This window comes from Lontra canadensis, unplaced genomic scaffold (assembly GCF_010015895.1).
Source record: "Lontra canadensis isolate GAN:19392208 unplaced genomic scaffold, GSC_riverotter_1.0 scaffold173, whole genome shotgun sequence".
In the NCBI taxonomy this organism is placed as follows: Eukaryota; Metazoa; Chordata; class Mammalia; order Carnivora; family Mustelidae; genus Lontra; species Lontra canadensis.
The window spans coordinates 7,618-129,513 of NW_022631167.1; the positions used below are offsets into that span (position 1 = coordinate 7,618).

At 41.9% G+C, this 121,896-nt stretch overlaps 1 protein-coding gene across 8 annotated transcripts; it reads left to right on the top strand.

Moving 5' to 3' along the window:
- Nucleotides 1–25,532: 25,532 nt before the first annotated feature.
- On the top strand, nt 25,533–121,624 carry TTLL5 (tubulin tyrosine ligase like 5). 8 transcript variants are annotated; one of them, XR_004381294.1, is made up of 7 exons: nt 25,533–25,603; nt 36,029–36,224; nt 53,355–53,572; nt 73,363–73,445; nt 77,497–77,619; nt 119,578–119,694; nt 120,432–121,624. XR_004381294.1 is itself a non-coding variant. In XM_032846227.1 (6 exons), exons 1-5 carry the CDS (start codon nt 25,587–25,589, stop codon nt 77,616–77,618), a joined length of 636 nt encoding a protein of 211 aa, XP_032702118.1. In that variant the 5' UTR covers nt 25,533–25,586; the 3' UTR covers nt 77,619; nt 97,055–97,071. The 8 variants fall into 8 exon arrangements, 4 of the variants coding, with proteins under 4 accessions (XP_032702118.1, XP_032702119.1, XP_032702120.1 ...); XR_004381292.1 differs by having other exon boundaries at nt 120,435–121,624; XR_004381293.1 differs by lacking the exon at nt 120,432–121,624 and adding an exon at nt 120,048–120,270.
- The last annotated feature ends 272 nt before the right edge of the window (nt 121,625–121,896 follow it).

Sequence of the window (121,896 nt, forward strand, 5' to 3'; positions counted from 1 at the left end):
TCCTTATTGTCACTCCTTCAACAGAAGTGTAAGCTGTCCTGTTACAATCAGATCCTGCGCCTTGGGGAGCAGTAGGCACTTAAAAATAAGAACAGATATTAAATGAATATTTAAGGAACTTTGACTTAAAGGAAGGAGTGGGTGGACACCTGGCCCCTCACGGCATCTTCACGTGTACACACCCTGTTCTTTAGGGTTTGGCTCAGTACAGGCTTCCCTGTTCCTTGAGTGATACCATTAGGATTTCTCTTCTTCTCTTCCCTCCTTACGCATTGGACTTCTGTTCTTAAAAACTGTAATTCAGAGGAAGCTCGGGCTAAGCTCGGGCTAAGTTTTAACTCCTAGAGAATGGAAATGTGGGGCCCTTCCTATCCTATTGAACTGAACACTAGGAAAAAATGCCTTACCTAGTTCCTTTATTGAACTTAAAGCCAAAACACCCCCTCCTGCCTCACCCTTCCCATGTCATCGGTCTTTACTGCTTCTCCTTTGCACCCTATTCAGTTCTTTCATGTTATCCAAAATTTAGAAGTGCCCAACAAGCAAGAGATCTCTTTCATCTGAGGGGTAGAAGCAGATATGGGAGAGGGAAAGGCAGAGAACTTTTTAACCCCCATCCTTCTCCCATCCCACCTACCCGCAGGAGTCTTAAGAACAACTCCTAGAAGATCGTGCAAGTGGGATGGTATCCACCATCTTGGACAGCCCAGAATGGGATAGTTATCTCTTTCCTCCGACCTTTCACATTGGGTTGCCCAATGACTTATAATATTTACTGAATGTACGTTTTTGTGAGGTTCAGCTTTTTGGTGTTCATTATAGTGCTTTCTCTCCTCTCACTGTCCTTCATTGGATAGACTTACTGGTATTCCCTTCCTGAGTGGTTGGTATGAGGCATAGTGTCAGGCCACCATCTCTCTACTCCATGTTCAAGTATCATTTCTTTATCTCTGCTACAACACCTGCCACTCCTTATCATATTCTGGTTCTTAGAATATTTGTCTTAACCTGTCATGTTAGAGTGTAAACTTTCTGCAGGGAGACACCGAGTCTTCCACAATTTTACGTCCTTACGGTGACCTGTACGAAGTCCTCAGTAGACGTTTGGTGAATAAGATCAGTGCTATCCGGTGCAGTAGCCACAAGCCAGGTGTGGAAATTTAAATTTAAATTAATGATAATTAAATAACATGAAAAAAATCAGTTGCTCAGTCCTATTAGCCCCATTTTCACAGGCTCATGGTTTCCTTATTAAGTAGCACAGGACTAGACGGCTGACCGCTGACCCAGAAGATGTGATAAAGACCCAAGCTTGGTCCGAGGATTAAAAAAAAAAGAGTGAGTTTCCAAGAAAGGCGTACTCTTGATTTTCCTCTTAGGGCCTTCTGTAGATGTCAAGCCTCTTTTGTTTAGATCTAGAGATTTACCACAGATGCTGTTCTTGAGCTAATTTGCGGTGCTGGGAGGGGCATGTTCTGATGCCTTGGGAGCCTGGAAAGTCCAGAGCTTCTGTATTCCTAGTGTCTAACCAATCAGACCTGGGCTGACCGAGAGGAAGGGGGTTTTTTTCAAGCAGATCCCAGCATGATCATTTTATTTTCTGCAATATGCCCGTGGCTGAATGCTGGGGAGAGGTCCCGTGTCCCCATGCTCACCCCGCCCCCCAGCCCCCCACCTGCTCGGCCAGCAGTCGTGACTTGGCTTACAGAGCGGCTGTAGCTCTGGGGAACAGAGCCAAACATGCGGAAGCCGTTGGGTGTCCTCGCTCCCAGGGAAGCTGCGGCGAGCAGGGGGAGTGGGTGGGGTCCTGCTGGATGGCTTTTCAGAGAAGCCAGATCTTTGAAGTTTTGTTTTAGCAGCTGCCAGGTATGCCGCTTCAGCACTTTGCAGGCTCCTCACTCTGCTCTCATCTCGCGTGTTCTCCACACTGTGTGTGCGTCGTGTACACAGCGGGGCTTGAATGTTGGGAGGGTGAATACCAAACTGCGGGCAAGTTGCTCAACACAGCGCTCCTGCTTGTTTCTTTTCCACGACTCTGCTGTGAAGCAGCTACTGGAATGCTCCCTTCTCCCTTTGCAGCTCTGACCCCTTCTGACCACCTGCCAAAGGAGAGGCAAACAGCATCCTCTTCTATTTCGGGGAAGTAGTAAGTTTCGAAAAACTGGAGGTCCTACATTCCTCTGATAGATTGGGTTATCACTCTGAGAATAGAAATCTCCCTTTTCCGAAAGCACAGATGGCAGACCACCGCCCCCACCCCCGCCCCCACCATCAAGCAACCCTGACACTTTTGGTCTTGGAGTAAATTTCTTTTTTTTTTTTTTTTTAAGATTTTATTTATTTATTTGACAGACAGAGATCACAAGTAGACAGAGAGGCAGGCAGAGAGAGAGAGGGAAGCAGGCTCCCTGATGAGCAGAGAGCCCGATGCGGGGCTTGATTCCAGGACCCTGAGATCATGACCTGAGCAGAAGGCAGCGGCTTAACCCACTGAGCCACCCAGGCGCCCTTGGAGTAAATTCTTGAACCTACCTTTCGTACACCTTTGGATCTTCAGCGTTCAGCACACTGTCAACAGTACATATTTATTAAATGATTGCCCTGGGAGCTGCTGTGCTGTGGGGAGGGTCTGGGTAGGAGCTAGGTAGGCAGAATATGCCCTCTGAAGCCCACACTCGGAGCTGTCCCTGCTTCCTTGCTTTCTCGCTTAGTGACTGTCTCCTCCCAGCCAGTCTGCAGTCACCTCGAGCTGTTTCCAGTTGCCTCCAACCTTGCCCCTTCCTCTGGACTTCATTCTTCTGGAGTATAGTGTCTGCTCCTTTGTGTAATCAGTCAATCAGTCTATCTATCCATCCATCCATCCATCTATCTTTGTTCTTTCTCTCCTGATATGTAAGTCTTTACAAGGCAAAGCCTAGATTTTATTCCTATCCCAAGAACCCTGGACTAGGACTGGCACTTAGGTCTTCCCGGAACTTCCTGACTTGGGCTAAATCATCTGACAACACTTCAGCCTCACTTTGCCATGTGGGGAGTGACGATGCCCGGGTTGTCTGGGGGTTCGATGCCATCCTGTATGTGAATGTGCTTTGTGAACTATAAAGTAATTATGTAGTTATATATAATTATATAGGTATATAGTTATATACCCGTTTAGGTCTCTTTGGTATTAATAGCACTTATCGCTGTAGAACAGTGATGTTTGTTTATGCTGCTGATGATACATAGACTAATCTCCCCCAGAGCTGAGGTAAATCACCAGCTCAGTCCCACATTACTCAGCTTGGCACAGGTTTAAAGCATGAAATGGGCCATTCCAGGCCCCCTCTGTCATCACCTTTCTCTCCGTCTGCAGGTTCTTCCTTTCAGACCTGCGGGGTCATTGTTTTTCTTGCTAGTCTCCCCCTTCTTCTCCCCTCGGGCCCCAGGCTGAGTTTTCTCTTTAACCCCCTGCATTCTTAGCAAAGCAAAGTTGACCCGTCCCATTTCCTGCTTTGGGTTGAATTTGCCACCCCAGTGGACCCTTCTCTCCCTAGGTGGCCACCCACAGCTCTGCCCGCCTAGCAGCACTGGCCCTTTCGTCATTCTCCCTCCACCCAGCCCCACGACCTCAGCAGCAGCCCACTCGGCACCCTTCCTATTTGCCTGTGCGTGCCCTTGCTTTTCTGCCAGGCTGTCCCTCCAGTCTCCCTGCCCCCCCCCCCCACCGCGGCATCTTTTCTTGCATTTCTTCCTTTTCCTGGGCTCAGACTTCATCCAGAAAAGCTCCTCCCCCTTTCAAGACTCTGAGGTTTGGTGCATCACCACGTGCCTATCACCCGGTCCCTGTCACCTAATTTAGTAGATAAACAAACATTGCCATTTTTTTAGAGTAGTCATATGGCTTGAGAAGGTCCAAATCTGTTTATTTAAATTATTGAAGATCTCACATTTAAGTGTGATGACCTGGTATTTAAGAACATGTATTGTAGAGACAGACCAATTTGGATCCCTTCTTTTTTCAGCCACTTACTAGCTAGGTGAGGGCAAGCTCTTTGAACCCACTATTATTACATCTAAATGAAGACAGAATGCCTACTTCCTAAGGGTGTTCTGAGGAACAAATGAAAATCAAGCGACATGAGAAAAGCACTTCTAGAAGGTGCCTACTGTAGAGTAAGTCCTTAGTAATGGGAATTCCTGGAAACATTTCCATGTCATCTGTCCACACCCTGTTTTGCGGGTGTTAAAAATTGAAGTTAAGTGATTTGTGTAAATTCTCACCCCTACCTTTAATAAAGTAGGGACTAGAACCCAGGGCTTCAAATTTTCTGCCTGATGAATTTTCCATTTGATTCCTGTAACTCTTCCAAAGGCTTATTCTAGTTTCCTTTCTTTGGGTGGAATGTTTACTTACTCATCCATTTGTTCATTCAGCAAACATCGCCTGACTGTGATGTTGTCAGGCTCTGGGTGGAGAGAGACCAGAGTGATGAACTCAGTTGGTTGAAAGGTTGGTCCAGTGGGTAGGAAATAGTCGCTGTGAAAAACAGTTACCATCCAAAAAAACCATACCAATAAAGGGCATTTGGGGGCCTTGGGGCATAAGCTCTGTCAGAAAAGAACCAGAGTAGGCATTGCAGAGGATTGATTGTTGCGTCTTCCCAGGTGACAATGGCAGAGAAGCGGGGAAGAGCACCGCTGAAGTGCAGTGTCGCCGGGCAAGTAGGGAATGGTTGAGGAGGAGGGCAAGTTCAAGTGCTCAAAGTGCCATTCTAAGGGGATTTTATCCCAGTATCTCCCCTGTTAATTAACATCAACCGAAGAAGTTGGGGGGGGGGCGGTGTACGTAGATGGGTGACTTTGCCTTCCTGGGTCTTTGTACCTCAGGTTTCCACTCTTTCTCTTCCCTATTCATTCATAACTGGGAAACTCTTTAAATCATTCTGGATCCAGCCCAGTGCTAACCCTTACTCTGCACTTTCTACCATCATCTCACACAGAGGCGGCCTACTTGCCTGTGGCAGTCACAGTGTGTCATAATTCATTTTCATGTCTTTCCTCTACCACCTCCTTTGAAGTGAAGACTGAAACATCTTTATACTGCTGTCCTTTACTGGGGCATCTAACACATAGTAGCCACCAACCTAATGGATACCGAATGAACGTAAATGCCTCTAGGTTCATAATCCCAGCCCCGACTTCCACCTGGGCGGCTCTTTAGCCAACGCCTATCTTCGGCGGCCCCCAAAATGTGGAAGGATCAGGTCAAGACTTTCCCTTTAACTGGAACCATAACTCAACACACTTGCCGTCATTAGGATCTGAGCTTTGGCTTCCTCCAGTACTGAACCCTAACACTAAGTTGGTCAAAAACCTGCTGTGGTACAAAAACCATTTTGTGTTTACAACACACCTCCACATACCGGAACTGTGCTCAACACACCTGATGGGACTGGAAGACTGAAGACAGCCCTCAGCCCAGTGACTTCCACCCCATGGAATCAATATTAAAGCAGAGCAATGTCTCACAGCATCCACTAAACTGTCTATAGTCATCTTTACTTGGCCATTTCTCAGGACTATGTGGCTGGAGTCGTACTATTTATTAACAGCCCTGACTAGACGACTACACTCTCAAGGCGAAGCTTCTTCGTATTCTAATAAACACACAATCTGTATTTGGTACCAGCTTGCCGTTACATTTTATTTCTCCAGTATTGCCAACATAAAGGGCTCTGCACTGTGCTACAAGATCTGAACAATTTGGCACTCTTCTGACAGACATAGCTGTAGCACGCCGGGGTGGCTCAGTCGGCCAAGCATCAGACTCTTGATTTCCACTCAGGTCGTGATCTCAGGGTCATGAGATTGAGCCCAGCGTGGAGCCCAATCCTGGGCGTGGAACCTGCTTAAGATTCTCTTCCTCTGCCCCTCCACCCCAAAATAAATAAAATGTATACTTAAATATCTTTTACCTACTGGTCAAGGTTCCACACTTACAAAGTTTTCCCAGTACAGAAGAGCTGAGTATCTCTCTCTTAAGGCTTTAGTGAAGAGATGCATTGGAATTCAACAGGCTATCTTGGTAATCTACCCTAACATTGTGCCACGTTAGGAAAGTGGGCCACTCGGATAGGCTAGTGCTTTAAAGTGAAGTTTTCTTTTCCTTTTAAAATGTGTTATCTAGGTAACTACATAACAAATTATCTCAAAGTTTAGCAGCTTAAAACAATAAACATTTACTATTATCTTAGTTTCTGTGAGTCGGGAATTAAGGAGCAGCTCAGCTGGGTGGTTCTGACTCTGGCTTTTTCATGAGGTCCAGTAAAGATGGCGGCTGAGAGGGCTGCATCATCTGAAGGCTTGTCTGGGGCTGTAGGCTCTACTTCCGTGATGGCTCACTCTCACATGGATGATGAGATCATGCTGGCTATTAGCAGGAGGCCTTGGTTTCTCACCACATGGACTTCTCCACAGGGCTGCCTGCCTGTCCTCATGACATGGCAGTTGGCTTCCCTGAGAATGAATGACTCAAGAGAAAGACAGAAGCCACAATGTCTTTTATGACCTAGACTCAGAAGTCACATACCATCATTAAAAAAAATTTTTTTAATTGTGGTAGAATACACATAGCATAAAGTTTACCATTTTAACCCCTTTTAAGTGTTCGGCTGAGTAGCATTAAATACATCACATTGTTGCGCAACCATCACCACCACATACTTCCAGAACTCTTTCATCTTGCAAAAGTGAAACTCTGTACTCATTAAACAGTAACTCCCCATTCTCTCTCCCCTAGCTCCTGGCAGTCACCATTCCACTTTATGGCTCTATGAATCGGACTTTTCTAAGTACCTCATATTAGTGGAATCATACAGTATTTGTCCTTTTGTAACTGGCTTATTTCATGTAGAAGAATAGCCTCTAGGTTTGTCCATGTTGTAACATCTTTCTGAATTTCCTTCTTTTTTAAGACTGAATCCTAGTCCATTGTATGTATATACCACATTTTGTTTATCCACTTACCTGTTGATGGACACTTCGAGTGCTTCCACCTTTTGGCAGTTGCGACTAATGCTGCTATTAACGTGAATGTGCAAATACTTATTCGTGTCCCTGCTTTCAGTTCTTTTGAGTAAATACCCAGTGTGAAATTGTTGGACCATATGGTAATTCTGGTTTTTTCCAAACTTAATTATTTCACTTGATTTTTCTTGTATAAATATCCTACTTGGTGGCCACAGACAGAGTCTGATTCCTCTACACAGGGACTCTGGTGTAGCTCCTTAATAGATGGTCGATGGTGAGTTCCTTAGAGGGTTACCTGATTTAACAGGGTCTCTTCCTAGAGGTTGGGTGACATAGCTATAGGTCTTGGAGGTAGCATCGAAGATGGCCTTGGCCAAGTTGCCCAGAGTGACAGTGCATCCCCTGGACAAGATGTAGCAGTCACTGATACCCGACAACAGCAGCAGCTTTTTGGACAGAGTGGCTGAGATAATGCCAGTGCCTCTCGGGCTGGGGAATGAGGCCCACTGGCACAGAGCTTGCAGCTGGTCACCTTGCAAGGGTTGGTGTGGGACTGATCAGTCTTATTCCCCGAGTACCCTCACTGCATCGCGACATTGAAGAGATTGGCCAGGGTGATGGCCCTGCAAATGGCTGTAGCTACCTCCTTAGAGCATCTACCCAGATTGACCTGGTTCTTGCAGTTTCCCAATGGCGACAAATGCCTTGAACCTGATTCACTGGCCAACTGGAATCTGCTTTTGCACAGGCATAATCCTCTAGCTCACCCTTACTAGTCATCTCTGGGAAAAAGACCATGATCCCTTAGGCTCCTTGATGGGCAAAGGAGAAAAGATAGATTTCCCCCAGGCACTTGATCGTGCCCTTGACCATGTGGCCCAGCTTGGTGATAGACAGCCACTTGTCCTTATCCTTGCCTCAGTGAGCTCTGTGGCTCAGCACACCTGCATCTCTGGTCCCAGAAGCTGTTGCCCAAACCTCTCTGGGAGCCTTTTTTTCCAGGTTTCCCACAACGCACGCATCATCTGCCATTTGGTGTTTTCTTGGAGTAGAAGGGCAGTTCTCTTTTCAATGTTTTGAAGAACCATCATGCTGTTTTCCATAGCAGTTGCACCATTTTACGTTCCCAGCAGCAGTGCACAAAGGTGACAGTTTCTCCATATCGTCACCCATATGTGGCATTTTCTGTTTTTGATAGTAGCCATCCTTACGGGTGGGAGATGATGCCTCATTGTGGTTTTGATTTGTGCCTCCCTAGTGATTCGTGACACTGAGCATCTTTTCATGTGCTTGTTAGCCATTTGTGTGTCTTCCTTAGAAAAATGCCTAGTCGAGATTTTTTTTCAAAGATTTTATTTATTTATTGGACGACAGAGATCACAAGTAGGCAGATAGGCAGGCAGCGATAGAGGGAGAAACAGGCTCCCTGCTGAGCAGATTGCCCAATGCAGGGCTCCATCCCAGGACCCTGAGATCATGACCTGAGCTGAAGGTAGAGGCTTTACCCCACTGAGCCTCCCAGGTGCCCCCTAATCAAGATTTTAATGTTTTTTCGTTTTTCTGAATTTTAGGTGTTCTCTATGTATTTTGGGAGTATTAATCCCTTATCAGATACATGATTTGCAGATATTTTCCCAGTTTTGTAGATTGCCTTTTTACTCTGTTGATGGTGTCCTTTGAAATGCAAAAAATTTTAATTTTGTCATATTCAAGAAATCATAGCCAAATACAATGTCATGAAGTTTGTGCCCTTTGTTTTCTTCTAAGAGTCTTAGCATTTTAGCTGTTAATGTTTAAGTGTTTCAAATACACTGTTGTTTCTGTAGCATCTTATTGTGACACAGTTCACTTCTATTGAGGATGGGAGGAGATGACGCAAGGATGGGGAATAGTGGGAGGTGGGGGTCGTTGGGGGCCATGTTGAAGGCTGATTCCCACAATAATTAAGGTATATAGTTTTTAAAGTTAAATAGTTCTGTAAGATTTAGAGTGAAAATGGGAATCCTTTGGTCTTTCTTTCCTCACTCTAGAATGTTAATTTCCACACCTCAGCAATACTGCTTTCAGTTACTCTTTTAAGTTGTTATTTACCTTTTTAATTCTAAATCATATATTTATTCCACCATTTTGGACTTTGCATTTTATATATTATTTATTAACTTCCTACCAAGAGACGGAAGTTTAGCATTCTTAACTACCTCCTCCCAGCATAACCCCTACCACACACACACACAAACACACACACACACTTTCCCTCCTCACATCCTTGCATACATATAGTATGATTTTTGTTTTTGTTGGATCAGTGTTCACTGTTTCCATTATCACGACTATGCCCTTAGAAATTTTTGGGCTTCTTAGAGTCATCATTTCTTCTCTCCTATTTATCTACTTCTGTCTTATCTGAATTTCTGGAGGATTCTCTTAATAATTTCTTACCCTCTCTGTTTACCTAGTCCAACTTGATACACGTTGTGAAATGAAGAAATGTTCTGCCTTTCAAATTTCTTCCAGTTCAAGAGAATTTATATATTGCTGTAAACCCACAGTGGGGGATGGGGGGAATGTATGTGTGCATACACGCACACACACACACACACACACACACACTGTAATTAATAAAATATATACATAACTATATATTTTCCAGTTTTCTATAGACTGAAGTATTTGCATATTTTAAAAAAGTAGTTGTACAAATAATACACGCATGTAGCCACATGATAAAATAATCTAACAAATATATACAGATTGTGAGGAGGTAAAGCCCTCTACTCAGAGGCAGCCATTGTTAAAAGGTTTATTTATATATTTTTGCAAATATTTTTCTGTGCCTTTTTTTCCTTCCTAGTGTCTCCATTTTTTTTTTTTTTTTGGTCTGTTTGTATTAATTTACTCAAGTATTTTTAGCTACTTACTAGTTTCCTAAAGTATGAATACTCTGTAATTTATCACCGTTCTCCTGTTAAAGAGCAGTACGTTGTATCCAATTTAGCCATGTGCAGTGAGCACGTCCTACATAGATCTTTGTGCGCATGTGCAAGTATTTCTATAGGTCATGTTCCAGAAAGTGGAATCTGTTGTGTCAAATGCTGTGTATACTTTGAATTTTTTAGAGTGACTGTCAAATGGGCTTCTACAAAGTCTATATCAATATGCCATCCAGTCTGGAGTACAGAAGCATGCCCTTTCCCCATACCCTTGCCAGCATTCCACCATTGATCTTCCTGTCTCTGCTGCTGGACTGTCACGTCTGCCATAAACTCCCTCCCGTTTTTACTGATGATGAAATTAGACTAGGACCTAATCTTCAGATATATCAGGGAGGCTTTGTTTTAGGGGAGGAGTACGGCTGAGATCGGCCGGTGGTGGGAAGATAAAGGGTTCTGCGTGGTCTCTTTCTTTTCCTAATATCAGCTAAGACTAGAAAGAATCCCCGTGAGTCAGCTTCTTTCCAACACACTGCTTAGGTGCTTTTCTCTCCTGGTTTTGTTTTTGACTGATTTCATCTGTGGAACCTGATCCTTCCCCCTCCTTAAGTAATGAATAACCAGCAAAGTCACAGAGCCCAGCAAACCTAGTGAAGGAAGCTTAAGGAAAATATTAAAAAGGAAGAAAAGTGTTTGATGTACTTTTAATATAAAATGTGGAAAAAGTAGGGGAAGGGTGGGGGTTGGGGCAGGGAGGGGAGAGAGAGATTATTCACGGTAATGGGAACCAAATGTTGGCTGGGAAAGCTGCAGCTCTCACACTCTTCCTGTAAACCCAGCGGCTTTTCAAAGTGATAATAATGAGGAGCCAACAGCGCAGGACACGCCTTAACCCTTCCATACCTGGACAGCTTCTTCCAGTCAGCTTTTTTATTTTTATTTTTTTTTATTTTTTATTGTGTTATGTTAGTCACCATACAGTACATCATTGGTTTTTGATGTAGCGTTCCATGATTCATTGTTTGCGTATAACCCAGTGCTTTTCAGAGGCTGGTGCACTTTGAAGGAGTCCTGGTACATGGAGAATTTCTCTTGCCCTCTTGACACCATGACAAAAGGAAGGGGGGGGCAAGTAGTAGAGGAGTGAGTGAACCTGCTTGCTAACCACACCCCCAACACTGCCTAAGTTTCTCTTTCTGTGATGGGCTTTAATATCAGACAGCAAAGTAGCCTGCCTGACCAGTAGCCTGCCAGTTTGGAAGTGATGATAACTTCTCTCTCTGCTGTCCAGAAGGGGACCTAGAAGGAGATGGGGACTGCCACGTAACGGACAGGCACTCCCTCTCCATCAGTAATGATCCTGCTGCATGACGGCCCTCCGTGGAGTCTGGAGTCCTCTTGGGTGCCAAGTAGGTGCACTCCTCTGAAGGCCCGGGCCTTTGTTTCTCTTGGAAGTCCTCTCACGCCTCTGTGGAAGGGAAGGGCACTCCCTGACGGCACTTCCGGGTGGTCAAGAACAGGTCTTCTAGCCCCGCCCTTTGGCCTTAGAGGGAGAATGGAAGGGGCGAAGGGATGAAGATGCTGGTTCAGGTGGCTCTTCACTTCCACCTGCGTTTAAACTTCATTTAGGCACTTTTAAAAGTCCATTTTGGCTAAGAAAGAGAGAGATAAAGGAAGGGAAGGAAGGAAGGGAAAAGAAAGAAGGAAGAAAAAAGTCAAGTCTTACCTTTTGATGTGAGATGTTGACCGTTTTAGAGAGGCAGCCCCACACGGAGGGCCAGCGGGGGCTCAGACCCGAGGTTAGCTCGAAGGCTGCTGGGCCTCTCCAGGCCTCGGTTGCCTGATCTCTGACTCGAGGCGTGAGTAGGCTCTGCCCCCACTCGGAACGTGAAGGGCTTCCATAGGTAAAGCACGGAAAACATGGCGCGCACTGCCAGGCATCTACCTTTCTCCGTCTTCATGGTTACTCTCATATTGTCCACGCCTGAAACCAAAATATCTCTTTGGTTTCAGATGGTTTGAAAATACATTGTTGGGGGTGATTTTATGTTTTTCATGTTTTTCATTTAAGTCTATGATCTATTTTGAATCAACGTCTGTATGAAGTATAAGGTTTATGTTGCAGTCCATTTTTTGGCCTATCAACATGCCATTGCTCCAGCCCCTTGGTTAGCAACCAGATGACTAATTTAAAAAGGTTATTCTTCCTCCATCACATTGGTTTTTCAAGCTTTGTCAAAAATCATTCCATATTTGTGTGGGTCTTGGATGATTTTGTTCTATTTTAAATATTTTTGGTACTGAGTCTTCAACTTTTTTTTTTTTTCCCTAAGTAGGCTCTATGCCCATTGTGGGGCTTGAGCTCATGACCCCGAGATCAGGAGTCATGCCCAGGTTTTGGTGATTTTTCTATTCCTAAAACAAAGGCCTATAGCAATAACTGTTAATTAGAAAATCCTTAGCAAAGACTCTTAGTTTCTCATTTTCTGTTCTTCCTCATAACTATGGAATCAAACAGATTTAGGGTCAAAAGCAGCTCATTCACTTACTCTGTATGTGAAGGTAAACCTGTTATTTAGCGTGAGCCTCTGTGTACTCAATCTCTAATATAGAGCAGTAACACCTGTCTCAGTGGGTTTCGGTGAAGGCCAAGCACGGTAAGGCGTGTCAAGGGCTTCGCTTGAAGTCAGACACTTAGGAAGTCCTCATGCTGATGGAGTAGTGGCAGTGAGAGCTGCCTGTCTCCCTGCTTGGCCATCCTAGGCCATACTTAATCACGCCCTTTGCCTTCCCCAAAGCTTAGCTTTTTTTAGCCTCTCCGTGGTAGCTTCATCATGAGTGCATGAGTGATTCCAATTAAAGCTACTGTGCCGTGCTTTACTTAGATGACAGTTCTGACCAGCAACATTTCTATTTCAGAACACAGCAGATGAGAGATCGCTGTCTTACCAGCTGTAATTACAGCATCCCTCCCCCCTCCCCCACCCCCTACCATTAGCCATACTGGGTTTCGTATTCTTCCCTGCTCTCTTATATGCTGTTCCTTCTACCTGGAATGTCCTTTCCAGTTGTCAAATTGCTGGTCATCTTTTGAGATCATCTCTACTTTGAAGCCTTTCTTGATTTCCTGCATAGGACGTGGCTCCCTTCCTCTTATTTTCTAAAGCTAGTGTCCTGTTTCCAGCACAGTGGCATACGGAGTTTGGAGAGTAGCAAGATTTTTTTTCCTCTGTTGGAAAAATATACATATATATCTTACAATGCATAAATAAATAAAATATATTCATATGTGTTCACATTAATATGAAATGATAAAAGCAGGATAATATAATCGCAGTATACTGGAACAAGACGAGTGACACATAGCAGAGTACCAAGATTGCAGTATAGGACTAAGGGTGACATTTTTTTCTCCTTCTTTACATTTTTCAGTAGTTGGACATTTTCATAGTCAGCACGTGTTAATTTTTAAGTTGACTTTTATGTTATTTAATGTGCCTTACAATTTACTATTAATTCAGAAGTATGCCTCCCCAATTTAAATAATGAGATTCCATTCTGCCATTGGTTAAAGAGGGGAACAAAAGAAAGGGAAGAAAAAAAGAACTAACTGAGTGCCCAGTTTATGCCAGATCCTGTGCTTTGATGATTTATCTTATTTATTTCCTGAAAACACGCGGTAACGTGAGTATTGTTACCCTCAAATATAGATGGTGAAACAGCCTTACAAATATTGCCATTTGAGTCTAGCTCTTTCTTTTGTCTTCTTTTTCTTTTTTTATTGTTAAAATATAGTACCTCTTTAGAAAAAAATGCAATACCTCTTAACCCCCCACCTCTTTTGCCCATCCTCTTACCCCCTCCCTTCTGGCAGCTACCGGTTTATTCTGTGTATTTATGAATCTACTTTTGGGTTTTGTTTGTTTTGTTTTCAGAGTCTACTTTGAATGACATCATGCAATATCTAGCTTTCTGTGACTTACTTCTCTTGGCGTAGTACCCTCTAGAGGTATCTGTGTTGTCACAAATGACAAGCTATTGTTCTTTTTTATGGCTGAGTAATATTCCATGTGTGCGCATTGTGTACACTGTATCTTCTTCATCCACTCGTCTGTTGATGTGGGCTGCTTCCATAGCTTGGCTAGTGTAAATCATGCTGCAGTCAACATAGGCATGCATATATCTTTTCTTCTTTTTTTTTTTTAAGATTTTATTTATTTATTTGATAGAGAGAGAGATCACAAGATCCCTCTCTCTCTGCCTGCAGAGAGGCAGGCAGAGAGAGAGGGAGAAGCAGGCTCCCCACTGAGCAGAGATCCCGACGTGGGGCTCGATCCCAGGACCCTGAGATCATGACCCAAGCCAAAGGCAGAGGCTTTAACCCACTGAGCCACCCAGGTGCCCTGCATATATCTTTTCAAATGGGTGTTTTTGTTTTCTCTGGGTAAATACCAAGTAGTGGAATGACTGGATCATACAGTAGTTCTGTTTCTAACTTTATGAGGAATCTCCTTACTGTTTTCCGCAGTGGCTGCTCCAATTTATACTCCTACCAGTCCTGCACAAGAGCTTTTCCTCCACGTCCTCACCAACACTTACTGTTTCTCGTCTTTCTGATCCTAGCCATTCTGCCTGGTGTGAGATGGTGTCTCATTGCTGTTTTGATTGGCAGCTCCCTGCTGCTAAGTGATGATGAATATCTTTTTATACATCGTCTCTGGAAAAATGTCTATCAGTCCTCTGCCCATTTTCAAATTGTGATTATTGTGGCTTTTTTTGGTATCAAGTTGTATAAGTTCTTTATCTATTTTGGATGTTAACCTCTTACTGGGTATATCTGCAGATATCTTCTTCCATTAAATAGGTTACCTTATCATTTTGTTGATAGTTTCCTTTGCCATGCAAAGCTTTTTAGTTTGATATAGTCTCAATACTTTATTTTTTTCTTTTGTTTCCCTTTCCTGGGAGGCATATCTCGAAAAATGTTGCTAATACCAGTGTCCAAGAGATTACTGCCTATGTTTTCTTTCAGGAGTTTAATGGTTTCAGATTTCACATTTAGGTCTTTAATCCATTTTGAGTTTATTTTTGTGTGTGGTGTAAAAAAGCAGGCCAGTTTCATTCTTTTGCATGTAGCTGTCATTTAGTTTTTCTAGCACCATCTATTGAAGAGACTATTTTTTTCCCCATTGCACATTCTTGCCCCCCCTTTTTTCCATTTTATTTCTTTTCATTGTTCCAAAATTCATTGTTTATGCACCACACCCAGTGCCACATGCAATTCATGCCCTCCTTAATACCCACCACCAGATTCACCCATCCCCCCACCCTTTTTCCCTCCAGAACCCTCAGTTTATTTCTCAGAGTCCACAGTCTCTCATGGTTTGACTCCCCCTCCGATTTCCCCCATCTCATTTCCCCTTGTCCCCCCTTTTTCTTGAAGATTAATTGACGATATAAGCATGGGTTTATTTCTGGGCTCCCTATACTGTTCCATTGATCAATGTGTCTGTTTTTGTGCCAGTGGCAACTTTTTTTTTTTTTACTACTATAGCTTTCTGTAGTATATTTTGAAGCCTGGGATTCTGATACTTCCAGCTGTGTTCTTTCTCAGTTGCTTTAGTTATTTGGGATCTTGTGTGGTTCCGTTCGAATTTTAAGACTATTTATTGTAGTTCTGTGAAAAATGCTAAATTTGGTAGGGATTGCATTGAATCTGTAGATTGCTTTGAGTAAGATGGACATTTCAACAGTATTAGTGTCCAGCTCTTGCAGACATGAAAACTCATACTCTTTTTACTAGCTTAACTTCCCTACTCTTTGGAGGAGGAAGATCAGTACTAGACTTTTCACAGTGGCATCCTGAACTAGTCTAAGACCTATTTATTAATGATGGTAATGTGCAAAAGAGAGGTAGAAAGATTTCTGAAAATAAACCATCATTTGTGGAATGTAAGAAACAACCTGTGAACAAAAGTGGAGACAAATTTAGTTAGAAGCTGACCTTGACCATAGTCTGTGAATTTGGACTGTTTTTCACTTTCACCACTCTCGGGCTTTGTGTCTGGGCAGAAAGCATCACTAGCCTGAAGAGCGAACTCTAAGTATATGGCTTGTATTTAGAACTTGGATGAAACTTCTATTTGCTTTCTATGCTGACTTTTCTGACTGTAAGGTGTTTTTTTTTTTTTTTTTTTAATTTCTTGCACAGATTCGACCCAGCAGCTCAGGTAGATTAGGATGGCTACTTTAGTCTTCTTGGTTTCTTACAGTGACCTGATCATACAGGCATTGGTCAACATGTCTTAGAAATATGATTTATCATTTTAGCTATGGTTTAACAAATGTATTATTCAATAACTATGGTATGTTAGAAGAGAACCATTGCTTCTCAGCTTTTTTGGCTAAGATCGAGTAGTTGGAGAGAACCATGTTATCATGAAAAGGATATAAAGAAACAGAAATAATGAAAGATGTCCCTTTTAGACTCCAGGCTATTTATGGACTTAGTGTGTGGGGAACCAGGCCATAGACAGACATAGAGAGAAATCATACATTTCTTCACCAGCAAGTATAATGTCTGAATTTAGAGCTCTAGAAGTAAAGAATTTTTGAGTCAATCCCTAAAATATAAATTTTATATTCCCATTTTATATTCATAACAATGCTGATTGCTTCTCTATATGAAGAGGACCCATTTTATTGTATAAGAATATGGATTGCCTGTTGATCTCTGAGATATCAGGTTATGTCCCATTGAACCTCAAAAATAAAATCATAGAAGAATAATAGTAGCTAATAACAACATGTAGTGCTTAAGGTATGCTGTGCACTAAATGCTTTAAGTATACCTTAACTCATTTAAAAGCTTTTACTATGTGATAGCAACTGTTCTCGAAACTCTACATGTATTAACTGATTTAGTGCTCATAGCTACTTTGTAAGATAAGTACACTTATTCCCATTTTACCGATGAAAAGACATTTAATTACAGAGAAATTTAATGATTTGCCCAAGATACACATTGGTGAATGGCAGTCAGGACTCAAACCCAAGCAAGTAGTCATAGAATCCATGCTCTTTTTTTTTTTTTTTTATATTTTATTTATTTACTTGACAGGGACACAGCGAGAGAAGGAACTCAAGCAGGGGGAATGGGGAAGTGGGAGAGGGAGAAGCAGGCTTCCACTGAGCAGGGAGCCCTATGTGGGGCTTGATCCCCCCCCTACTGTGGGGCCCAACATGAGGCTTGAACTCAAGACCCTGAGATCAAGACCTGGGCTGAGATCAAGAGTCCCAACACTTAACCAACAGAGCCACCCAGGCACCCCAGGGGACAGCACATTGCAGTAGACTCATCTTGACATAACAGAAGCATGTGCCATGGTTGCCGTGCCATGGACTTCATGAATAAGAGGCCATTTCCTAGTATGATGAAGTATTGTTTCCATAGATTGTACATTGAAGGTAGCTTGGGATTGGACCCCTAAAGGCAACACACACACACACACACACACACACACACACACACACACACACACAATGCAGTAAGACAAAGGATTTGACCATCAGTACACATTTTATTTCCTTCTTTTTGGTCCTATAACTTTTAAAAAAAAAAAAAAAAAAAAAAAAACACCTCCTGTCTTGCGATTTCCCCAGTATTTGCTCTCTTTTATAAAAAAAAACTTTATTTATAAAGAAAAGAAAAAAGCACTGATGGAGAAGGTAAAAAGTTTAAAAAAAGAAAGAAAAGAAAGGTGGAGTTTTTTGAGTTGTCCCTTGGGCAGTTGAAGAAAGGGGCTAGAGACAGGTGACTGAGGCCAAAGCTGGAAGCTTGACTCTTCCAAGTTGCCTGCTGTTTTGCTTCCTGGGGAAAAGAGGAGAAACGAAAGGAGCCTGCCTGATGTGATGAGGCAGGAATTCTAAATTTGTGACACTTTGCAAGCTGTTTGTGTGCACTAGGTTTGAACCCAGCTACGATTCGGTGTAGAAGTTGTTGGAGACTGGCATGTCAGCTGCCCTAGACAATCTGCACGTTAACTTCCAATTTGAAAACTTTTCCTGGCTTGTCTTTGCAGGGTGTGAAAGCTGGCCGGTGGTAGGCCGGTCTACAAGGGCCAGCTGTGCTCGTGTGTACCTGCCTTGTCACAAAGGCATCAGATTTTTCCCTTCATTTGATGAAAACCCTGCTGAGCTGGACTCGGTCTTCATTGTTGAATGAACTGGTGTCAGGGAGTTCTCTTTTGGCTTTCTTAAAGGTCACTCTTTGCTCACTTCTTTTTTAGTTCACAGCTACATTTTTCAGGCTTCATGTGGTCTGCTGGTTATGCCAAAGTAAAGAGCTGTATCAAAGACATTTCTTGTTAATAAGGCTGAGGATCCATCTGTCTTTTCAGATCCAGACTGCTAATAGATAAAGGACGAGGGAGGCTCCGTCTGTTTAACTTGCTGACTGCTAGAATCCTAAGCTGCCTTCTAGAACAGTGCTATGAACTTAACCTTTCAATGGTTAGGTTTTAGATCCAGCTTTGTGTTCCATAAAGCTTGCCCCCAGATTCTGTGCCAGATGTACTGAGAAATCCCAACTTTGTCCTTATTTCCTCCTCCTGGGGATCATTCCATCAATCACGGGGTGGTACAAGTGTGGAGACGGCAAAAGTCTGGTTCACATTCGGTATCCATTGTCAAGTCCAGCTGGCTGGGCTCTCACTGTATTTTTAAAGGACAGGCATATCGACACTTAGCTTGATACCTCGGTGTGTTCTTCCCAAATTTATATCATTGTCACATGGTATTTAATAAACTCAAAGTAGTAGCCAAAATATCACACCCCCCGCCCCCAGACAACTTCCAGCTATCAATACTGCTTCCTTTTCCTTTTCTGGATCTCTGCTTATTGAGTGAATTAAATCAGAAACCTCCCCTCTCAATTGCTTGCAATTCTGTATTTCAAGTTATGTATCTTATTTGGACCCTGCTCACATTTTAATCTCTTTTGATTTGTGCCTTTTCTTTTCTCTCTCTCTTTTTTTTTTTTTTTTTGGCCTCTACTGATTTTGAGTCACCTTATTTTAGCATGTTGTCCTACTTCCACTTTTGGCTTTTCTGTTAAAAGAAGGGTAGTAAACAGTAGGTGATAGATTTATTTTGGGGAATGCCAATTGAAATACAGTCTCTCCCTTATTTAGGTTCTTAATTTTCAGGGCACATCTTTGTCTCCTCCAAATGCTGTTCTCCTCAAGGAAAATGAGACTCACAAGATTCATGGTACTGAATCAATCTTATTTTTCTCTGCTTAATAATTGAATTACCATCTCCAAAGAGGAGAATTTCTTAGGATTACTAATTCATGATTTATGGTTTTAGTCCTTGTGATTCAGTGCATGATTTAATGTGCAAAGAAGCTCGTACACTGGGAAAGGAAGGGAAGAGACAGAAATAAATTAGATGCTGAATATGTAAACTAGTAACAGAGGCGTCCATTTCAGGCCCAAATTGAACAGGTCAGCAAACCAGTGATTTGGCAGCCGTTAGAGAAGGGAAAGAGAATTACTTAAGCTTAGCATTGATTCATGAAAAAAAGAAAAAAAGCCATGCTAGACCAACCTCATTTCCCTTCATGGTAGAATTACTTTAGTAAGAGAAGATCAGGGGACTAAGAAAGAATTGTCTTAACTGGGTTTCAGCATGGCCAAATGAAATTTTGTGAGCACAGAAGGGAAGTGTGAATGAGATAATACTGTCATTAGGATTATCTGGTTACTAAATAGGCAACTCTTTTTTTTTAATCTAAGATCAATTAATTAACATACAGTGTATTATTAGTGTCAGAGGTAGAGTTTAGTGATTCATCAGCTGCATAGAACACCCAGTGCTCATTACATCAGGTGCCCTCCTTAAGGCCCATCTCCCAGTTACCCCATCCCCCTACCCACCTAACTCTACCCAAACAATGCGTCCATGTAAGTTTGAGAATTAGGTCTCTGGGGCTTTTTCACTGGCCCCTTAGTTCACCATTTTTATCAATGAATTCATTCATTCATTCATATTCATTTAGGCCCCTACTACAGGCTTGGCACTTACATAGCTAGAAGACCTACTGATCCCATTTTCAGACAACATGAACATGGGATATGGAATACCTTGAGTGATAATCAGTATTAACGATGATTGGATCTGGCCAAAATGATGCATCTGGTTCATGGGATTTAGTAAGGAAAAGCATAAAGCTCTTCCCACAGTTTCAGAAATTCAAGTGTGAAGAAGTCTTAGGGTTTGGGTTGACTTTAAGTCTGATAGAGGTTAACAGTGAAATAAGAACTGGCAAAACCCAATAATATCATGTGGGGAGGTTTTCACAACAGATTGCCGGTGAGAAAAGCAGTCTACAAAGCAGATAGTGCAGAATCGCTCTGTGTGAGGGAAAGACACACAAAGGAAGTATATACATCAAAATGTTTACGGTAGCCATCTTTGTTGCTGGACCACAGATAGACACGACTTGTTTTTTTGCCCATCTTTTTGTATCTGTCAGGTGTATGGCATTGAGAATATATTGCTTTTGTTCCTTAAAAAAAACCATTACTTTTGTTTCATTTTGCAAAGATGTAGGGAGATGTAGGCACTGCTGGTAGCTTAGGCTTTTACTAACCAGATTAGGGGTGGGAAGAGGACTGTGATTCTCTCCCTCATTCATGCTCACATCCACGGCCTGAACAGCTGCCCCTCCCTGGTAATCAGCACTGTGAATAAACCCAGTTCCACACGGGGGCCAGGGTCCTGCCCAAGGTTCAAGCATTATCCATCTGGGTTAGCTTGGAGCAGCGGGCCTCCATCATGAGCATGCCGCCATGCAACATCCATCTCTGGTGGGGAAGACTGGCGGGTGGCAGGGCTCCCCTGCTCACACACACTGAGCAACTCTCAAGTCATTTTCCAGATCCACTAGGTTGGCACCCCCATTATCACCCAGTTAACCCACATGGGCACAATACTTGGAAGGAGATTATAAGTACTGCTTTGCTTCTCTTCTTCCCAGCTTGCTCTCACCTGTGCCTTAGTGCCCTTGTTGTTGATTTTCCCAGAGGTTTGGATTCACATCCATGGGAAGGATGGTATTAATAGTTCCCATTTATTATGTGTGCTAAACATTGTGCCAGATGCTAAATCCCATTTAATTCTTGGACCAACCCTTTGAGAGATGGGATTGGTTTTTATTCCCATTTCACAGCTGAGGAAACCAAGACACAGAGAGGCTAAGTGAGTGGTAGAGCCAGGATTTGAACCCAGCTGTCTTGTAGAGCACACCTCCTGGCCACTAAGCTGTGCTTCCTTCTGTTCTCGGGGTCATCCAGTTCAGAACCTGGGGTGTGGATCCAAGGACACAGGGCCTCTGCTCTTCCTCCAGAATTCTCTCACTAACCCAGCCCTTGGATTGGTTTTGATTCCTTTCCAGAATCTAAAACCTTTCATTTCTTTCTGCCTTCTTTCTTGGATTATTTCTTTAATCCTTTCCCAAGAGCCTTTCATCCTCTCAAATAAACAAAATGTTTAAAGGTTTTTAAGCCCTTTCACCCTGTTCCCAAGCAGGAAGATCAGCTTGCATTTATAATTTTATATAGTTCTGTGCTTTTGACCTAACATATGGGTCTTTAAACGTTTACCAATTTTCCAGATAATTTCTGAGCTTTTCTGTCTCTCTGATAACACTCCATTGTACTTCAGCTTTTCCTACAAAAGTATCATTTCAGTATAACTCCACAGATTCAAAATGGAAAAGGTCGAAGTGTTCTATATAGTTTTATCTCGAGGAGCAAACTCCAAAAGAAAAAGTTTAGTCTTTCAGCACCTGCATTTTCAGAGATCATTTAAAAATAATATTCCAGGGCGCCTGGGTGGCTCAGTGGGTTGAGCCGCTGCCTTCGGCTCGGGTCGTGGTCTCGGGGTCCTGGGATCGAGTCCCGCATCGGGCTCTCTGCTCAGCGGGGAGCCTGCTTCTTCCTCTCTCTCTGCCTGCCTCTCTGCCTACTTGTGATCTCTCTGTGTCAAATAAATAAATAAAATCTTTAAAAAAATAATAATAATAATAATATTCCAACACAAAAACTTGCTCAAATCAAGGCACCTGTCACTACAAGTGTAAAATCTCTTGGCAGGTCTAACTCATTCCACTTAAATAATTTCAGGCACAAATCTCATTTGGCTAGCTATCACTGTTCCCAATCAGCAGTTAGCAACAGCAAGCCTGAAGACTTGTTAGTAGACAGCTACAGTGTTATTTATTAAATTTGTGTCTAAATGCATTTTGACTTTTATTCTTTGGCTAATGAAAGTTCACAGTCGTTCACTGGATACCTTTAGTAAGCAGACTTTTTTCTCGGAGCTCACAGCATGCAATTTTAATGCTAAGCTTAACTGTCACTGACCCTTGACTCCCTTCTAAGTACATATTACTCCTAATCTCATAATATATCTTCAGGCATAGTTGTTCCGAGCCAGCATTTCTTTCTGCCTTTCGTCCAGACTGCTCATTTACCATCATTATTGCCGCTCTGCTTACATTCCCCTCACTTCCCCAGACCTTCTGCCAGCTTATTGGATCCTTCAGGGGCTGATGTGATTTTCCTCACTCACATTACCATGTAGGCTGGCTCCCCTTGACCCTGCCCAGCACTGTTGCTCCTCGGCTTTGAACGCCTCTGGAAATGCCACCTATTCCAGAGTCCTGCCCTTCCTGACTTTCTCCCACCTCCTCCTCTTCCTCGTGGACTCAGCTTCACAAGCGCCCTTCCCCCAGATCTGGAGCTCTTTGGAAACAAGTTTTTTTCTTGCTAGTCCCTAGGAGCAGGGTCCAGTAGATGGGTTGAATTTATTTTGTGGGATTTGACTTATGTGTGTTGAATGCTGCTGAAATGGGAGAACTATGTAGGCACGTACCTTTACACGGAATCCCCGTATTGCAACACGCGGGAAGAGAAAAAGTGATTTTACCACAAACATCAGGGAAGTCAAGAATAGGGATGTAACATATACACAGAATGGGAAATACTAATAATTAGGTTTTTCATGAAAGATAAATGTCTTTTTTTGGCTGACGTAATATTTACATAAAGTACATGGATCTTGAGTATTTAATTCAATGAGTTTCGACAACTCTATACCTCCACATAACCCCCACGCAACACAAGATGTAGAGCGTCTCCATCACACTCACAATTCCCTGTGTCTCTCCCCAGTCAGTAATCCTCCCTCAGTAATCACTCCTTTGACTTCTCTTATGATAGATTAGTTTTGCCTAACCTTTTTTTTAACTTTTTTTTATCATGATGAAATGCACATAACATAGAATTTACAAACAATTTTTAAGTATATGGTAGAGTGGTATCAAATCCGTTCACATTCTTGTATAATTGTCACTACCATCCATCACCATGACTCTTTTCATCTCGTAGAACTGAAAATTGTACCCATTAAGCAGTAAATGCCCCTCTTCTCGCCGCCCCCCCAGTCCCTGCAACCACTGTTAAACTATGTCTCTATGATTTTGACTACTCAAAAGTACCTCATACAAGTGGAATCATGCAGCATTTGCCTTTTTGTGACTGGTTTCTCTCACTTAGCCTAATGCTTTCACTGTCCAACCATGTTGTAGCATGTTGTAGAGTTCCCTTTTTAAGGCTAAATAATATTTCATTGAATTATATGCCACATTTTGTTTATCCATTCATCCTCGGTGGACCCTTGGGTTGCTCTCACGTTTTAGCTATTGTGTTACGAACATGGGCATGTAAATATTGTTTTGCCTATTCTTGGATATATAATATTCTTTTGTTTCTGGCTTCAACACACTGTTTTAGAGATTCATCTATATTGTTGCTCATATCAGTAGTGCAGTTTTTTGTATTGTTGAGTAGTAGTCTATATGAATATTTCCACAAATTATTTATCCCTTTTCTTACTGAGGGACACTAGGAATGGTCTCAGTCTTTTACTCTTGCGAATATGAACTCAATGAGAATTCTTATACAGGTTTCTTTTCATAACCCTATGTTTTCACTTCTTTTGGGCATATACTTAGGAGAATTGTTAAGTCATATATATATATGTTTTAATTTATAAGAAACTGACAAATAGTTTTCTGAAACTATTGTATCACTTCACACTCCCATCAGCAATGTGTGAGAATTTTAATCACTCACATCTTTACCAACATTTGGTATTGTCATGTTTGATTTTAGTCATTTTAATAGATGTAAAATACTGTTTTCATTTTCTTGATGACAACTGATACTGAGAACTTTTTAAGTGCTTTTTTGTGTTTTATTGGCCATTTGTATATATATTTTTATAAAGCATCTATTCAAATATTTTATACATTTTGGTTATCATTTTGTTAAAATCAATAGTTAATGGTAGGACTTCGTTATATATTATCAATGAGGAATCCTTTCTCACATATATGTATTATAAATATTTTTCTTCGGGGCATGGCTTGCCTGTTCATTTTCTTAGTGATATCTTTTGATGAGCAGAGATGTTTAATTTTAATAAAGTTTATCAATTTTTTTCATTTATGATTAGAACTCTTGGTGTCTTAAGAAATCCTTCCCTGTGCCAAGCTTACAAAGACAGTCTCATATTTTCCTTCAGAGGCTTTTAAGTTTAGGGGTCTGTGATCCAACACAAATTTATCTTTGTGTATGGAACAGAGTAGAGGTTGAGGTTCATTTTTTTTTTTTTCATATGGCTATCCAGTTGTGTCAGCACCATTGTTTAAGAAACTTTCTTTTCCCCAATGAATTGGCACCTTGGTCAAAAATCAATGGACTGTGTATTTATGGGTCTATTTCTTTCTTCTCTATCATTGATCTGTTTCTTCACAATTACGCCTGTGTTGTACTATGTTGATTGTGGTAGTTTTATAGTGGCCTTGAAGTCAGGTAATATAAATCTCCCTTTCAAAATGATTTTGACTCTTCTAGATTCTTTGAATTTTCCATTTACGTTTTAAAATCAGCTGGTCAGTTTCTTCAATAGCGGCCAAGCCTCCCAGGATTTTTTTTTTTAATTTTTTATTTTTTATAAACATATATTTTTCTCCCCAGGGGTACAGGTCTGTGAATCGCCAGGTTTACACACTTCACAGCACTCACCATAGCACACACCCTCCCCAATGTCCATCACCCCACCCCCCCTCCCAACCCCCTTCCCCCAGCAACCCTCAGTTTGTTTTGTGAGATTAAGAGTCACTTATGGTTTGTCTCCCTCCCATTCCCATCTTGTGATTGCATTGGATCTGTAGCTCTGTTGGGGGCAGTTTCCAGTTCTGGTAGTGGTTGATTAAGTTTTTATCTGATCAGCCCACTGGATAAAATACAAAATACAACTACCTGAAGGCAGTAAAAGGTAAACAAAAGCTGGCACACACTGGAGTAGCCAGTGTTCAGAAGAAGGAGATGAACATTTAGAGGAAAGGAACTGCAAGAAGTGAGCTTTGACTTTTATTTATTGCCTTTTAACCTGAAGTCAGGTCACAGTTTGCTATTAGAACTTCGGTAGAAATCCCCAGTAACTGGCTTGACAAACCAGAGGATGGAGTTCAGGACAGCCATGCCTCTTGGTGAGTAAGCGGAGAACCCTGGCATGAGGCAAGCAGAAAGGAGGGTATATCCTGACTACACAGTTAAAGCTAAAAGAACTGCACATAGATCTGAGCCTCAGCCCACTGAGGGAAAGACAGAATTGCAGCTGGAGTTCAGTCAAGTTAACTGCCTGCTTAAAACACACACTTGGTCTTTGGAGCAGTATAATACGATCCAGTATTTATAACATTCCACAGTGTCCAAGTTACAATATGAAATTATTCAGCATCTGAAAAAACAGGAAAATATGACCCATTCATAGAATAAAAGGTGGGGCCAGTCTTAAGAAGGCTCAGATGTTGGAATTAATAGTAAAGGATTTTAAAGTGGCTATTATAACTATAAATAAGGATGTAAAGGAAAATATGCTTCAGTGAATCAGAGGAAATCTCAAGACAGATTCCAGATGGAAATCGTGGAACTACAAAAAAACAGTATCTGATGTAGTATAAATATCTTAACAATATTGAGTCTTCTGATGGATTAACATAGTATACCTATATATTTATTTAGATTTTGTTGAATATTTCTCATTAATGTTCTATAAACTCAGTGTAGAGATTTATACTTTCTCTAGTATATTTATTTCTATATATTTGGTGTGTTTTTATGAGATTACAAATTGTATTGCATTCTAAAATTTAATTTTCATTCTAAAATTTAATTTTCCTATTGTGTCTTACTGGCATTTAAAAATATAATTGTATTTTGTTTATGGACCTTGATTTCTGCAACCTTATTCCCAGTGTTTTTATAAAATTCATAGGATTTTCTATGTAAATAATCACATCTATGAATAATGGCAGTTTTTTTTTTCTTGTCTTATGACACTGGCTATGTATTCCATTACTAATTTTGAATAGAAGTGGTGAGAGAAAGCACCCTTCCTTTATTCCTGTTCTTAAAGGGAAAGAGTTCAGTGTTTCACTAATAAGTATGATGTTAACCATAGATTTTTATAGATATACTTTATTATATATTATTAGATATACTTTATTAGATTGAGAACCTTTCTTTCTGTTATTGTTTACTAAGAGTTTCTGTCATGAATGGCTGTTGCATTTTGTCCAATGCATTATACCCTCTTATAATGTTTTATTATGATTTTCTTCTTTATTCTTTTTAAGTGGTGAATTACATGATTGATTTTTGAATCTTAAAACTATTCCTGTGGCAAATACCACTTGGTCATGATATATGATCTAATTTTTTATAGGAAGTAGATTTTTTATATAGAAGATAGATAAGGATTGATTGGTTTTATTTGCTAATATTTTGTTAAAGCCTCTTGTGTATATGTTCATTGGGCATATTGACCTGTAATTTTCTTGGAATGTCTTTGTCATGTTTTATGTTAACATAATATAATAAGTTGGGAATTTTTCCCCTCTCTCCTTTATTTCTGGAAGATTTTGTGAAAGAGTAGGGTTATTTCTTCTTTAAATGTTTGATAGAATTCATTGAAACCATCTGGGCTTAAGGTTTCTTTGTAAAAAAAGGTTTTTGATTACAAGTTAAATTTCTTTATATACATATTTATATCAAGAGAGCTATTTAGACTTTCTCTCATCGTGTCACTTTTAATAAGTTGTATTTCCAAGGATTTCTTCATTTTATCTGAGTTGTTGAATATTTGGCATAGAGCTATTCATAATATTATGTTGTACTTTTGATATCGATAGACTCTATGATGTTCTTCTTCATTCCTGATATTAATAATTTATGTCCTTTTTCTCTTTGTGATCAGCTTGCTTGGCACTTATCAACTTCTAAAGTCTTTTCCAATAGCCACCTTTGATTTTGTTGTTATTTTCTGCCTATTTTTTATTCCATTGTGTTAAAAAATAAACTGAAGTATATTAAGATTTGGAAGAGTTCATTGGAGCAAACATTGATTTTAATTGGGCAGTGACAAGCTGAAAATGGCTAGGAGCAATCTACCAGCAGGAACTAAGGGCAGGGCTTTTTTTTTTTTTTTTTTTTTTTAAAGTAAAGCCAGGAAATTACTTGATTGACTACAGCTTAAGCAGTTGCCTTATGTGGGAAAGCCTAGTAAGCTGTTTGTGATTGACTGTTCTTAAATATCATTTTCTCAGACTTGAGTGCCTTGACACTGGCTTAGGTTTTGGTTTGTTTATGTAGGCTGCCAAGGCTTAGAGCCGCCTCAGTCTGATGGCATCCTTGTTTAATTGCTGTATTGATTTCTGCTCTTAATATTATCCTGTTTTTTATTCTACTTACTGTTTGTTTAACTTGCTTTTTTCTAGCTTCTTAAGGTAGGAGCTTGATTGTTAATTTTATACATTTCTTTTCTAATATAGACATTTAAGACTATTTAAGTACTCTTTGATTTTGTTTGTGTTTTCATTACCATTCAGTTGGATACACTTTTAAATTTGTCTTGTGACTTCTTCCTTAATTTATAGATTATTTAGAAGTGTGTTGTTTAATTTCCAAATATTTTGGAATTTTCTAGATATATTATTACTGATTTTTAATTTAGTAAAATTCTAGTCAGACTATACTCTGGATTTTGATCCTTTGATTTTTATTGGGACTTATTTTGTGGCCCAGCATTTGGACTATCCTGGCGAATTCTCCACGTGTAGATTTCTTTGTACTTACCCTGCTCGGGATGTGCTGAGCTTCTAAGGTTTGTAAGTTAATGTCTTCCATCAGCTTTGGGAAATTCTCAGCATTTATCTCTTTAAACATTTCTTCTGCCCCATTCTCTCTCTTTGCCTTCTGGGATTCCAATTTTATATATATTACGTGTTCTCCTCTATTGCGTTCAGTCTGCTATTAAGCATTTTGAATGAATTCTTCATTTCTGATTTTGTGTTTTTTCACTTCTCAGGTTCTTGTTTGGTTCTTTTTTTAAATAAAAATTTCTGTTGAAGTTCCCCGTCTGTTTATACATGTTGCCCACCTTTTACACTAGACCCTATTACATATTTATCATGGTTATTTTGAAGCCCATGTCTGTTAAGTCCAACATTTGTGCCATCTCTCAGTGCCCGTCTATTGACTGTTTTCTCTCATGGATCACATTTTCTTGCTTCTGCATGACTTTTATAATTATTAATGGTGTGCTAGATATTTTATATAAAATCAAAGTCTTAAGTTAGTAAGTTAAAAGTATTACCTCCCACCCCCCAGAAAAGACATGCTTATCCTTTTCTCAGGCTGCTAATGTATGAAAGGAGGGCAGGACGAGAAGGGGTTGAGCTGATCTAATTGGTAACTAAGCTGGGTCTGGACTTCGTTGCAACCTTAGTGAGATTCCAGTTCACCTCTGACTTCAGATGTTTTGAGAGCAGAATGTGAGCACCAGTAAGATTCTAAAGACCCTTTTATGCTTTACAATCATGTGGTTAGTTTTCTGAACCACATGAACTGTCTGCTTTTCATCCTGGATGTCAGCTTTTCAAGTAGCTGAGTCCTCTTCCAGTCGCGCTCTCTCTTCTCCCCTGTCCCCGGACTCTGTTGCAACAGGTTTGTGGTTCACAAAGTGCTCTTCTGGGTGTGGGGGGCGGCAGGAAGAAAGGGCAAGGGTTGGTCCTCAAGACTCTTTGAGGAACACAGTAGGGTCAAAATGTTTCCCATTGTAGCTCTAAGACATTTTTTGCCTTTTTCACTAAGTTGGCATTTGCACATGGTGCAAAAACAATGGTGTTTTTATAAAACTCCTCATGCCTTAGTACAAATTAAGGCTGTGGCACCAAACTATAGTAGTAATCATGGTAAACTTTACCACGAGAGCATTTGTAGTTACAAGAGAAATGCCAGTGCTACTTAAGAAAATCCTTGTTATGCAATAATAATTATGAAATCTCAACTCTGGATCACATATCTTTTTCATGTTCTGTCTGACAAAATAGGAAGTACATAGAGAGCACTTCTGTGTCCTGTGTGATTGTCATCTCAAGGAAAAGCACTTGTGGGACTGTCTGAATTACAGTCCAGACTAGCTGCTTTTCTCATTAAACATTTTCACTTGAAAGAACAACTGGTAGATGAACTCTGGTTGCTCAGATTTAGATGTGTGGCAGGTATTTTCTCAAAAATAAACAGTGAACTGAGCACTTTCAGGAAAACAACTGACGGTATTTGTTGTCAGTGATAAAATTCTAGGTTTCACAAAAAAATTAGAATTGTGGAAAACTTGTATCCACCATTATGGATTTGATAGCTTCCTAATACTAGAAGACTTTTCTGATGTGATTGAGTAATATTAACACATGTAATTTTTTTATATTGTATAATGAAGTGTGTCAACATTTGGAAGGTCTGCATAACTCAGTGAACCATTACTCCTAAAGGCTCATGCATGCATTATAAAATCTTGTATAAATAGAAAGATCCATTCAAAGTGCAGGATAAACCAACAGAGTATGAAAAGTTCATTGATTTGGTTTCAGATTCTATATTACCACTAACTTTTAGACTATTCCTTATTGAGTTTTGGTGAAGGTCAAAGAATAATATACACGTTTCACTGAAAGGGACTTGGGTCGGTCTCCTGCCCCATCTCCAGCCTTCGGTCTCCCCATGCACTTGGTGAAAGAATTAGTGGGTGGCCACAGACTCACTCTGTAGCTGGGCTGCAAGGAGTCTAATATATCATACCATCCCCCAAGCAGGTTGAGCTTGTCAAAAGTTAGGCAGTGGTGCCTTAACCCTTATCTGTGGCAGATACCTCCTCCTTCGAGGGGTTCATTCTGGCTGAAAGCTTGAGGCTTGTCATATCCTGGAATTTCATCCGTTAAGGTTTCTGCACATCCTCAGCATTTTGTTGGGTTTGAAGTAAGAATGTTTTAGTGGCTTATTCAGCTTGTTCTTTGTGTTAAGGTAGGAATGACAGTCTCTTAAAACTTTCTAGAGCTTGTTCAGAAGCAGAAGTCACAGATGCTTTCGAGTATTTTTTGGGCTTTGCCTCTGATTTAACTACAGGAGAGATAACATCCAGAATGGAGAATGAGGGAGCGACATAAAAACCAAGAGGGTTCTAGTTCATTACTTCTGAGACTGAAGAATAGGACTTCCCTTTGGGCTCAGGAGTTTTGAAGGAGAGTCCCAGAGGTCTGTGCAGCTCACTCAGACTCTAAGTGGAGCCCCCTCCAGAGCAGAAAAAGGCAGCCACCACCTTTATATGGGTGGAGGTCCGGCTGAAAGAGCCTGGGGAGGAGGTTAGGACAGGAAGGTATAAACAGTCCTTTTTCTGAGATTGCCAGTAAAGAGTAGACGGCAGGGGCGATCAGCTCTGATGGAGGAGCAGGAAGTAGATTTGAGCAAAAAACTGAATGCATAAAAAGATATATGTGCCTCTGCCCCCCCCTCCCCTCCCACTGTTTAGTGGACTGAAGAGGAGGCAGATTTCATCACTTTCCAGATAACCTGTTCTGGCCCGCGGCATACAGCGGTTGTAGCACAATTGTAATAACCTTTAGAGGATGCTGTTCAGCAGAGCTTGTCTGCCGTAATTGTCAAATAGACTGAGTGGGTAGAGAGTTTTTAGTAAGCCAGCGCCCGGTTGACTTCACAACTAATACCGTGCCGATGGCTGTGTTGTGCTAACTTGGCAACACAGAATCCTCTGAAGGTGAATGACTGAATTCGTGTTTTCTGTGTACTACCTCGAAGGACTGTAGGGCAGCCGTCAAATGGAATCGTTTGGTAGGGGGAAGAATAGTAATAATCGTAGTATTCGTGGTGGTGATAGGCTGTTGGAGCCTTTCCAGGATGCCGGTACTTTCACTTCTGTTAGCTCTTGAACCCACACAGCTCTTCAAATAGGGCTTTACTGCCCTAGCCGCATGTCACAGATGACAACAGTTGACACAGAGAAGTTAGCGTAATGCAGGCCCTAGTGGAGAGGACCCTTCGCTGCTTTGTTCTTCCCTGTGTGATCGTTATGAATATGGCCCTATTCCAGCTGCCCTGGGAGGCACTGGGGATGGGACACGCAACAGTCCATGCAGAATCACTCTAATTTTGTCCTTGGAAACATCCCCTAAAGCCAAGAGAAGTCCCTACACTACCCTGCGTGATGCCTCTCTGATCTCAAAGCTTTCTAATTCTGGCCCGCACTGCTTTGTTCTGCTTGGGGGCCCTGCTCTCATCTGTAAGATGTCCATCGTGGCACTCACTAGGTGCTGCGATTACTTTGGGACTGAGAATTTGTAAACAAAGAAAACGTAGCCTCTGTTGTCCTTTATATCTTCTATATCCACACACTTCCCAACCCTCCCTACACATGGCAACTCAAGTCTTGCTGGAACTGGGTGGAGGATGCTGGGGCCATGGACTGCGGGATCACACTCTGTAGGACCATCACATCAGTCTCAGAAGATCCGAAAGCCTGGTGATTGCTTTGCTGAAAACCAGCCCATTATAAAAACCAGTGCCTGCAAGTTCCTTACAACCAACATCCATTTGATGGAACATATTAAAGCAGAGGAGAAGATCTGTATTGGCTGGAGTTAAATGGAGAAACATTCAACCCTGCCATGCCACAGTGTAATACAGAAAGGGAGATGAAGTTCTAAATGAGCGGGCTAATGAGAGAAGGTGATGTTCAGAAAAATTTGCCATATTGTTGCCTATTAGCTACATAAGTAGTAAAGGCGAAATACAGCATAGTTTGCTTTTGAATCTTTGAATTTGAGTCAAATGTTAGACATTTGGAGCATTTCCACAGCTAATTTTCTTGGCTGTCTCTACTCTGTTCTAGAAATAATATAAAACTCTTAGAAGTTATTTGCCAGGAGTATGTACCATATTATATTTTAGTATTGAGCAAAGAATAACATAAAAACCAGAGAAAATAATTAAAGCTCAAAATTTTGATGGCGGTAGAAAATATATTGCTAGTAGACTACAATGAATCAAGGTTCAGGACGGATTTTGGCTGGAAATGGAAACTATTCGATGCCGTAGAAGGGAATACAGAGATATGTAATCTCAGGTAAAGTGCAAATGAGAGTGCACCTGACTTCCTCTGAGTCCGTCGCTGTAGAACTTGCATATTATAAACCCGAGAGGCTTGTGCTTTAATTGTGAGATGCCCTGGCCTGGGTACCACCAGCATCACTCCATGCAAGCAAGTTTCCCACCACATTGCCTTGCACAGCTGAGCACTCCTGCCCCTACCCGGGTGCACTCTAAAAATTCCTGCCTCTGGTAAAAGTTTCTGCTTGTTTGAGAAACTTTCTTTTGTCATTTGGAGACTGGGCTTAGGTTACTGATGCGATTAAAAACAGCTGTTACTGTAAAAGTTTATGATACTGTAGTCTGTACACTATGTGTATGGTTGGATGGACAGATCTCTTATCTGTAGTCTCTTATATGACCTTCTCTTACCCTCTGTCCTACCCCTGACACTCACAGACCCCTGCTTTGTGGACACACACCTGAGAATCTGTCCCTGGTCCTTTTTGTATAAGAGGGCCTCATCACTCTGATTTCCGGTGTACAACAAGAGGGCATTAATAAGCCGCTTTTAGGAAACAAAACCCATCTAGCCTGCAAGTGAGATGAATTTTGACATAATAGCTGTAACGTCGTTACAAAAACCCTTTACTATCTAACTCCTGAGTCTAGATGGCTACTCGTGGCTAAAAACTTCTATAACCATCAAGCCAGAACTGGAAGTAGAATCGCAATTGATGAATTTTCTGACTTTCGGTGCAGCTATCCAAATAATAGTTTCATTCTAAATTTGAGTATCTGCCCTATTTGATGGAAATCTCAAAGTTATTCAGCGGGGCCGTTCCTGCTGTTCCATCTGTCTCTTCCCGCGTGCTCATTCGTTCAGTGGACCCCCCGCTCCTGCCTCCTCCCTTCTCTAGGTTCTACCTGATGCCTTTCTCCACCACCCCTTCCACTCGGAGCCCGCGCGGTTCCCCACGGGGCTCAGTTGTTTCGTGCACGTTCTCTGCACTAAGCTTTTCTCTTCCCTCACTAATGAGAAGAGAGATACCAGCTTCCTCTGGCTTCTCCTTTCCTCCCCCTGTAACTCCTGTTCGACTCCCACTCAGCACTTTGTGGAATAAATGGGAACATTTCACTTGCGTATTTAGGTACTTACTTCTGTTCAGTCACTGGCCTGTATCTCTGGAAGTCCCTTGGGAAGGATCCTGTCTTTTCAACTACAGAACAGCCTGCACTGCGGGATCCTTGAAGATCAGATGTCATACTCCGAAAAATTCATAAAGAAGCTCTGAGCTGTTTGGTAGTGTTCTCCGAGAAGATTAGCCAAAAGCATGTGTTTGTGCCACTGAACTAGGGGAGCCGAACTGTGGGAGGAGATGACCTGTCAGAGGTGAGAGGGTGTGAGGAGTAAACCCTTCGTCCGCGGACTTCAGAGTACATTACACAGACTTTCCCTTAGCTGGGTATTTGGAAATCCCTTCAAGAGAGTCAGAGAAGCCAAAGCAGACCCCTGAACCGATGAAGTAATGTGGGAGGACATGGACGAGAGAGAAGCCTGGGCTCCTGGACTCAGCAGACATTCTACCTTGGTCCTTTCCCCAGGGTCCTGTTGGGGTCATTAGGGATCAGGCTGTAAAGAACTAGGTGGCCTATAGGTCAGGCCTCAGGAAGGTCAACATAACCCCAGTGTTGCTGCCTCTCTGCCATTGAAATGGCCCTAATGCCAAAGGAAATTTGCAGAGGAAATGACGGCAGGATGATTTAAATCACTATGACTACTTCTCTTCAGTTCGGCACTATTTCCTTTTTTTAAGCCCCGATGGGGTAAGATTGCTGACTAGGAAGTTCTTCTTGTTTTATCTGTGTACAATTTCCTGGTCACTGTACTTCAAAAAGGAAACAAAACAAAGCACGGGTTTGTTGAAGAAGGTCCAGAGGAGAACCAAAAATGAGAGAAAAGGGCTGCCAGGTAAGACTGTTCTAAAAATTAATGGGGACCTTTTTTTAAAAACAGTGAGGAAATACATACAACCTAAAATTTACCATTTCTAAGTGTATAATTCAGTGGCATATAGTACATTCACAGTTGGTGCAGGCATCACCACCATCCATTCCAGAACTTTCTTGTCATCCCAAATTAAAAACTCAATACCCACTAAGCAGTAACTCACAATTCTACTATCTCCCCAGCCCCAGCAACCACCATTCTACTTTCTGTTTCTATGAACTTAACTCTCCTAGGGACCTGACAAAAGTGAAATCATGCAACTTTGGTCCTTTAGTGATAGACTTATTTCATGTAGTATGTTGTCCCCAGGGTTCATCCATGTTGTAACATGTCAATATTTCTTTCTTTTCTAAGGGTAATATTTCATTGTATGTATAGATCACATTTTGTTTATCCATTCACCTGTTGATGTGTTCACCTTTTGGCTGTTGGGAATAATGCTGCTGTGAACATTGGTGTACAAGTGTCTGAGGCCCCTCTTTGGGATACGTACCTGGCGGGTGGGGGGGAATTGCCGGATCACTTGGCAGTCCTGTGTTTTGCATTCTGAGGAACTGCCGGCATGTTTTCTACAGGAGCTACACCGTTTCATGTGCCCACCAGCAATGCACAGGAGTTCCGGTGTTTCCTCACACTGGCCAGCATTTGTTTTTTTTTTTCATTTGTTTTATTTTTAACAGTCGCCATCCTAATGGGTATGGAGTGGTATAAATGGGGACTTTTCTGCTTGGAAGAAACAGACTGAGAGGGCAAGTGTAGGCCTGTAGTTATGAAGACTTCAGCTGGGATATACACAGACATGGTCACCAGAATCTAAAACTTTGGAATGTGGGCAACAAAGAAAGTCAGAGTATATAATAAAGAGCCTAGCATGGGTACTGAACAGTCCCAAAGGCCACCAGCCCTTCACCTTCTTCAGACGCACAGGCTAATCCTCAGCTTGGCTGGGGACTCCACGGAGGTAAATTTAGAATAATGAAAAAAGAATCTTCTCAGACCAGTTATTTTATCCCGTGAGGGATGCATGAGCTCACTAATGGGTGGTTAAGAAAAACCATGAATTCTGTATAATTCACCCCTATATATTTGAAGTTGACTTTAGAGAAGATGACTGGCCTCTGTCCCTACCTGACATTTAGCTTGCCATCCTACACCGGAAGCTCCTGGCTCCTCTCGGAAGCCCTGTGGCCATCACAGGGGAACTGAAGGAACTATTTTCATTATTTAACCTTCACCGGATACATTATTTAACCTTCACCAGATACTGTACACGGAGCACGTGCCAGGCCTCGGGATAAGTGCTACGACTAGAACGGAGAGCAGAGCTGACCCTGACTTTGTCTTCACGGAGATACAGTTCAGATCATTTATCACACAAGTAGATTTGTAATCCCGCACTGTGCCTGGCTCTACACAGGAAAAATACCACCTGTGATACTTCTCTTTTCTGTTACGTTGTTCCTACAACCTCTCTTAAGAAATCTGCTTTCTTTTCTTTCCAGGAGCCTTCAAACAGGTGGCTTTGCCTGGGAGGGAGAGGTAGAAAACAACGCGTATAGCAAGGCTACAGGGGTGGTCCCGCAGCACAAGTACCACCCCACGGCGGGCAGCTACCAACTCCACTTTGCCCTGCAGCAGCTTGAACAACAGAAACTTCAGTCCCAGCAGCTTCTGGACCAGAGTCGAGCCCGGCACCAGGTGATTCAGATACGGCTTTTCCATGTGCTAGGATCGTCCTTCTAAGAGGGGTCGGGGGTGGGTGTGGAGGGGTGGAGTAAGATCCGTGGGAAAGGTAGGAACACTTTCCCCAGGGTTTACCAACACCCCCATGGCTCGGACAACTCTTGGAGAGTCTCCTCTAACGGAAGAAATGTTCTGAAGCCATGATGTTGGCTTCGCTGGGATGTAACACTGATCCAGTTTTGACGTTTTCGTTCCTTTGAATATTTTTTCTTTAGAAATCTCTTGAGCGTTTCCCCTTTCTGTTGCATGGTGGTAATTCAGTAAGCTCCCAGAGGATCTACTTTCCATCTACCTAAGAGTTAGCCTTTGAAGCAATTTTTTTTTTCTAAATGTACTATTCCCTTATCATTACACACTTGGTTCACATAAGCACACGTTAATCCTTCATGACCTATCAGAATTTTCAAGGTATAAATAATGTTTCAAGTTCTTCTCATAGGAAATGGACGTAAGTTTGGCTTTTGGTCTTCTGGTTTGACAGTACACAAAACTTGTGAAACATTGGTTTCCTCTTCATTGTCGCTACAGTGACAGAAACTCCTGAGGGTATGCACGAGGGAGCTGTGTAAGTGCATGGTACTAGTGTGTCAGTGGGGCCCAAATTACAGGGAAAGTATGACTTCACAAAAATTCAGCCCTTATAGCATTAACTTTTTCTTGATGATTTCAGGATTATCATTAGAATCAATTACTACGTTCTACATGTTGTTTTGGGCTAAATCAGTGCTGATTCCATGAGCTGCCCTTTTATCTGGTTACTTGAAGAAATATATCCGTTTGATTTCTTACTATTTGCTCTTATAAACATGTAATACGTAGTGTGCATTAGTTTGTGCAAAATTAATATTCACTCAAGGGCTAAGGCAGCGTTTCCCAAAGTTTTTTCTTCTCCTCTAAATAAAGCAATTGCCATTATGCTGTCTGTGTCTACTTAACCTTTTCAGCTGTTGTCCAGATCCAGACATTTTATTATTTTTATTTCATTCACTACGTGCTCATCTCATTCTATGCTGGTGTGCTCTCTATATTATATTAACTCAGTGTAATTTATGAGAAATTGCAAATGTCAGTAGTTGTGAAGTAGTTCAGTAGGTCATTTTTACTGGAGGAAAATCCAGACTCCTTACCTGGGAAGCATGGAATGTAGCATCTCATTTTGATCACCACACTGCCCTCCATCCTCCTTTAGAAAGTCCTTGGGATAGGCAGTTTACATTTCAGAATTGTAGATATAAATGTTATCTTAGATTTTTTTAAATCTATTTAATTTCTTAAACCTTGTGAACTTCTGAACTTCTCATCATGCAGGGTACTTGAGAATGCCAGCTTAATCAGATCCTGGACAGCAGAGGTCTCAGAAACAGCCTCATTTCCCTTACGTGAGCATAATCGATGATCTAATGAATCTAGACAGTCGGGCCCTTTTCATGCTTCCATACCTTGAAATGGTGATGATTTTTAAAGTGATTGTGGGGCATTGAAGTTTGGGGGAAAGAGAGACCATTTTACTGATTTCCACTTTTAGAAACTGCTTCATGTAAAAGCCCTTCTCATTCTTTTGATTAACTTCCAGTGACTCACATTCCTTTGAAAATTCAGAGTACTGCTCTTGTGTGGATTTTTTTTTTTTTCCAGTGAGGATTATACTGGTTTAGTTTCACTGAACTATGAAGTATATGGAAAACATGTTTTTAGAATCTGTCAGAGTATCTGTCTTAGGGAGGAGTTAGAACTCCCAAGAAGGGAGTTATCTCGTGTCTCCTGGAGAGGGAACAGAAAAGCATTCATCATAATTTTATATAGGTTTATACCATCATTTGTTTCTTCCCTCTGTTCTTCTAACCCATAGCCGATTTAGGTAAAAATGAGTCAGGGTGAGGTTCTGGGACTATGGGAGAGCTAAAGAAACTAAATTCGTAGCTTGAAGAGTTTTATAACTAAGAAAATAGCAAATAAGATATTAAATGTCCCCTGGATTTTAAGCCTCTTTTTCTAGCCTACCTTATGGCTGTGCTAGACTCAACCATTATAATTATCACCACATAGTTGATGGAAGCCTGCTTCGCATTCTCTGTGTTTCTGCCCTTGGGTTAATAGAGATGGTTTCTCTGATGAACTCCTTATGTTTTGGATTCATTCTTCTGAACTATCCATTGCCATTGATATAAGTAACAATTTGGTTAATTGTCTGTTGGAGGGTAGAATTGGAATCTAATTTACTTAACATTCAGCCATAAGAGATACCTGTGGATCGGGTCATTAAAGGGGGCTTTCTGTTCTATTGTACTGTAGCATATCGAATTATATTGATTTTATGCATGGACTGTGGCTTTCATAGTGATTCTCTAAAAATATTTTTGGGAAACATCATGCAACCTTTCTTGCATTACACATAGAGGAAGTTCTCCATCCCTTTCTGCACTTAGGTAGCCAGCTTATTAAAGGTATTGATTTCAAGAAGGGAAACTCTGATTCGGGATATGTTCGGAAATAGACATCTCTAACCATTCATGCCGCGTAAGGTTTGATCTTCATCTCTGTCTGGCGTTGCACTCATAAACTGAGAAAGTGTCATGCACTGAATCCACTTCAACTAGGGGCACCAGGGTGGCTCAGTCGTTAAGCATCTGCCTTCAGCTCAGGTCATGATCCTGGGGTCCTGGGATCGAGCCCCGCTTCGGGCTTCTTGCTTGGCAGGAAGCCTGCTTCTCCCTCTCCCGTCTCCTTGCTTGTGTTCCTCTCTCGCTGTGTTTCTCTCTGTCAAATAAATATATAAAATCTTAAAAAAAAAAAAAAAAAGAGTGAGACTGGAACTGTAACATGGGCATCGGAGAGGAAGTCACCGAGAGCCATGGGCAGGATTTCCAGGGACTGAGGAACAAGGAAATAGATGTAATCTGGTCCATTTGACAGAGAGCAGGATAAACAAAGTAAGGCAAAATGGAAACCATGCACTTTTACACACTGATGAGTAAAACCAGCAGTTTTAAAGAAATCATCCTAAGTCAGACAGGGGTCAGTAAACTTTTTTTTGTAAATGGCCGGATAGTAAATACTTAAGGCTTCGTAGTCCATAGAGTCTCTGTGGCCACTACTCAGCTTTGCCACGGTAAGATGGAAACAGCCGTAGACAGTATGGAAATGAATGAGTGTGGCTCTTCTCCCGTGAAAATGTATTTATTAAAAACAGGCAACAGGCCGGATTTGTCTAACAAGCCCTAGTTTGTGGACCCCTGATTATGAGCAACAGAGCCACTTGGAGGGCCTGTTAAAACACCGATCGCTAACCCCACCCCATTTCTGATTGAGTAAGTTTGGGAATGAGGCTCAATTATTTCCAGTTCTAACCTTTGCCCCAGGTAATGCCAATGTTTGTCTTTGAGGGACCACACTTGGAGAACCATTGAGCTACAGAGAAAGCGATTACAAACATCTCCTCTTCAGTGACTTGTTCTCTGTCCTTTGGCAGGGTGACCGAAAATGTTAAAACTTAGTGTTGGCCTTATAAAATTTCAGGCACTCATTGTTTTATAGGAACTTTGTTTCCATCTTGTTCACTCCATCTGCCACAGTCTCCTTATAAATAAGTTTTCCAGACTCGAGAACCGTCGTGTACATTTTTCTTATCAGGGTACGTTTTGCTCAGCGATCACTGCTCCGGCTGCAAGTTTTATGGTGGCTAGAAGATAAGTAAGGGGACAGATTCCTCCCTCTTTGTTTTTGATAGTGATAGCCAACATTCAGTGAGCACTGTGGCCGCAGCCCTGTTCCCGGTGCTTCACATATATATTCATTCATGTCACGGGACTGTCAGGGTGGTTGGAGACGTGACAGAAGTCGGCTCGGGGTGGTGAAATGAATCCGTTATGTGTTGATCTATGCGGGTGTGTGTCTTCTCTCTGGTTTACACTCATTGCTAACCCCCTTCCTTCTCATTCCGGCTTCCTGCCCCCGAAGAAGGCTAGAACACTTTTCTTTCAGCTGCGTCGGGGGACTTTCTCGGGCAGCAGCGACTGCTGGTGACATCAGCATGAGTAGCCCTCGTGCTGGGGGGCTGCGAGGAGGTCCGCACCGGCTGTGAGGCCCAGCTGACCTGATTCTAATTGCTGACATTGAGCTGATGTTATTCTTGGCCCAGGACAGAGCGATTACTCAGTAGTTTCTGTTAAAGTGATCCTTTGTTAAACTTCTGCTCCCAGCCCCCCTCTCCTTCCCTCCCACTCTCTTCTCTGCCTCATCCAGACTGAAAAAAAAGCCCCAAAAGCAGAAAAATGAAGGACATTTTGATGGCCAAGGCAGAATCGCTGAAGTTTCTTTTAACAACAGACAGGAGAAAGAGGGGGTCTTAAATATTTAAAAATCTTCATTTTTCACTGGTTCCACTCTCTAGCCAGAGCAGTTCAGTTTTTAGTAGACTTCATTTTGAACCTAGTGAGGTAACTCGGGGTAGGAGAAAACTGCGTCCCGAACTCCTTTCCTCCTTCGCCCCATCTGGCTCTTACTTCCCCCTGCCCACCGTGCTCTCTCTTGCCGGTCTGACCAGATCAGTGAGGGCCAACAGAAACTCATGTTCCTGGAGCAAGTGTGCGAGCTGGGGGGCTCTGGGTTCACACCAAAGGGTCTTTCAGTACGCGAGTACGTCTTGAGTGCCATTTGTAATGAGCTTTTGGCTAATGGCAAGTGTGTCCATGCACAACCCCACAGGTGTGGAAAGGATTCCCATATAAGCCCAGCCAAGTCTTGTATTACTGCTCCTAAAAGTCCATTGCATGTGTCTAGAAAAATTCTGCCCCCCTACAGGAGTGAATACTGTTTCTCCAAGCCTTCAGCTGCTGTGTGTTTGTTTTGTGGGGGAGGGGAAAGAAAGAAATTCAGCAGGCACCCGGGCTTTTCCAGGCAGCCAGCAATAACACGCTGGCTCCTCAGCATGGCACAAAGAGAGCAAGCAAACAGGCTGACTGTGAGGGGGGAGTCTTTCTCCATCCTTCTAACAGAGTGTCCTGGAGGAGGATTGGACTGGAGCTATTCAGGAGGAAGAACTTGTGTGCGTGTGCTTAATTTAAGTTCCTGGAGCATGTCATAACCTAGTGCCGGTTTGTTTTGTTTTGTTGGGTGTTTTGTTGCGTTTTGATTTTCCTTCTGACTTTTATCAGGAACTCATACAACACTCAGTTTCTAGATGATGATGATGATTGATTGATTTTCGTAGAACCGTTTGATTTAGTAGATTTTTGCCGAGCCAATCTCTGTTCTTCTTACCTAATAAAAATACCTTGAAAACATGTGAAATGATATATGTAAAACTACATTTAGCTGTTCGGGAAATGGGCCCCCTGGACAGGCTTTAGAGTCAGATAATCTGGCTTTTAAATCTTGCTTCTGTCCAGCCCATGCGTGGGACAGGCTGTTCAGACTTCTCTGGTCCTCAGTTTGCTGATGTCTGCTAAGAACAGGATAATGTGTATCGGTACGTATCGTGAGGATTGCATTTCTCAGGGTGTTACCACGGGTCAGGCACTGGACTGGGACTTTCACCCACATCATCACGCTGAATCCTCTTTGTAGCCCCATTTTTCAGACAAAAAAACAGATCATCACTTAAGGTGACTTTCTCAGGGTCATGTAAGCAATAAATAAAAAACCAGGTCTCTTACCCCAAGTATGCCTGCAGACACAGCCTCCAGCCTCTAGACTGTCACGCTGTGTGCGACCACCCTGATGACATATGGAAGCGTTCGTGTATATTTTATACACACACACATACACACACATATGTATGTATTAATCTATGTGTATGATTACATAAATTTTAAGTTGCAGTTAATACATTCACAAGTGTACTTACTGACACCTATAAAACTGTATTTGAAAAGTCCTCTGCAAGTATCCTGACTAGTCTGCTAGTATTCATCCATCATATACACTGTCATAAAACAGAAGGTCTATTGAACATACGTAAACCCAGGTCTAGACATTCTCCCAGGTATCTCAAATTCTTAAAAAAAAAAAAAAAAAAAAAAAAAAAGTCTTAAGAAAGTATTCCTTTAGGACTCTTGGAAACATCCACTGTCTACCCTCTTTTGTGTTTTTATTATATAGTAATATGGTTAGGGTCTACTGAGTCATGCAGTATCCCGAAATAAGTTCTAGAAGTTTGAAGATTTGAAACACTTGTGGGGGTTGTTATTAGTAACATAGGCGTTATCTCTTCAATTCTCACATTGTCCTTTCTACCCTGTTCCTGTTGCGGGTCATGGTATTTGAATTTTATTTCTATCATGGCGTATTTGAGAAGACTACTGGGAACCATGACCAGTGTCTGCAAATGGGACTACCCTAGGTGATAATTTTGCATGATTACTATTATGCTTGCTTTTTCAATTCCATATAAATCTGATTCTTAATATGTTGTTATAATAGAGATACCAGTTTGTTATGCTGATTCATCATGACTAGTAATAGAAGTCCCCTGATGACTGCCAGGTTGCTTGCTTTTTTTTTTTTTTTTTTTTTTAAGATTTTATTTATTTATTTGACAGAGATCACAAGTAGATAGAGAGGCAGGCAGAGAGAGAGAGAAGGAAGCAGGCTCCCTGCTTGGCAGGGAGCCTGACTTGGGGCCAGTCCCAGGACCCTGGGATCATGACCCGAGCCGAGCCGAAAGCAGAGGCTTTACCCCCTCAACCACCCAGGGGCCCCGCCAGGTTGCTTTCTAAGCTGCTGCTGGAAAGTGCCCCTCTGGAATCTTGGTTGGGGGGAGGTGAGGGGGAGGGAAATGGACACAGAGGGAGTGCCACCTGTGTGCTGGATATAACACTATCTCCATCCCACCGATGAGGGAACTCAAAGAGTTTAAGTAACTTACACAAGGTTGCATAACTAGCTAATTACAGAGATAATATTCAGACCCGGTCAGAGAGCTTCCGAAGCCCCTTTCCACTCTACCACCCTCCCTCTTGAGAGGAGGGACTATTCGTTTGTTTTTTGTTTTACACATTTATCCTCAGTCAGATAAAGCATTCCAAATTTATTAATGCCGCTGCTGCTACAGACCCATACATGCAAATACGAAAGAAAGGGTCAACGTAATGAATCAAAGTATAAAACTCTGCTTGGTTGTGGGTATGTTAAAAGGCATCTGTTCACCTACCAGCCGCTTGGGCTCAACCTTGTTTGTTGTATAGCCTTAACATGTGGTTTTGCTACTGCTGCCTGGCAACCAGTTTCCTTCCCTGCCCTCACTCTGTGACCTGTGGTTTGTTTTTCTCTGTCTGTGGGCATAGGAAGGACTTGAAACCATAACTGTGAGATAACGAAAGACCTCCTCCTTAAATATAAAGAATTGCGTTCATCTGAAGTAGACACAGCCCCAGAAAGAAGCATAGCAAACGGACGACAGCCAGGTCTGTGCAAAGATACACAGTAGGGGGCGCCTGGGTGGCTCAGTGGGTTAAAGCCTCTGCCTTTGGCTCAGGTCATGATCCCAGGGTCCTGGGATCGAGCCCCACATCAGGCTCTCTGCTCAGCAGGGAGCCTGCTTCCTCCTCTCTCTCTCTCTCTCTCTCTCTGCCTGCCTCTCTGCCTACTTCTGTCAAATAAATAAAATCTTAAAAAAAAAAAAAGATACACAGTAGGTCACCCATTTGAGATTCTGAGCCAAATAAGACAAACCATACATCAAAAGGCAGAGACCAGTTAGACACTTATAAATTCTGAATTTAAAGTTGTGAGGGAACCTAGAGGTTGCTTTGTCTGATTATTTCATTTTACTCATCAGGAGACGTAAGACACAGACACATCATCAGGAGAACAAGGACCCTGATGGAGAAATAATTCCCTAAAACTACTAACTAATGAAAGATAAGAGACAATGGAAAACGATGCTCTGAATTATCTTTTTTAACCAATTCAACTCTGAGTCTGGGGTCATTGCTGATATTTTTTTTTTTCTTTAAAGATAGTATTTATTTATTTGACAGAGAGAGAATTCACAAGTAGGCAAAGAGGCAGGCAGAGAAAGAAGGGGAAGCAGGCTCCCTGCGGAGCGGAGAGCCTGATGCAGGGCTTGATCCCAGGACTCTGAGATCATGACCTGAGCCGAAGGCAGAGGCTTAACCCACTGAGCCACCCAGGCGCCCCCATTGCTGGGGTTATCTTTTTGAGGTTATCTTTATTTGTAGACATACATACATGCATGTGTACTTTAACTTTTAAAATTAGTAACAAAATTTTGCATATAGGCAGATTTTTTTCAAGCTTTCCTTCTTGGAGTAAAGCTAGCGAAATCTGGGTCTTTTAAATGCAGCTGATGAAAATTGGACACATTGCTAGGTTTGCTCTAGATTTGCTTTGGAAGGGAAATATGATTTCAGTGGATTTGCATTTAAAGGGAGTCAGCATAACATAAATGAGGAAGGCTGTGTTGTGTAATGGGGCTCTGAAATCAGACTCTTCGTGGGCACGGGTCCTACTTTACTACTTAGTAGCTGTGCCATCATGGACAAATTATGGAACTTTTTTGTGCCATGGTTGCTTCCTTTGTATAGAGATGATGATGGGACCTACCTCAGTGCTTGGGAGGATTAAATGAGATAATAGCATGTAAAGTGCTTAAGGGCATGTTGACCCATGGTGAAAGCTCAATAAAAATTCATAACTCTTGGGGCACCTGGGTGGCTCAGTCTGTTAAGCGTCTGCCTTTGGCTCAGGTCATGATCACAGGATTCTGGAATGGAGCCCCAAGGCTGGCTCCCTGCTCAGCAGGGAGTCTGCTTCTCCCTCTCCCTCTCCCTCTGCCCCTCCTTCTGCTCATGTTCTCTCTGTCAAATAAATAAATAAAATCTTTTTTTAAAAAATGCATAGCTCTTACACATAGCACAAATTTACCCTCTTAATAATTAAAGGTATGATACAGGATTGTTGACTATGAACATTGTTGTGTAACAGATCAAGAAAACGTGTTTGTTTGGGTTTTTTTGTTTTGTCTTTTGGGTTTTTTGTTTCTTAAGATTTTGGGGCCCCTGGTTGGCTCAGTTGGTTGAGTAACTGCCTTCAGCTCAGGTTGTGATCCTGGAGTCCTGGGATCGAGTCCCGCATTGGGCGTCCTGCTCAGCAGGGGGTCTGCTTCTTCCTCTGACCTTCCCCCTCTCATGCTCACTCGCTCTCATTCTCTCTCTCGCTCTCAAATAAATAGTCTTTAAAACAAAAGACTTTATTTATTTGAGAGTGAGAGAGAGAGCGCGCACAAGCAGGGGAGAGGGGCAGAGGGAGAGGGAGAAGCAGGCTCCATGCTAAGCTGGGAGCCCAGTGTGGGGCTCGAACCCAGGATCCTGGGATCAATACCTGAGCCAAAAGCAGTCGCTTAACCAACCAAGCCACCCAGGAGCCCCAATAAAACGTTTTCATCTTGCATGATTGAAACTCTATATTCATTGACCAACTCCCTGTTTTCCCCTCCCCCTAACCCCTGACAACGACCATTCTAATTTATATTTGTATGAGTTTGATTACTTTAGATGCCTCATATAAGTGGAATCTTAGTATTTGTGTTTTTCGTGACTAGCTTATTTCACTTCGCATAGCGTGCTGAAGGTTCATCCACATTGTAGCATATTACAGGGTTTCTTTCTTTTTTTAAGACTGAAAGATATTCTATCTTATGTGTATATACATTTTCTTTATCCATTCATCTATCGATGAACATTTAGATTGCTTCCACATCTTAGCGGTTGTGAATACTGCTTCAGGGAATATGGTTGTGCAGATTATCTCTTCTATTATGTGTTCCCTTTTGTTTGTTTATTTGTTTCTGTTTTTGAGTGCCTGTGAGCAGCGGGGGGGGAGGAGCAGAGGGAAAGGAGAGAGAGAGAATCTTAAGTAGACTCCACACTTAGTGCAGAGCCCGACCCAGGGCTTTCTCACGACCCTGAGATCATGAAGTGAGCCGAAACCAAAAGTTGGCCACTTAACTGACTGAGCCACCAAGGTGCCCCTATTATGTATTACTTTTAACCTTAAATGTGCATAGCATTATGATTCCAACTTTGGGGTTTTAGTTACCACCCCCTACCCTGTGCCAGAAGCAGAAGCTAGTTAAAATGATATTAAGGAAAGCGTTTTAGGAGAAGTTCAAGTTTCATAAACTATTAATTGGCTACTTTTTTTTTTTACTTATATTTACATGTTTGAACAATTGAAGATAAATGCAAATTAATTTGTTCACAATTGCCAGAGAGATACAAGAAGAAAAAGTAGAAAGGATGATTAATACCATGATAGGCTGCTACTGAGGGAAGGTCATCTATGTGACATCTTAGGGCTAGTCAATCTGACTGGGTTTTCTGGTCATGGGCTGCAACTCTGGCCTTAGCCAGCTTCCTCATGGTTGGACTTCTTTGGTCATACACTTCTGGCCCCAAATCAGTTCAGTTGTCTATGCTGGTTGGTTGAAAAACCAACTCAGAGACTACTGCTGGAATCATCGGTTTTATCAGATGACAGAGTCTGAGGCCCAGGAACATATATCTAAGTATCTCTTAATGACTGGCATTGTTTCTCAAATGTACAAGTAGAGTTGACTTAGGAACTGCCTGAAACACAGTGGTTTTTGTTGGTGAATAAATTTTTCATTACAGGTAAGCAACTGTATTCACATCCTGGAGAGTAGATCATTTGAGTTACTAAGAGCCTTCAATCTTAGTTGGTAAAAGAGACAGAGCCTCTTAATTGATTTTAGAAATAAAGGGGTATGCCAGAGAACTTCTGGTATCTTTGACCACTCAAAGCCCTATCTCAGGTATTCACGTCATCAGTCTCTCTCCATATGAACAGTAGCATCTTCTGGGTTTCTGCCCCATCCCAGAGGTTGTACTCTTGTTTCTCTTGCTCAGACTCCAGTCTTGTCCCAGCTGACAAACATTGTGAATGGAAGACAGCCAAGAACTCCATACAATGTGAGACAAAGGCCTTTTGGAAGTTTGCTTTTGCTAAAATAGAAACAGCTACCCTCACCCTCACCTTGGCCCCAAGCTTTTCGCAGCATCATATGATTGCACAAAAGACACAATGTGTTCTTTGCATCGAACCCCTCTTGGCTGGTTGTAGTAAGGTGAGTGATTAGCATCGGACATGCTCAGGAAGATATACCAAAACCAGTACTTGAGCTGCCAGAGAGCAACATTCTAGAAGCAGTTTTGTGTACTATGTAATGGGAACTTTATTCAAGTTAGGATAAAAATCTCAGTGGGGAGAATAATGCATAAAAATGTTTTCTTTTCTGGAACCAAAGTAAAAGGGGCACAAAAAGACGTTAACCCATTGAAGTAAAGGTCAACATTTCCCTACTTTATCTCCCTTAATTTAAAAAAAAAAAAAAGAAAGAAATGAATTTAGAGTTATTTCAGTACAAAGAGTTATCCAGCTCTGCTCCATCACCAAGAAGCCCAAGCAAAGACGAAAAGAAGTGTTTTTCTGGAAGGAATTAAAAAAAAAAAAAAAAAAAAAAAGTAAAGAAAAAACCTCCCAGAATTTAATCTCTGAACAGTATTATCTTTCTAGTAAGAGAGCCCAGATCTTGCTCCCCCATAACCTTCCAAGTTGCAGTCTGTGTTCTGTCTATCAGAAATTCCTCCTTCCCACCCACGAGTACCCTTCTGTTGTGGGAGAAGGAGGGCCTTTCCAGTCTTTGGCTTGGGGCCAAGCCAACCCTCAAACTGTGGTTTTCTCTGAGTCTCCTTACTGAAGCATGGCTGTTTCCCACACCCAATAAAGAAGCAAAAGTCCTGTATATGTTGACCAGGTCTTGAGTGGAGGCCAGTGCTTACACAGCTCTCACATTCCCAGGACATTGACTGATGACAGTGTAGCCCCCTTCCCGGTTGTTAACCCACAAGTGCAGCGTGCTAGTATTGTGTATCCAGCCCTCACCTTTCTTTAGGATTTATATAGAGAGAACTTGATCTAATTCTTCTGTCCATTTATGAATGAATATCAGGGCAAAACAACTCACATAATCTATCGTTGATGGAATTGTAGGATCAAGGCCAATACATGCTATGAGAGGCCTGGAGAGGCTGATTTCTGCCAACAGTCGAAATAAATTCATTTATATATCTGCCTCTTAACATTGCCTTAGTACTTCCCTGGGTTTCTTCTTATCAAATTTAGTTGCCTTAATTTCATTACACTTAGCCTTGGTTTTGGTGAAATACCCGGGAACTCGTCTACATTACCGACTCTCTGGAATTTTGGAGGGTACGGAATTGTGATCATGTCCTTATCTATTCAGTGTATTAGAGTATGGTTACTGAACAGCAGCTGAGAACCTAGAAGCTTTTTTGCTGTGTTTGGAAAGAGTATCTGCTTTTTTGAGATGCAGTACATTTATATTAATGCTTAAACAAGGGTGATTCTGGTAGATTGAGGATTATGGATCAGCTCAGTTAAGATTCCCTTACACTGCATCTAGCAGACTCCTCTCCCCACCATGGCTTGCCAAGTTAAAGATTTTTTTCCCCCATATAATCAGAAATCTAGAGTTAGGTTCTCTTGACCTCTATGGTACCGTCAGGAGCCCATGCTTTCCCCGTCCTTATGCTCTGCAATTCTTAGCAAGTAACTTACACCCGATGCTAGCTAGATACCCGTGTTCTGGGTGGGAGGAAGAACAGTAAAGGGCAAAAGTTGTGTACTAACCAATTTTCCCCCCTTTAAAGAGCTGCCCTGGAAACTGCACCTGGAAATTTCTGTTTATATCTCAGAACTATGTCACATGGCTATTTCTAAGTACAGGAGAGGTTGGGAAATACAGTTTTTTAGCTGGGCACACACCATTGCTCGAACAAAATAAGGGCAGTATTATTAGGAAAAGGGAAAGAAATGTTAGTATCCGGGCAGGTGACAGTCTTCTAAGCAATAAATTATCCTAATTGCTTTTATTTTGTTATTTGAGGTGAAGACTGACCTTCTCACCACAGAACATCAGTGTCTAAGGAGCTGCCACAAAATTGACATCTGGGAAGATGAATTTATTTTTGTTTGGGATCCGCTAGAAGGGCTTACTTATATTTTGTGGCTAAGTATAAGTTGAACACAAATAATACACTGGGCCCTATTCACAGTCCAGAGAATGGTCCTAGTACAAGATTACATCTCTATGTAAATGCAAACTTGCCTGTTTTCTTGTTATAGGAATTTGGTAGTTGGAAAAAAAAAAAAAAAAAGATAAGTAGTGGTTATATGAGTTTTTTTTTTAAATTTACATTGATGGGGTAAATGTTTATTAAGCACCTTTTATGTACAAGCCTTCTGCTAAGCACTGTGAGTGAAACAAAAATGAATCAGATACCAGTCTGGCCATCACCAGTGTGCATTGTCCGGAAGGAGAGAAAAATACAAACATCAATGGCCATAACACAAGGTAGAATGTGCTAATGTAATAGGACGCATACAAATCAATTGTTACAAGCATTCAGAAGAGGGAAAGATCATTCCTGCCAGAGAGAAGCGAGTAAACATGACCTGGGGAACCTAAGCACATGTTTTCATTTTAAGAGTTTGCTTTCACAGCTAGTGAGCATCATCGTAAGACTGGAAAGAAATGTTGCTGATGCACAAGCAGTGCCATTCCCAGATCATTACAGAGAGGCAGCCTTGCATGTCGTCCCATCCTTTGGTTCCTCAGTAAGCTGACGTGGAGGTTTGGGGAGGAATGGAGCATCTGTTGAGTGTCTAGTAGGACCTTGGTGTTTGGTCTATTACAAGAATCCTTTATTAAATGCCTGGGCTGGATTTTCATATGTGATCTTCATTTAATCCTCAGTAGTCCAGCAAAGTAATTCTAATTGCCTGTGGGGAAGCTAAGGGTCAGAGAAGTTCAGGAACTTGAAAAGGTCACCCCGTTTGTAAGTAACAGAGCCTACATCTGAGCCCAGGCATACTGGACTGCAAAGCCCTGCTATTTTTCCACTTAGACCTGAGTCTCTGCCTCTCACTGATGACCAAATCTGGATTTGTAGGCATAGTAAGTGTTGAACAGTGAACTCCTTTTTCAGCCCTGCTTAATAGTGAGTCCTATTCCCACCTGGTTAAAACTTGAACGTCACTTGGATACTTTGACTTGCATTCAGAGTTAATTTTTTTACCTGCTTAAATCTTAAGAGAATTGGACTTCCTTTGGACTCTTGAATAATGTATTTTTGTAATAAATAGCTACATATAGGTGGTACAAAATTCAAAAGGATACAAATGATATATAGTAAACAGTTTCCCTCTCTCCTGGACCCCTAGCTAACCAGTTCTTTTCCATGGAGGTTACTAGTTTTTTTGTATATCCTTTCAGAATTGTTCTGTGCAGATAGCAACTTTATGTGTATGTGTTTCTGTGTGTTTGTGTATCTGTGTGTTGGTGTATATGTGTGTGGTTCTGCATAATCTTTTTGCTTTTTACAAAAATAGGAACTTACTTCTGATCTTGCTGTTTTTATTCATTTTTTTATTGTATTTAGATGTTCCAGCAAGATGTTTTAGCAAAAGAAAAACTCAGTGATCTTGAAAAATATGGTTAAGTTGTCACTTTGGCAACATGTATCAAATCGATGTTCTTTATTGATGGCAGTTACTTTACAGCATGCAAAATCGCACTCAATAAAGAATATTTTCACTTCCAAGAGCCCTTTGCTAACAATGGCTTTTCTTCCTTGGTTCCCCTTCCAGTGACTTTGTCTATGGACGGCTGCTGTAGCGCTCTGCAGCCTTCATTCTGATTTCTGGTCTTCCCTAGCCTGAAGGAGGCACCGTTTTTCCCTTTCTTCCTTTCTTTATTATGAACAAAAATATTGATAGGGGCCTGAATGGGGCACTTTCGAGCACTCTTCAATCTATGCTCACGTGTCAGGATGTAGTGGTGAAAAGAGGATCCTACAGGAGCCCTTTCCTGCCTCCCTCCCCTCCAGTTGAATGTCTCCCACAGATGTGGAGACCCTCACGTATGGAAATGGTGCTTGAAAGGAAAGGATTTGTTTCTGAGGCTGCCTTGCTGAACTTTTTGGTTACTTGTCCTCAGAAGGCTTGCCGGAGCAGAATCAGGGCTCCTGGGCCCTCTCAGGCCATCTAAGACCTTCCACATGTACAGACACCACCCCCCTCCCCCAGTGCCAACCTCCAGGCTCTGCCCATGGGCTTGGGTCTTCCTTTGTTCCCCTTCTTTGGGTCAGAGATGAAGGTGAGTGAAGAGCTTTTCAATTTCTGTTTTGGATGGTTTGCAGAGATGAACATCTCAGACTATTCCATTTGAGAATGCTCTGACCCTCTTGCTCTGAAATCGCTTTGCTCTTTGTCAGGCCTGTCCATGCGATACATTTCCTCCGCACAAGACTCTTTGATCCCCCTCAGACCTGTCTAGCCCAGGACCTTTGGCACATTTCCATGAAATGGGACATTCCAAGGCATGAGTATAGAAGGATTAGTTAACATTTTACTAAAGCTACCAATTTATCTTTTATATCTTAAAAAATAAAAGAGTCATTAAAAAGTCATAAAAGATAATACTAATAAAGTCTATCTAGAAGGTAAATGTTTCCTAAGAGCATCTGATCTTATTCCTTTAGGCCTTGCTGTAAGGAAATGACATTTCTCCCATGTCTCTTTAAATGTAGTGTCTACAGATGGAAATCAATTGCCAGAAATTCTTTTAATAAAAAAGACCTTATGTGTTTTGTCAACTTCATTCTTTTTCTCTTAGCATTATTTCACATTTAAAGCTTTTATAATGCATGGATATTGAAAGCAGTATTAATAGTATTGAATGATCAGTAACAAAATTTGTGACCCCAAAAAACCGAATTTCTAATGAGGTAAATAAGTCGTAAGAATTTTTTAAGCATGTACTTGAGAAAGCATACATTTACATCCTAACTATAGACACGTGTTGGTGTTTGTGATATTTAGATGGTGATTTTTAGGTCTTTATTGATTTGTAGGCTTACCCTCTGCGTGAATATACCTTTGTGTTGATCTTAGATTCGTTTAGCGAGCAGTATTCAGATAGTCGTTTCACTTTGAAGTACCTTATTTTTTTTGAAGATTTTATTAAGTAACCTCTGCACCCAGCATGGGAGACTGGAACCTACAGCCCCTGAGATCAAGAGTCGCATGCTCTACCGACTGAGCCCACCAGGTGCCCTGAGGGTGTTTTGAAGTGTAAAGTCTTATGTCAATCTTTAGGTCCACAAGGTGTTACTGTGTCAGAAAAGTTAAAGTTAGTAACGAGCTTGCTCGCTTGCTTGCTTGCTTGCTTGCCTTTTTTTAAAGATGGATAGGTAACAATGCCACCTTTCTTTTCTTTCTTTCTGTTTTTTTAAAAAGATTTTATTTATTTATTTGTGAGAGAGAGAGAGAGAGCATGCACGCAAGCAAGCAGGCAGAGGCAGAGAGAGAAGCAGGCTCCCCGATGAGCAGGGAGCCTGATGCGAGACTTGACCCCAGGACCCTGGGATCATGACCTTAGCCGAAGGCAGCGGCTTAACCGACTGAGCCACCCAGGCGCCCCAGTAACGAGCTTTCTGTTCCAGCCTCCTGTCTCCACCCTTTATGCTCACTATGCCCTTGCCACCCTGGCTTCTTTCTACTCCTCAAATGTGCAAACCTTCTAGAAGAGTTCCAGGTTCTCTAAGTGGGCTGGAGTTGAATCAAGTTTCAAGCCACTTCTGTTTTGTGCGTTATTTCTTGTGCTTGACACCCACTAGGAGACATTCATTAAATATTTGTTAACAATGAAGGAAGCGAAGGCTGAGAGAGACCAAATGCTTTTCTGATTTCTGTAGCTGGAAAATACACAGTACCCAGATACCCTGATTCCTAGCCCAGTATACTCTCAACAAGACTGTCTCCACTCTATGCTTCCAGAGATTTCCCTTCTCTGAGCGTGGCCCTGCACTGGCCTCATTAGAGAAGTTTTCCCTCAAAAATTACCTGAAGGGTTTCCCTTTTCCTTTTGTCTCACTTGAGGATTACAAGCCAGATGTTCATTATAGCAGATGGGTTATAAAGGACATCTCCATTGCCCATCTTTTTTTCTTTTTCTTGTAGGCCATCTTTGGCAGTCACACACTCTCTAACTCCAATTTATGGACAATAAATAATGGTGCAGCTTGCAGAATTTCAAGTGCCACAGGTAGTGGCCAGAAGCCAACCCCTCTGCCCCAGAAAGTGGTGCCGCCTCCAAGTTCTTCCTCGTCGCTGACCCCCAAGCCCCCAGCCAATCACAAACAAGTCCTCAGAAAGACCACATCCCAGAGGGCCTCCAAGTAAGTTGTCCTTAATCTTCTGTTCGGTTTCTCCTGAGTGGTGTCAATTCTGTGCTACGAGTACTGTTTATTTATGAGGATTTCAAAAGTGTTTGTACTGAAATGTTGAAGACAGGAGCCTGTGATGGGGACTGAAAGCTAACTTTGGTTCTCAGCCTGGGCTGCAGGTCAGCATCACCAAGGGAACTGGTGAGCCCTGCCGAGATTGGGGCTGTGTACCCTGTGGGAGGGGCAGGTGCGGCTCTTAGCTTCCCTGGGGATTGTGATGAGAGCTGAGGCAGGTTCAAGGTCATTGCTAAGTCTTCCAGCCTCTGACAGGAACTGCGATCAGACCGTGCGCCCGGTAATGGTGCTGAGCTGTGGGCTTGGAGAAAGGAAAGGAAGGCTTCTTCCTGATATATTCTGTTCTTGGTCTTTCTACAGAGTCTGATCTCTTCAATTTCATATAAAATTCAGTACTACCCCCCCTAACCCTTGTTTGTTGTTTACTTCTAGGCATTTGGATGGGAAGACATTGGAATGGGATTTCAAGCTGGGGTTGGAGGGGTGGTAGTTAACTTAATTGACATTAGTATACAGGCTCTGTGGAGCAACATGTTTCTAATACCTTTTGTAGTCTGCCCATTTTACCTCAAAAAAGACACTTCCATGCCCAAATCAAATTTTTTCACATTCCATCCTTCACTGTTGCCAGCCATATTTTAGCTAATGAACCAGTCATAGACTAATAAAGAGTATTAGTTCTAATAGCCCTTCTCCATTTAAAATTGGGGAACTTTTCAAGGATGCCTGTAAAAAGCAGGTGTCTCCTGTTGGATAAACACCTAGAGGGGGTTTGTGTCTTTCTCTTGCCCTCATTAAGGCTCCTCGTTCATGTGTCCTTTGCAAAATCAATTTTAGTTGTAAGAACGAATCCTAGGACACAGAAAAAGCAGTTCCTCTTTTTTTCCCCTTGGACCATGAATCAAATTCTGGATTTGGATGGAAACCAACCCCTCGTGGCTGTTTTAATTATATTGCTGCCATTATTCATTTATCCAACAAATATTTACTCTGTGCCTACTAAGGGCCAAGTGCCATTGTAGGAAGAGTTGACATTGTAATGACTTTACAGACTCTCCAGAGCAGTAGAGAAAGGCAGTCGGAAGGGGGCAGTTTGTGGTCGAACGCCAGGAGCACAGTAAGAAGGACGCTGTATGGCTCCTCACTCTGGCAGGAGTAGAGGCGAGTCCTTAAAGGTTCAGCCTCTGGAGCCAGACTGCCTGTGCTCACACCCTCCCTCCGCAGTTTAAGACCTGGAGACCTCTGGCAAGTTGCAAGGTCCTTTATCTGTTAGCCTCACTGTCCACAGTTCTGAAGCAGGGATAATAAAGAGTACCTGCCTCATAGGACATAACTATTTATGTTCTCATAGGACATAACTATTCGCAGAGTTAATCCACGGAAAGTACACAGAACAGGACCTAGCACACGGAAGAACTCAGTGAGCCGGAGTTGCCATCATAAGCATTCGAAAACCATGCTCCTTTTCACAGGTTCAAGAAGCCCACAGTTAGGTAGGAAAATCTGTGAGTCAGATATGAATGTTGAATTTGCCAGTGCACTCCCTGTTTGTGGCTCCTCTGAGTACTGCCAGTAGCCCGAGATGGCCCACGGTGGCCTGTGTAGCGGGCTGGTATGCCGGGGGGGACGTGGGCTCTGTCAGCAGGCAGCAGCGCCGGACCTTTGAAGACGCCGTCCACCTCCCTGAACTCAAGGGAGCTCTTCAGCCCTTAGAGATGGAATTGCAGCTCTACAGACAAACTTTGCTGCATTTTTGTGGTTTCTTCTCTCTGACAGGCAGGAGTGTGGGAAAACCGGAAACAGCTCAGCACCAAAAATGCACAGAAGGGGGGAAAAAAGCAAGATTTCTTCAGAATTGAAGAAATACAATCCAAGTATCAAAAGGCATGCTGTAAGGCGTTGTTCCAGGAAATAGTTTCCAATTTGCCTTTAAAATTCTAACACAAGTCTCCGAAGCTAAATAAGTTAGTACTAATGGAGACCTTACCATTTCTCTCGCTTACATGTAAAATGTAGTGTTGCCAGGGCCCCCCATTTTTAATATTCTTCAGACTTTTAGGAAAAGGAATAACATTGTTCTTATCTGACCCAACTCAATGGAAAGTTCCTTCTAGAAAGTATTCAGGTAAAAAATTTTTATTTTTTACCTTTTTATTTTATAGTAATTTCAGATTTACAGAAAAGTTGTACAGACAGTACACATGAAGGTAAGAACACCAAGTTGTCCCCATTGTTAACATCCTGTATCACCATGTACATTTGAAGAAGGTGCCGTACTGAGAAACCGTCATTCGTACATTATTATGAACTAGAAATGCCGCACTTTATTTGGATTGATGAAGTTATTTTTAATCTAGAGAAAACTTTCATGGCCCCTGAAATTAGGATCCTTGAGTATCAGCTGATTTATTCTTACTGTTCTAAAGTAATTAATGCTCCTTGCCAGCCTAGCAAGTTACTTAACATTTGTGTGACTTCATTTCCTACTTAAAATAGGGATAATAATAGGACCTGCCTCATGGGGTTATTAAGAGAAATAAATGAATTAATGTCAGGCACAGACATGGTGCCTGGTACATTAAACATGCTGAATTAGCGTTCACCATTATACTGTGTCATTCTTAGGTTCATACTAAGATGACATTTCGAGAAATTTTTGGATAACTTTTTACTCTTTTCCTGCAGGATATTTTGCTTCATTTGCTGGGAGCTCATTTCAGCCTTTATTCTGGCTCAGTTCAGATTAATCAGGAACCCTCAGTTATGAGTGGTGATATTGAGTCACACTCAGGAATGCCATAGTTGCCCCAAGAGACACAACTAATGAGAAGTTGTAATGAGCTATTGACCGTGCCAAGCCCTGTGTTTTTGGGTTGAACTTCAAACTTCTCCTAGCACAGACGTGGGCATTGGACAAATATAGAAGCAATTTCCAAGAGCATCAAAGTTTCCACATCCTAGAGGGTTGAGTTTAGAGAACAATAGAACATAAAAGATGGAATGTCATTTGGATGTTGGTGCAAAGGGAGTTGAGAATCAGAACAGTGGGGTCCTATTTCTTTATGATAATATTCAAGTGACTTTCCCTCTAAAGACTTCAGTTTCCCATCGGTAAAACAAAACCACTGTCCCCACTGAATAATTAACCAAAATAACTTGTTTTCTGTCTGTTCTGTTGAAAGCTTTTTATGATCACATTAGTTTTTTTCATCCTGTTGCTTTACAGCCATTTCCTTGTCCCCACTTGGCCCAGAAGTTCTTTGTCGTAGTTCTCAGATCTACGTATTTGCACTACAGGATGACAGGCTAGGATCAGCGACATGCATCTGAACTGTGTCTTCCGTGTATAAATGACCTTTTTCTCAGAGCAAGAATCGTGCTCTCCAGGAAATATGGGGAAAGAAACCTGCGGAGATTAAAGTTTGCCAGGGACATGGGCAAAACTCACAGACTAACCATGACTGGGAAGGGCAGAGTCAAAGCTGTGGTGCTGGGGCCGCTCTGAAGAAAGAAAGGTCCGAAAGAAACCCCAGACTTAACTACAGTGCTCTTCTTTAAATAGCTGGGGTTACCTTTCCTTGCCCAAGTTGTAGGATGTTCTGCACCAGGGTGACCTCAGCGGAAATTGAAGGTAACTGCTTGTTCTATGTCAGGACCCAGGACAGTGATGTTTGTTAACGGCTGCTGGGCATCAGGAAGGGAGGAGGGCGGCCAGGAGCCCAGCAACGGCGGGGAGACCAGGACGCATTTGTGGGATGGGACTGCTGACAGGAGCAATATGATGAAAGATGCAAAGATGCTCAGAGATTAAGGTCAAACATAAAAAATGGGGATCGGGTTTAAAAAACAACGCGCTCTATCTTTTTAACATAAGCATCATTAATGTGAGGCAAAGGGATCAGGAGTTGAAACGGTCCAAAAGTTAGGTTCTTGATACAAGAGGTCGTATTGTAGCAACCATCTTCTGTCAGTCTTTCAGCCTTTTTTATTATGTGTAGTTTCAAGAAATATGATCGAATCTGTGACATTTCCATCTTAAATACAGGATTCTCTGAATTACGCATTTCCAAAATATGTATTATAGAATTTTAGTGCTAAAAGATAAAAGACTGTAGGGTAGTGAAAGGGTGAAAGGCTGTGAGTGTAGCAAGGTCCACAGGTGGTCCTGGCAGAGCCAAAGCCAAATCTGTGTCACCTACTGTGTTAACCCCAGACTCTTCCCAATAGACCCCTAATTTCAAAGGCCCCCCGCCAACCTGTTCAGATCCATTCTGTACTGCAAATGACAAGTTAATCATCCTAAAATTTTGCCTCCGGGAAAATGCAACGTAAGCACTAAAGAGCACGCTCCCCTCCCTTTCCACACCAGTTTTACTACTTAAGTGGCCACTGAAATACTCAAAAGGGGGAAGAATTATTGTCATTCTCCTACTGCAGTGTTGGGAGAATTTCTGTTAGATGTAGCCTGGGAAGGATTGGATTAAAGAACAATACTGAAGGCCTTTATATACTGCCTTCCTATGAGAGTGAAGTCTAGAAAATGAGTGGAATATACAAGACAACACCCTCTCACTCTAAGGGGAAGGGCCTTGAAGTACAAAGAGGGCGCAGGAGCTAGTCAAGGGGTCCCCAACTTAGACTCTTTCCTCTATCAGCCTTCAGCATTTGGACTTCAGCAGTAACATTAGGATATCTTAGGGTTTTGCTTTTGGCGTGGATGATGACATTGGTCAGAGACCTGGGTGCTAGGAACCACACGGAACCAGAAGTTCTGCTGGCATGTGTATGGTCCAATGAGGAGGAGAAGTATGTGAGAGTCATGGAATGGTGGGTCTTCCTTTGGTGATTCATACTTGGGTAATTTAAATTAAAATCTTACTTCTCCTCCCTGCCACTGGGATGTTAAAAAATGGTAATATAACTGGGGCACCTGGGTGGTTCAGTTGGTTAAGCATCTGCCTTTGTCCTGGGATCAAGCCCCATGTTGGGCTCCCTGCTCAGTGCAGAGCCCGCTTCTCCCTCTCTTCCCCACTCCTGCTCTCTGCCACTATCTCTGTCTCTAGCCATCTCTCTCTCAAATAAATAAATGAAATCTTTAAAAAACAAAATGGTAATATAAGTGTTGGATATTTCCCATGTCTCACTTTTCTCTCTTATCTGAGTAGGAAAATCCCTCTTTAAAAGATGTGGGCAGGATCTTATGGGTTTTATAAAATCCATATCAGTTCCTCCATGATCATGAGTCTTTAATGGCAAACTGAGATGTACCTTTCTGAGGACGAGCAAATATTTAAATAAGTGGAGCCTAGGAATAGATGATACAGCTTAAAAGAAAGCTCAGGGAAGAAGACTCAGGGGAGCTGCCAGCCTCTGAAATAAGTTCAAGTAAGCGAGAGAACAACATTTTAGAAAATCCCTAATGTGTATTCTTGAAAATTTTAAGTATAGACCACATTGATGTGTAGAGCTTAAAAAAAGCTATCTCACGTAGAGACTAAGTAGTCTATGGTCAGGGAGAATGTGAAAACTACCTAAGTGAAAAATTGGGCTAAACACGGTAAATTGGGCACTGCAGAAAATTGAGTTAGCGAAGTAGAGGACAGATTTCAAAAATTCCTTCAAAATTCTGAGGACAAGTATATAAAGATAAAAATGTTGACAAAAGGTGGATTCACCCTAAGATAATGAATTCCAGAAAGGGAATAGAAGGAACAGGCATTCTTCCCGCAAAACAGAGCTAACATAAGGACATGAAAAGTTTTGAACAGTGTAATAATTAGTGAGATTAAATTAATAGATACACAATTTTGTGCCCTGCAAAACTCCCATGGAATATTTTTCAAAACTAGAACATTTTAATTAAAGCCTCAAAAATTAGCAATTATGTAGGGTGATGATATAGAATTACATCATTCTCGAACCACTCTACTATAAAATGCGATATTAAAAGTCTGGACAGAATGCCCAAATAATTTTGGAATTTTTAAACATTCTTTTAAGTAACTTAGATCAGAATGATATTGCAAACTATATTAAAAGTAAGAATTATACACATCAGAGCAAGACAACGATGCCTTCTTTTGCCACTTTAATTTAACATAGTGTTGGAAATACCAAACAAAGCAATTAGGCAAGAAAATGAAATAAAAAGCATACAAATTGGAAAGGAAGAAATTAAGCTATCACAATGTGCAGCTGATTTGATATTATATATAGAAAATATGTAATGTTTTCTAAAGACTCCACCACAAAACTGTTAGAACTAATAAATGAAATCAGTTAAGTTTCAAGATACAAAATCAATATACAGGGGCACCTGGGTGGCTCAGTGGGTTAAGCCTCTGCCTTCGGCTCAGGTCATGATCCCAGGGTCCTGGAATCGAGCCCCGCATTGGGCTCTCTGCTCAGCAGGGAGCCTGCTTCCCCCTCTCTCTGCCTGCCTCTCTGCCTACTTGTGATCTCTCTCTCTCAAATAAGTAAATGAAATCTTTAAAAACAAAACAAATCAATATATAAGATCAGTTGCATTTCTATACACTGACAACAGACCATCAGAAAGAGAAATTAAGAAAACAATGTAATTGCATCAAAAGGAATAAAAAATACCTGGAAATAAATTTAACCAAGGAGGTAAAAGATCTATACACTGAACTCTATAAGACATCCGTGAAAGAAATTGAAGAAGATGCAAAAATAAATAGTTATTCTTTGTTCATGGATTGGAAGAATTAATGGTGAATACTACACAAGGCAATCTACAGATTCAGTGTAATCTGTATCAGAATGAAAAGGTAACCTGTCAGATGGGAGAAGATATTTGCAAATCATATATCCGATAAGGGGTTAATATCCGAAATATATGAAGAACTCATACAACTCAGTAGCAAGAACAAACAATCCAATTAAAAATGGCAGAAGAACCAAAAAGACATTTTTCCAAAGAAGACATACAAATGGCCAACAGGTACCTGGAAAAGTGCTCAATGTTATAATGACATTATAACATTATAATCATCAGGGAAAGGCAGATCAAAACTACAAAGAGATACCACCTCATGCTGTCATCAGAAAGATAAGAGATAAGTGTTAGCAAGGATATGCACTGTTGGTAGGAATGTAAATTGGTGTGGCCACTATAAAAAACAGTATGGCAGTTTCTCAGAAAAATAAAAAATAAAGCTATCATATGATTCAGAATCCCACTTCTGGATATGCCTCTGAAGGAAATGAAAATAGGATGTTGAAGAGATATCTGCATTCCCGTGTTCATTGCAGCATTATTCACAATAGCCAAGATAGGGTAAGACTCTCTGTGTGCATCAGTGGATGAATAGATAAAGAAGATGATACACACACACACACACACACACACACAAAGATTACTGAGCCATGAGAAAGAAGGGAATCCTGCCATTTGTGACAACAGAATGGACTTTGAGGGCATTAAGCTAAGTGAAGTAAGTGAGACAGAGAAAGACAAAAACTGCATGGTATCACTTAAATGTGGAGTTGAAGAAAAAAAAAAAAAAAACTCAAGACTTACACAAACGGAGTAGGAAAGTGGTTGCCGGAGCGGGTGGGTGGGGAGGGGACAGGGAGAGGTCGGTAAAGTGTACAGACTGCCAGCTACAGAGGATCTGAGGATCTGTGTAAAATGTGGTGACTATGGTTTATGACACTGTGTTGTATAATTAAAATTTGCTAAGAGAGTGGAGCTTCAATCTTCTCACCAAATAAAAAAGGTGAGTAAGGGATAGATGTGTTACATAACTAGAAGGTGGGGATCCTTTCAGAGTGTGTATGTATGTCAAATCACTACAATATATAGTTGAAATATCTTACAATTTTATGTCAATTATACCTCAATAAAGCTGAAATATTTTTAAAAATAATAAAAAGAACTGTATTTATCAAAACTTATATTTGAAATATAGTCAAAGATATACTCAAAGGTAAGTTCATAATCTTATTTTCATTGTTACTGTGTAGGAAGATTGAAAAGAAATTAACCAGGGTACAAATGGCAGATTGGCTTCAACTGATATACTGGCGGCAGCTGAGTCTAGAGTGTCTTGTTGACATGAATTATGAGCACTTCTCCGAGCCCAGCAAGAAGGAGTGCTTTGATAGATTAGTAATGTCTGCCACAGACAGGGAGTATGAATAATGAATATGCACGCCACGTGTTTGTCATACCTGAACTAAAGGTTTCCTTTCTTGATGTTAGAAAAGGGTGAGTAAAACAAAACTAAGAAAAACAGGTCAAAGGAAATAAAGAAGAAAAGGAATATAAATAAAGTGAAAAGCAATAAAAAGTAAATTCAGAACCTTATTTAGTTTGGGGGTAGAGCGACAGGGAAAGAGAAAATAAACATAGCTCTGCCAGAAAAAGAAGAGAACTAAAAATAAGAAAAAGGTTTTTAAAGTAGATACAGGGTTGGGGTGCCTGGGTGGCACAGTTATTTAAGCATCTGGCCCTTTGTTTGAGCTCAGGTAATAATCTCAGGGGATGTAAGGTAAAACCCCATGTTGGGCCCCATGCTCAGCATAAAGTGTGCTGGGGATTCTCTCTCCCTCTCTCTCTGCCTCCCCCTCCCATTCTCTCTCTCTCTCAAATAAATAAATCTTTTTTAAAAAATGGAAGTAGGGGCACCTGAGTGGCTCAGTTGTTAAACGTCTGCCTTTGGCTCAGGTCATGATCTCAGGGTCCTGGGATTGACCCCCACATTGGGCTCCCTCTCCCACTCTGCTTTTGTTCCCTCTCTCACTGTGTCTCCCTCTATGAAAAAATAAATAAATGAAATCTTAATTTAAAAAATTTTAATTTAAAAAAATTTAAAAATGAAAGTAGATATAGGGGAGACTAAAAAATTATAAGAATACTGCATAATTAAATGCTACTAAATTTTAAAAACTGGATGTAAGTTTTTTCTAATATTTTCAAAAATATTAACTATTCAAGATTGGTTCTTGTAGAACCACCCAAGTAGAATAAGGTAGAAATCTTTAAACTATCCAAATTTGTTCTTAAAGAAATAGGGTACATGGGTAGGCCTAGGAAGCAATTTAAAATATCATCTCTAAAATAGTTCTTTGAAACTTTTTTTCCAAAATCTTTGGACACTTCCAAGTGCCTACAAGATAAAGTTGAGAGTCCTCACTCTGACCCTAAAGCCTTCAACAATATGTCCTCTGTGCTGTCTGTAGCCTTCCCTATACTATTTTACAGTCTGCTCTACACCCATGCTTCCATTTATTGTCCCCACATGCTCATGTTTTCCTCTCTTCTTTGTGCCCTTTGCCCTCTTTTTTTTTTTTTAAAGATTTTATTTATTTGACAGAGAGAGACACTGAGACAGAGGGAGCACAAGCAGGAGGAATGGGAAAGGGAGAAGCAGGCTTCCCACCGAGCAGGGAGCCTGTTGCAGGGCTCGATTCCAGGACCCTGGGATCACGACCTGAACCAAAGGCAGATGCTTAACGAGTGAGCCACCCAGGCGCCCCACCCTTTGCCCCTATGAATCTAAGTCCTGTGTTTTATTCAAGATCAGGTTTTAATTATCACGTTGATGCAGCTTTGTCAAGTGCCTCAGCTAACTCTATCATCTACCTCCTTGTCTGATTTTTCCTTTTTATATGTGTTCTTCTCCCCATAATTCTCTAGGGATAGATACCTTGTCTTTACCCTTTATCACGCATATCTTGAATGTCCATTGTGTTGGGTGTTGCTCTAAATATTGCTGATAAGACCAGTGGACAGCACAGATACAAGCCTAGTTTCCAGGAAGTTTATTTTTAAGAGAGGGGAGAGAAGTGTATATTCCTCAGTCCCTGGGCTGGCTTCTATTCATGATGACCTCTCAGGCAATGGTGGTACAGGGGGCCGTGGTGAAGACGGAGACGTGCCAAAAGTGGTGGTGGTGCATTATTGTGTATCAGGGTGTATGTGTCAGGGATCACCAAATAGCAATGACCTCATAAGTAATTATTTATACCACATAGAGTAGTAGAGTGTACAGGAGGCAGGAGAGCACAGTTGTTAACAGCCCAAGATTTCTAATTAAATTTGAATCCTGGCTCCTTTGTCAGTTGACTGTTATTTGGGGCTCTCTCTAAGCCTCTGTTTCATTATCTGTAAAATATTACCTACATCATGGAGTGGTTCTTAGGGTTAAATGAGATCATGTATTTCCCTGACATACATCAAGTGTCCAATGCATGCATGTTGGTATAGTTCTAATTTCTGCTGCTGCTGTTGTTTCCTATTTAAAAAGATGGCATTCTTGTTGTTATTAAGCTGATATTCCTAAGTGTGGTTTGGCTCTAGCTGACAAGGCTGTGGAAATTCAAACGCATTCTGAGATCCTGAACACTAATAACTAATGACTATTGAAGGCAAGGGCTTAGCTTCAAATAAAATGAAAGACCAAATTTGGACGTACTGACTTCCAGTCAAGTTGTCTCCACAGTTTACACTTAATACCCTCCCTCTGCTTCAAATACATAGCAGTGTTTGTTTTTTTTTTTTTAAAAGAAAGGAAGAAAGAAAGAAAAAAAACAGAAGGGCCTAACTGAGCTTCAGAACAAGGGAGACATCTCCTTGGCCCCCAAATGGACAGAAATAACTGAGAATCAGTGAATGAGGTTGAAACAACAAGCTTTCTGAGCTCTGCTTTAGAAGCAGGTAGTGATAGCCTAGACAGAGTTCAGCTCAAGTGGCATGTCAGGGCCTGAAAGTGCCCTATGCAAGAGGAAAGACTTAAGAAACCGAGCTCATTAATTGAAAATAAAACAGTAATTTTTCAGCTGGGGAAGATGTTGCCCCCAGAGGATGTCTAGCCATGTCTGGAGTAATTTTTTTGTTATCATAGTTGGGTGGGGGTGGGGAGTTCCTATTGGTATCTAATGAGTAGCGTCTAGGAATTTGCTGGTACGCATCCTGCAAAGCACAGGACAGTTCCCCACAACAAAGAATTATCCAGTCCAAAATGTCAATAGTACCAAGGTTAAAAATACCGAGCTAAGGAATGCAGTGGGCTCTCCTCATCAGAGTCTTGGTAAAACTGGCGTGGACCCACTGCCTGAGGGTACAGCTATTCATGTCCCAGAATTCACCTGGATTCCTAAGTATGACGGAGGCAAGGGCACTGAAATACCAGTGTAAAGTCTGGTTCTTGAAACTCTGATCATAGTATCAGAAGGGAGACCCGAGGGAGAGGTAGACAAGATACATTTTAATAAATAATAACTGAGACTTCTCTGGAATTGAAGAAATAAATGTAAATGTCCTCAGCTGAAAAATTCACCCCATGTACCAAAACAAATGCACATCTAGACACATCAGAGTGAAAGTGCAGAACACTGAGCATAAAAGGGAGACTTACCTACTATTTGCTAGAAAATTCACAAAGGAACCCAGAATACTGGCATTCTCCTCTTCAGCAATAATAGATGGTAGAAGACAAGAGCTAATAGCTTCAGAGTGTTGGGGTAAAGTAACTTTCAGTCTAGAATTTTATACCCAGCTAAACTGTCATTCAAGAGACCCGCCAAAGTACAGGTAATTTGAGATATTCAAAGTCTAAGATTATGTACCACCTGTGACCTTCACTGAAAGACTGGGTGAGGAATGGATAAGGATAAAAGTGAACACAGAAGTGGGGGATAACATGAAGACAGTGACATGCAAAACTTTTATTAAATGATAAATGTTAATGACTATACACATCATTGGTGTTTTGGAAAACTAAAATATGTTTAAGACAAAGACAAGATTGAGGTTCAAGGGGATTCAGTGGATAGTGAAAATAATAACAGTTCTAAGGGCAAGACAGAACTATTGAAGGAAAAAAGTAGAAAAAAAGCTAAATTTTATACTTAGAAAAAAAACAGCTAAATAATTGACACACAATCTGTAGCATTTATTTTTTTTAAAGATTTTGGTTATTTATTTGACAGAGAGATCACAAGTAGGTGTGGGGGGAGCAGACTCCCCACTGAACAGAGAACCCAGTGTGGGGCTCCATCCCAGTACCCTGAGATCATGACCTGAGCTGAAGGCAGAGGCTAAACCCACTGAGCCACCCAGGTGCCCCACAATCTGTAGCTTTTAAAACAACAGAGGGACTGAGAAGAGAATGCAGAAACTTTGAATCCTGTGGAAGGCAGGAAAAGAAAATTAAAAAGCAAAGAAAAAGGGTGGTAAGTGGAAAATAAAAACTAAGATAGTAGAGATAAATCCAATTATATGAGTAGTCTCAGTAAGTATTAACAGGATTATACTCTTTTATTGAAAGGTTAGATTATGAAATTGCATTTTTAAACATGTTCAGTTATAGCCTGCTTGAAAGAGAAATACCTAAAATAAAATCACACAGTGCAGAGGGTGAGAAGAAGGTAAATCATATAGTAATTAGAAGGAACACGAGTATAGCAATAGATAAAATAGAATTAAGCAAAAATCATTAATAGGAATAAAGAAAAGAACTGGTATGCAGTTAACATCATAAATTTAAAATATATAAATCAAATGCTGGCAACAGTATAAGGAAAAATTGAAAAATTATCAATTGTAGTGGGTGATTTATTTGAATCTACTACTATTAGTAACTGATTGGTCCCTCAAACAAATTTCTGAGGATATGGAATATCTGAAATGCAGAGTAATAGTGCCTTTTCATCTTTTTCTGACCACCATTTATAATAAAAAAATTAAACTTTATATGCAAGCTAGTAAAAATATCTATATTATGTATGTGAAATAAAGTTTCACAAAATAATATTTCCTATTATTTTACAAATACTGTGGGGTCCCCTAAATTGATTTTACAACCCGCTTATGAGTCAGAACTCATAACCTGAAAAATATTAATAGCTATGCATAGACTCCTGCAACCAAAAGGGAGAATATATCTTTTCTTCAAGTATATGTTTACAAAATTTTTAACACATGCTATCACAAGTGAAGGCTCCACACATTTCAAAAAAAAACCATATCAAACTGTTTGCACTTTTTAACAATAAATACACTTTTTTTTAAAGATTTTATTTATTTATTTGACAGAGATCTCAAGTAGGCAGGCAGAGAGAGAGAGAGGAAGAAGCAAGCTCCCCACTGAGCAGAGAGCCCAATGCAGGGCTTGATCCCAGGACCCTGGGCCACCCAGGCGCCCTAATAAATACACTTTAATTAGGGAAGATCAAAAGGTAATTTTTGAAAAATGTTCATGTGTTTGAAAAATTTTTAAAGTACAGTACATAATACCCATGTTAGGTAATCATAAAAATCACAAAACACTTAGAACTGGATGCCTATGGAAAGTGCTATAACTTCATATTTATTAAAAAGACAAGGACGAGGGCGCCTGGGTGGCTCAGTGGGTTAAGCCGCTGCCTTCGGCTCGGGTCATGATCTCAGGGTCCTGGGATCGAGTCCCGCGTCGGGCTCTCTGCTCAGCAGGGAGCCTGCTTCCTCCTCTCTCTCCGCCTGCCTCTCTGTCTACTTGTGATCTCTCTGTCAAATAAATAAATAAAATCTTAAAAAAAAAAAAAAAAAGACAAGGACGGGACACCTGAGTGGCTCAGTTGGTTAAGCCTCTGCCTTCAGGTCATGATCCCAGGGTCCTGGGATCAAGCCCCAGATTGGGCTTCCTGCTCAGCAGGGAGTCTGCTTCTCCTGCTCCCTCTGCCCCTTCCCCCAACTCATACCCTTTCCCTCTCTCTCTCTCTCTCTCTCTCTCTTTCCCTCCTTCTCTCTCTCAAATGAATAAAATCTCTTTTTAAAAAGGATAAGAAGGATTGAAAATAAGTGAGAAAATCATTTAACTTGAAAAACTATAAAAGGAATAACAGTAAATTAATCAAAATCAAAAATAAAATAATAAAATACAGAAATCCCCTACAACAGCCTGGCACATGGGAGAACAGGAGAGAACAGTGTCTGGCACATGGTAGATGCTCGTTCAGTACTTGGTGAAGGGATGAATGAAACTGACAATAAATCATAGAGGGGCTCACCTCTGGACAGACTAATCCAGTAAATTAAAAAAAAAAAGAAAGACCCACAGAGAGAATATTAGGATTAAAAAGGAATATAGCAGCAAAGATAATGGATTATGGCTTAGATAATGTGTACTGTATTTTTTTTAAAGATTTTATTTGTTTATTTGACAGACAGAGATCACAAGTAGGCAGAGAGGCAGGCAGAGAGAGAGAGACGGGGGGAAGCAGGCTCCCTGCCGAGCAGAGAGCCCGATCCCAGGACCCTGGGATCATGACCTGAGTGGAAGGCAGAGGCTTTAACCCACTGAGCCACCCTGGCGCCCCATGTGTTAATGGATTTATAAAATGGCGTCTGGAGCGCCCTACACACAGAAGTTGACTTCGCAATATGTTTCCTGAATTGGTTTTGGAACCAGACCCAATTTAATAATGTTCTCATTGTTACTTGCTAAGGATTAGCATATTAGCTTCTGTTTGGGCAACGCATACATAATCCCTGGCCTGTTGGAGAAAAGGAAGACGCACAGAAACACCTGTGCACATGTAGGTGGTGAGAAACTCGAGAGGATTCATCTGTGAGTAAATGTTTGCTAAGAAAAATCAGTATGTGTTCCTTTTGGAATTCAGTTCTTTAACCTAACTTGTACCTTGAGATTTCTTCTCTCCTTTGGGAATTGAAAGAGGTTGGTTTCACCAATATTTTTAAAAATGATCAAGTTTGGGGTTTCTTTTCAGGACCTTCACAAATGCCACCACACCTATCAACCACATCCCCGGCAAGGGCGGCATCTCTAGCTCTCCTCTTCCTGTGAAATCCTGAGCATTTTTCTTTTGTGGGTCCCAACTTCTGTAGAAAGGTCATCCCTGATGTGGTGGCATGGATCCAAGATAAACTTTTACGAAACCATTGGAACAGAAAACTAGTACCTCTGTGTTAAAGATGTGGAAAGTCTTGAAAAGAACTTGAAGAGAAACAATATAGCACCAAACCACAGTCAATCTTGTGAAGTAATGAACAAAACAGATCTTAAAGAAAGGATATCACTTTCAGTAAAGTTTCCACTGATCAAAATAATGGGAGGAGGGGGAAAAGGAACAGAAGAAACCACAAATAAAGGAAATAAAGATCACGAAAAAGCACGTCAGAAGCCTTACCAGCAAAATGGATAGTAGGGATTTTGCTTATTAGAACCCTCCCTGACTGGTGCTGATCTGTCACATAGGCCATCTGGATCATGTGCTCCTGACGCCAGCGGAATTCCTAGCCAGCTGTCTGATCCGCATGTATACCCGAAGTAGAGACTAGAACTAGAAGAAATCTTTCAATAATAAATGTAGACAATATTTCTGCTTATGAAGATATTATTTATTTGTAATGCATTACTGAACAGTTTCTTGGAAAGGCTGAGAGGTTGTTCTCCCCTCCTCAGAGTCAGGCCTTTTCTTAGACTTCAGGAAAATGCAAGAGATCGAAGAAGTAGGCAGAGTGAAGCCAGTAAATTGAATTCTGGGTTAGAAAGTGCACACTTAATACCTAAAGAAACTCTTCAGTTACTGGCCCTGAATCTATCCCAAGGGAAGGTCCTGCCTTAGTTGAAAAGAGCCTGTCATTATTAATGGAATTTTTCTAGTTAGACTTCTTCACTGCTGCCATATGCACTACCGTGGTACGCATGGCCATCTATCATGTCCGCGCTGAAGGTGCTCAGTTCCCCGGGAAGCCTGCCCTTCCTTCAGTGGCTTTTGATAATTACACAGTTTGTCCTTTGGAGACAGGTCTGAACTAAGCCCAGCACCACAGCTGAGACTGTAGGAAGTCTCAAACTCCTGACGTTGGCCTGTATCTTGGGCTCCTCCATCTCCTGGAACCTGCCCCACTTCCAAGAAGAGCAATTAAGGAACGCCACGGGACTACGTAGTCCCATGTAGCACTCTTCTTGGTTTAAACTAACTTTGATGTAGTATAAAATTAATGGCACTTCTCTTGTCCCATCTTTTCAGTTTTCCTCTCTGCAGAATTCTTAAAACTTTTAGAAGTCACTTTTCTGAGTTCATCTTCTAGCCACTTCTTCGTATTCCTTATGTACTATGGTCAGCGACAGGTAATGGGACTGCACCAGACACACATGTAACTTCACACGTTCAGCTCTCCAGAGAGCAAGGGAATGTGCAATTTCAGTAGCAGCTGACTCCATTCGACGTTCCTCTTGGGATGGGATGAGATGGGATGGATGGGAGATGTATCCTTCCTTCCCATCCATCTCATTTCCTACCAGCCTCTCAGGTAGGACGAGCCTCCCCCATGCTGTGTGCTCTTTTTATGCAGAAAACCATGTTAGACGACAGGCCAGCCACTTCACACAGGTGAAGAAACAGTGGTTTGTTCTGATGCTGAAAATACGTGTATATTGGATTTATTGAGAGGTCGTTTGTCAATCTCAAATAGACCTCTCTTCGGGGAGTTGAAGAGTAATTTTGACCATGCAATTTCTGCCTGGTGGATTGCCACTTAACTACCTTCTGACTTTAATAGCAAATTGCTGTTAACGTCTAAGTTCTGAATATGTTGTGGTTGGTCCTTCTTCTATAGTTTGTTTAGCAGTCCTATTCCACACTGAATCAGAGTCACCGAGTCCCCAGACTTAATATTTCAGTAGATAGATAGGCTTATGGTGAATGCAAAGATGGTTGGTATTTCTAAGTAAAAATACCAATACTAATAAAAGTTAATGTTTATCTAGCCATTAATATAATCCCAGACACTGCACTAAGATTCACCATCTCATTTAATCCTTAATAACCTAATGAGGTGTCTTGATGTTAAAGCAGTGACTGACTTAGACAAGCAAGGGAACACGTACATACCTTCCTGTGTAACTATTTCCCAAAACACAGGTGCTCCCAGGAAAGCAGCAAAGAATTATTGCAGAAGGAGGCCAGCAAGTACAAATTAACATACAGGCCCTAAACAAGCTGTGGTTCAAAAGTTCTCATTTAGGAGTGGGTTGTCCAGAAGCTGAAATATATTTTCCCAGGGAAATGATGTTATCACAACAAAAGCCTCTTTACCCCTGGTGTGCCTGAAGTAGTAAAAACACAGACCCAAACCATTTTGCGTACCAGCATTTTCATGGAAAAACTCACTCTCCTCTTGAACAGCTGCTGGACACATTTCTCCGCCGCTGGGAAAATGGGGAGCCTATGCTAGAAACAGCAGAATCATTAGCAATGTTTGAAGTCAGAATCAGAGGTGGCTCCCAAGGCCTCTGATGGGAATGGATGGAGAGAGGAGGATGGAAGAGTGACCGAAGCTGGGGACAAGGGGGACAGTCATAGGGGCAGGAGATGTTGGGAGAGGAACAGGAGGAAACCCATGAAGGTGAAGGGTGGGTAAGAATTCCAGAGAAGAGACAAGAGGAGAAAGAGTTTGAGGATCCTGAACTAATGAGTTGTAAACATGTAAGAGCTCTGCTCATCCCTCCGGTAGATCCCTGTTCCCCACTTCTTCTTCTACTGACTCCAGTGTTTTGCCTGCCTGTCTCCCTTTCACAATTTAATTCCTCTGTGATCCTGAGACCAGCCCTGTGGCTTTTCTAGACTTCGCTGCCCCTAATGTGGTCGAGCGGCCCTAAGGTTTGTGATTTTTTTGGATGGTTTTTAATTTCTATGGAGGAAAGAACCCATCCCAGGCTCCAGAACTTTTCCTTTTTCACTTGGACCTGGAAGAGCCAATATTAGCTATAGATGCTTTGGGTAGTTCTTTGGGTCCATAAAGGGCTGAAATAAAATGCATAAGCATTTCAGGGGTAGCTGTCCAAGGCTGAGGCTCATGGGAAAAGGGAGAAGCCCTCTGTTCCTTTCTTTCCTTTTTTTTGTCTCCAGTTTCCTTGTCCTCCAAAGGCGAGTGGAAAGGAGTGGGTAGGGCCTAGACCACACCTTGCTGGAGGGGAAGGGTGCAAGACAGCGCCATCCTTGCATCGCTGCTGGGGTGTTCTTTCGAGGGGCGTGTCTCTGTTGAGGGCGTAGGGACCACCTGATCACCTGAGCATCTGCCAGGGTCTCTAAGTGCTCTTGTACCACCTTCCCCTTACCCGCAAGTCAACGTTTCCCTTACTTCTCTGGCGATAGAAATTGGACGACTGTGGAGCTAGGAAAAGCCTCAGTTCGCAGGCTTTATCCCAGACCCACTGAGTCAGTATCTCCAAGGGAAGGGCCTGGAAAGCTCTATGATGAATAAGTGATCCCAGGTGGTTCCTGTCAAGGACATTTGGCAGACACTTCTTGCCTACCCCTCTACCTTGCTTGTTTTTAAATGCTCATAGGACATTCTAAACCTCTGTCTCAGATTCATTATACGTATATGCTGTTTCTTCTCCATGGAAAGCTCTTACCTGTTCCCTACTCTTGGCCAATCCCTATTTCTCATAACTTCATAACTCGGCTAAAATGTGATTTTTTTCAGACCATCCTTGACCACTCTCATCGCCATCTGCATCAGATTCCCTTGTTTCATCCTCTTAAATCACCTTGTGCTTTTACTCCCTGGCAGTTATCACAGAGTTTGTACCTTGTGTATTTGCCTAATACCTACCTCCTCACTAGTACCAAGCACAGTACTCCAGAAGTATTTTTTGCATGGATGAACAAATGGAAAACTAGTGCTCGGAGAAGGGTTTCACAGGTTGGATTGAACGCTGCTCGACAAATAACAAACTGAGCATAGGAAAATTTGAATCTTCCAAGGTAAAATTTGCACACATCAACTGAAGGCAAAGTAGACGGGTCTAACCGGTAATTTGTATTTAGGGGACAATGGATCAGATTATTTTTTAAATACTTAATAAATACCTAATGTGTGCAAAATGCAGTATTAGGAGCTATGGAGGCAACAGTGAATAAGGCGGATACAATCTCTTGTCTTTGTGGAGCTTTTTAGTGAGGATGACAGGAATTAAGCAACCAGTTACACGGTCTCATAATTTTGTAAATGCAATGAGAGAAAGACAAATCTATAAGAGCCTGTTGTAGGGAGACCTGGCATGGCCTGTAAGCGAGTCAGAATTTCTAAGACATGTGGCTGGGGAATCTGGGCCCAGAGCATGCGGTACCCTGCGTCCTGTGTCTTGTCAGAGTTGGCGTGAGGGCAGGTGCTTCTGTATAATGGCTTCTCAGCCGCAGCGCTGCAGACATCTTGGGCCTTGTGGACAACTTCCAGTATGCCGTAGGAAATACTTAGCTCCATTCCTGGCTCACCCCACCAGAGGCCAGTAGACTCCACAGCTGTGACACCCCCAAATGTGTCAACACTGCCAAATGTCCCTTGTGGAAGGGCAGGAGTCAGGGCAAACTCTGTCCGTCCTTTGTACCTCAGTCGAGAACCACTGGCCTGCTTGAAACTTGGTTTTTTAAAAAATGCCTCACCTCGTGATTTATCCAGGTCAATGCTGGGAACAGCACTTATTCCTCAATAAACGCGTTTGCTGAGTGCCTCTTAGGCACCAGGCGCTGTGCGAGGCACCGGAGACACAGCCATGGTCACGGCCCTATGCTTTCTGGAAACTACGTTCCAGGGGAGGGAGCGAGGCAATACATTTTCATGTTTCAGAAGAAGGGAGAGGTTGGTCCTAGAGGTCTTTTCGGAGAAGACGACAAGGCAGAGCCCCCAGAGGGCGGGGATTTGAGCTCACCCTCCCATCTGCTGTCTGACCGACCTGCTTGTGTTTCAGGGGCTCCTCCATGGAAGGGCAGCTGAACGGACTCCAGGGCAGCCTGAATGCTGCGGCCTTTGCGCCCATCACCGGCCCCACAGGTCAGTGGGCACAGCCATGGAGGCCGGGATGATGGGGTGGGAGCCACCCTGGGCGTGTTCTCACTTGTGCCTCAGAAGAAACGTGCAGTTCAAAGAATGAAGGAGCATCCGGCCTTTTGAAGCATTGCAAATGGCGCTTGAGGATGGAATGGTTTTCCAGAACTAGTTCGGGGTAGACGACGTTTCTTGGTCCGGGAGAGTGTAATGGGATTTGCAGCATTTAGTAGAAAGGGCTGTGTCTGACTGGTGTTCCTCCCCGTTCATCTCAGATCCCCACCCGTAGTAGCTTCCACTGGCTCCTCCGCACACTCGAGCCCTCCTCTTTGGTCGGGGGCCTGTCACACTAGTGTGATGGCCTGTTGGTCCATTGCCAGATACTTACTGAGGTCTTAAAGCCTCTCAGTGTAGGGACCCACCTAAAAGGCAGCATCGGCCCAGGGAGAGTTTTCTAGGAGTACTAATTTGTAAAAAACATGCTGATAAGTAATCAGGAAACCAAAAGAAAATCGCGTGGATTCCCTTCCACAAATATTTCTTACTGAGCGCCTCCCGTGGAGAAAGACGCTGGGCACTGAGGGACACAGAGGGTGAACCAGGCAGACCCTGCGGCCAGGGACCCTACAGACTCAGGGAGAGAGGAGAGTCAGCAGGGAGTGGGAACAGGCTGGGTGGTTCTCAGGGCCTGGGGATGTGTAGAATAATCATAGGCAGCAGCAGCTGAACATCTGGTGTGTTCGACGCAGTTCTGAATGCTTTACACATGATAACTCATTTGTTCGCCAAACAGGCATAGAGCAGTAACTGTGTTGCCCATTTCACAGCTGAAGAAATAAAGGCACAGATTATGAAACACATCCCAAAATAGCTAGTAAATGGCAGGGCCGTCTTGGAAGCCTAGCGACTTGGCCTGGGTTCTTTAGGGATTAGAGTTGATGTTTCTTCTAGAGGAAGAAACATTTAAGTGGAGGGTTGCACGCTGACAAGTCCCCCCAAGAGAGGGGAGGCGTGGGGCTGAAAGAGTTCCAGGAAGAGAGAATAAGGCCTGCACAAATGAGGGTCGGGGTAGGGGGTGCAAATGCACAGTGTCCTGGGAGCCCTCCTGTGTCACCGTGGCTAGGGACTGAGAGCTTGGGCAGAGAGCAGCAGGAGAACAGGTCATGGCGATAGCAGGGCCGATTTGTGAGCCATGTAGGGAACTTGGTCCCGAGTGCAAGAAGCAGCCATCGAGGAGTCTAGGGCCGGGATGTGGAGGGTGTGTGTGGCACATAGTAGACATTCAAATGATTATACGACCACCGTATCATGGGGATAATTCCATATATGTCATGGGCTTCCTGTGGACCTAAAGGACAAAATATATAGACAAAAGCTTTATAACGACACCCATTTGGGTAATAATATAAGAGTATAAAGATTTTGCTCTCCACTGAAAATCTTGAACCTGAATTCAAGAAATATTTAATGGGTATCTACTTGCTCTTCCCCTCCCCCCAAAAAGAATCGCTAGAATACGGTAGTTATTTTTAAGGAAGTAAAATTTCCCCCTGGAACTGTTACGGCCTGGGAACTGGGTGGCTGGGAGAATTTTGCACAACAAACAGCTGAGTATCTCTACCCAGCTAACTGCTGCAGCCGGGGAGGGTTGCAAAGCGTAGGAGAGGCAGGAAACGTGCCTGCCACATTTGTATGTCCAACTGATGTGTCACATGCAGACTTGAACTCTCTGCGTGCGCTCTGGCTGGGGAGTCGGAAGTTCGAGGGCTCATACTCTCAGCATCTCATCATGAATTCATATTTCCTGACTGAAGTGATCTGTTAAGGATTTTGTAACAGTCGTAATGAACTCGGTAGCCGCATAAAGCCACAGAGCAAAGAGAAGTTGTGTGTCTCCCTGGATCCCGATACCTAGTTTTTCCCTGTTTCTGTCTGAAGACAAGTGCATTATTCTTGTCACCTTGTTTAGGCTGCCTGCTCTTTACTGCTTTTGTCTCCAATGACTCTGGACCTCTAAAGTGCCTTGAATTTGTTTCCGTTCTGTGCCTTTCCTGGTGTTCCTGATCCTCAGTTAAAGAAACACTGATGAACATGGTATTTTCAATCCTTCCCAATCAATATTTTGCCTTGGCAGTACAAGGGCAGCTTACCCCATTAGAGTTACTTTTGCAGCTAGTCAGGAACTACTTGGCACTTTAGGGTTTCAACTACAAAGCATGTGTTTTTCTCTATGACACAGAGATTTAAAGATGTTCTTCTAGGGGTTCAGAAGGGTGTCCTACAAAAACGAGGGTAGGTTGGTATCAGCAACATTTTTCTTTAAACCCATAAGAAGGGAGAGCAACCCCCACAGTAAGTCAAAGTTGACATGTCTCTCAGAGATGGGACGTTTCTGCCCCAACAGGAAGCACCACACTGACTCGGACAGGTATTTAAGCCCCTGTCTAGTCCGGTTAACTCAGCTGGTTAAACATGGTATTATCGACAGCATGAATATAGCAGAAGTCTGTTTCCTGGCCCCTTGACCCTCTACAAGTCTAGCCAACCAGGCCTTAAAGCTGTGTCACTTTGTTCGTCGGGCACCTGAATGAGATAACTCGTTCAGCCCAGCACACTGTTGAAAAACAACTCAGAATCCTTTCCCCCTGAAGGTGACCTAGCAACGGTGTTCTTCTAATTGTGAACATTAAATGAGGTAGTGGGTGTGAGGCTGCTAGCAGAAGGCCTGGAATGCTCCACGAATGTTACTTTTTCCTTGACTTCCCTCCTTCAAGCTAAACATTCTGAGTTTGCTATGGAAGGAAAGGTGTAGAGTCAGCAAATTGGGAAACTTGAGAAGGAAGGCTAGAGTGAGGGCCTTTGGCTCAAAGCCAAAGCCATTGGCCTTCGTTCTTTATAAGCATGGTGTTCTTGAGTTCTGAAGTGGAGATGGTGAACCAAAATAGCAGGGAGCCACAGATTAGATAACTGGCATTTCTCTCGTGCTGGCTTGATAGTGTAAACCACCATTCTTGTAGGGTCTGAGGTTGTACCAGCTGCCCTCATCCCTGGCCTTAGCTTCTGCCTACGCCTTTTCTGTCCTGGAGCCCAACCTCTGCCCACCTCCCACCCCAATTTTTTGTTGTTGTTGTTTAAAGCTCTTACGGGTCTGTAGTTGGTAGAGGGATTCTTACTGCCTTTTGAACACCAGTGTTGGATTTCATTTACAAGAAGTGAGAAACAATGTCCTTGTTAAGTGTTGGTAATTTGGGGCCTCAGTAAAACACAGGTTAGCTTTATCCTCTTTCTTTGCATGGGGGTGGGGCAACAGGACATCAGTGTGACTCCGGCTGCCCACTTCACCATCTCCCCTAAGACAAGAGAAAGGGACTTATTTTAATACAGAGTAAACCCAGTGGAGCGTAAACTCTAAGGATCTAGAAGTCACTTTAACTTTGAAGCGAAATCATTTGCCTGGCAGTTCTCAGCTGAATGACCTATTTTTATTATTAGATTCTTATGCCTTTCACCAAGCGTTATATAGTTGTCATGGATCCTGGATGGATCTGGAGTATAGTAGATTAATAATGAAAATAAATAAACCTCTTGAGATGCTTGCCCTAGCGGCTTATATTCTTTATTGCTCCCAGAATGTTCTTTTCTCCCTGGAGCCAGAGGAGTAAGAATTTGGGTTGATTACCCACTCTAACAGTGTTAGAAAGCAAGGGGCACAGATTTGGTGTTTGGCAAGAAACTCAGTGTCAGCATCTGGGCAGTGATCCCCTAAAACCTAGATTTGGTTTTTGTTTGTTTGTTTATTTTCCTACAATACACATAGCTGTTTATTTTCTCCGTTTTTTATGTTCGATGTATTTCTCAACCTTCTCTTTCCTTCTTGGGTCCTTCTGTCACCCGCCACCTGATGCTATATTCTGGGCAGTTTTCCAGGCCTGGTGTCCCTTGCTATTCTTCTCTCTGGTTGTTGTCCTATCCTAAGACTAGTTTTAGATTTGACCTCTTGTCCTTTCACCAAGATCAAATAAAGTGTTAAGTAGGGATTTTTTTTTACATTTTTCAGGATCTTTGGAAGCTCCCCAAGTTATTTTCGCCAGATCCAAACCCTTGCCCACACAATCTGGAGCTCTTGCTACAGTTATAGGACAGAGAAAATCAAAGTCGGTGAAGTCAGGGCCAATTTAAGGTAACAGTAAGAATAAGAGCATATTTTTTTTATGATAACTTGCTGACTTTATATCACAGCAAGAGGCTTAATAGCTATCAAGAGAAGTGACAATTTCTCAGAATGACAAAGAAATTTTGATTTTATAAAACCAGAACTCAGAAGGACTCCAAACTGTGAGTCAAAGTTAAGCTACTGCTAGCGTGCTTCTGCGATGGCCCACCAGTAGGTGGCGCTGTGGCAGTAAGAAATTTCCTTACTATTATGGAGGCTTTTGTTTAAAAATATGGGGACATGAAGCCAATCAAAAGAAGAAACTAAAGCCATAATCGAGTTATCACAGGTAAAGAGTAACAGAATACATTAGAGAACATGGTATTTGAAGGTCAAATTGAAATAGCCTCTAAAGAGAATGAATATTGTTAAAGATATTTATTATTAAAGAAGGCTGTTAGATTAGAGTTGTGTAGTTTGTGAACTGGACTTCCAAGTAATGGGAGGCAGGAAGGAACACAACTTTGAAAAAAGGTTTTTTTGGTGAGGTTGATTAATGTGCTTTTTTCTGAGTTAAGATAAGCATATGCTGTCATTGGCAGCAAAACAAACTGTAAACCCCGTCCATAAAAATCTCCAACATTAAAGGGATGGCCTGACTTGAGCTCGTGAGGCTATACTCACACCACTAGCACTGCCCCACAGTGTTTTGTTCCCAGCCCCTGGCCTTCAAAACTTTCAGAAAATTCTATGAAACCACAAGGTTGTGATGATTCCTTTCCTCTTTGCTCTACCGTACACACTAAAGTATTAAAGGCATACTGCTAGAAGCTTAATACCCTTCTTACCTCTAGGGGAATACTTACAGACTTATTTGAGAAGCATTATTCATCAAAATACCCCAGGAGAGCAAAGGAGGGAGGAAAATTATTTACCCACCACAGGATTCATTTACATTGGATCAGAAAGCTTCAAATATCTTTCCCCAGCCCATCTAAACTCTTTCCAAAAAGGAATGAGAAGAGAGAAAGGAACACCAAATCCATGGCTTGGTCATCTACCAAAATGTACCAATGAAACTGAAAACAACCAGAGTTCTCTTGGTAATACTTTGCCAATGATCCTTTAATTCTGATATGAAGCAGCCTATCCAGGGATGAACAACTAACAAAATATAGAAAACTAAAGCGAGAAGGTCCATATTTCCTTGAGGAGACTGGCAGCCAAAAGAATGAATGTGACACCAAGCTCCAAACTAAACCACTGGCCTGCCAAAAAGTACTAATGTCCATCAGTTTCCAGGACTGTGAGACTTGGACCTGCCACAGTTGTAATATCACTTTCCTTGAACCTATTTCATTAGTATCTCTTACAATCCACCCAGAACATTGCATGGCAAAATAAGATCATCCGCAGAAAAGCCTTGGGAAAGAGCCCATCTCTCGACACGTCAGTCCGTTGCAAGCAGCCCTGCGGCACTGAGCTGCGCACAAGCTAGGGGTGGGTGATGCTGTACTTCGTGATGAGCTGCGGTGGTGAGACCTCGTGCCGAGTGTGTATGGACTCAGAAAACAGAGTGGGTCAGAGCGACACTGAAGGACCGGCTTCCCATGGTGCAGCAGAACTGCTGGGAGGTCCCAGAGGCAGCCCACTGCCACCTGCCAGCTGCCACCTGCCAGGCCAAATAAGAGAAACAGGTAGTTTACCACGTGAAGCGGGGAGAACCCAGAGTCCACCTGGTTGCTTGCTTTCTCCTTGTTGTGAATGCGGTGTAGGCAGATCACTGCTTGGCAGATGTCCCTTCAACCGCAGTCACAAAGGAATGTCATCACCAGCTCTAACAGTCCTAGAACCCCTTCCTGTATGGGTTTAGGGAGGCAGGAAGGAGATGAGAAGATTGAAGTGTGTTTGCATAGCTTGTTATCGAAGACTGAGAAAACGTCAGTTGTCCTTATCGAAGAACGAGGGAGCCACACCGAAGGATACCGGGGACTGAGACTCTCGAAGACACCCACTTTGTTGTCTCAGGCAAGGGCCATATTTAAATACATGCGTGATCTTGTGTCTTCTTAGGTTCTGTGTCCTCTGTTTGGCATCTCTTCGTCACAGAGCCAGTTAACTGTGTTTTCTGTATTCTTGATGCTTTTGCATTTGGGGCCTTATGGAGCCAGGGGGAGCCTGCCTCTCCCACGGCTAGCTGATTCTGAAAAATCCTATCAGCTTGCCCACAGGTATGCCTTTCAGACAGAAACCAGCTAATCCCAAGTTTATATACCCAACCACCTCCTTATCTAACCCTCACATGGAAAACCCACATTTCCCTTGCCCCAGATCACTCCAGGGCCAGCTTCCAGGCAGCTGGAGACCACCGCTATAGCCCATAGGCCACCAGAATTACTAAAACAAGCCAGTCTTAAGCTGTTTACTCTGCCCTGCCTTGCCTTTTCCAGGGAAATCCCAAATAAGGCTCTGGCCTAGACTTTCTCCTCACTCCTGTCTTCCATCTCTGGACCACACTGGTGTTTTCCCCTGTGAGGCATGTAGGGACCCTCTCTCTGGGACCCTGAGTATAATCAACTTCCTGCCAGGCCTTGTTCTCATCGCCTCCATAGCCACACTGACTGGACCATACCATACTCAACTTGTACATTCTTAGAACACGCGGCAATGGAGAGAATATCTTTAATATGTCTAGCAGGGAACACAGGGAAAAATCTGAATCAATTAGGTTTATATGACCAAGTTCTAAGCAACTGGTCACAGCAGTCACTTCATTCTGGGCTGTATTCTACAAATGATGTTTTAACAGTATGTGTGGTGCTAGCCGCAGTCTGGCCGCAGCCACACAAGAAGGATGTGAATCCCTTTACGTGGCCAAATCACCTGGCTGTCAGCCATTGAAATTTCATGCTTTCCTGTCCCGAGGCCTCTTTCTTTTCATTTAGTAACTTTCTACGTTCAGAAACAAACTCAAGCCTAGCAGAACAACCTGGTTGGAAGTGGGGCAGGAGACAACTTGGCTTTCAGTTCAGAGGAAGTAGGGGGATACCTCTAAGATCCCACCCAAAAGGGGGTTCATTTTCCTTAAAGAAAACCAAGGAACTCTATTTCTGAAATGGATTAAGAAGTGGACCACGGAGAGAGATAACATCAGAAAATTGATATTGTCTCTTGCTGAGCTGGCGAACTCCCAAGAGAGGAGTGATGATTCTTCCATTGTTAACAATTACTACTTTGTTATAAAGAGACGTGGAAAGTGCAGTGGCCCCTTTCTCAAATTACGTTCATGTTACAGAAGCACACACACCCACTGGAAAAAAAAAAAAAGTTGCTTGGCACCCTGGGTGGTTAGACTTGTGCCTACCACCCTAGCTTGTAGCGCGTTCCTATTGTCCTGTGTGATATCCATTCACTTTGGGTGGAAATGGATCCTGTTTATTCTTGTATTCCTGAACTGGGCAGGTAACCAGCATAACATTGCCTTACTTTGTGAGCTTTTATACTTATCACTACAAGTTATCAGTCTATACTCTGGATGTGTGGAACCCACACATCTTGCTGCCGGTTTCAAAGAAATGCTTGTTATAGGCACATACCTTTGCTTTACCATCCTTATAACCTCGGGTCATAATTGCTCCTCAAAGTTCTAAAGAAAGAAAATGGCATGCTAGGCCATGCCTGTCTTTGGAAAAAGCAAGTTTTGTACATGGAAATATTTACATCTCTGCTTGCCTGATCTGTAAAATTTACTGGGCCCCAGAGTGTGTGGGTGGGTAACTGTAGGGCGTGGAGAATGGTGGCTTGAAGTCTATTTCTCCATTAACATTGATTGCCATTGACATTTATTCTCTCAAATTATAATTATAAAGGAAAAGACTGGGCCTCTCTTGTCCTCAGAACGAAGAGCATCGCTAGGGAACATAAAACAATAGTCTCTTATACTTCTTTGTGTACTCCTCTTTCGAACATGCCAGCATTTCCATTCAGGACTCCTGTAGGTATCAGGAGCCTTCTTCTATTGAAACCTAAGGCCAGGTTAAGTAGTTACCTGCCAGGGGCACCTGGGTGGCTCAGTCATTAAGCGTCTGCCTTTGGCTCAGGTCATGATCCCAGAGGTCTGGGATCGAGTCCCATATAGGGCTCCCTACTCAGCGGGGAGCCTGCTTCTCCTTCCCCAGCTCCCCTGTACTTGTGTTCCCTCTCTTGCTATCTCTTTCTGTCATAAATAAATAAAAAAATCTTTAAAAAAAAAAGTAGTTACCTGCCCCCAGAGAGGAACAACTTGAATGTACAGCATGTCTCCTTAGCCGTGTGGGTAAAACACAGCATGTATCCCCAGTACAAAAGGAGGATGTAACCTGGGAAACCAACCTGGTTGTAAGACAGTGAAGTGAATGGAAAGGTCAACTGGTTCGAAGTTGGTATTTTAATGTTATTTCTTTGTTTATGGTTATCAGGTTAAAAAAAGAAAGAGAGAGAGAAAGAAAGAAAGAAAGAAAGAAAGAAAGAAAGAAATCCCTCCTTTTTACATTCAATTGGACCAAAAGGTGACAGAGGAGTTTCTTCTCCTCCCATCCACCTCTCCTCTGCTTCCCAGGGAAATTAAGACATGTTTGTTCCTGGGATGAACCCAAATGAAGATGTTTTAGAATTTAACAAGTGTTTTGGTTTTTTGGTTGTTGTTTTTTTTTTTTATAACTTCTTATGGCTGAACTGCAAAATAATATTGGGTAATAAATTGCTTGCCGTTACTTGGGTTTTGGAACATGGCATCTTGAAAATGCAGCTCTTTTTTAGAAATAGGACTCCGGGGCGCCGGGGTGGCTCAGTGGTTAAGCCTCTGCCTTCGGCTCAGGTCATGATCTCAGGGTCCTGGGATCGAGTCCCGCATCGGGCTCTCTGCTCAGCAGGGAGCCTGCTTCCCCCTCTCTCTGCCTTCCTCTCTGCCTACTTATGATCTCTGTAAAGTAAATAAATAAAATCTTAAAAAAAAAAAAAGAAAGAAAGAAATAGGACTTCTCTCAGCCCTTGTATTCAGCCATACCTGCTGCTGTTCTCCAGGATAAATTGCGGTTCTGTGTACGTGTTCTTACCCTCCTCTTTTATGCAGAGAAGTCGAGTTGTCTCTGTAGCCTTTTGATTAATAAAAGAGAGACCGCCTCAGTTTACCTCTGTTAAGGAAAGTTCGTGTACATCAGCATAGAGAATAGTGTCGGGGGCCAGACCTCATAAAAACCTACCACTTATTTGGGACAATTAGCAATGGCTAATCAGTGGCTCAACAGCATGTCTGTGAGTCTGTCCCTGTGCCCAGGACAGCTGGCCTCCACCCTTCTCCTGGGTAGCACCTCTTCCTTCCTCAGGACCCCGCCTCTCTCAGTGTGGTTGTTTCTCTCTCGGTGTGCAGCTATCAAAGGCCAGAATTCGAAAACTGGGCTTTCATTCACCCAATAAAGTGCCGCTGGTGTACAGAGCTAAAGGGGGCGGCTGCTGACTGCAGACCAGGGCCAGCCTGTGACCAGGAGAGCGAAACGACATGACACGAAGCGGCCAGCTTCAGCGTTTCTGGCCGTTTCTTCAGGTGGCACGTGCAACAGACTTTTCATCCCTAGCATCAAGTCTTAAAACATAAAAGCATCTGCAGGAAAATAACAAAATATAAAGGGAAAACCAAGGCCAAAGGTCAAGATGGTTCGCATTTTTCAAATATAAGACCAAATAAAATTATGATAATCAAGGTTAGATTTGGTTCGGAGTCTTCTCTCACAGGCCAGCCAAAAAGAGAAACCTGATACATCGAGGTCTGTAGTTCTCATTTTCAAAAAGGAAGCCATACTCCAGAGGAAAATTATTAAACTTTTTCCTACCTGCTTTCTTTTTTTTAAGATTTTATTTATTTGTTTGAGAGAGTTTGAGAGAGAGAATAAACAAGGGGAGGAGACAAGTGGTGGGGGAGAGAGAGGGAGAGAGAAGCAGACTCCCCACTGAGCAGGAATCCAGATGTGGGACTCCCTCCCAGGACCCGGAGATCATGAGCTGAGCTGAAGACAGACGTTTAACCCACAGAGCCACCCAGGTGCCCCTTCCTAGATCTTATTCTAAAAGAAGTATTTCACATGCTTTAACGCGAGGACACTGAACAAAGTAACGGTGCCCTCACAGCACAGCGGTGTGTTTCACGGGACTGCTCCTCGGTGTGAGCTACACGGAGGCAAAACATGGCAGTTCAAGTCAGTGAAGACAATTTTGTGAACTATTACAGTCCAAGTCGCTTTGTGGTCCAACATAATCCAATGAGATAGTGGTTCTGTGGAGGGGTGGATGGACTGCATGTGTCTTAGATAATCCTACATACCCTATACCTTCTCTCGGGTGATGGCTCAGGGAGAGCTAGTTGTGCTCTTAGGCAAAGGTACAGAGGCCTAGTCTTCTATGTGGCTCGTTGAAGATGGCGCCGATGTGCTCTGGAAAGCAGGTGGCAGAGGAAACGTCTCGTGGAAACTGGGGCCAAGCACCGTACTGACCTGTCATGGCATGTTCGCTCTCTGTCCCTTTATTCTGTCCCTAGGCACCTCGTGCCTGCTTCCCCCCAGTCGGGCTGATTCCTATTTGTCCTTCCTCTTTTCCAACCCTAGCCCATTCCCACCCCCAGTATGATTTAGGTGCTTTGACTGTGCTTACAGCTATCTGCTGGGGCATTTACAACACTCTAGTATCTTTCTGGATTCCTTGACTGTTCCCCCACCACCAGGGCCGTAATCCTCTTGAAGGCAAGGAGGAGCTCTCCCTTAATTCTGAAACCCTAGGGCCTAGCACAGTGTCCAGGCCAGAGCAGGGACGTAAAAGACTGATTAAATGGATGAATGAGTGAATTTTCATATTTCTCCTAACACCTGGAATCCCTGTCCACATATACAAATCCTTCTTATCCTCTAAAGGTCTAGTTAGGTTTTGGTCCTGTCTAGTAAGCTATATGCATATAATTAGATTTTATCTTGCCATTTTTTAAATCCCTAGGGCATTTACAATTTATGTCACAAAATTTGTATTTTTGTCATTCTTTTATCCTACTTTCTCCTTGGGTAAATTGTCTCCGATAAGACCATAAATTCTATGACGGCAGGATTACATTCTGTGTGTTTGTGGAATCCATAAGAACACCCAAAATGCTTCATTACCTTGTAATATCAGCCCTAAAGAAAAGAATACATAAAACACATAAAATTTTTCTGAAAAATAATCTACTCCCCCTGTTCTCCTGGCTTCAAGTGAAATGCTTAACCTCAAATTAAAATGCTTTAACCTTAAAGATTTCATAAATAATGTATTTTATTATTAAACAATCTTAAAACTCAGAATAACCTTCCTTATAAATTACCTAGTACAGTATTTCAAGCCTATCAATGTAATAAAACTACTTCCTTGAAATCAGAGAATGACTGGTCACTGTCCTTCAGATTACAACTTCTTATACCCATTCAGAAACTTACTATAAACTTACTTGTTGGGACGCCTGGGTGGCTCAGTCGGTTAAGCGGCGGCCTTTGGCTCAGGTCGTGATCCCGGCAGGGGTCCTGGGATCGAGTCCTGCGTCGGGCTCCTTTCTCAGTGGGGAGCCTGCTTCTCTCTCTGCCTCTGCCTGCTACCCTGCCTACTTGTGCACTATCTCTCTCTCTAATAAATAAATAAATCTTTAAAAAATCTTTTAAAAAATAATACACTTGTTACAAAGCAGAATTCAGTATAAAGATGTTCTACTTTAGACCACATCCAAGGATCTCAGTTTAAGGGAACAAAGTCAAAATGAGGTTTAGTTTATTTGGAAAACGTCCTCCTTCAGCTTTTGTCCCTCTGTACCAGCTGATCGGAGGGAGCTCTTTGACCTTATAACACAGATCAGGTTTTGGTTCTGGACACTCAGATTTTTTTTAATTCTTTTTTTATTTCTTCATGAATTTTTTAGGCTTCTCCTAAGTTGTCTGCTACCTGACATTGGACACCGTACTCGAGTCGTGGAAATCCACCTTGTGTTTTGTGTAGTGTAAGATGTACCCTGATGCTTCTGGAGTCGTGTGTTCTAATTTATTTTTAGCATACCATGCTCTCAAAAACAAAAGTCTTCTCAACCCTTACCTACTACCTTCCCTACCTGGTCTTGTTTCAAGTTCAGTGCCATCATATGGTGTTTTCTAAAAACTTTTAAAAAACAGAATTACCGTATAATTCAGAAATTCCTCTTCTGGATGTATAACCACAAAAACTGAGAGCAGGGTCTTGAATAGATGTCTGTATACTCATTTTCATAGCAGCTTTATTCACAGCAGCCTAAAGGTGGAAGCAACCCATGTGTCCATCAATGGACAAATGGATAGACAAGATGTGGTATGTACATACAATGCAATAGTATTCAGCCTTTAAAAAGAAAGAAAATTCTGATACACATTACATCATGGACGAACCGAGAGGATTTATGGTAACTGAAATGAGCCAATCACAAGAAGACAAATAGTATATAATTCTACTTATTTGAGATAGTTAGAGCAGTCAGATTCAGAGGCAGAAAGCAAAAGGGTTGTTACCAGGGTCTGGCCAGATGAGAGAATGGGGGCTTATTTTTCAATGGATACACAGTTTCAGTTTTGGTTGTTGTTGTTGTTTTATCTTTAAGTAAGCTCCATGTGGGGCTTGAATTCAGGACCCTGAGATCAAGACCTGAGCTGAGATCAAGTCAGACACTTAGCCAAGTGAGCCACCCAGGTGCCCCCAGAATTTCAGTTTTTTAAGATGAAAAAAGGTCTGCAGATAGATGGTGCTGCTGATTGCATAGCATGAATGTACTTCATGCCGTGAACTCTTCCCTTAAAAGTGGTTAAGCTGGTCATTTTTCCCCTATCCCCATGTCTGGCGACTGCAAACCTGTTCTCTGTATCTATGAGCTTGTTTGGGTATGTTTGTTTGTTTTCTTAGATCCCACATGTAAGTGAGATCATAGGATATATGCCTTTTTCTGTCTGAATTATTTTACCTTAGCATAATGCCCTCAAGGTCTGTCCATGTTGACAACAAATGAGAAGATTTCATTCTTTTTTATGGCTGGATAATACTCTATTGTGTATATATACCACATTTTCTTTATTCGTTCATTCCATTAATGGACACTTAGATTGTTTCTACATTTTGGCTCTTGTAAACAATGCAACAAACAGAGGGTCAACATGCAGTGAATTAGTGGTTTTGTTTTCTTTGCATAAATACCCAGAAGTGGAATGCTGGATCATATGAAAGTTATATTTTTAATATTTTGAGGAACCTCCATAGCGTTTTACATAGTGCACATACCAGTCTACGTCTCCGCCAACAGAGCAACACTTGTTATTTCTTGTCTTTTTTATACTAGCCATTCTAATAGGTACAAGGTGATATCTCCATGTGGTTTTGATTTGTATTTCCCTGATGGTTAGGAATGTTGAGCACCTTTACATCTACCTGTTGGCCATTTGTATGTCCTCTTTGGAAAAATGTCTGTTGGGTTCTTCTGCCATTTTTGTTTTAAGTAGGCTCCATGTCCAGTGTGGAGCCCAGTGTGGGGCTTGAACTCATGACCCTGTGATCAAGAGCTAAGCTGAGATCAAGAGTCAGATGCTTGACTGAGCCACTCAGGTGCCCCTCTTCTGCCATTTTTAATTAGATTGTTTTTATTACTGAGTTATATGAATACCTTATATATTTTGGGTATTAACCCTATATCAGATATATGATTTCCAAATATTTTCTCCCATTTGGCAGGTTGCCTTTTCATTTTATTGTTCTCTTTACTGTACAAAAGCTTTTGGGTTTGATGCAGTCAACATGTGTTTATTTTTGCTTTTGTTGCCTTTTCTTTGATGTCAAATCCAAAAAAATCAATCACCAAGACCCATGTTAAGGTACTTACCACCTATGTTTTCTTCTAGGAGTTTTTTGGTTTTAGGTCTTACTTTAAAGTGTTTAATCCATTTTTGAGTTAATTTTTGTGTCTGGTTGAGATAGGGATCCAATATCATTCTTTTATATGTAGCTGTCCAGTTTTTCCAACACCATTTATTGGAGACTGTCCTTTCTCCATTGTATATTCTTGGCTCCTTTGTATATTCTTGGTTCCATGAGTCCTAAACTACTTGACCACATATGCATGGGTTTATTTGAGTTCTTTCTTCTGTTCTATTGGTCAGTATGTCTGTTTTTATGCCAATACAATATGTCATACTGTTTTGATTACTATAAGCTTTGTAATATAGTTTGAAATCAGGAAGCATAGTGCCTCCAGCTTGGTTCTTTGTCAAGATAGCATTGGCTCTTTGGGGTCTTTTGTGGTTCCATACAAATTTTAGGATTGTTTGTTTTATTTCTGTGAAAAATGCCATTGGAATTTTGATAAAGATTATACTGAATCTGTAGATTGCCTTGTGTAGTATTGACATCTTAACAGTATTCTTCCAGTCCATGAGCATGGAATATTTTCCATTTATTTATGTCTTCTTCAGTTTCTTTCATCAATGTCTTATAGTGTTCAGTGTATAACTCTTTCACCTCCTTGGTTAAATTTATTTTAGATATTTTATTCTCTTTGATATAATTATAAATGCAATTATTTTCTTAGTTTCTCTTTGTGATGGTTTGTTGTTACTGTATAGAAATGTAACAGATTTTTGTATATTGATTTTTGTATCCTGAAACTTTACTGAGTTCGTTTATTAGTTTTAACAGTTTTCTGGTGGAGTCCTTGAGGTTCTTTCTGTATAATATCATGTCATCTACTAATAGAGACAGTTTTACTTCTTTTCCGATTTGGAGGCCTTTTATTTCTTGTGTATGGGTCTCGGTAGGACTTCTAATACCTTGTTGAATACAAGTGGGGAGGGTGCGCATCCTTGTCTTGTTCTTGATCTTAGAGGACAAGCAGTCAGCTCTTTACAATTGAGTAGGACGTCAGCTATGGGCTTTTCATATATGGCCTTTATTGTGTTAAGATATGTTCCCTCTTTACCCACTTTGTTGAGTTTTTTTCACAAATGTATGGTGAATTTTGTCAAATGCTTTTTATGCATCGGTTGAGATAATCACATAATTTAATGTTTATCCTTCATTTTCTTAGTATGGTGTGTCACATTGATTGATTTCCACATTTTGCTCCATTGTTGTGTGTGTGGAATAAATCCCACCTGATCATAGTATGATCCTTTTATTGCATTGCTGGATTCAGTTCGCTACTATTTTGTTCAGGATTTTTGCATCTACATTTATCAGAGACATTGGTCCGAAATTTTCTTGTGGTAGCCTTGTCTGGTTTTGATGTCCGGGTAATGTTGGCCTTGTAAAATGACTTTGAAAGTGTGTAGAAGAGGAGGGAACTCTTCTGCATTTCAGAAGAGTTTGGGAAAGATTGGTATTAATTCCTTAAATGTTTGGTAGACTTCACCAGTGAAGCTGCCTGGGCTAGGCCTTCTATTATGTTGGAAGGTTTTTGGTCACTGACTCAATCTCATTTGTGTTATGTGTGTTTTACCACAATTTAAAAAAGACTATAGATTATGTATGTAATATGCCTAGTAAAGTGTTTGGCACATGATAGGTACTCAGTGAATGGTAGTTCTTACTATCAGAATTCAAAGCACGTGGTATCATTAGTTCCCATTATGATCTTTGAGGTCATGTTATTGTTAAACAATGTCAAAAGTTAGGTTCCCTAGAAAGTAAACTCTAAGATGGTGATTAGTGTGCAAGAGGTTTATTAAGGGATCAATTCCTATAGAAGGGAAGGGAAAGGGAAGTTGGGCAGTGGCACAGTGACAAGGATGGTCTCAGTTGGTGCCACAGGGAGCGTAAAGCCAGCCTTGGGAGCTGTAAGGTGTGAGAAGGTAGCTGGGATGCCACTTTGGTATGTACTTTATGTTGATCTGTTATTAGATACGGGCTGCCTGGGAAGAGGACGTGCCCTTGAGAACTAAAACTCATGTTTCCGTGGCTCCTCGTCCTTTCCGACTTATCTCCAGTCTTCTGTATTAATGAGTAAAATTTCCGTGCTGTCAGTCATCTCAGTGAGGGAAGAATCAGGGAATTTTCAGCTGTGGCTACGGTAGTGTTTTTCCAACTGTCCATACTGGAGCGCTAGTTATTTTCCTTTCCAGGCTTACGTGGACTGGTACTTTTGTAAAATACATTAAAGATAAATTACTAGAGGAACTAAATAAGAAGACATCTAACGCACAAGCTCAGATTCATTATTATTAGATTCACCAGGCATAAAATTACTGGCCATTTTTGATAATAGGCTTTAACTGCCTACCTTCGAATTCTAAATCTTTCTTAGGCGGGTACCAATCCAGGGCTCCACTCTAAATAGTCCTGGGTTGTAGGACTCCTCCAAAGCATTGTTGGAGTCCTTCCTAGCCGACACTGGCCAGATACACATTGGGTTAAGTGAATGTTGTGCTCAACCTCAAGACCTGATCTTTGCTGTTGTGGGGGAGTCCACAGTTCTCTTCAGGTCTGGCCTAAATGCAGGAATACCGTGAACACCACAGGTTCTGGGTATAAATAGTCCTAAGGCCATTCCTCACTCACATTTTCATCTGCTTCCTCCAAGAATCCATTACATAAATGAGGAAAGAGATGGAGTTTGTAAGGATCTAATGGATGAAAGAGGCAAAGACCGTGTTCTCATTTTGTTGGCCATCAGGCAACTCGTGTTCCTGACATTAGGATAACTCATCTCTCAGCATCATCCTCTCAGGACATTTGGTGTCGGGATAGGGAGATAAGAGAACAGGGAAAGGAGGTCCGCCAAGTAGAGTATAACCTTCAGGAAAGAGGAACTAGTAAAAACAATGGGGTCTTGATATAGTCAAAGAGTTTATCAAGCTTTATCATCTAATTCAGGGAATTCACCCTAAGCCCATGGTTGTAGCTTTGGCTGATCTATGAATCCCCTGCCTTTGTGCCTTTATTCAAGAGGGTGCTCAGAGTGACCCCAAAACTAAGCGTGACTTAAGTGTCTAGTTTGAAACATGGATTCGTTTTCCCTACTTGCAAGGAGTCAAGCTCAAGTCACCAGACATTCTCATTTGGACCTATGCTACGAGCTCTCCCCATCAACCCTCAAGCCATCCCTACCCTCTTTCCATTCTCCACATCACCGTGCACTGAGCTTTTCAAAATGCAGACTGTTTCTCACACACACCACCTAAAGCCCTTCAGAAAAGCTGACCATTACCTTTAAGATGAAGGTAAACCTAGGTAAGAGGTCTCACATGGCATGCGTACCTTTCATCCTGACGTCACATCGCCTTCCCTCCCTGCGTTCTCCACGCCAGCCGTCCTGGCCGTCTCTGAGCTCCCCGCACCACCCCTGGGTCCACAGAGCTTCCGCAGATGCTGTTTGACTCCTCGTGCTCTTCTCCCACCCTCAGGTGCGTTTGCTTTCTGTGGCCTTTCTGACAGGACGTGTCCCTGTTACAGAGACCTGGGTAGTGCTCCTTTGGAGCATTCGTTACAGTCCCTTGCGATTTTCTTGTAGTGTCTGTCTTCCTCACTAGACTGTGGCAGCGTTCCCTTCGTACGCCCCCAGTGGAGCAGAAAACCTGGTGTCAGGCAGGCCCGCAATAGGTCTTTATGGATGAGTGAGTCCGCCATTCTCTTCCTCACTGAGAGAAAACAAAGGGGCAGAGAGGAGGAAACAGCTTCGGTCGACATAACTGATGGGCGGGGAAGCTGGGTTTGAACCCGGATGTGACTTCAGAGCCCTTTCTCTTTACCAGCATAATAACAGCGACAATGGTCCGCCATTTTCTCAAGCACTTGTTATGTGCCGGCGGCTGTGCTAAGCATCGTGGCGCTGTCACAGTTCATCTTCTCAACCCTACGGAAAAAGGAGGCTTTGTTCTCTAGTTTGCATATGAGCAAACGGAAGCTGAGGGAAGTGAGGTACCTTGTCTGAGCCACACAGTCAATGGCGGAGCTGAAATCCAAAGCCAGACAGCCCTATTTCCAGAACTTATGGAGCTGCCTAGTCATATCAGAACGCTAGGCCCGTCAAGATGATTTCATGTTCCCAGCTTCCTTTCCTGATGGAGCTGGGCGGCTGGTAGCCCAACTCTCCAGCCTGAGAATCTCTCTGAAGTGTCCAGTAGTTATCTCCAGTCACTCAGGGGAATTCCTGGTAATGTGGAGACATCTGCGGGCGAGGTGGGCTTTCCTTTTCTCCAACCATTTCACGTTCCCTCTTTGGGTGGAGCCAGACGGGGGGAGAGAGGGGATAAGGATCAAGGTGGGCTTGTGCCTCTGCTCCCACTGATGGGAGGGCTAGGGAAGGTGCTAAGCTTGCCCACACTCCCTGCCACACCTCTGGAGGGGCAGCAGTTCTGACTGGCAGAGGCAGCTTAGATGGGAATGGAGCAAGGAAGCTGTGCAGCAGGAGGGGGGTGAAGGTGGGAGGGTTGGGGGGAAACAGAGAGGACAGAAGAGCTTTCTCTTCAGGTAACAGAAACTCAGCACATCAGTGGCTTATATAAGTGAAGGATTTATTTTTCTTCCATGTCAAGAAGTTCGGAGACAACTAGCACAGCTCCTCAGAGACGTAATGGAGGAGCCAGGCTCCTCTCTTCTGCTCGACCAACCCTAAAGCATTGGCGTTCTTTTTTTTTTTTTTTTTTTTTTTTTTTCCGGTCACAGGGTGGTTTCTCTTCCTACTGGCATTGTGTCCATGTTCCAGGCAAGAAGAGGGGTTGGGAGGAAGGGCAAAAGACAGGTTCCGGCTAAATTGGCCCACTTTTTTTTTTTTTTTAAGATTTTATTTATTTATTTGACAGACAGAGATCACAAGTAGACAGAGAGGCAGGCAGAGAGAGAGGGGGAAGCAGGCGCCCTGCTGAGCAGAGAGCCCAATATGGGGTTCGATCCCAGGACCCTGGGATCATGACCAGAGCCAAAGGCAGAGGCTTTAACCAACTGAGCCACCCAGGCGCCCCTCAGTTGGCCCACTTTTTTAAAAAGCTTCCTTGGAAGCCCAACAGTTCCAACTAATCCATCACTGGCCGGACCTGGACCCCAGGCCCACTTCTCGTAGCAGCAAACAAGTCTGGAGAGGTAGTCTTTTGGCTGCGCACACTGCCTCTTTCTCAGATTCTCTGAGAATCTCTTATTGAGGCATAAGGGGAGAATGGATATCAAGAAACATCCATTAGTTTCTGTCACAACACGTTTTCTTTCCATAATCTCCTCCCCTGCTGGATGGAATCCATCACCTTTCTCCAGCCCTTCTCCACCAGCTTCTTGACTCTGCCGAGAGGAACACCGTTCCTTAACCTAGGGCTTGCTCTTAGTACGTGGGGGCTTGAAAGTACCTGATACCTGGAGGTTTCAGGAACACAAGAGAGTCCCCATCTTCCTAGAAGAAAGGTCATTACAAGAGAGGAGAATGGGGGAAAAACGAGGCATAGAGAAAAAAAAAGGAACCCTATGAATGCATTTCTTAATTAAAATGATAAATTGCTCTAAACACAGTATAAATTGACAGTATAGCACATTCATTTGCATGAACTAGTCATTATTTGCTCTTGATTTTTCTGTAGCAGAATGATTATGTATTCTCAAATTATGCAGGTTAACCTTGTTGTAAGTTTAACTTTATTCAACACTAAATTGTTTTCATGTGTGTTGTCTTCCTAAGGTTTTGCTCACAGTACAGCTACTTCAGAAACTGAGAGAGGTTATTAACGACCCCTGTTGCATTTAAAGAAATGCTTCTTGTGCTTCAGGTCTTTGCTGAGATTCTCCAAAAAGAATACAGCTGGATCCTGGTAATAATGAGTCAGAGAATTTTAAACAGGATTTAAAACTAACAATAAGTACAAAGCTATAAATACAAATAAAGTAATCAAGACAGTGTGGCATAGGACAGATCAATGGACTGGCACTGAGAGTCCAGAAATAAATGCACCTGTGTATGGCCAGTTGCTTTTCCACAAAGGTGCCAAGAAGAGACAATGGTCTTTTCAACTTAGGGTTGAAGAGACTGGTGGTACTGGAACAATTGGTTATCCACATACAAAAGAATGAAGTGTGATTCCTTCCTCATACACAGAATTAACTCAAAATTGATAAAAGATCCAATGTAAGGGCTAAAACTATAAAATTCCTAGAAGAAACATAGAAGTAAATCTTCATGTCCTTGGGTTAGGTAACAGTTTCTTAGATATGACATCAAAAAGCACAAGCGACAAAAATTAAACAGATGTTGGACTTCATCAAAATTCAAAAATCATGTCCTTCAAAAAGTGCCACCAAGGCATCACAATTCCAGACTTCAAGCTCTATTACAAAACTGTCATCATCAAAACAGTATGGTACTGGCATAAAAACAGACACATAGATCAATGGAACAGAGTAGAGAACCCAGAAATGGACCTTCAGCTCTATGGTCAACTAATCTTCAACAAAGCAGGGAAGAATATCCAGTGGACAAAAGACAGTCTCTTCAACACATGGTGTTGGGAAAATTGGACAGCCATATGCAGAAGGAGGAGACTGAACCATTTTCTTACACCACACACAAAGATAAAATGGATGAAAGACTTCAGTGTGAGACAGGAGTCCATCAGAATCCTAGAGGAGAACACAGATAGCAACCTCTTTGACCTTGGCTGCAGTGATTTCTTGCTAGACATGCCTCCAAAGATAAGGCAAACAAAGGTAAAAATGAACTATAGGGACTTCGTCAAAATAAAAAGCTTTTGCACAGCAAAGGAAACAATTGACAAAACCAGAAGACAACCGACAGAATGGGAGAAGATAACTTGCAAACGACATATTAGATAAAGGGCTAGTATCCAAAATCTATAAAGAACTTACCGAACTCAACACCCAAAGAACAAATAATCCAGTCAATAATGGGCAGAAGACATGAACAGACATTTCTCCTGTATGACAAGAAGACATTTGGATGGCCAACAGACACACGAAAAAATGTTCAACATCACTCGGCATCGGGGAAATACAAATCAAAACCACAATGAAATACCACCTCACACCAGTCAGAATGGCTAAAATTAACAAGTCAGGAAACAGCAGATGTTGGCAAGGATGTGGAGAAAGGGGAACACTTTTATACTGTTGGTGAGAATGCCAGCTGGTGCAGCCACTCCGGAAAATGGTATGGATGTTCTTCAACAAGTTGAAAATAGAGCTACCTTATGTATGACCCAGCAATCGCGCTACTAGGGATTTACCCCAAAGATAAAAATGTAGTGATTCAAAAGGGGCATGTGCACCCCAATGTTTATAGCAGCAATGTTCACAAGAGCCAAACTATGGAAAGAGCCCAGAAGTCCACTGACAGGTGAATGGATAAAGAAGATCTGGTATATAAATACACAATGGAATACTACTCAGCCATCAACAACAAAAAGAAATCTTAGCATTTGCAATGACATGGATGGAGGGTGTTATGCTAAGCGAAATAAGTCAGAGAAAGACAATTATCATGTGATTTCACTCATAGATGGAATTTAAGAAACAAAACAGGATCATAGGGGAAGGGAGGGAAAAATAAAACAAGACCAAAGCAGAGAAGGAGACAAACCATAAGAGACTCTTAATCATAGGAAACAAACTGAGGGTTGCTGGAGTGGAAGGGGGAATGGAGTAACTGGGTGATGGGCATTAAGGAGGGCGCTTGATGTAAAGAGCACTCAGTGTTCTATGAGACTGATGAATCACCGAACTCTACCTCCTGACACTGAGAATACACCATCTGTTAATTAATTGAATTTAAATAAAACAAAATTTAAAAAAATAAATTTTATAAAAAGGTGCCATCAAGAAAGTGAAAGCCAGCCTATAGAACAAAAGAGAATATTTGCAAATTATGTATCTGGCAAGGGACTTAACTACAGAATATATACAGATCTCATACAGTTCACACAAAAAGAGAACCCTGTTTAAAAAATGTGCAAAGCATTTGGACATTCCTCCAAAGAAGATACACAAATGGACCATAAGCACCTGAAAAGCTGCATCATTAGGCATCAGGGAAACTCAAGTAAGAACCCCAACGAAATGCCACTTCACACCCACTAGATGGCTGCAATCAAGACAGATAACCAATAAGTGTCCTTGAGCATACAGACAGCAGAACTCTCTTGCTTTGCTGGTGGGAATGTAAGATGGTGCGACAGCTTTGGCAAAAGAGTCTGGCAGTGTCTCAAACAGTTAAACATAGAGTTACCCTAGGGCCCAGCATTTGACTCCTAAATGTGTGTCTAGGAGAAACGAAAGCACTGTCTACCTGAAAACTGTACATGGGGCACCTGGCTGGCTCCATCAGTAGAGCGTGTGACTCTTGATCTCAGGGTAATGAGTTCAAGCCCCACATTGGCTATGGAGCCTACTTTAAAAAAAAAAAAAAAAAAAAAAAAAACTTCCTCCTCTCCCTGCCCTCCCCAGCCCCTGCTCATGTCCCCAACTTGTGCTCTCTCTTGCGCGCTCTCAAATAAATAAATAAAATCTTAAGAACTGCATGTGAATATTCATAGCAGCATTCCTCAGTAGCCAGAACAGGGAAGCAACATGAATGTCTATCAGATAATGAATGGTTAAACACACTGTGGTATATCCATTCAACAAATACTGTTCAGCTGTCAAAAAGAATAAAGTACTGATACAGACTACACCATGGATGGACCTTGGAGATGTAAAGCCACTACATACTGAATAATTCTATTCACGTGAAATGTCCAGAATAGGCAAATCGTATACAGGAAGTAGATCAGTGGTTGCCTAGGGCTAGGTGGGGAGAAGGGCGTTTGGGGCGTGGCTGCCGAGAGGCACAGAGGTTTCCTTTTTGGGGCAGTTCTAAAATTAGGTTGTGGTGATAGAAGACCACTGAGCTATACGCTTGAAATGGGTGGATTTTATTAGCCTGTGAAATAGATCTCAAATCTTTAAAGAAGTGTAATAGTAAAAAGTAAAAAAACAAAAAAAAGCCTTCAGTGTAAGCAAGTTGTATGTACTTCTCAGAGAGCCAGGTTTTTTAGTAAGTACTTATTTAGTGCCTCCGGTTCATGAAGTCAGCAAATATTTGTCCCCTTTGTACAGGGTGCGCTGTAAGGTCATAAGCAGGGAGAGGCCTGTGTCCCGCTCTGGCCCTGGTCTTTGACGTTCCCAAGTAAGGTGGTGTGCCTCGGGGACAGCAGCTGTGCCTGGGCCTGGCCTCTCTTGCTTTTTTCCCCGTTTGGAAAGGTGTCAGGCTCCAGAGCATTTTTGGGGCTTTAGTCAGCACAGAGCAAGGAGGACCTTAACTCTAGTCTTGGAGCCTTAAGCTTCCCCTCGTGCTCCAAATCCAAAACAGAGCAGCTGAGAATGGGGCTAGCCGTGCCGCCAATTGCTTCTGTCCCATTGTTAATCCCCCTAATTCTGCCATCCACAGGCACCGCTCCCTTCACACTGTCATGTTGCCCGCCTGTGATAGGGGTGAACAAGTGGCTTGGCTTTGAAAGGTGATTCTTCGAGACACCTCGAGTGACCCAGCTCCTGGCGTGCCGGGAAGCTCTTGACGTTCATCGCCCTGGGGCACCAGAGCTCTCTAGTGGAGCACACTTGCCAGCCAAGCCTGGCCTGAAGAGAAAGTCACCTCTGCTGACGCCCCCAAGATCCTGGCCTAGTGGGCTGGCTTGCCAGGGAGAGCATTTCACTGCTAGGTGCAGACCGCGAGAAACCTCCCGTGCTTTTTGGCTCTTAGAGAAGCGTTCACGCTCTGGCATTTGGATTATCAAATCCCTTAGAAGCACAGCACAGCTGGCTTGGTGGTAATTATGTATATCGTACATCGGATTTTTGCTTTGCTCTGTCATTACCTGGTCAGGACATTACAACTTATTTAAAATTTCATCCATCTTGAGACACCTGGCTGACTCACTCAGTAGAGCATGCCACTCTTGTTCTCGGGCTTGTGAGTTCGAGCCCCACATTGGGTGTGGAGTTCACTTTTAAAAAATCTTAAAAATCTTTAAAAAATAAAAATAATAAAGTTTCATCTATTTCTCTCACAAGCCCTGGATTTTATGCGTCCCCCCCCCCAAAATGAGTCACTTTTCAGTCGATATGTACTTTTTTCACAGAGCCCTAGAACTAACTCATTCTAATTTCTCTCTGTTCCCAAAATGATGAGTTTACCCGTGTACTGACATGTTGGTTATATTTGTGAAAGGATACCTCCTGATGGCGTGTGGACCGAGAAATGCAGCTGGAAACTGGGGGTAACAGCACATGGTAGCGTGTGACTTACTGTCATGTGTGTCTCTCTAATCCCCACTCCCCCGTGCTCCTGGCGCTTACAGAGCCTAAGGAAAGCCTCGTCTCCCTCCTGGGCTCTCCCCTCTCACTGGAGGAAGGGGAGTAGCAGGAAATGGAATCTGCCCGGGTCATGGGATTTTTGAAAGAAACAAAGCATGATCTGATGAGGAGCAGGTTAATCCTACGATTTCATTTCCCTTTCAGAGAGGGCGGGGGCTGGATTGTGAGATGAAGTATTTGGTTTCACATCTGTTCCAGGAATTATCCTCGGCATAAATCCATTTTTCTTTTAAGCATCCTAAAGCATCCCAGGGAGCTTCTCCTCCCATGCACCCTCCCCACCCCAACAGCCCATTTCATGGCCACAGAGCAGCTGACAGACTCCCGGAGAGATCTTGTCATTGTTGTGGGAGGAATCTCTTAAGTCCCAGAGGTGCAAATTTCTGTGGGTCAGTACTATCAGTTTTGGGTCTGTGCTCCATGAACAGTTTCGAATAAAAAGGAGGTAGCATACCAGCAGTGCAGTATAATGGAAAAAGGAGCAATTTTTTTTAAAAGATCTTATTTATTTATTTGAAAGAGATCACAAGTAGGCAGAGAGGCAGGCAGTTGGGGGTCGGGGGGAAACAGGCTCCCTGCTGAGCAGAGAGCCTGATGCGGTTCGATGCAGGGCTCGATCCCAGGACCCTGAGATCGTTCCCTGAGCCGAAGGCAGAGGCTTTAACCCACTGAGCCACCCAGGTGCCCCAAAAGGAGCAATTTAAAAATCAGAGGAACTGACTGTCATCTCAGCTTTGCTGCTAACTATTTGTATGATCTTGGGCAAGTCACCAAACCTCACTGGGGTCAGGACCCTCATCTGCAAAATTACAGCAGTGTTTTCCAGGGTGTTCTGCAAAATGCAAGTCTTTGAAGTCAAATAAATTTGAGAAATTCCATTTATGCTATGCCATTTCTTAAGGAGTCATATATATATATATATATATTTCTACATCTGAGGAGTCTTTCAATAAAGAAACTTGTTTCTCACCCAGCGTTTCTTGAATTTATCTAACACTAGGACCCTTGGTCCTATATTGCTGATTAACATCTTGACACTTTGAGAAATGAAGTAGAAATCTATCATCTGTCACGTGCCTGGTGTGTTTGCCAGCCTCAGTTGAAACTAACTTTTCTTTTTTTTTTTTTTCTTTAAGATTTCATTTATTTATTTGACAGGGAGAGACACAGGGAGAGACACAGCGAGAGCGGGAACACAAGCAGGGGGAGTGGGAGAGGGAGAGGCGGGCTTGCAGCCAATCGGGGAGCCTGATGCAGGCTCCATCCCAAGACCCGGGCATCATGACCTGAGCTGAAGGCAGACACTTAACGACTGAATCACCCAGGCGCCCCAAAACTAACTTTTCAACTTCCAAATCTCATTCCTGGGGAAAAGAAACATAGTTTCATATACGGCAAGGTGACTTCTAGTTTTAAAAACTGCACTTAGGAGCCAAAGCAGTTATTCAGACCAACACTGGCTTTTGACTAGAGTTTTTAAAAAGTTTTGTGGAACTTCTGTTTTCAACTTCCACCTTTCAGACGGTCAGCGTGTTCTTACGGGCTTTGGGGGTGTGGTAGGAATTTCCTACTATTAGGTTCTCATAAGGAATAACTAAATAAATCACAAGATCCCTACTCTGAATTCAGAGACGAAAGCATATATACTAAGATAAATGGAATTCCAGATTTTATAGAGTGAGGCAAAGAATGATTACAAATTTATATTTTGAGAAATATTAATTAAATATCTACTGAGAAAATGCAGAGAGAACAGGGACTCACGGAAGTAATATAAGTAAAACATGAAAGAAAATTCAAGAAACAACTGGATCAGGGGTCGCATGGGAGGTTTAGGAGGGAAACGTGAAAATAGGATCAGGCAAAGAAGTACTTTTAGTGCCTTGAAAAGTAGCAGTTGCTGATAGAAATATTGAGACTTAAATTAAGTTCTGGCTAAGAGCAATTTTAGCCAGACAATCCTAGCATTAGTTAGAAAAAATAAGTATGACTAATAATATATCTTATAAGGAATAATAAGAATGGTTTACTTTATCACTCAGTTCAGGGAAATACCACCTACATATTTAAAGTGTCAGTCTTTACTGATACCGAGTTTTTGGTAATGTTGGCTTTTTCCTTTCTCACCTTACTCTCTTTTGTAAAGCTTTTCAAAAATCCTTTGCTTACTTGTGAATTTTCATTCTCTAGAATCCTGTCTTTGGTACTGTCCCATAGTTCCAGCTGACATCTATATTTGACCTGCACTAATTTCAGACCTGTACCTTCTGCCAGAGCTGTCACATATGACTTCTCAGATTGGTTATGCACTGCACAGTTCTGGAGGTCCTGTATTAGAGACCAAAAAAACTTGTATGCCGCAGCCCTGCCCCAGCCCAGACTTCTCTCGGGATCTATATGTCTCGGCTGCCTGTAGACATCTCTCCTAAGTGTCTCACAGTCCTCTCAAACCCAACACATCCCAAGTTCAACTCACCATCCTCTCAGACACACCCCTCCTGCAGTCCCTCCCTATTCACCTTCATCAAAGGTGAAACCAGAAACCTTAAGAATCTTTCTAGCTGGTCTCCTCACCCAGTTATTCTCTTTCTCACCTTAAACCTCTCAGATCTTGTGTCCGGTCTCCCTCATTGCCACTGCCTCAGTCCAGAGTCAGCTGCAACTATGGGACAGTACCAAAGACAGGATTCCGGAGTCAAAGTCAAAGACAAACCATAGTCAACTGACCATAGTTCCTGCTCAGTTCAGACATGTAGCACTTTTGTTTGAATTATTACCGTGTTTTCCACATAGGTGCCTTCACCCTCGTCTCATCCCGCGTTGTCCTCCACGCTGCTCGTCAAGTGATCTGTTAAACAACAGTTAAATTATGAACACTTCCCCCCACTAAAAATCTTCAAAAGCTCCCTTCAAAGTGCAGTGGATAACCAAAGCCCTTCATGGTCTTCTCTCTTCTCTACTCTGTATTTTCTACCACTCCCCCAGCAGGAACCTTGACATTCCAGTCTTTCTAGGCCACTTGCCACATTGTCTCAAACTCCTGTACTGTTGTAGGCACTGTTTCTTCATTCAGGGAAATCTGGTCTCTTTTTGGCTGACTCTGGCCCCTGCTTCCACCTCCAGATCTTGTCATCACTTCCAGAATTTTTCGCTGACCACAGTGCCCACTTCCATCTCTTACCATCAACTCCCGTAGCATCCTTTGCCTCCCTCTGCCATAGAATTTGCTAAAATATTTTATTTGACTTGTTGGCTTCTTCCACTAGATTTATAAACTCCCGGGGGGATCAGGAATTGATGTCATTTGCCAAGTCTATCTCTGGACAGTGTTAAGATCAAGTGTTTATATCCTGTAAATTATGGGATTTTTTTAGTAACTATTTCTATACTTTCTGCCCATTGGACTTCTCAGAGGAAACCTTAACTCCATGCCATTTTTGCTGTGAACTTTTCCCTGGTGTTCAGGAGCTGTATTCCTTCACCCAGAAATTTATGTGGGGGGAAAAACAAACATATAATCAAATACCTATCTTTGATAAGCTAAAGATGTTAAATCCACTACTTACTGACTGTTAAAAAGATACAGAAATGTATACATGTATACAGACATCTTCTAGAGTTGACTCAGTAGCAAACTAGGGTGAATGTGCCCATATTTTATGAATTGACCATTTTCGGAATATAGTTGTTTGCTTATACCTGCTTTTCATTCATCCCAACACAGACCTCATCAAAAAGAAAAATGTAAAATCAATAAAATTTATTTCTATAGAGCAGCATCTTGTGTCCCAGGAGAAAACAGTAATAGATACTCAGTAGGTTTCTGTTCATTGGTGAACTCGTGCTATCGTGTTGTGTCTAGAGTTCCCCAATGGCATCAAATTTGTCTCCAGTGACCCATTTGTGGAAATGTATAAAAATCACCTTTTACCGAAAATACGCCTTTCAAAATCCCTTGCGAGGCTTACCAAATCCCGTATACCAGTGGTAGAGAGTAGAAGCATGTGTTTTTAAACAGTGAATTTTGATAGCCTCACCACCCCTGATACCACTTCCAGTTAAAAACTTCCTTGGCCAGTAAGCCATTAGCAGTCTAGGCAGGGAAGTTAAGACCTGACTGACTGAACAGAGTGCGGGATGATGAGAAAATGAGAATAGCTTTTGCTTTCTACACCCATCATAACTCATAGCTCTTTTCATAATGTTGATGGAAAATGATCACTGATGGCCTCATCACCATGAGTAACCTTGTTTGACCCACTGAGAAGAGAGCTCTGGTGACTCATTAAAATACAGTGCATTCTGAAATGTGTTAAAATGGCTTTTTTTTTTTTTTTAAGATTTATGTATTTTAGGGAGCACATGCAGCGAGGAGAGAGAGAGAACCGTAAGCAGACTTTACACTGACTACAGAGTCCAGCGCAGGGCTCGATCCCATGACTCAGGATCACGACCCAAACCAAAACCCAGTTTTGATGCTTAACTGACTGTACCATCCAGGTGCCCCAAGATGATGATTATTTTTCTTATTAACATATAATATATTATTTGTTTCAAGGGTACAGGTCTGTGAATCATCAGTCTTACCAAGATGATTATTTTTTAAATAGATAACTTTTCTTAACTGAGTCAGATACTCATAATAGGTATGTTTAATATTAAATTAGTTTTGAATCCTCCTGTGTCCGGGATCTACCATCTGGAAACAGAAGAGGCAATTTTGGAGATGATCCAATACCACATTTTTAAAAAAATACTATAAACCTATTAACAAATTGTAGAAGAAGAAAATTTCACCTTTTAAAACCATCTATGCTAGGGGCGCCTGGGTGGCTCAGTTGGTTAAACATCTGCCTTCGGCTTGGGTCATGATCTCGGAGTCCTGGGATCGAGCCCTACATCAGGCTCCTAGCTCAGTGGGAAGTCTGCTTCTGCCTCTCCCCCTGCTTGTGCTCTCTCTGTCTATCTCAAGTGAATAATTTTTTTTAAATCTTGAAAATAAAAAAAAAAAATCTATGCCATAATCACATTTTTATTTGTACAACCCACAAAAAGGAAAGTTCAGACTTAGAGTCTGAAATATTTTCCTTTCAAATGAATACACAAATAAAATAAAAAGGTGTTTGTACAGATTAACTGATGAAGACTTAATATGAAATCTTCCATGTACTTTACAACCAGGATAATTCTGAGTTGGTATAATCTTTACAAGTCCCAGTGTTGTTGAGACACTAAAATGCAGGATTTTATATATTTTCCCAAGTGTGGGCACACCATCTTTTTGTGTATTAGCTCCCCCCTAAAAATGAGGGAATTGGACAAGATGCTATCAAACACTCTTTTAGTCTGAGAAAAGGAAAAAACAAAACATCTCTCTAGCTATACTATAGGAGGTAGACGGATGATAGAGAGACGGGGCCTCCAGTCAGGTAGCTGGTTGTAGCCAAGGTAGCCTAGCACCATCAGATAAGGCTGTCAAACAAATGAAATGTACTTTCTACGTCTTCCATACCAGGCAGTTGGCAGTTTTTGATCATTCATGAATTTTCTGGGTCCTAAAACCACTACTGGGATGCGAGGGCTTAATCCCACCTCCCCATCTGTCAGCACTATGGGCCAGACCCTTCCAATTCTAAAAGGCAATGATTTCTCCTTCCTTCTGATTTACTTTCACAGGCTCCTGGGACGTCACTTTTTAAAGGCCTAGTCAACATACTAGAGAAATCATTCATGTTAAATTTTTACTAGGAAAAAAAATACTTCACAAATATCCTTTCCTATAAAAATAGAAATGTGAACATTTTGGCTGGGGAGAAATAGCAGAGGCGGTGGGGCAGAGAACTTCAAAGATTGCTGTGATGTGGATATGCAGCCCTACGATGAAACTAATTTTCTAAAGGTTCTATTGAACAATTAGTATCAGTACTATTACCAAAGGCATCAGAACTCATTAGAGATAATTGGCCAGGGCTCTTATAGAACTATTGGGCGAAAAGCCTCTATTGACAACAGATTGATTGTTTTTGTTTTTTTAAATGTTTTCACTTATCATTTGAAGGAAGAAAGCAGCAAACAGCAAATATATAAGGTGACACAATACAGTAGGAAAAATTCTGGACTCAGGTTGTGTTACCATACCTGCTGCTTAGTAACTGTGATCTGAAACAATTAGTTAACTTCCCTAGGATCAGTTTCACCGTCTATAAAATGGAAATAGCATTCATTTAGAGATGCGTCTTGAATGCTTGAATTTTGCCTGGCTCCTGACTTCAGATAGTTTTCATGTCTTCCTCATGGGGCTGCTGTGAAAGCTAGATGGCATATTGCATGTGCAATTGTTGCAACATTGATGTTTTTCACTATCAAGTGACACCTAGAGCAGTCTTGACCTCTAGTCGTCAAAGACTTATTTTTGGCAAAAAAATAAAAATTTAAAAAAAATTTACAACTGATTCATTTGCAGCAAGGTTTGAAGCAAAGAAAAATTTGACCTTAATCCCAATTAACTATAAGTTCAAGTAGCTACAATATTCTTTGCCCAAGTATTATAGTTAATACAGGTTTTTCTTTGTTGGTGTGTGAGGTCATTGGTGGTTAGTAGTCATCTAGTACACCGTAAAACCCATAACACATTTTACCCCCAAACTTATGGCTTAAAACAAAAAACATTTGTTATATCACACTTTTTATGGCTCAGGCATCCTAGCTTAACTGCATACCTCTGGCTCAAGGTCTCTTGATGAGGTTGTAGGCAAGCTGTTGGCTGGGAGCTGGGAGCTCATCTGAAGGTTCATCTGGGAAATCTACCTCCAGTTCACTCACATCGTTGTTGGCAGGCCTCTTTCCACTTGGGCCTCTTCATGCTGTTATGGTCTGAAATGTGATTCCCAAATTCATGTGTTGAGTCTTAACCCCCATTACCTCAGAATGTGACTGTATTTGGACATAGGGCCTTTGAAATGGTGACTACATTGAGAGGATGGGCCCCAATCCAACCTGATTGGTGTCCTTATAGGAAGAGGAACATAAGACATACCAGGGAGGCACCCACACAGTGAAAGACTCAGGGAAAAGACGGCCATCTGTAAACCAAGGAGGAAGACCTCAGAAGGAGCCAAACCAGCTGACACCTTGATCTTCCAACTGAACGATGAGAAAGTTAATTTCTGTTGTTTAAGCCACCCAGTGTGTGGTATTTGCTTGTGGCAGCCCTACCACACTAATATAACTGCCTTACAACATGGCCACTGCCTTCCCTGGGCAAGCAATCCATGAGAAAGTGAGAAAGCACCCACACAGAAGCCACAATCTTTTTATAACTTGGTCTTGGAAGGGATACCCATAACTTCAGCTATATTCTCTTTGTCAGAAGTGAGTCAGTAAGTCCAGTCAGTCCCTACTCAGAGGGGATGTCAGAGGGCATGGGTACCAGGAAGTGGAAGTCACCGGAGGCCATCTTTAAGGCTGCCTACCTACCACACTAGTTTAGATTTGTTTTTAACAAAGTAGAAATTAGAAGTCAACAGATGGGCAAACTGGTATATTTTACGTGTGTAAAATGTCATCAAATACATGGCACCCTGGCTGATAGAAGGTGTAACATGGCCTATAGATTCTTCATCATTCTGTGAAGCTAAGATTGTTCTGATCTGGAAAATAAAATTTTGACCTTTAGGACAAGGTTTTCTAGGGGTGAAAAAAAGATGATTTTGTGAACGAGATTGAAGAGAAGTGGTCCAGTGAATCTTGTCTGTGTCTAATACAGTGATGCTCACCCAGGGCTGTATATACCAAGGGGGTATGCAGGAGAATGAGAGGGAAAGAGGAGGGAAGATAGCATGAGTCGTAAAAAAAGCATAGCAAACCATAATATAATCTTCTGTAGGAAAAGTGAGAAGAAACAGCTTTTATAAAACAAAGTACAGAAAGTAAAACTGAACAAAATCTTCTTGGATGATAGAACATAGGTCGTAAAAAGTTGAGAAACAACTCTCTCTTTTATTGTTAATAGACAAAAAGGAGGGATAAGGGATAGCGGTTTAGAGGGGGGCATGCAGTGAGCCATAATACCCAGAGAGGGGGTACATTTTAGAAAATCCAGGGAGGAATGAAAAATGATTAATGGGCTCTATGGATTAGTTTGGAAGGCAAACGCAATCTAACAGACATATGCAGGGGCCTTTTGAGAGCCAGTAGGAAGAATTCTACAAGAGGAGGATGGGTGATAATTGAACACCAAGCTTTAGTTCAAAGGATCCAAAGGACATCTGCTCTGTCGTGATTGCAAGCTGACATCTGATTCCTCGGTAAGTATGCCGGGATTCCAATAGCTTTAGGCTCTAAAATTAGTAGCATTGTCAGCTTGATTGTCTCGTGTTTTTCTAACAATCAGAATCTATGTGGCAAAGTTGTCTTATTCCCAAGCACAGTCAGACTTCTTTTCACCAACAGCCCTCCTTTTGACCTCTTAAATGTCGCTATCGTGAGGTTAAACTGTCCCTTTACCTTCCAGAACATTCTAAAAGCTATCACTTATAATAACCCCTCCGAATACTAAGCTTCAATAATTTGGCTCCTGCTTCATCAGAACTCCCCCTTGGGTGACCCTTTGTTTTAAGAGAGGAAGAAGCTGTTTCCTGTTATCTCCTGGTTGCACGGTAAGAGATGACAGACCAATTCTAGGTCTCTTTCAGTTTTCCTTACACAAAGCTGTGGAACTAGAGCGGGACAGTACGGGGATCTCACAAGATGACCCTCCCTCGAAAGGTCCCTTTAGATTTGAATAGTGATTCTACGGATAATCCAAAGAGTTTCCCCTTAAGTAGTTGTTTATTTTGGTATGGAACAGTTTCTGAGATACATTGTTAAATAAAAGATACCCAATAAGCCCACTGAAGGTTATGTTCCCATTTGTATAAAAAGGGGAGCAGGAATATACATTTGTATATGCATAGGCTGCTCTGAAAAGGACACACACACACATACACACCAGGAATGATTCTGAGGTAGAAGACACTTTTAACCCTATGCCTCTTGTATTATTTGATTTTTTTAAATTTGTGCCTGGATTACTTTTTTTTTTTTTTTGTAGTTAGGAAGCTATTAAAAAATTCCTTTATTTTTCAGTCATTCGTAGAATTTTTTAATTCCAATATAGTTAACACATTGTTATATTAGTTTCAGGAGTACAGTATAATGGTTCAAAAATTCTATACATTACTCTGCTCATCATCAAAAGTGTGCTCTTAATCCCCTTCCCTGTTTCAACCATCCCCCCTCCTATCTCACTTCTGATAATTTCCCCAGTTTGTTCTCTGTATTTAAGAGTCTGGTTTTTTTGTTTGTCTCTTTTTTTTCTTTATTCATTTGTTTTGTTTCTTAAATCCACATATGAGTGAAATCATATAATATTTGTATCTCTGACTTATTTCACTTAGCATTATGCCCTCTAGATCCATCCACATTGTTGCAAATGGCAAGATTTCATTCCTCTTTATGGCTAAGTAATATTCGTGTGCATGTGTGTGTGTACCACATCTTTATCCATTCATCTGTCAGTGGATACTTGGGTTGCTACCATATTTTGGCTATGGTAAATACTGCAGCAAATGCAGGAGTGCATGTATCTTTTCAAATTAGTGTTTTTGTTTTCTTTGAGTAAATACCCAGTAGTGGAATGACTGGATCATATGGTATTTCTGTTTTTAATTTTTGAGGACCCTCCATGCTGTCTTCCACAGTGGCTGCACCAGTTTGCATTCCCACCAACCATGCATGGCGGTTCCTTTTTCTCCACATCCTTGCCAACACCTGCTATTTCTTATGCTTTTGATTTTAGCCATTCTGACAGGGATGAGGGGATAGCTCATTGTGGTGTTTGGTTTTGTTTTGTTTATTTTATTAACATACAATGTATTATTTGTGTCACGGGTACAGGTCATTGTAGTTTTGATTTGCATTTGGTTAAGCATCTTTTCATTTGTTGGCCATCTTATGTCTTCTTTGGAAAAATGTCTGCTCATGTCTTCTGCCCATCTTTAATTGGATTCTTTAGGTTTTTTCATATTGCGTTACATAAGTTCTTTATGTATTTTGGATATTAACCACTTACTGTATACATCATTTGCAAATTTCTCGCAGTTGTCTTCTTGTTTTAATTGTTTCCTCTGCTGTGCAGAAGCTTTTTATTTTGAGGTCGTCCCAGTAGTTCATTTTTGCTTTTGTTTTTCTTGCCATCAAGAAGAATGCTGCTACAGCCGATGTCAGAGAAATTACTACCTGTGCTCTCTTCTAGGATTTTTATGGCTTTAGGTCTCGCATTTAGGTCTTTAATCCATTTTGAGTTTATTTTTGTGTACGGTGTGAGAAAGTGGTCCAGTTTCATTCTTTTGCATGTAGCTGTCCAGTTTTTCCAACACCATTGGTTGAAGAGATTGGCATTTTTTCCCATGGCATATTCTTGCCTCTTTTGTCATAGATGAAGTAACCATATAATCATGGGTTTATTTGTGGGTTTTGTATTCTGTTCCATTGATCTATGTGTCTGGTTATGTGCCAACGCCATACTCTTTTGATTACTACACCTTTGTAGTATATCTTGAAATCTAGAATTGATTACTTCCAGTCTTGTTCTTTTTCAAGATTACTTTGGCCATTCAGGGTCTTTTGTGGTTCCATACAAATTTTATGATCATTTGTTCTAGTTCTGTGGAAAATGTGGTTTGTATTTTGATAGGGATGCATTAAGTGTATAGATTGCTTTGGGGAGAATGGACGTTTTGACAATACTGGCTCTTCCAGTCCGTGAGCATGGACTGTCTTTCCATTTCTTTGTGTCGTCTTCCATTTCTTTCATTCATGTTTTAGACTCTTCAGAATATAGGTCTTTCAGCGCTTTGGTTAAGTTTATTCCTCAGTATCTTATTTTTGGTGCAATTATAAATGGGATTGTTTTCTCAATTTCCTTTTGTCCTGCTTCATTATTAGTATATAGAAGGTGCATGAATTACTTTTAATATAACACAAACAGAAACAGTTTTTAAAGAGAAAGGCGTTGAAGAGAGGAAATTTTAGTTCCCACATAAAGCCTTTGAACTCACACTGTGTCCTCTCACGCGGGCACCTGTGCTTTCCAGTTCTCCCCTCTTGTCATCGCAGTTTGAAAACTCCTGACAGCAGGAGCCGCTAGCCATGGGGCACCTGCTCTTTCCCAAGTGCTGGGGCTTTACATGGAGTTGCTTCACTTCATCATCACAGCAGTCGCATGAGGATGTTTCTTCCGGTCTCCTTTTTCAGCTGAGACTTGTCTATTTCTTCCTCTGGGACTTTGTAGAAGATGGAGAGGACACAGTTCCAAGATAGATTTTCTGCCCAATGCCTGATCAGCACTTTACTTCAGCAAAGACCGGAGGGACCCTTCTTCTGAGGGGTGCACTGGTCAGTTTCGCCCTTGAGTTTCTCTCTTCTGTCTGTGTTTCCTGTCTCCGCGCTTCTGATTTTAGTCACGTTCAGAACTTCAGCTTCGTTCTAACAGTGCTGACCGGGGAGCCTCCACCGCGGGCACCCAGACTCCGTTACAGCGATAAATCTCAGACACGTAAGGAGAACGTGCACCTGTGAGCTCACTTGAGTAGAGAGAATTAGAGTGACTCCAGCTAAGCGTCGAGATCTTTCCTATGCTCTCTCTCTGCCTCATGTTCCTTGTCTCCGTCTTCATCTCTTTCCATTTCTTTTCACAGCTCTGTAAACCTCCCTCTTCCTTCTTTGTGAGTTTTCTTCCATGGAGCAGATCAGTGGAGAGTAGAGCTGGAGCAGCTTCAGCGTTATTCTTTCCAGTTTCATGACCACAGAGTACAAACAGTATTTCTCTTTTTATGTTACGATATAGAAATCCCGAGGGAGGGCTGTGATTTGCTTGGCTTGGATGACGTGACCAACTCTTGTGGCAGTTGCTGTGGCCCTGGGGGGTGGGGACCTTGGCCAGGTCTGGATCACCTGCCAGCTTTTGTGATCAAGAGGGTAGGAGACTCTCTGAACTATAGAGAATAAACTGAAGATTACCAGAGGGGAGGTTGGGGGGCGGGGATGGGTGAAGTAGAGGAAGGGGATTAAGTAGTGCACTTGGCCCGAAGAGCACGGGGTAACGTATGAAATCACTGAATCACTGTATTGTATACCTGAAACTCATATAACACTGTGTGCTAACTATACTGGAATTTTTTTTAAAAAATGCTTATGGTCCTGACATTTGTAGTCTGGCCATAATCACCAGGTTGGAATAGAGCAAGTGGGGAGCTGTTTTCCAAAGGAAGTGAAGGGAGCGGAGACCACAGGCAGATGGGGAGGGATATTAGGAGACAAAGACAGATTTCCCCTACTTTTAGCCCAGAGCTTCTTTGCAACTGTGCAAATAGGGGGTTAAATAAGACAATGTGTGTGATAAATAGTTCATATGGTACCTACAGCAGAGTAAATGATAGGGCAATATCTATGGACTAGCTTGTTGGATTGACTATCTGCTTTAATTGTGGCAAAATGCACTTAACACAGGATTTACCACTTTAACCATTTTTTAATGTACCGTTCAGTGGATTAAATATATCCATATTTTCGTGCAACCATCACCACCATCCATCTCTAGAACTTTTTTTTACAAAACTAAAACCCTCCCCATGGAACAGTAACTCCCCATTCTCCTCTCCTCCACCTCCCGGCAACCACCGTTCTCTTTTCTGTCTCTATGAATTTGACTATTCTGAATATCACATATAAGTGGAATCATACAGCATTTGTCTTTCCGTGACTGGCTTATCTCACTTAGCATAATGTCTTCAAGGTTCAGCCATGTTGTGGCATGTGTCAGAATTTCCTTCCTGGAAGGCTGAATAGTATTCTATTGTATGTCTGTACCACATTTTATTTATTAATTCATCTGTCAGTGGATAGTTGATTTGCTTCCACCTTTTGAGTCTTGTGAGTAATGCTGCTGTGAACACGGGTGTAGAAATACCTGGTCAAGTCTGCTTTCAGTTCTTTTAGACGTATATCCAGAAGTAGAGTTGCTGAGTCGTGTAGTAATTCTATATTGAATTTTGTGGAGACCCGCCATATTGTTTTCCATAGTAATGCTATGTTGAATTTGTGGAGACCCGCCATATTGTTTTCCATACAGCTGCACCATTTTACACGCCTACCAGTGGTGCCCAAGGGTTCCCTTTCTCCACACCCTCGCCAACACTTCTTTTTTTATTTTTATAGTAGCCATGCTGATGGTTGAAAGGTAGCCATGCTAATGGGTGAAGTGGTTGTAAGTTATTTAAATTAAACGTTGGTAACTGGGCTAGTACAAGTGCCATTGACAGAAGTAGAGCACCGAGTATTGTAGATGCATGGGACAGATAACACTGAGTATTTTAAAAGTCAAATTTGACATGGTGGCTGAACATTCAACTCAGAAAAGTCTTCTCAAAACCAGGGAAGAGTTCAAGCCAGATCCAGAGTTTAGCTGTAAGCGGATAAATTCTCTGAGGGAAAGAATGTTTAAAAAAAAAAAAAAGGCAGCGAAGTACAGAAAAGAAAGAGGCTACAGTGGAACCATCCAAGGAGGCAGTCTTGAGAGGCACTGGTTATTTCAGAATCTCAGAGACCCACAGAGGGGAAGAAGAGTCAAGAGGGTGGGGATGATTGATGAGCTCAGATGACATTTTTTAATTACCCGTAATTAAAATTTTGTTAAATTGAATCATTTTCATGTGAATACCTTCCTGGAGAGTCCCTTATAATTTTCAGAACACTGGCATGTGGATTATCTTATTTAGCCCTTAATCTGGTGAAGTACACAAGTTGTAATTCCCCTATTACAAGAAAGAAACTGAATCTCAGGGAGATTGAGGTTTTCCTAAAGTTATTGTTTGGTACCTCTCGTTTTCCCAAGATGATCAGTTTGGGGGAAGCTGAAGACAGATGATGCCTAGTGGTCATCAGAGTAGTTTCCCCTCAAACTAGTGCCCTGGCAGCTTGTCGTCCCTAGCATGGGCACTTTCCCTTAATACTCCTGGAAACAATTTCTACTGGCCCGTCTCAGGTTCCTCTGAAATACTAAGGAGTTTGAATCTCTAGACTCAAGAACAGTAATTTGTGAACGATGGGGTCATAAGCAAACAGTGGGTCATCAAATCAGGTAATGGGTCATGACCAGGCTCACGAGAGCCAGTGGTGCGTGTGTCTTCCCAACTCTGTGAACGCTCAGTAACTTCCTCATGTGGGTTACTTGAATTTGGCTGTGGTGGGAATCAGCCAACACCACAAAGCTGGGGCCTTTGTTCGGTTTACCACAGAGAACCAGTTGTTAAACCTTCACTAGCGTACCACTGATCATAACCATTTCTTCCCCTTCCCTCCCACCCTTCCTACAATGGAACAGAATAGAACAGAGAGAAAAAGAATGAGGGTCCATCTGTGATAAAAGTAAGAATTGTTTTGTGAGACTTCTGTTTAGGTCAAAAAGATATTTATGTATGTATTCATATAAGATGTATTTTTCACTAAAAATAAGTTTGTAAGTCAGTGGTCTAGGGTCCTTCCATTTACCTTCCTCAAGTACTTGAAAGTCTGCTCTTCTGCTGATCTTTAGGCAAAGAACTACTAAATATCCGACATCTTTTTTTTTTTTAAAGATTTTATTTATTTATTTGAGAGAGAGACCGTGAGAGAGAGCATGAGCGAGGAGAAGGTCAGAGAGAGAAGCAGACTCCCCCTGGAGCTGGGAGCCCGATGCGGGACTCGATCCCGGGACTCCAGGATCATGACCTGAGTCGAAGGCAGTCATCCAACCAACTGAGCCACCCAGGCGTCCCCCAGCATCTTTTTTGAATGAATGCTGTATCTGCTGTGGGAGGAACAAGACTGAATTTGTATCAGGCTAGAAATTAAGGTTCTAGAATAGACAAAATCCTCCTATATATCAGTTCTTTTGAACTCAAACCTACATAAAAAAATCTCTTTGTACACCCCACCAAAGATTTTTGTAGAGCGAACATGTATTTGTCCTATGCTCAGAAAGCAATAATCATTATTATAAGTCCCAAAGATTAGAAAGCCAATAAATAGCAGAAGTCAGACTTCAGCACATAGCCTTGGGTTAATCTACCATTCTTCATTATGAGAACTTTCTATAAAGAAATTAAATATTTTTTGAAGTAAATAAACTTTTTATAAATCACTTTCCTTTTAATGATTTAGTGATTTGTTTTATAAATCCAGATTTTATATATATTTTTATATATACATACATGTGCATTATATAGAAACATTTTATATATAAACATAATATATATAAGGGCGCCTGGGTGGCTCAGTGGGTTAAGCCTCTGCCTTCGGCTCAGGTCATGATCTCAGAGTCCTGGGATTGAGCCCCACATCGGGCTCTCTGCTCTGCAGGGAGCCTGCTTCCTCCTGTCTCTCTCTCTGCCTGCCTCTCCGCCTACTTGTGATCTCTGTCAAATAAATAAAATCTTAAAAAAAAACACAATATATGTAAACATATATATTAATATCCCAAATATGCTTAAGTGGATTATGTTTCAAAACTAGATAGATGTATAAAGATCATGGAATTAGATGTCAAGAACTTTGATTCAGATCAGCCTTGCAATTTTTAAATTTTCATTAAAGGGAAGTTACTAAATATTTTCATGCAAAAAACTCACAGCCCTGCAAACATGTTAAATGGTCTCCCCTTAACTATCAAAATGGAGTTACAAAAAGAAACATTTTTCACTGAGTAACACTGAAAAGTTGTCCAGACAGGTTTCTCTGTTCCACGACATCATTCTGTCATGCCCATTTGACTGCTTTGTTGAAGTAAGAAAATGAACCAGAGTGAGGGGACATGGTTTTTACAGGTTTACAGGAGTTAAATATACTTTTGGAAAAGAGTTAGGGACCATTTTTCTTAGAAGAATTCGGCTTCTTGCATATATGACTTCAGTTCTTTACAGTCAAATTCCTTAAAATAGCATCTTATTAAAACTCGTCTACGCTTACTTGCAAGCAGAAATTCTCCCCCATAGACGGACCCTTGACTTGGGTTGCATTTAGCATCTGAGAGTTCAACCAAGTGCCCATATGTTTCGCTAGACATGAAGAAGGGTTTCGGGGAGGCCTGAGTGCTCGGGGTACTGCTGTGGTCAGCCAGCTCGCTCCCTCCTCCCCTGGGGCTGGCTTCAGAGTGCCTCCGGGGCTGCCTCCGCTCTGAACGAGCCCCTTGCAGCTGTGCCCGGCGCCTCTGTGTCACCAGGCAGGGTTTCAGGAAATAGATCTGATGCTCTTATGCCTGTGTTGTTCATTCCTACATACTGGAGCTGTGCCCCGGGAAGGTGAGGGGCCAGCAGCTTGGCCCTCACGCCCCAGCTGTCCCTTTCTCCTAATGTCACTCAGGATATAAATAAAGTGATTCATTCACTCTCTTATCAAACCAGAACACTGCCAGAAGGTACCATCAGGGCCACTCTAACCCATTGGAATGGCCTTAGGGGCCCATCTACGAGGCACAATGTACAAAAGCCTTTGCATTTAAGTCATTTTAAAAATTAAGTTTTTAATTTTATTTCTCCTGTTCGCTTCAGACCTGGGAGGGAGAAAAATAATTGCAGTGACACATTCGTGTTGTTTGAGGTCTGGGCCTTCTTTAGTGGCGTGGAAGTCATGATGCATCCTCTGTTTTTTTCTCGTTTGGAAAAGCCGTGAGTCAGATGACCTCATTGAAAATGTGCTTCCCTTTTCTCCACGCAGCCGATGAGTGGTAGGAGTGCTGGTCTGGAGCACGGATTACGGCTTTTCACACGTGGCTGTGGTGTTTGCAGAAGCCAAGTTTGCATTGTTAGTTGGCAATCCTTGGCTGCCCATAGGGCGCACTGCTGTTGACCGTTGTCCCCATCGTTGACCCAGTATTTTCCAAGCAGCCCCCGTATAAACAAGTACATGACAAAATGCTAGGAGCTGGCTCAGGTCATGCGAGGATGTGTAAGATGCTGTCTCTGCACTTAAAAGAGTGTATCCACAGGACAGGAGCAAAACAGAGCCCCCCACCCCCCAAGAAAGGTGTAAGAAACAATGATTTGGGTGGTTTGGGAAAGTCTGTCAACCACCCCTTCAGGGGACGTACTGCTCAAAGTGAGCACGAGCGTTATCTGTTCCCTTAGCAGTTCTGCATGCCTGGCTGCTTCTCCTCACTCCCCCTGGCACATGTTGGCCATAGTGTTTAAAGTATTTTATTTGCTGTGTTACAGTAGCACAACCCGGTTGCTTACTGTGATACCACTGGAAGAATAGTAGGCTGGAGGACAGATTGGGTTTGTTGGACTCCCAATAGTGGCCAAACCAGTACAGTGTCTTTTACAAGGGCTTCAAGGTTTTTAAGGGTAATTCTGATAATAATTTATGTCTATGGGCTGGTTGACTTTAAAACTAACCTAAGAAGATGCAACCTCATTTATTTGTTAAGCACCAAGTGAGTGTATAGATAGTACAAACCATAGGCATTTCAAAAAAAGAGAGAGAGAGAGAGAATTTTCAGGTCAAGACATCAAAGCAAAGAAGAAGATAGACAACTTCAGTGACTGGTTTTTCAAAATCTTACCAAGAAAGAGCCAAGCTGTGATCATGGCCACGGAGGCAGTGAGGGGGGAAACACAGTAGCATTGTTGTCCTGTGTATTGTTCCTGCCCTGGGGTTATCAGCAGGAAGGAGTGGAGATCCAAGCAGCTCTGGACCAGGATTATGGCAGGTATCATGGACAACAGGCAGAGCATCTAATTGGAGACCCTTCACATGAAGATAGGACCCCAAAGGGCTGTATTCCCCATGTAAAGGTCAACCAGAAATAAACCTTCCCTTCCCATTTTACCTCTTCTCCCTCAGGCATTGAAAGAAAATTGCCAATCTGGAGCCTGGGTGCTGAGTGAGATGGAGTAGGGGACTGTCCCCTGATGACTTATAACCACAAACTAGCCCTAGGTTGGGCATAATTCATATTCCCTAGTTACCCTGAAAAACTTCAAATGGAGAATTTAATCTAAGGTGATCCAAAGCTAATAGCGACCCCAGGCACATATACTTTGCAAATGCATATTTTTTCGGGAAGAATCTTCCTTCAACTCAAATCTCAAATAATTCTTACAGCTAAAGGTCTAAGAACTGTGAGATCACAGTTTAAAAGCACAAAACAAATAAGGAATCGTTGCATCATAAGCGAAAGTCAGCAAAGTAACAAATAACAACAATATTAGACCCACAAAGACTAAGATACTGAAATTACCAGACAATGAAAAATAAATTTTCTCATGTGTTTAGTAAATTGAGGGAGTAAAAGTATGAGTAAAATCAAAAGATTAAAATTATGACTAAGCAGATTTGAAAAAGAACTGTGTAGTAATTTAGAATTGCAAAGATACAGTAATTACAGTTTTCAAATCCATGAGTGGGCTTAACTGCAGGTTAGAGGTTAAAGATATTTAATGAGCTCAGAGATATTTTTAAAGAAATTACATGAACTGCGGGACAGAAAGAAAAAGTGATGAAAAGCCAAATGAGAGGACCTGATAGATATTTAGACAATTGGAGTTCTAGAAAGAAACATTTGAAAAGAGACAGTGACAATATTTGAAGGGATAATGGCTAAAAATATTCCAAAAACTAATGGAAGATACAACTGGCTACAGTGACTCATAAGAAATCCACATCTAGACATACCATACTTTGGAATACTAAAGACAAAAGATGTTAAATTTAAGCCCCTCACGGCCAAGGAAGGCTTTCCAAAGGAATGCCAGCTTGATAACAGTGTGCCCTTCGACAGCAGTAGTAGAGCCAAACTACGGTGTGATGTTGCCTTTGGTGAGAAAAAATAAGACCCCTCCAGAAATGTATTTTAAGCAAAAATATCTTTCATGAATGAGGATGAAATAAAGACATTTTCCAACATGTAAAATCCAGACAAATTTGGCATCGGTAAAACTTCACAGAAGGAAAGATTCTAAAGAATAGACTTCAAACAGAGGAAGATGATACCAGAGAAAGGTCTGAGATGCCAAAACTGACTTATGAGCAAAGAATGTAGAAAAACACGAGCAAATAAAAGCATAATAATCAATAAAGTAATCCTGTTCTTGGGAAGTTCAAAAAGGAAGGGGATGAAAATAGCCAACACCAGTATTGTGTTAAGCAAGACAGAAGGTATGATCAGAGTTAAGTAGTCTAACTTTACCTTGTAAAGCAAAAAGGTAAAGCTGATGATTCATTTCAGCTTTCCGTAATCAGTATATACAAATGCAAAAATAAATAGAGTAACTACTAAAAGAATAGAAATTATAAAACTTGAAGGAGGAAAAGAAAACACATGAGTATGGATGAATAGAAAGCACAACTTAAGATGGGGCGTGGGTGGCTCAGTTGGTTAAACACCCAACCTTCGATTTCAGCTCAGGTCATAATCTCCGGAGTTCTGAGATCGAGCCCCACATTGGACTCCACGCTCAGCAGGGAGTTGCTTGAAGATTCTCTCCCTGTGCCACTCTAATATAAATAAATCTTTAAAGAAGAACCCAACTTAAGACAGTAGAAATAAATAAAAGTATTTGTAATTACAAAAATGTGAGTGGACTTAACGTTCCAGTTAAAGTGAAAGATTGATTCACTCAGCAAATACTTACTGAGCCGCTACACTAGGCATATAGCACAGAGCAGTGAATAAAACAGCCCCAGAACCTTAACTGGAGATACAGACAACAAACCACCTAAGAAACACAGATAGTATGTTACATAATGATGAGTGTTCTAGAGAAAAAATAAAACTATACAAGATAGAGAATGGGGAGAGTGACTAAACTTAAAAAATAATAAAATAAAACAGTTTGCAAGTTGTATATGTTTTAACAATGGTGCAATTGCTTTGGAAACAAGGTTAGCAGTTTCTTAAACCTTTAAGCTTAGGGTTACCATATGACCCAGCAGAAATAAAAACATATGTCCAGACAAAACCTTGTACATGATTGTTTATAGCGGCATGACTGCTAATATCTGGGAGGCAGAAACAACCCCAATGGCCATCAAGGGATGAATGAATAAATAAAATACACACACAATGGAGTATTATTCAGCCATAAAAAGGCAGACAGAACCGCTCCATGCTATAACACAGATGACCGTTAAAAACATTATGCCAAGTGAAAGAAGCCAGACACAAAAGACCACATATTGCATGAATCCACTCATATGAAATGTCTAGAAGAGGCAAACCTACAGGACAGAAAACAGATTAGTGGTTGCCTAGGGCCAGAGGACAAGATGAACAAGGGCAATGGCTAGTAGGTGTAGGTTTCATCTCCTTGGAATGAAAATGTTCTAGAATTGATTGAGGTGATGGAGGCATAACTCTGAATATACTATAAGCCACTGGATTATACTCATTAAATGGGTGCATTGTATGCTGTGTGGCTTATATCTCAATAGAGCTGTTTTATTTTTTTAAATCAATAAACAGTAACCTCAATAAGAAAATAACCAAAAGCCATGTCCAGGCATTTCATGGAAGAAAAAAACATGTATGCACAATAGATACTTGGACAGAGGCTCAACCTCATTCCTAATTGGGACAATGCTCATTAAAACCGCAGTAGTGGTACACATTGTGTGCCCACTGGACTAGCAAATATTTTACACTCAGGCAATCCCCCTTCTCCACATGTAGGGGAGGTAGAGAAGCTGCCCTGGGGGTTGGAAGGGGGAATTGGTGCAAACAACTTGGGAATGTAATAGGGCATTATTTTTAGAGGATCGAAGATGGAAGCATCCAGGAACCAGCAGTTACACTCCTAAGTATATAACTGAAGAAGTTTTCCCAGCTGTGTGCTGAGATCACGTATAATAATAGTTACGGCAGCACTGTCAGACTGAACCACAAAATTGTGAAAACAACACAACTTTTATGGTTAGGAGTGTATGTAATAAATAAACCTGTTTTTAAAAACCAAACAAGGGAGAGAGAAACACAGAATTCAGGAGAGTGGAAACGGGAAGGCAGTGGGAGGGCCTCACAGGGGATTCTCGGTGAGAGTAATGTCCTTGTAAACTGGGTGGTGGGATGTCGGTATGATCAGGATGGGAACAGCGGTCCAAGGCAGAGTGCATTCCGACAACCCAGCATTCAGCAAACACTTACACAACTCAGAAGCGTACATGGAACAGTTTTTCCCTGTAATTCAACACCGAACGCTAATAATGCTGACCTTACATTTCTAGAAAAGCTTAACATATTCAGCATGTTATATTTAAGAAGCAAAAGGGATAAAATGTTCTTATCCAGATAAAAAGCAAAAAGAAGGGAGGAACTAAGAAAAGCACAGAAAAAAGCAGCAGAACAGGAATGTGTTAGGTTTCCAACCAAGTGGTTAAAACAAAAAGTCTTCAAGTTCAAGGTGAACATTTATTTGGCCACAACTTCTTTAGTCTTCAGTAGTGTTAACTAAACCAGACGTTGCTGTAAATAAAACCCCACACTCTTCATTTTGGTCACTTAGCAGCTGGTTCTCTCTCTTTCAGATCCCGCTCACACTAAAAGATGAACCGCGACTGCCCAGAAGAACCTATTTGCCACTCCCGCACCTGCGGGGGCGTGACCGAGGCTGAAGCATCCACCTGCGCTGCGAGGGGTCCACGGTACTTTTTTTCTTTTCTTTTCTTTCTTTCTTTCTTTTTTCTTCTTTTTTTTTTGCTGCCTCAGTCCCCAGAGCCTTCAAGCAACAGTGGCAGTAGATTGTTGCCAATCAGCCAATCCAGACTTTTACTGAGATGACGGGAAAACACATCAGCTGGGTTTTGACCGAACTTGGCAGTGGGGACATTCAGCTGATACGTTCTATACCCCATCAGAGCACACATGTATCTTCTATCCCTTTTAGCCTCCTCCACAAATCTGCTTAGGCCTTCTCTGTCCCTCCCCTGCTACCACACAGAGATGATATAAAAGAGGCTCTTTGGCTATTTGCATTTTGCTTCCTCTTCTTTTCCAGATTGCAGAATTAAGCTTTACTTCCTACAAGCCTAAAATCCCAACAACATTATCTACCAAAGTTGTTCTTCCCTTTTCCAAGGGTTCGGGGGAAGGGGGAAGCACGCATCACAAGTTTCCCGGAGAGTGGAGGAAAGTCAGTGTGCTGCTGACCACATGAGCCATGGCGAAGGCACCCTTTGGAATTACTGATTTCTAAAATTAATAAAGTAATTCTATTTTTATTTTCTTTTTTCCATGTACTAATTTCCCAACAATCAGTACTCACAAACAAGCCTGAAGTGGGACCAACTTCTCGTTTCCTTTCATTGCTGGGCAGTTTTTTAAACTTCACTTTAGAAATGTGAACTACAAAGAGATGTTTTATTCTTCCATTTGGTTTCAGCAGATGGTGGGTCCAGGCTGTTCCCCACGAGCAGCTCCTGAACCTGGGAAGCTCGTATGTGCACATGTCTCCATCATCAGCCCGCAGTGGACAGGTCCTCTAGGGGTCCTCGTCAGAATGAGGCGGCACAGCCCCCCCCCACCCCCGATGCCTTTCCACTTGACCTCTGCTCCCTCTCCTCCCCTTTCCCTGGTCCCCTCTCTGGCTTCTACTGAAGATAAAGTTTGAAGGGCCGACAGCTACCCTGGGGAGTTTCTGGGGGAGGATCCAGAGTCTGGGTTTTTCTACAGCAAGGTACTCTAGACTGAGCATTGAAACCCACAAGGAGAATTGATGCCCAACAAGGCAGAGAGAAAAGGGACTTTATTGACCTCTCAGTGAGTGCAAACAGGTTTGAGCACAGGGAAGCATTTTGTTTGCTTGTGAGGAATGAAGACTGTCACTTGAGGGAGGGGAGAGAATGTATTCCTGATGTGCCTGGGACTTCTGGTTAGTAGTCTGAGGACCATCTGAACTGTTGGCCAACTTGGTTGTGAACTGGGTAGGAGACAATTCCTTCCTGACTCCCCGGTGATGTGTAGAACTGGGATATAAGGTACATGGGAGACTCCATGTATGGATCATGTGAGAAAGGATAAGAGGGCATGAGGCCAGGACAAGAACTCGGAGACCAGCTAGACTGTGTGGAATTGCCCTAGGTAGCCGTTAGAATCGGGTCCTCAGGCTCATTTCTTACTGCACACCCCATGTGCTTATCAGCTGTTAAGACCAGACTCCAGACTCTTTCATTTAAGCAAGTACTTTTCGTGTCGTTTTTACTGGTACTGGACTTCTCTTGGTAATAAACGAGACCAATCATATGATTCCACCCTCCAAAAATGGTGTCATTTCCAGTGTCCCTCCCTCCCCCTCCCCCGAAATAAGTGTGTATCTTTTCAGACAGACAGACAATGGCTCAAGTTTCTGTAGTGCCTCTCAATGACCCGTGGAATGGAGAGGCTGAACTTCAGACCCCCGCCCATATTTGTATCTGCTGATAAAGATAAGAATAGAGCTCTCGTATAAAAAGAACATTTGGAATCACAGTGTGTTCTGTTTTCTTTGGGATACTTAGGGAAACATAACTCATTGCCTTGGTTCACTAGGATGAGCCACAGGCCAACATTCTAGTGACGTCCTGTGAGGTTGGAGAAGAAAGAAGGTTTATTCTAGGGTCAAAAAGATTATTCCCTGCTTTCTTAAGTAAGCCTCAAGGAAGGACCAGTGATGTCATATATGACACTGCTGCTCAAAATGTAGTTTTTAGGCAGCCTGGACCCTCCCCCAACGCCTGAAGGTATCTCTAAAGCTACAGGCTGAAATTGCACTTTTTTTTAAAGTCACTTTATTTTTTATTACTGTGTTCAGATAAACACTTGGGTGTTTCTCATGCCCAGTGAAACTCGAGAGTAGCTGCCACGAGTTA

Coding starts and splice junctions, on each gene's coding strand:
- TTLL5 (XM_032846227.1), top strand. Junction 53,573..73,362: donor ACATCCCAGAGGGCCTCCAA/GTAAGTTGTCCT, acceptor CTTGTGTTTCAG/GGGCTCCTCCATGGAAGGGC. Junction 73,446..77,496: donor GCCCATCACCGGCCCCACAG/GTCAGTGGGCAC, acceptor TACATTTTTCAG/GATCTTTGGAAGCTCCCCAA.